This window comes from Pipistrellus kuhlii, unplaced genomic scaffold (genome assembly GCF_014108245.1).
Source record: "Pipistrellus kuhlii isolate mPipKuh1 unplaced genomic scaffold, mPipKuh1.p scaffold_m20_p_14, whole genome shotgun sequence".
Classification (NCBI taxonomy): domain Eukaryota; kingdom Metazoa; phylum Chordata; class Mammalia; order Chiroptera; family Vespertilionidae; genus Pipistrellus; species Pipistrellus kuhlii.
In genome coordinates this window covers 756,972-877,866 of record NW_023425449.1, presented here as the reverse complement: position 1 = coordinate 877,866, position 120,895 = coordinate 756,972, and the positions used below count along the sequence as shown (strand labels likewise).

The window sequence follows — 120,895 nt, the reverse complement described above, 5'->3', positions numbered from 1 at the left end:
CCGGACGGCGCGCTGGGCCGCGGAGCTGCCGGTGCCGGACCCCAGATCTCCGCCTGGCTTTTCTTTCTTTTCTTTTTTAAGTTACTAACGGAATCGGAATGTCGGGGCGCTGGCTTCCGACCAGAGTGCGAACTTGACCGCGGCCGGCCCTCGCGCGGCCACAGCGCCACGGCTGCCAGGGCTCCTCAGCCACGTTCCCCGCCTGCCTCCCCCCCACACCTCCCCTTTTCCCTTCATTTCCTCTGACCATCCTACCCAGGGTGTGTTTTCCACTGGTTTTTGGAGGGCGAAAGAGAGGTGCAGAGACAGAGACAGAGAGAAGCGTTGATGTGACAGACACGGGGATTGGTTGCCTCCCACACGCGGGATCAAGCCTGCAACCAGGTACCTGCCCTTGACAGGAATCGAACCCGGGCCCCACCAACGTGGCTCAGGGGTTGAACATCAGCCTGTGAACCAGGAGGTCACGGTTTGATTCCCGGTTGGGGCACAGGCCCGGGTTGAGGGCCCCCCAGTGGGGGGCATGCAGGAGGCAGCTGGTCAATGATTCTCTCTCATCATTGATGTTCCTCTCTCTCCCTCTTCCTTCCTCCCTGAAAGCAATAAAAAATATATATATATATATTTTTAAAGGCTCCAAACCCAGGCTCAGGGCTGCGTAATTGACAGTAAAAAGTAAAGACAAGGTAGTCAGAGCAATGGGTGGGCTCTGGGCGGGGAAGGGTGGGGGTGGGGGGGTGTCTCTCTCCCCGGGCTGCACGTGTCTCAGGCTGCATCAGTTTGGGGTACTTGCTGTGCCTTCGCTGTATTTCACAACGAGACGTTTTCATGTGCTGTTCTGTCCGCGAACCTCCAGGCCAGAGAGCTCCAGCCACGGCGGCTGCGAGAACTGTTCAGCTCTCACCCCGCCTGCTCCGGGCACTGACCCCTTTCCCTTAGGTCGTCAGATAAAAAACCACAACAGCCGACAGAGCAGAGGCCCTCCGTGCGAATGAATGAAAATGATACCTATCTTCTGTCAGATCGGCAAAAAAGAATGTTTTTGGTGTTAGCGTCAGGTTGAGTGTATGTGTGCCACGAGGTGAAGGTTGCTCCGGAAACCCCCCAGAGACCCAGAGGCCTGGCCTGCGGCTGCTCCTGTGACCTCTGGCCTCTGAACCCCACGGAGAGCCGGCCGTCTGTCTTGGGGAGCCCTGCTCTGAGCTCACACGTGGGGCGGCGTGGGCCCCGCGCCCCCTGGCGGAAGGTCAGGCTGCACAGTATCCCGGGCGCTCCTTTGTGTCGCTTCCCCGCCTAGAAGGACGCGCGCGACCCCTGCTGGTGGAGTGGCGCCATCGCAGCCCGGCCCGCCCGCCAGCGCCAGCGGGGCCCTCCCACCCGCTGCGGGGACTGTCCGCCAGCGCCCGCCCCTCCGGACCGCAGCCTCCAGGCCGGTGGGTGGACACGGCTCTTTCCTCAGCCCCCACTCCCCCCCACAGCTCCGGGGCCATAAAGTCAAACCCATTTCCTCCTCCCGACCTGCCCTCCTCCCCGTCCCTGCGTGGCCTCCCGCCGCAGCGGTCCCCTTAACCCACTTCCGGGGTCCGCACACCGGCCCTAACCTCTCCCCGCTCCGCCTGCCCCTCCACGTCCTCATCCAACGGGGATGCTATCCCACAGGACCGACGGGCGGGTCCTCTGGGGCCCAGGCTCGCTCCCTGGCTCATTCGTTCACTGCTCTGGATTTGGGGCCCCTCTGCTAAGATTGCAGGGTCCCCTGGCTAGTCAGCCCCAGGTTTGCACCTCCGGTGCTGCTGTCCAGTCCTTAACACGCTGGGGAGGTCAAGGGAAGGGTTGGGGCCCACAGCGCCCTCCTGTAGTCATAGTGCCCACAAAGCTAAACTCTGAAGTCTTTAGTTTCTTTTTCCTGGTAAACATGTATGGATTTTATATTGATTTTAGAGAGGAGGGGAGAAAGAAACATTGATGAAAGAGAAGCATCATCAACCAGCTGCGTTCAGCACGCCCCCCCAACTGGGATTGAGCCCGCAACCCCACGTGTCCTGTCTGGGAATTGAACCATGATCTCCCGGTTCATAGGTCAACACTCAACTGATATAGAATGTCCATTTAGAGCCACATGTGCCACCCAATACAAGAAGAAAGGCTTGGGGACATATAAACATATTAATTCATCTACACCACTGCCAATAAAATGTTTTTATTTTTTAAAATATATTTTATTAATTTTCTATAGAGAGGAAGGGGAGGGATAGAGAGCTAGAAATATCGATGAGAGAGAATCATCAATCAGCTGCCTCCTGCATACCCCTCACCAGGGATGTGCCCGCAACCAGGGTACATACCCTTGACCAGAATTGAACCTGGGACCCTTCAGTCCACAGGCTGACTCTCTATCCACTGAGCCAAACCGGTGAGGGCCAAACTTTTGATTGGAAGGTGACTTCATTTTATAACTCAAGTGCTAATATGCATTTCCAGGAATATTACAGAATCTACTGAGAATTAGATTCAGAATGAACGTTTAGAAGACAGCTCTAGAGGCAGTCCGGGTGAAGCTGATAGGGGCCAAGGTAACCAATGTGCGGATCAGTATGCTGGGAGAGCTAGGATGCAGGCAGTGCCGCTAACAGCACCGTGGGACACGCACCAGGACAGTCAGCACGAAGCCAGGGCAGGCGCGGCTTCCTTTGGTACATGAGGGCGACTGCTAGGACTCACGTGTGCTTTGGGCTTTAGAGATCAATTACATGAGAATCAAGTATAAAAACCAAGTAATTCCACTCATTTTGTTACACACCATGACTGGATTTCTTATGGATTTAAAGAAATCTTGTGGAATTTAAGCAAATGTTTAAAAACAGAAGAACGACTGCTCGGGAAGCTCACATCTCATGCCAGTTGCTGCTGCTAATCCTCACCTGAGGATGGATATCTTATTCCATTGATTTTTTAGGGAGAGTGGAAGGGGAAAGAGTTGGGGGCAGGGAGAGAACAGCCATGTGAGAAAGACAGGTTGATGGGTGCCGCCCCACATGCGCCCCGACAGGCTGGGGATCACACCTGCAACCTGGGTGCACGCCCTCGGCCAGCGCCCCGCAGTCACCCTTCAGTGTACGGCCGATGCCCACCCAGCAGCCGCCCACGGCCGCTGTGGCTGACGCTGAGTACTGGAGAAGATGAAGTGAGACAGGACTGACGGATGCCCATCCAGTGCGGAAGGACGAGGAAGCGGGAGCGGGTTTCAGCGCTGTGTCCTGAGGTGGTGGTGGGTCCAGAGCACTGCAGCTCGACTCCAGTCATCACTGACGCCAGTGTGAGCTCCTGGGAGAGGCCTCTCCCCCACCCGGGCCTCGCCAACCCGGAGCCCTGAGGTGAGGCTGTCACAGCGGGGAGGGAGAGGGCCCTGCTGCTAGCGAGTGGCGGCCGGGCAAGCTGCTCGGCTCCCCGCAGTCCACAGGGCCGCCCCCTGTGAGCCCTGGTCACGTCTGGGCAGTCACCTCGGACCCGCTGTCTTAGCCCCCGTGGCTTCTGTGAGGAGGAAACGGACTCGGAGACAGAGGAACACCAGAGAGGAGAGCTTGGAGGACGCAGTCTAACTGGTCCAGATGGGTCCAGCGTCACAGAAGCTGCAGGAACAGGTGTGCACACAGGAACACCGTGCCCACCGGGTGTGTCCTCCAGGCCCCCCACCTGGGCACCCTGGTTCCGGCCTGACCCTCCAATCCCGCCCTAGATGCCCCGCCCACGGCCAGGGCAGGTCTGGGAGACACACTGACCACCCCTCCCCGTGGCCTCAGGAAGAGGTGGCCCCGAGGCTGGAACACCAGGACACCAGCACCCCCCGGGCCGCCCTGGCTGCGGACGGGTGACTCAGACCGGCCGTCCCCCTGGCAGCAGCCTCCAGGGTCTGCAGGGGCGGAGAGAAGGACGGGGACCTCCCCTGACAAGTCCCGGGACTGTTCGTGTCTGAAGGAAAAGAAAGGCCACGCACACAGCCTTTGCGGTAACACCTGTTTAATAGGTCAGTCACTGTACAGGTCATGTTCTTCCTGAGAATAACTTACATCCCCCGGCACACTGCAGGGAGGGCAGTCCTCCGAGGCCACCGCCCCGGCCTGCTGCCCCGGGAAGACACACGAGGAAGGTTAGTACTCGGCGGCGGCGGGCAGTCAGCATGGCTTTCCTCTTTCGGTATAAATTATAGAAAAGGCGCGGGCGGCGCTGGCACAGCGTTTCTGCCGAGAACATCCCTACAAACGGGCGCGCCGTTCCGGGGTCCGTGCTCCACAGCTGTCCCCGGGCCCAGCCCGCGAGCGCGAGGCCGCAGGCGCCAGGGCGGTGGCGCTTTCCTCGGACACGCCTTCCGGACACGCACTCAGCCGCCCTCATGACGCGGTGTGGCAGCATGTGCGGCCGGAGGGCGTCTGCCCACAGCGGGCCAGTCCGCACACTGCTCCGCCCCTCCGCCTCTCGCTTCCAGCAAGTCCGGCCATTTCCTGCCACAGTCTCTGCACGGCCTAACGCTTCTCCCGGACAGTTCCATTCTTAGAAAAACGCCACATTTTGGATCCGGACTTTTCTGAACACCATGATTCAAGAAACAACAAAAAATGACCCCAAACCAAAATGTGGTTAAACGATGAGCTCATCCACCAGCCGTCAGTCATCAGAAGCGCCGGGCGCCGGGCTGTGGTGCACAGGAGTCGGGAGCGGGCTGCGCTCAGTGCGGCCTCGCCTGCCCCAGCATCTTCAGCCTGGCCTGGTCAATGACGTCCAGCAGGTTCTTGGCGTCCACGGCCAGGGCGTGCGCGGCCGTCAGCATCTGCTTCTTGTACTCCTGCTGCAGGCTGGTGAGCACGTGCTGCTGCGCCAGCCGCATCTTGCTGATGAGCTCGCCCAGGTCCGAGTTGAGCAGCTTCTGGGCCATCTCAACCTGGAGGCAGGGGAGGGAGCCCAGGGCTGTCAGGGGCCCACCTCTGCGGCCTCCCGGAGCAAGGACAGAGCTGGGAGGGTCACCACACAGCCCGGAAGCCGGCCGGTTTAAAGGGCAGCAGCAGGGCTGGCCCCTTCCCGCCCACGAGCCCCAGAGCGGGTGCCGGGCCTACCTCGCGGTGCGTGCTGGCCGGCAGGCCGGGGATGGTCTCGTCCACAGAGGCCAACAGCGTCCGCAGGGCCAGGCCGACTTCCTAAGGGACAGGACACACAGTCAGGCCACACAGGCATCAACCAGCACCAAGCTGCCCTTCCAGTTACGACATTTCTGTTTCTTTTCTTTTTAAAAAAAATATATTTTATTGATTTTTCAGAGAGGAAAGGAGGGGGTAGAGAGTTAGAAACATCGATGAGAGAGAAACATTGATCAGTTGCCTCCTGCACAACCCCCCACTGGGGATGCGCCCGCAACCAAGGTACATGCCCTTGACTGGAATCGAACCTGAGACACTTCAGTCCGTAGGCCAATGCTCTATCCACGGAGCCAAACCGGTTTCGGCACATTTCTGTGTTCTTTCCCTCGCTCCCTGAGCCCCACCTTTTAAGTTCCCCCAAAGGTTCTGATCTGATCCAGGGCTCGACTGCCCTGGGGCACGGGGTGCGGAGACGCTCGTGTGAGGAAGGTGCGGGGAGAGGAAGGCTGGAGCCCGTTTTCCTTGTCACCTGACACTCCCACCCACACTACGCCGCCAACTGCCTGCCCTCCTAGGTCAGACGTGCCCCCTGCCAGTGAGGGTGGGCGACACACTCCGCAGAGTGCTCCCTGAATCCCTTCTCCCCGGGTGCTTTCTAGGCCCAGGAGGCTGGCAAAGAGGTGCCACGGCTGTCACAGGCCTCGCTGGCCAGCCTCAGGTCCGCCAGCAACTGTGGAGCACCGGCCGCACCAGGACATCCCACCCAGGTGCTGGGACAGGAGCAGCCGGCCGAGGCCAGGACACGCCTCCCCGGGGCGGGACACGCGGTGGCTCACCTTCACCATGGGGACGTACTCCTCGGGCGGGGCGGGCTGGATCTTGCTGGACATCTCGATGACCGCCTTCACCAGGCCCGTCACGTGCTCGTAGACCCGGTCGCTGGAGCGGTCCAGGTTGGCCGTGGGCGGGGGGCTGATCTCCTGGGGCTGGAGCTGCCGGCACAGAAGCAGTTACGCTCTGCGTCCCGGGCGGCGTGCCCCGGGCTGGTTAGGGAGCGTCTTTAAAAGAGGTCAAAGCAGACTGAAGGCGGACTCTTGTTCTCTGGGGTCAAGTTCACTTGGAGGATGACAGTGACATGACCCCGAGTGACACACACACGAGACCCTCCTCTTTCTGACTTTGAGCTCAGTTAAAGGAGATGCGGTGGAATCACACAAGACACTAAAAGCCCGATTCTCTCCGACTAGCGATTCGATGCCCCGGAATCACTGCCCCAGAGAAGCGTGTGCACGTGCCGCGGCTCAGAGGGCTGAGGGCCAAGCGCTCTGCATGGGACCGTCAGAGCCCACGGGCCGAGTCCTGCAGCAGGGACTCCACGGCGCCCCAGGCCGCCTAGTGGGGAGCTTTCCTGGCAGGTGACAGAGCGGACACCATGTGTGCAGACGCAGCTCCGGAGAGGCCGTGCTGGTGCCTGAGCCAGCGCAGCGCTTTGGGGAGCGGCGGCTCAGCCCGCATAGGCAGGGCCCGTAAGGGGGCCGCCCCGCTGGGCACCGAGCTGCACAGGCCTCTGGGGATCTCCCAAGCACAGCACTGGTCTCTCCAGAGACTCAGTCAGCACGGTCTGGCCGAGTCGCGGCTGCCCAGGAGTCCGGACTCAGGGGCCCCATCTGGACTGGAGACTAAAGACAGTAGTCCCCCCTGCAGAGGTGCTCCTGTCTCTCGCTCTGGGAGCCACCAATGCTGCTGCTGTGAACCAAGCACAGGAGCCCCAGACCCCGATTTCTGGTCCAGTCACATGCAGAGCGCTGGGTGTGATACAGAGCTGGACAGACACACAGACAAGATGTGCTTACCCTCCACGGCTATTGTTGAACGGAAGGTGAGGAAAGGTTAAAGGGTTATCAGAGAGGGAAAAAAGAAAAACAGTATTAATACAGGCAGCAGACAAACCCGTCCACACGAGCGGGCGAGCAGGAGCCCGTCTGCCTGCTCTCAGCCGCGCGTCCGGGCAGAGCCGCACACCGCCCAGGCCCCGCAGCCCGTGGGCTGCCACGCACACGCCTGTTTCCACAAAATAATGGCGGAAACAACATGCAAAGCCCGAGAAGGACAATCTGCCAGCTGTTCAAGAATCAGAAGAACCAGGGCCTTCAAAAAGGAGGGAGGATGCTTGTGACCACTGAGCCACCTGGGCCTCCAAGTGACTCAGAGGAACCGCACCCCTACCCTGAGCCACAGCCCCCGGAAGTGGCCGCAGCACAGTACACTACTGCACCGGGCTGGGCTTAAAGACCCAGGAGCCCATTTTAAAACAAAAGCAGAAACCCTTCTTTTGAACCAAAAGACCAGCAGTGCCCACGGGCCCGAGTCCTGCAGCAGGACTGCTCCCGGAAGCGCTGCGCTGGCCCCGGCACTCAAACTCGCAAGTGTGACTTAATGCTTTTCCCTGCAGCCGGAAGCAGGGGCCCTGGGAAAGCTGACTGGGGGAGCGCCCCGTCCTCTCCTTACATCTCTCTCAAGCAGGAGCTGGGGCTTCAGGATTCTGCGCGTCTCGGCCCACTGTCTGCCCTGTGCTGGGGGGCCCGAGGGGGTCCCTCGGGGCTGCGCGCCCTGCAGGGCCCTGGGAGGGCAGGACCTGTGCTGCCGGGACGGGACGAGGTGAAGGGCTCCCTGAGGAGCCTCCGGCAGAGCCCGCAGCAGCACCAGCTCGCAGCCGGCAGGGCGGCGCCTCCCCTGCGCTGCCTTTGCCACTCCCGTCACGGCAGTCCGGTGCCGGAGGGACGCTCGCGCGAGAGCTCGGACGTCCGTCACTGGTCTCAAAGCTGTCCGGACGGGTCACACTCCACCCAGCTCAAGTCGAGTGTTTCCGTGACCACAGTCGTGCTCTCAGCTGATGTGAGGGCCTGCACCGAACCGCTGGCAGCCGGCAGGACGCGTGCTCCCCCCTCACTGCTCCCGCACACCCACATTCACAGGAAGGACGCACGCTACCCCGGCAGACTTGGGCTTCTTCATGCCACCCCTGCTACACGCCACTCCCACCGTGAGAGCTGCACCTCATCTGCTCACGCTGCCCCCTCAGCCATTGGGGAAGCTCGCTCTCCAGGCTTAAGAAAACGAGCGATGCTCACTCACCCACTCCCCCCTCTCACGGGTCAAGGACCCATGCTAAGAAGGGCTGTGGCTGTGTCCTCCTGTCTCTGCCCCCAAGGACACCTGGTGTGGTACCAGCAGGGCTGCCGAGCACCAGGCCCAGCCCAGGGACCGCCCTTACATGGCACCACAGGAGAGCCCCTCCCAGGGTCCCGGGAGCCGAGCACACCAGGGCCCTGCTCCGGCCCCGGGCAGGTGGCGGGAGGGAAGGTTTGGAGCCTCAGGTCCCTCGTCCGGGCGGCTGTACGCAGTGCAAGCTGCTTCCAAAGCCGTTCTGCTGGGGAAACAGCGGCCCTTCCCACTCGGCCATGTGATGGGCTTGGAGACGGGCCTCAGGTCACCCCGAGTCCTGATTTAATCCGTTTTTAAAACCATAAGCCACCCCCACTTCCTTCCAAAGCCACACTCTGCCTGGCCAGAGAAGACGCTGGGACAGCCAGGAGCTGAGCGAGGCCTGGGTCTGTCCGAGAGAAAGGGGAGGATCCCGGTAAAGGCGTTTCTGACTCTGCGGGGTTGGGAACCACCCCGAGCTGCAGCCCCCGGCCCACCCGCAGTGCAGGCTCCTCCACCAGACCCGGAGCAGAGTCCCTCCTTGCCCACCTTGACGCCCTCGTTGTAGCTGTCCCCGGGGCTGCTGAGGCTGGCAAGGCTGCCCAGGTGGCCGGGGGCTCCGGGGCGTGGCGGCTTCTTTGGTGGAGCTGCAGGATCTGGAGAAGGGAACGCGTCTCAGTAAGGAACACGCACACGCGTGGCCCTCCGGTGCCGGGCACCAGGTCCCTCTGCAGCCTTCTCGGTGTGGGCTGCCTTTGGGGACCGTCAGTCGCTGTGGCTTGCAGAGGGGACCGTGACAAAAAGCTCAGAAACGTGTACATGAAAACCCGCTCCCTCCACGTCACACAATCAGCTTGATAGGATTTCTTCTCCACTTACCTGGCTTCCCCACCGGCTGGTAAATGTGCTGGTTTCCAGTCTGTAGGGACAGAAAGGTGGGTCAGCGCGACAGCGTCACAGCCACTGGCCCTCACCAGCCACCCCCCTGGAACCAGGTGCCGAATGCTGGCTCCAGACACCACCAAGACGAGGGCAGCTGCTTTAGGCCTCAGCTGGGGTCGGGCAGGCACACAAGCCAGTCATGTTAACGGGGACAGAGGACTGCGACAGCCAATTTGCAATCCTCCTAGGAGCCCCGCCAGGGAGCCAGATGCTGTGCAGTCAGCTTCCCTGCAGGCTCTGACTGCCATCTGACAACCATGGACATGATGCCAGAGCAGGGGAGTCTACGCCCCCGGGGGCCATGTCCTGGTCCCCCGAAGGCCTGTGTGTGCCGGGACCGGCTGGCCCTTGAGAACGTGAGCCCGCGCAGACGGGGGTGGGCAGCAGAGGTGTGGAAGGCCCGGTGGCCAGAGCAGCTGCGGAGGAGTGAGCGGCCCAGCCTTTGGAAACAGACATGGCTGTGCTGGCCCGGCAGTAACACGCACACGTTTGAAGCAGGAAGAGTGTGCTGGTGGATTCCTAGGTAGCAGGAAAGTTCAACCAACGAGAATGTTCTGTTCTCAGGACTTCCTTGATGCACTCGGCAGTGCAGGTATCAGGCCCTGTGCGAGGCAGACACGCAGCTTTGCCTGGGAGGGCAGGCCTGCGGGAGCACCGCCTTCGGGCGTGCTCTGGTGGGACGTGTCTCCAGCTGGGGCCCTGAGGACTCACTCAGCTGTGGTGGCTTCCGTGTCCCATTAGTGACTAAGGCGAACACTCACACACCGGGGCCCAGTCGGGAATGCAGATTGCTGTCCTCACACAGCTGAGGGGGCGCCTGTTCTCAGGGCTCACTAGGTCAGGCCGGTGGATCACCACTGCCCTCCGGCCAAAGGGCCGCCCGGCACCCTCAGCAGTCACAGCCTGAAGGCGGAGAGCGGCAGCCGCCGGCAGATCAGGGGGCCACCTGTAGCTGAGGACACGGTCCCGTGTGCCTCAGCCCCAGGAAGGAAGCAGCCACAGCCTAAACCGCGGCAGCGGGCGGCTTTGGGTGCATTTCCCACAAGCCTCGGTCCGCCCACCTGTGGGTGTGGGTGTGGGGTGGGTGTGGGCAGGGCCTGCCTTCACGGGGTGCTGAGGACGCAGTGTGGGGCACACAGCGCAGCACCTGCAGGACTAAGCGCCTTCCCCACCAGGACGACCCCCTTCCTGTCACCCAGGCCTGGTGCAGCCAGTGCTATGAGGTCACGGTGGCCCCTTCTTGTGCCACGTCCCACGGAGTGTTTCTGCCTCGCCCTCAGCTGGCCCACCTCAGCAGTTACTCGTTCCTTCCACACCTGCCTGTGTGCTGTGTCACACACGGATGCCAGCCCGCTTTCCTCACCAAGCCCTCCTGTCACGCTCACAGCAGGTCCCGGGGCAAGGGCTATATCCTGCCGAGCCCCTCTCTCTCTGTATTCAGGACAGAGTGCTCCCCGCACAGGAGGAAGGGGGACTGTCAGGTGGTGGGCGGATCACCTGACTCATGAACTAAGGATGCGTCTCTGCCAGCAGGGCCCGCCGCACCAGCCTTCCTGGGCTGACACTGAGCACGCCATGCCCCCAGGCCACCGCAGGGCACTGGCGTCCCAGTGCAGATGCGACAGCTCCTGGCCTGTGTGCCGATATGAGCCAATAGCTCTGCCTAACGGAGCCGCCGGTGACACTGGCTGCACATGTCTGCCACCTAGCGGGCACAGGCCCCTGCTCCTGGGCGCTCCTTTACGTGCTTCTTGTAAGCACACACCTGCCGATGGAGTCCTATCAAAACATTTCCCTCCTCCCAAGGACCAGGGAGAGTTCTAGCAGGTTCTAAGTAACTGGGTGAATCCTAAGCTGGCTCCTCACGGGAGCTGGGAGGCTTTCCCCCGACACACCCAGGAAAGGCCTGACCGGCAGCAAGTGTCCTGTGACTGAAAGGGCTGTGAGCGTGCAGGGGGAGCTGGGAACTCAGCGTGCGCCTGTCAACATCAGCGCGAGGCCCTGCTGCTCCAGGGCGCAGAGCCCAGCTCCCACGGAAGAGACGGCACTGGTGGCGGGGTGGGGACCGCCGCGTCTGAGCAGGGACACAGGGTGCGGGACCACAGAGTAGGTGGCTGGGTTCGGAGGTGCCACGACAAGGACACACCAGCCCACGCCCTGCTCACCGGGCCCTGGAGACTGCCGTCCTCCCTGTCCACGCTGCCGCGGGAGAGCCGCACATCCGGTTTCTGGAGTGAAAACAGAACCACAGCTTCAGTCTGGGTTAGGTTCCTTCCTTCTTCAGCGCACTGTCCTCACTAAGGGAGCAGACTGGGCCCCAGTTTTGGAAAAATTCTCAAAAGCCAGAGATGACAATCCCACGTGCTCACAAATAGGGCTGGGCCTGCCCCCGAACCGGTCCCCCTTCCCCAGCCCACCCGGCCCCTCCTCCAGCAGAGCAGAGCCTTCCCCGCACCCAGAACCCCCAGAAGAAAAGGAGCAGCGTACTTCCTGCGCCCACGGGGCGAGCTGCGTGGCCCTGGCCCTGCCCAGCAGCGGTCCGATGGCAAGTTCCCCTCAAGCACCCACAGTACAGAACCAAACAGACGTGGTTAACGGAAATGAGCACAGAAACGGCACGAACACTAGGATAAAGGCTCGGTCCACACCACCGGGCAGCAGCCTCCAGCCACCAGCGCGCTGCCACCACACGGCCCCCCCGGGCCCATGCTCCCAGGGGCCTGTGACCGGGTCATGATGGCTCCCCCCGGAGGCAGCTGGCGAACCCGGCTGCGCAGTGCTGCACCGGGCAGGCCGGGGTCCAGGACACGCCACAGGCACGGCCGGTAATGAAGAAAGGGCTCCGTCTCACCCTTCTTTTAAAGGCACATGTGCACAAAGGGCAACAAAGCCACAGAATTCCCACCCTTACTGGATTAACACTGGCACATTACTAAGTTATTGCCGCATCAGGCGTCCAATAAACCTACACCTCCTGTTAGTGGAACATCTGGGCCATTTCAAGTTCAATGTGGTAGGAGGCTGTGTACAAACCGAGCAGAATCCCGATTACTTCCCTGGGACAAGGCAGGAATGGAATTACTGAGTCAGAGGTTTCAGCGTTTGGAAAGCTCTGGGTGTAGCTGCCAGGCTGCTCCCGGCAGGTGAGTTTGCCTGCTGGGTGCGAGTCTCTCCCACCATGGACGCAGCCAAGTCCACCAACAAAACGCTACGCTGGGGGTGCCCCCTTTCTGGCAGAGAACACCTGCTTCTTCTCACGAGGCGCTCGGCCCATGAGGTCAGAGGCCCTGGCACGGCTCCCCACTGGGACTTGGGAGGACACATGGGGAAGAGCCACCTGCATGACGCCCCTAACCCACTCTCACCGGTGAGACGGAGCCCATGGGTGCCTGGCACAGCAATGCGCACCTGCCAGTGCTCAGCACACGCTCCAGGAGCCGCTGACGCCCCCGGGCAGGCAGGCCTGCAGGGAGGCAGCTGCGCGGAAAGGCAGGGTGTGGCAGCTCAGTCAGTACACAGGAGCCGGGAGCACCTTCGACCTGCGGAGGAGTTTCATTTGCTTTTCCACTGCAATGAGAGCCACGTAAGCCCATTGTCTGCTGTCGGAATAAGGAGCTGCATTTCACGTACTTACAAGAACTACCTATTTTCTGTCCATGGGAAGAAGATGAAGTGACATGCTTTCATTTCTTTATACTCAACAGTTCCCTAAGGTATACTTCCCCGAGGGGGGATTTCAGTGGGAAGGGACAGGTCTTCACCATGCGTCCACGGGTGAGTGGCCATGACCGAGCTCCCCGCAGGCCGACAGTGCCTGACCGGAGCCCAGCCGCCTCGAGCAGCGGCCGCAGAGGGAAGAGATGGCTCTTCCCTGCTCCCGGGAGAGGTGAGTCTCCTGTTCCCACCCAGGACCCTCCGGACCGGAGGACAGGAGCGGCTCCGATAAGGAGGCGGCTCCAGCTGACCTCTCACACTAACAGGTGCCACATAACGGTGGGGGCTCTCTGTTACTGTCCCCACTGTGCAGCATCTATTGTGTTTTATTTCGGTACAACATTTATGACCATGTGTACACATGGTCAGTGTAAAGCTCCACGCGTTTTCATGTGTGTGTGTGTGTGTCCCTGCCTAACACACCACCCAGATCAGGATGACCCAGCAGGCTCCTGCCCAGTGGACACCTGCCTCCGCCCGGCCACAGGGGCGAGTGGCTGAGCTTCACGTGTGGACTCAATGTGCGCCTGTGCGTCTGCACCTGGTGGAGCCCATCCTCACGGCGGTGGCACAGCACCTGCTGTGTGAATCTTGCCTATTTCGTGGTCAAGGGGCAGGTGGGTTACCTCCAGTTCCTGGCACCACACAGGCACGCACACTCCCTCTGCTCAGCAGCAGTGAGAGCCAAGGCACTTGAGGTCCTAGGGACACGGCCTCCCTCAGGTCCATCTCGGTCTTGACTCCCCATCACTATCCTTCCAAACACTTCATATTCAGACTTTCACTCCCAAGTCCCGCCACCTTGAACTACTCTGCTTCACTTTCAAACCTGGCACCTGACGTCAGGAAGAAGCACAGGGGATGTGGCCTGGCCCAGAGCCAGAGCCAGAACGAGCAGCAGAGTGGTCTGCAGACAGGCTGTCCCGGGGCAGCTCTGAGAGGAAAAACAGCTCAAATATGTACTTCCTGTCTGCGGACACAAAGCAGGCTTTATGGAGGCAGGCGTTCTCACTTAAAATTAGACTTCTGTCTTGAGCCCAGTATCCCATCAGAAAGCTCCTGTGCGCGCAGCGACAGAAATAAGGAACAAAGGTACTCTGTGTGTAAGTCACGCCCAACCGGGAAGAGTGCTGGGAACAGCCTGGGACTGTGCTCTCTCCCAGCTCTGCATTCTGCTGGCTCGGAAGGACACAGCTGAGCAGGGATGAGAAGGGAGTGGACACGCCACCATACACAAGTGCCGTGGGTCCTGGCTGAGTGACTTTGGGCAAGAGGCTGCCGCTGCAGGAGTGTGTGCTAATGGACACACACATCTGGGGGGTCCTGGCACACACCAGTCTTCAAGAAAAGGCAGGAGCTATTCACAACTAGTGGCCCGGTGCACAGATTCGTGCACACTGAAAGGAAATTAATTAGGGGGAAATTTTTAATATCACTAGTCACCCTTTCTCTATGATAGAAGTGTCACCAAATGATTGACAATGACAGATGGAAATGCACATGTGCGATGGGTGCCAGCGAGAGCTTTCTATGTATTGTGCGTGCATGAGTCACGGAAGACACTCAACTTCTAGAGCAGTCTGAAATAGTTGGGACCGTTAAAGTTCATAATGAAAAGCCTGGCTTGTGTGTGGTGTATCTTTTTGAAAATGTCCCCTTTCCAGTAACTGGGTTTATTTTACTGAGCCAGGGCAGCAGGCGCACAACAGCTCTGACGACACCGGAGGCTGGCCCGCGCTGACAGAGGACAGGCCTGCCTTGGAAAGCCCGCGGCCCTAGAGGCAGCGTTTACGACTGGCAGGGTCTGCGTCCTCAGGACACAGGGCACGCACACTCCATGGCCGTTAGCTACCCGCTAACGACAGAGAGTGAAGGTTCCCCAGGACAGCCGAGAAATCCAATCAAAGGCTCTGCAGCTCCCGAGCAGCGATCCCCTCGGGCTCCTCGGCAGAAACCTCTCACTCCATGTCTTCCTCAGCCTGGGGTCAGGAGCGGAGGCGGCATTCTGGGACTGTCTGTAGGAACGCTGTGTCACAGGAGGACCTTTGGGACACATGACCTAGGAGTCTAGCTTCTCATCGATGCAACTCATGGCAGCGATGGAGCTCAAATCGAGGAAGAGCGAAAAAAGCCCTTTGAAAATTAATGGGGTGCTCTCCCTCCACTGCCTCATGTCATCCTCTCCCCACTATGAGGAAAGCATCACCCGCACATGTGGCGGGAGTGAAGTACTTCACAGGCTAAGAAATTAAAGCATGAAGACAGAAAACAATGCAGGGTCCCAGTAACAAGGGTTTTTAACTCTCCAAAGACTAAGTTCTTCTCGTAATGCCGGCTGGAAGGAGTCAGGATGGGAAGGACCTCAGAGTGCCAAACTGCTCCGTTTTCCCACCACAGCCAGGCCCTGCCCCCGGCCCGCTCCCCGCTCCCCGCCTGCATGGCCCGAGGCCCTGTGTGGTCTGTCCCCTTCATTCCTGCGCTCTGGCCTCTGGGCTGTCTTTCCCCCCCTCAGCCGTACTTGGCTCCTTCCCAGCTCGCCTTGGGTCCTGGTGCTTGGCATGCCCTCTCCCTGGAATGTTCCTCCCAGATCTTCTGGGGCTGTCGCTCTTGCCATTTTAGCGGCTCAGCCTCCCCAATGACCTGGGGCTGCCCTCCCCTCGGTGCTCAGTGCTCTGTCACAATCGGGCTGACCCAGGAGGACGGGAAGAAAGGAGGGGCAGGAGGAGGCTTTCCTGGGGAAGCTCCCGCAGACTTGACACCAGAGACTCATGGTCAGACTTGCATTTTAGGAACATCACCGAGGCAGTGGGGGGACCATGCTGCAGAGACCCCATTAAAATGCCCGGCGGAAGGAAGGCTTCCTGGTCTCATCTCCTCGCTCTCTGTCCTGTCACTGCAGGCGGCCCCGTCTTCACGGCCTGCTACTCTCAGCCCCACCACCCGCCACACGGCCCTAGCGAAGACCAATCCGGAGTGTGGCAATCACAGTGTACCTGAGGAACCAGCACTGTGCTGGTCCTGAAGCCAAGAAGCCGTGACAAGAAACAAATGCTTCTCCAATGAGCATCCATTCTAACTCCCAATGGAACACCGCACACAGAATAAGCCGGCCTGGAAAGAGGGCTCACCTATGCCTGAAGAGGGCGCTCTCTCTGGGAGGCAGGACCAGCAGAAACCCAAGCAAAACGCTCCAGATAACTCAGGTTAAACCTTTTAAAGTTTTCTTTCCTTTTTCTTTTTAAAAAAAATACATATTTTTGTTTATTTCAGAGAGGAAGAGCCAGAACCATCAATGATGAGAGGGAATCGTTGATTGGCTGCCTCCTGCACACCCCTACTGGAGATGGAGCCTGCAACCCGGGCAGGTGCCCTTGACTGGAATAGAACCTGGGATCCTTCAGTCCGCAGGCCAACGCTCTAACCACTGAGCAAAACCAGCCAGGGCCAAAGTTTTATTAAAAACACCACCGCCGCTTCAATATATTTAAAATGTCCGGCACAAATACACCAAGTTATTCTTAACGGAGAAAACCATTAGAGGCACTACCTTTAAAACAAAAGCAGGCGGCCAGCAAGGAGCTACTTCACACTGACGTTAGCCAGGAGAGAAGGGCACGTGTCTGAGAAACACCGAGTGAGGCGGGGAGCAACAGCTGTGCATTCGGAAAATCCAAGGGAACCGGCCACTGACATGTCATGTGACATTTACCGGAACACCCAAGACAATTCCTAACCACCAACTGCATGTGCACACACAGAAACACACAACAACACGTTCGATCAGAACGAGACACCCGTCTCAGCGACAGGCAGCTGTCAGTGACGGCTGTCTGTGCGCAGGCTGACACCTCGGAGCTGTGTCTGTCAGTCCGGTAGTAACACAGAGGCCACAGAAACACTCCCACCTCTGAGCCTACAGGCCACTGCGACCCTCAGACACCGACACTGAGACAGGGACTCCAGGAAAGCCAACCCCACACGGCCGTTTCAGGAAGCGGGAGGGCGGCCAGCTCTCCTGCTCTGGGAAAGAGGAACCTCTACCCCAGGCCCCAGCAGGTCTACGGGCGGAGGGACATCTCCGAAACGCATTACCAGGAACCTCTCCTCTTTCTCCAGCCAGCGCTGGTCTTCCTCCATCTCCTGCTGCTGCCGGATCAGCCGCTCCTCCATCAGCTGTGTGGGCAGCACCTGTCCGATCCCGCGCAGGTCCAGCGCCGCAGGGTCCTGAGGGCAGAAGGCACGGCGGCTCTCAGGTCTACCGGGGATTTCTTACGTCTTCCCTGTCTTCCCAGGAGGAAGCAAGGTGGTGGGACAGGTGGCGTACACGGTTGTGGGAGTGACTTTCCTAGGGCTGCAGGCTGATGCATGCCAAGCGTCTTTAGAAAGTCTACAACCTCTAGCTCAGCGCCACCAGAGGGAGACTCTTTTCGGAGGAAGTGAGCCTCCGTGAACAGATGCGCCAGTCCTAGCGGGCAGTGGATGATCTGGGGGTGATCAGGACTCCACGACAGAGGTAACAGCACTGGCAGCTCGTCTGCCTGCTCCTTCCTCAGCTCCAAGCCAATTCCATTCAATCTGGGGTCTGCCTTCCAGACGAAGGGGCTAATGCCGGTGGCGTCCCTCCTCTAATAAGGAAGATTCCCGGCCCCAGAAAGCACTGAGTAAAGGAGCCTCCTGAGCTGAGAAGTAGGTCACCAAATCAAGCCACCCCAGGATTGAGGAGGAAAGGCCCCTGGGCAAAGCTTGGTCAGTAACGAACGGAAGCTTACCTCCACGCTGGGCTGCCACATGGACATCTCCTGGGGTCTGTGATTCCACGCATCTGTTTGGTCCAAAAGGGCTGCCTGCCCCGGGTACATGCTGCCTGCCATGGCTGGGATTCCGTGTGAGCCAGGGTAGGCAGAGACCTGCGGGCGGGTGAGTGGTGGGTCAGGTCCGGACACACGAGTTCTGCAGTCTGTGCCCCGAGAGGAGGTAGCTTAGGCAGAGAATGCTGGGGGGCCCAGTGACGGCCGCAGCCGCTCATGTCCAGTTCACGGTCACCTTACGGGCAAAGGCACTTTGCAGATGGATGTAAATGAGGAACTGGAGACCGAGGTGAACCTGACGTGACCTCAAGGTCCCTTAGAGAATGCAAGAAGGAAGTGCGGGGCAGGGGAGGGAGACTGACTGGTAAAGATCAGGAGATCCTCACTGACTGCTGGCTCTCAAGGTGGAGGAAGGTCACCGGCTGAGGAATGCAGTGGCCCCGGGGAGTCTGTACTGAGGCCCAGCAGACAGCTCCGCGCACACGCCTGCAGTCAGACCTTACACTTACTGCACTGGGAGCAGCCGTCCACAGGCTGCACCACGCACTGCCAAGGAGCCCCTTCCTGCCCAACCCAACAGACTAAGCCCCCAAAGGCTGTGCCCTGGTGAACAGGGCTGGCAGTGGGGGCCAATCTTCAATTCTAACAAAGGAGACAGCCAGCTAGCCTGGAGACAGCGTGCGCAGGGGGAAATGAGGCCTTCTTCCTCCGCGCCCTCCCTCCGTCCAGAGAAGACAGAAGGACCTGCCCTGTTCCCACAGCTCAGGATGGCCGGTTCTCTGTCAAGTTTTTAATGAGATAAACAACAGCCAAATGACAACAGAGGTTTGCATATCTGTTAGGCCTCCAGGCAATGACACACCAACCTCCCTCCCGACAATATGGAATTCAACTGTCAAATGAGACAGAGATAGTGCTCTCAGGTTACTAAAGCCAACACTTAACAGTAAAACTTCTGCTGAACATAAATGCTGGCTACCCTTACCATGTTTGGTTGGAAGGACATATTGCTGCCAAGGAACAGTTAGGAATTTTCACAATAAAGAGATTTCGAATGACCCCAGGCAGTTCTCTCCATACCGCACATGGCAGGACCAGACAGCATGTTAGGCTCAAGAGGAGCCCAAAACACCGCCAGGCAAGTCCCGCCGCTGCGCTCACCTCAAGAGCAGGAGGGTCCTCCCCCTCTCCGCCAGGATAACACACACGCCGTCCTTTACGCACTGACTGTTGTGCGCGCCACTGCAGGCACTGAAAGTCCAGGTGAGCCCCTGCCCTCGGGGACCCCACTACTAACAGACACGCACCAGAGCCCAGTCTGCAAGCGCCATGGCCGGCGCGCCCGTCACAGGGCAAGGACCCAGCTCCCGGGACCCGAGCGCTCCCTCTCTGTGCTGCCATCTTCTCTTGAAACAATGCTGGGTCTGACCCCTGCTCAGTGCCCCCTGTGGCCCGACTTCCTGCTCTTAGGAAAAGCTGACACCTGCCCTCAGAAATCCAAACCAACAATGGCTGGCTTTGCTCTGGCCCCTCCTCTCAAGCATTCACTCCTCTGTGCAGGGAACTCGTCTGCAAGCCCACCCGCCTTCCACACTTGCCCACCTGGCAACGCATCTGGACTTCTTGTTTGTTGTTAGTCCTCACCCAAGGATATTTTTCCCACTCATTTTGAGAGAGAGGGAGAGGATAAGGGAGGAGGAGAGAGTAACATAGACGTGAGAGAGACACATCAATTGTTTGTCTCCCACCACTCCCTGACTGAGGCCAATTATGTGCCCTTGACCGGGAATTGAACCTACGACCCTTCGGTGCATGGGCCAATGCTCTAACCACTCAGCACACCAGCCGGGGCTCATCTGGCCTTTACGGTACTTTTGAGTCTCACTCGTGGCTCCCAGGAGAAGCGCCCCGCGGAGTGGTGCCTGCTGGACACGGCGTACCTGGTAGTGGTTGGTCTGCACCATGTGCTGTGGGCTGGGATAGAATCCTTCGCTGGACCGCGGGCTCGGATAGCCCGGCCTGCTGGGCTGCGAACAGACCACAGAGCATCACATGAACAGGCGCTTTGATTACTTCGGTAAATCACAAACTCTGGTTCTACTGAGAATAACAGAAGGTATTTCTCTAACAGAGTTTTCTTGGAAAGAATGATAAAAGGGACCAAGACATCTCAGTGGGGTTAGAAACAGTCTTTTCAATAAATGATGCTGGCCGAAACCAGTTTGGCTCAGTGGTAGAGCCTCGGTCTGCGGACTGAAAGGTCCCAGGTTCGATTCTGGTCAGGGGCATGTACAGTGGTTGCGGGCACATCCCTGGTGGGGGGTGTGCAAGAGGCAGCTGGTCGATGTTTCTCTCTCATTGACGTTTCTAGCTCTCTATGTCTCTCCCTTCCTCTCTGTAAAAAATCAATAAAATATATTTTTAAAAAAATAAAAAATAAATAAATAAATGATGCTGGAGCAACAGGTGTCCACATGCGAGCAAATGACGCTGGGCCTTCCTCACAATATCCACAAAATCAACTCAAAAGGGGTTGTGACTTAAATGGAAGAGCTAGCGCTATAAAACTCCCAGGAGAAAACACAGGACAAATCTGTGGGTTAGGCAATAGTTTTTTGGCTATGACACCAAAAGCTCAAGCAACAAAACAAAAATAAATGCGTTTCATCAAAATTAAAAGCTTTTGTGTTGCAAATGGCAGCATTGGAAAGCATGAGAAAAGTGAAAAGACTACCCACAGAATGGAAGGAAATATCTAGAAGTCGTCTATTTGGGAAGAGTCATACCTAATTATAAAATGACAAGTGTCCCACTTAGCAGTGGGCAGAGGACTTGTGTGGATCCGGGAAGCCGTGCGATGGCCAGTGAGCGCAGACTGAGAAGGTGCTCACGCCATCGGCCTTGAGGGAAAGTGATGCTGCTTTCTGGCTCTCGGCGGCTGGCTGGGGTGTTGTTGAGGAGCAGCATCCTTGGGCCTCGCCTGCCTACTCAAATACAGCCATGGCGGGGGTGGGGAGACACCCCCCCAAGCACCAAAGGCTGTGCTGGGGGTGTCTGCCCAGCTGTCCTCTGCAGCCGAGAGCCAGAAAGCAGCTCCAACCCAACCCGACCTGAAGGGAGCAGGCGGGCGGGAAGGACTCCCCTGAAACAGAGCAAAGCGGACAGCACGGGGCCTAGGCTCAGTCCCTCTCCTGCCTCCACCGTGACTGGATGTGAGCGAGCGATGTCCCTGAGGCCAACAGAAAAAAGCCTCCCCATGAGGAGCTCAGTCCGTGCCTGGGGGGCGTGGGGGGGGGGGGGCGGGAAACCAGAAAGAGCATTTTAAAATCACAGCAAGTGAATCCAATCCGAGCGCACCGAGCGCACCAGTAGGAGCAGACAGGAGACCAGCGCTGGAGTGAGGGTCACTCTTAGGACCTCCCGCAGGTATGGCTTCCCCTCCAGGCAGCTGCCCACCCCGGAGGCACAGAGTCAGGGGAGGAATGCGAGTTGGGTGGGGGCCGCTGCTACCTTGGGCGGAGCTTCGTCGGACCCTCCGGAGTCCCAGGACACTGTGACCTGTCGCCTGGACTCCATCCTCACGCGCTCCTCGTGCTGAGCCTTCTCCTCCTCCAGGATTGTGCTGCAGAGACAACACAGGGGTTAAGGGGCCGCAGGCAGCCAGCACACACCAGCCCCACCCCACTGCCTGGAAGCACAGGGCTAACCGAAGGCAATCAAGAGTGGGAAAGAGGATCAGGTTTCTGACTCTTCACAAAACGACTCAAAAATAGCTGAGTCCAAACTGCAAGCCCAGCTGCAGCCCAGCTACAGGTCAGAGGACAGCTGGGCAGACATAAGAAGTGGGGGAGATCCAAGACGCGCCCAGGCGGGTGATGTGTGTGCCTACATGTGTTTGGAGCAGAGCAGACTTGCCTCGAGCGCTCCGGCACCTCACCCACAGACACGCCCAGGACAGACTCCTCGTGGGAACCTGGGCCCCAGGAGCCGGCATGTTATGGGGCAGCTCAGCAATGGCCATGACTTCCATACACCGCCGTTTCCTTCTCGCGTTTAGCTACCAAGTGCTTCACCCTCAGGAAAACACGGAACCAGTGACAGCAGGGCAGTGCGTCTGGAAACACCAGCTGCTTTAAGCTGCCAGGTGTGGGTAGGAGTGCTGTAGGCGGTTAGACGGACATGAGCAGAGCAAGGAGTACAGGTCACCAGGATGGGACCCCCAGGTGCCTAGCAACGGACAGTTAGTCAATGGCTGGGGGAGACCTCAGCCCCAGGATGACCTTCCTCCCCTACCAAATCGCTGGTCATGAGGTTTGGACCCCTGACCTTTCCCCTTGAGGTCACACCTACATGTGTTGGGAGCAGTTGTGTCTCAGCTCCCGGCCCAGACCAGCAGCAAACCCATCCGGGCTGACATCAGGACCAGTTGCCCTGGATCGTGACCCTGCCTGGTGCCGCCATGCCGTCAGCGGAGCGCAGCCCTGAGAGGACTCGCTGGAAGCCGCCGCCTCTCTGCTGGGACCTTCCCCGGGGCTGCCCCACCTCCGCCCGAAGTCCAGAGGAGGAGGCCAGTGCTCTCCTCCCGGGAGCACAACCTGCTGCCCTCCCCCAGGCAGTTACCTGAGGGCCTCGCTCCCAGCTCCCAGGCCCTCCCTCTCCTCCAGAACATGTCTGCGGAGCCAGTTCTCCTGGGAGTGACTTCTACCCGAGAGTCACCCAGCAAATGCTCTCTGTGCTCTGGGTCTAGCTGAGTTCTGTCCCAGCCGGAACCCAAGGCCCGAGGTTGCCGAACCCGCAGGTTAGACGCCTGGAGCCGTGCCCCCGCCTACAACAGCAGCACCTACTTACCACAGCTCGCCTACTCAGGGCCTCACTGCCTCCCACACGCCTCTGTGCCGGCCGTGCGGCGGCCTGGTCCTGCTCTCTGCCATCCGGAAGCTACCCAGAAGGCCGCCACGCCGGCCCCTGCCCCCTGCCCATTGCACTCGGGCCCCGGGTTCAGCGGGCGGCAGTCTGACTCTTTCGTCCGTACGACAGTAACCGGCTCTCCGACAAGCCTGCACGGCTGAGCTCTAGGAATGCAGCCGCCTGGTGGATGCAGAGTCCGCGCCCAGAATTACTCATGGAGTGAGGTCACTGCAGCGCTCCCTCCGATCTACTGTGGGAATGTGCTCGCTGCCTCAGACAGACATTCCTGCCTGACAAGCAGCAGGCTGCTCACCCGCCAGCTCCCAGCGCGGCCAGGCAGGAAGTGACAGTCAACAGTGCCCGCGCAGCGGACTGTCACCGCAGGGAGGGTTCTAAGGAAAGGGACTGCTTCCTGTTTCCGTGGAAGATCCCACCTCCTCAAACAGGGTTCTGGCTTCTTGCTCCAGCTCGGTCATCATGACCGAAGAGATACACAGCGTCACCCCAAGGCGGGAGGCGCCCGCCGCCAGGCGGCTGGGCCCGGGGACATCACTCCTGGTCAGATGCGCTGAGACGGGATGGCCTGTTGGCTTTCGCTCCCACTAGGCCGATCCCGCCCTCACAGGCCGGACCCACAGGTCCCACACCAGCTCCCTGAGCATTTGGTGGCCAGAGGGTCACGGAGCAGGGGTCCAACCTGAGACACTGGCCCCAAAGGAGCCACCCTCTCTCAATCACCTGACTCAAAATAAATAACTGACCGTGGGAATCAGAATTTCCAAAACCTACAGTTTAAGACAACTGAAAAACCTATAAAAATCAAGAAAAAAAGGTCAAGTTAAAAGTCCTTTTTTCAAGTAAGAAAAACCCAAGCAAACTATGGTAAGACCACGTGGGACATGCTCTTTAGGGAAGGGGCCCCACTGGGAAAACTTCTGGTGTGTCGGTCGTTTGGTGAAATGGAGCCACTGTGCCCACAATACCACATAGCTAACGAGCGGTCCCAGCCACAGACCTGCTCCAGCTCCGTCCACCGGAGTCTCCACCACCTCGCTTCCCCTGCTCTCCGCTCCCGACATGCTGTCCGAACCCTCTGCTCGGCGTGGGGTATAGTGGTGGGCTCCCCGCAGCCGTCACTCCCATCAGCTGTGTGGCAGCTGCAGGACAGTCACTTCGCTGTCCCTCCACTGAACAGGCCAGCCTCGGCCCCACGAACGCAGACAACCAGGGAGCAGTCCCCTCAACCTCAGCACGCCATTCTCACACCGCAACACGAGACGCTCCTGAGAAACCACACCTTGCTCTCAGAGTGGTCAGGAACATAAAAAATCCACAAAGCACCTGTTTTCACAGTGGAAGACGATTCCACTGGTGGACTCGGGGCACGCGAGACATTTCTGAACTCTGAGCAGCTGCTGCCGAAGAACCAGAGCAAGAGCTAGAATGTGCAAGTCAGGAGGTCGGATTTAAACATATTTTCCCAAACGCCAGTATTTTTAGTCGCCAGACGTTCTGCTGGGAGCTCGGGGCTGCCTCCTGGGAACTGGCACGGAGCCCTCGCTCCTTTCCGGGGACATGGCTCAGCCTCAAACTTGCAAGCAGATGGACAATAAAAGCCAAGACTCACTGCACCACAGACACCGGGCTGGGTCAGCTTAGCCACAGGCCCCACTGGGAAGCGGCGAGAGGAGGGGAGCACTCCTCCCCCAGCTGTGACAGAAGTCACCGAAGACCTGAGGCAGGGACAGGGCCCCCTGGGCTCTGGGGAGCTCTGGGCAGGGTCCGCCACAGCACGCCCTCCCTGTGAGGCCTGCTCCCGGGGCCTCGGCGAGCTGGCACGGGGAGGGCTTATTAAATTTCCGCTCTGGAGCACCAAAACATGACTTCACTCTGAAGGCATTTTCACGGAGAGCGAGAGTGGGCTAATCGGCTCCTCGCTTCCAGGACTGACACAGACACAGTCCCCTCTGCGGGCTCACAGCGGCAGCAGCTGGCAGGCCGGCCAGGACACAGACCGAGCGTGAGGCGCTGCACCTTGCGGGGCTGTGAGCACACCCAGCCCGGCGCCGCAGCCTGTCTCCTCGTTCACAGAGGCGGCCGCGGGTGCCTCTCCATCGCTCGGAGCTCGACGGAGATGGGCATGGGAGGAAGAGCCCTGCTAAGTGAGCGGGATCCTTCTGTTCTCCCCCTGGCCTGCCTACAGCCTCCTTGGGGCTCCGTGCCTTCATCTGCTTCACTCTCCGTACTTTCCCCCAGAACACTCCTCTTCTTTGAAACTAAACCCTGCAGCAGTTCTCCTTTTAGATATAATTTGCTTGAATGAGTTTTTTTGTAGAAGACTGGACTTTGGTCACCTCAACATCTTTTATGGTGACACCACACCATGTGTCGTGGACACAGGGATCAGGCTGGACCCACAGCTCCTCGGGCTAATCTGAAAACTGTCCAGGGAAAAGCCAGAGGGAAACTGCTTATTCTGAAACATGATCTCGTCTAATGACCAGCTCTGCCTCTGCACAGAGGATGGAGCTGACCTCCCAACACAGCCGCAGCCGGGGTCCATGCAGAGTGCAAGGCTGGAGCCAGCGTGAGCGGGGGTCTGTGATGGGCTGGCCTGGGGTGAGCGCCCTGACCAGGGTGGCAGCCTCAGCCTCTGCGCCTCTTCCCTCACAGACAGGCCGGGCAGACTGGCGTCTCGTTTCACGGACACGCTCACTAAAACCACTCTCTTTGATTATTAGGTACCTAAAACTGTCGGAAATAATGTGCTTTTGTTTAATTGTGTTACCCATCTCAAAATTATTAATAGAGTGATTTCTACTGAAATCTCCCTTTAAGATGGTGACCTCTTTGTATCTGCCACATTCGAGCACTCCGAAGAGAGGTGACCACCCTCTTGCAGGCAGGGGCTGTGGACATAAGTGGCTGGGGGAGCAGGAGAGCCCCCCGGACGGCTAGTCTGGGAAGCTGACAGAGGCAGGCACCGGCACAGGGCAGGCCCACATTTCAGAGGCCGCAGCCAGAAGCAGGCCCAAGCCTGCTGGTGTGAAGAACCCGAGTGTGAGTCACCACAGGAGAGGGGAGGTGAGGGGGAATCCCAGTAAGAAGAGAGCCAGGCCTTAAATTCTGAGTATCGGTTCTGCCCCAATCTCTAGCGAACCTGAGTCATCCACATACAAGGCAGGTTCCGAGAAGCCCAGCTACGGCTAAGAGGACGGAATTACAATGTGGTGCTGCCCACACCGTGGAGAGAGAGTCTGCCATCTGAGACCAGCTGAGTTAACTACTTGCTAAAACAAACCAACCAACCAACAAACCAGCCAACTAACCAACGTCTTCCGGAAAGAGTGCAGAGCACTGTATGGACTTAAACATAAAGTATTTTTTCCTTAAAAAGACTGTTTTACACGTTAAGTGTCAGCCTGTTTAGTCTTCCGGCGGAAAGTAGTGTTAGTGACTGGGCTGGTCATGTGTTAGACACAAAACATCTAACCTTACGTTGTGAGGTTACAAACACACATGAATACAGTACACAAGCCCTCCAGCGCAGACAGGCTGAGGCGGGCAGGCTGTCCATGGTGGTTGACGATGGCGAGCTCTCAGTAGACGGAGAGAGTGACACATGGCTAGGTCAGCCCGGGTCACCATAACAAGACAAGCAGACGCGGGTGGGAGAAAGGTGAGGAGATCAGCTGCTGTTTCACTCCTCTCAGCCCAGAACGAGGGCCTGAGCCCAGGACTCCTCTCCTCCCCGCAGGCTGCAGGCGCATGTGGTTTGTAAGTGACGCGGAGCCTGTGCTTCTCCTGCCACCCTTCCCCGCCCGCACCTCCCCCTGCACACCTCCCTGGCAGCACTGGTCTCGTTCTGGATGCTGGTTACAGGAGTGTGCCTGGTTGTGAAAATGTAATGAGCCGTTTACTTCTTGGCATGTTTATATGTTCACATCTTTGTATGTCAATAGAAAGTTAAATATAAAAACATGGAATAAAGCTGTAAGCGGTAATTCTATTTGTGTGCTGCCCTTGTCTGTCTAGAACGGGTTGAACCAAGTGCAGCAGCTTAGAGCGTTTCCCTCAGGGTGCGACGCGGCCGCGCGGTGCCGGCAGGAACGGCGGGGCAGGCGGAGCTCTGTGGGGCGGGCTTGGAACACACGCTCCACAGAGCAAATATGAAAGCCGTTACTGTCCTTGGCACAGTAGCTATTAAAAAATTAACTGAACTTACCAGCGGTTAAACAACATTTCATTAGAAAACACTGCATGTATGAGCTGTCAGTCACACAGCACAGAAACACCAGAGACACGTGGAGAGAGTTCACGGAGGGCCGGCCCGCGCTCCGTGGAGGGAGTCCGTCAAGTCCACCTTATTCGCACCTCGGTGCATTCACACCGTAAGACACAGGATGGAAGGACAGACGCTGAGTGACAGAGGCCCGCCCGTGACAGGGTGGCCGAGCCCTTCAGTCTACCGGACAAGGCTCAGGCGAGGAAGGGCACCCAGATGACCACGGCGGGCGGTGAGCAGCGGGCACCCTGCTGAGCCTCTCTGCAGCCCTCTCTTTAAGGCAGATGAGGAAGATGGGGTTTGGGAAACATTACTAACTGCCCTGAGATAAGGACTTTTCAAATTTATTGCTTTGAAGCATCCTGAATATAATAAAGCTTTTTAAAGCTCAGTAAAGCCTATTAATGACTGTGATACACTGTTACGTGTGAGTGATCAAGCAAGCTAGCAGATTATAAATTTCACTGGCCTTTTTGGTAGCCTTATTATACATTTTTAATTACAAAGTTAAATTTAATTTCTGACCAATACAGGACAATACAGGATAAATTAATTCTCAATGACCTGTGCTAATTGTGCATAGGAAGACATCCATAAATTATAGTCCAGGTATCTTATATTTATTTGTGTGTGTATGAAAACAGTTATATTTATTCTAAAAAGCCACCCTGAACAGTTTTCGGGCTGGTTTATCGGAAGGAACAGTCCTAAATGAATGTCAGTGTGAGCTCGCATGCACTCAGCAACGAGCTCAGGGCTGTGAGACCCCTTCCTGCCTAGGCTCCTGCCTGGAGGTGCGGGCAACCCCAAGGTGAGTATGACGATCCCTGTCCTCAAGGAGCTTCAGTCTAGTAGGGGATGAGACATACTAGACTGTGAGCTCCTCGAGGGCAGGAAAAGTGCTCTATCATCTTGCCCCAGTGACCAGCACCAGGCTCAGCACGAGGTGCTCAGTGTCTGTGTGGCAACATGGGGGGGGCGGGACAAAAACGGTGCTCAGAAGACTCCGAGGGCCACGGTGAATTAGCTGGGAAGTCACAGAAGAGCCAGCACAGAAGCCCAGAGGGACAGGCAGAGTCACCAGGGGAAGGAGGTGGTCCAGGCCAGAAGGCAGGGTTAGCTTGGCTACAGAGTGAGAAAAGGAAGGAGAGAACTGGCAGGTCAAGGCCATACAATTTGAGTCAGGGTCATGTCCCACAGCGATGCTGCAGGATGGACTAACGAGCTCTCGTGGGCAGATGGGAGGACAGTGGAGAAGGAGTGGGCAGGAGGGTGGGGCTGGAGGCACCACAGGAAGGCCTCGGCTGTTAGCTAGTGGGCGGGCGAGGAATTACCCATGACCCCAAGGTGGACTTGAATACAAAGGCCCCGCTATCCCACCAGAAGGCAAGGGGCCGAGGGGAGAAGGCCACAGCATTGCTCTGGACAAACGTGATGGCCAGCGATGACTTCAAATGCAGGTGGTGGGGCTGTGAGAAAAGGCAGCACAGCCCGGAAGCAGACGCGGGCGGAGGGAGGAGGAAAGCCCAGTGTTGCCAAGAACCCGGAGGACAGAGCGGAAGAGCCAGTAGAAACCTATCTCTGCTCAGAGCTAAGGGGCAGGGATGCAGGTCAAGAGGCAAGAAGTCAGGGAGGCAGGCAGGTGGAACTGGGACCAGAGGGCAGAGACTGCAAGGGCAGAAGCTGTGAGCTGTGGGGAAAGACCCAGGAGGAACAAGCAAGCCTAGGAGCAAAACAGGAAGCACGCTCAAATCCCCAGCGGTGAGAGAATGTGCACCTAAGTCATGGGAAAACGAAGAAGCTTGACTTTGGTCCGGAGCAGGCCGTCTGGAGTGCTAAGACCACGAGTGTGTGAAATGCAGCGTGAGCGGCTGTGCACGCCACAGGCCCGGCTCAGAGAGGCAGGCGCTCCGCAGTCAGCTGCTGCTGGACGGCCCTCCCTTCTCCCCAGGGGCCTGATTCTCCTCCCAGGAAACTTGTCCAGCGGTGAGTGCATGGGAGGAGGGGAGGCTAGAGATGGCTAGGGAGGCGAGCACTGGGGAAGGTTGGCTGGATGAGCTCAGGGCCTTCCGGATCTGATACTGACTACTATTTATGAAAAAAAGACTAAATGGCAGCAGATTAAAAAGTCTCACATAGCCTCAAGGAAGCACCCCAAATATGAAACAGGTGACACAGCTCACAGTACACCACGGCACTGGTTAGTTATAAAATTGAACTCCCCATGCATATGTATAATACTAAAGTATCTTACTTATTAAAGAATTAAGTCTTAATCTAGACTTAATTCTACTCAATGAGGCAACTGTTTACTGAGCACGTAATGGGCGCCTGGCCCGAAGCTCCGGGCACAGAGACGAGTAAGAGCCGTGGGACCCATCCAGAGCCTGAGTCTGGCCGGAGACAAAAACTAGCAAACGAGAAGCCGCCAGGCTGTGCAGATGGCCAGCGCTCAGCACACAGACAAGACCCTGAACGGGCCTCACGGGGACTGGGAGCCACTGAAGGTTCAGTCTGGCAGTGCCTGGCACGAAGCCGGAGCCTCTAACTGGCAGGGAATGGCAATGTGGACTGCTTCACGCGATGACAGGAGTTCTGGAAAGGCAAAGGAGTGGCTGTCTCTTGGGGGCAGGGTGGAAGGGGGAAGCTTCCTCAGGGAGGTGACATCTGGCTGGATTCTAAAGACAGAACAGGTTCGTGGGCGAAGGCAGGGAGCAGAGCTGGCGGACGCAGGCAGGGCAGGGCTGGGGCTGACATGTGACAGGAGACGGCCAGGCCAGTGAGGGCTATGTTCCCGAGGAGCTCGCATGCCATGCGCAGTCAGTGAGAAGTTAGGGGAGAGAGATTTCAACGTAATTTGAAGTTTATGAAGATTTGAAGATGTAATCTACTTAAGACTCTTGCAAGGTATAAACAAACACAAAATAAGTTTCCAAATTATGTTTGCCCACGAAACAGGGTCAGCCTTTGACGCACTGATAAAGCGACCGTGACTGCTATCGCTCAGGAGCAGCGGAGCCTGCCCAGCCCGGCCCTCTCTCCCCCCACTCCTACCTGAGCTGAGCCTTGAGCTCAGTGAACCGGGGCCGCCTGCTGGGGTCATAGGCCCAGCATTTCGTCATAAGGCTGTAGAGGGTGGGAGGGCAATTTGGAGGCATTGGCAATCTCTCCCCATTCTCAATGCGCCCGATCACATCATTGTTCTTCACTCCTTGAAAAGGCTTCACGCCATGCATCAGAATCTCCCACATACACACACCTGTGGAATGGGGTGAGAACAGAACAGGGGACTTAGCAGGGTCGCTTCAGAGTCAGCACGAGCCACAGCTGTGTGATGTGCACCAGCTCAGTGAAGCACATTGGACGAGCTCTTGTAAGAACAGCAACGCTACTTTAATACAGTGTGAATAACGCAACATTAGGTTACCAAGGAAACACCGGAACTTTCCCATGAGGCTTCTTATCTAGAACTCCTATTGGAAAAGGGCCTGGCAGCACAGGGCACTTCCTGGCGTGGTGGACAGCTCAAAAGCAAGCTCAAAGGCAGCGGAACGGGTTTCAGCCTCTCGCTCGCCAGTGCAACCTGCTCATGAGCACAGTGGCTGGCCCGCGGCCTAGCAGCGGAAGCCCTGCGCTGACACTGCAGTCCCTGGACGCGGTGCACAGGCACTGTCTCCTGGCTCACCCACAGGTCATCACTGCCCCTGTCCAAAACTCCACCATCAACCTCAGAAAGTCTCCTCTCAACCTGCCCTTGAGAACCTCTTGCTTTCTCAGGACCGTCTGAACAACTGGCATTCACCTTTCAGTTAAACAAATGAGCCAAACCTGAAACTGACAATGAGGACCAGCCCGGAATGACCGGGGAACGGAGCCCGGCGAGGAGGAGGGCGGCTTTCTCCTGATGGCTCCGGTCAGCACCCGGCACTTCGCCCCTGGAGATCGTGCCACCTGAACGTGCCACAAACGTGTCTTTGCTGGTGTGGGGTTCCCCGGCTTCCTGGCCCTTTACTTCCCTTTTCACAGCTCTCCTCGAGGCACCTCTTTGAGCTCTCCTACAAAGCTCCTCCCGGTCCCCAACACTTCCTCGCTACGCCCAGAGTACACGCCGTGCAGTGGGGGAGGGGGGGGTGCGCTGGCGGCTGGGCTTTCCTCCTGCGTCTCCAGTTCCTAAAGGGTCTGTCCCTCAGAGGAGGCCCGTATCTTCTCAGAGCGCGTTACTTAGACCCTGGAGCTGGCCAAAGGCTGAGCACAGAGTGGTAAGACAGAGCGCCCCTCTGCTCGCTCATCAGTACCAGGACAGCACCATCGGAAACAATGGCACTGTTTTCTGAGAACATGACACACCGCTGACACCTTCCTCAAATGCACACGTCACCCTCAATCCTCACACCTTCCCCCTCTGTGAACACAGCGTTTCCTCATGTTGGAGACGCCGCGGGCTGCAGGGCGCGCAGTTACTGTATGACTAAGAAAGGGGGATGCTGCCAGCTGCATGGTGACACAGCCTTTGTCATCTCAGCATGGTTTCCGTCTCCCCAGCAAGCTCTTCCAACTCATCCAGACATGAAAGGGAACATGCACAGAGCGGACCAGGTCCCCACGAGTGCAGGCAAAGCAGCCCCAGGAAAACAGGCCCCGCAACCCCGTGCACAACCCCACGCCCTGGTGTGCACACAGCCCAGTTCCAGGGACGGTAACGTGTGACAGAAACAGGCCTTTCGAATCTCTGAAGGATGGACTTTCCTTCCGAATATAAATAACCTGCTCCCTAGCTGCACAGCTAACGAGCACGGTCTTGGGATCGAGCCTTTTTCTTTTCCTTCCCCTCCCTTTCCCCTTTCCTTTCCTTTTTCTTAAATATTTTCTTCCCTTTATTTCAGAGGGGAAGGGACAGGGAGAGATGGAAATATCAATGATGAGAGAGTCATTGATTGGATGCCTCCTGCACACCCTCTATTGGGGATGGAGCCCACAACCAGCCATGTGCCCTGAAAGGAAATTGAACCATGACCTCCTGGTTCATAGGTCAACACTCAACCACTGAGCCACACTGGCCGAGCCCCAGAGCCTTTCTTGACCCTGTCGGACTACTTCCTATTTGGATGAAGAGGCCCTCCCTGAACCTGGTGTCAGTGAGAGCACTCGGTGGTTACTAAGTCAACAGCAAGTAAAGAGAAGAAAATAAGGACACACACTTAATATAGATGAAGTTGTTTTTATTTATAGGAAAAGGTACATGAACACACCGGCAGAGAAAAGACACGTTAGACTGTGCGCAAGCTCCACATGAGAGTTAGGACAGGGAAGAGCAGAAGATGCAGAGACAGGGGGTCCTTGTGTCTGGACGCTACCCCTGCCACATGAAGCTTCACGGAAGAGGGACATTTCAGCTGACCTGCAGGTTACACAGAACTTGCTCTGGGGGAGAGAGTACAGGATAAGGTGCTCCAGATGGGAGGAGTCACAGGGGTGCGCAGAGTGGCCTCGGAGAGCCCCTTACACTAGCTGGGAGGTGCTCAAGGACCCACAGCAGGAGGAGGACCAGGCAGGAAGGGACAGAGCAGACATGGGAGGGGCAGGACCACAGAGACGAGGGTCAAACCTCAAGCCCTGAGACAAGTTAGGAAGGAGGAGAGTCCAGCGGAGAGGAGGAAGCGCGGTCTCAGGTCCCCAGGTGTGAGGGACAGTCACAGAGCCAGAGGGACAGTTAACTCAAGCCTCCCAGAGAGGCATGAGCGAGATGCAGAGAGGGGGAGAGAGGAAGCGGAGGTGACCGCCCTGTGGGCAGAAGCACGCCAAGGGAAGGAAGAGTGACGGAAGGGACCGGCAGCGGTCGTCGCAGAAGCCACCCTGGAAGCTAGCATGTGCAACTCCACGACCCTCTGCCCAATGCGTCCAGAGGCCGCCATCCACATGCTCGGAGCCCAGGCGCAGCGCGGTTAGGAGAGCGGGGGACAATCAGAAAACACAGAGCCCGTCACAATACTCACCAAACATCCACACGTCACTGGCTGAGGTAAAGCGTCGAAAATTGATGGACTCTGGGGCCATCCATTTAATAGGCAATTTTCCTTTGGAAGCTAGAAGATGAATTTCAGAAAGTGAATTTTCTGTAGCTGCTGAGGAAGCTAACAGTTACAGCTTGCTGAGATGTTTAGTATCACGATAAAAAGCGTTGGACATCTGACCCTGAACCGCGCTTCCCGGAGTTTCTTTCCCTTCCCCTGACGTCCTGAGGTCCCTGGCGCGGTGGCAGGTCCACGGGCAGGGGCGTGGGAGCAGGAAGGGCGAGGGAGCCGTGAAGAAGGCATTCTCGTGAGCTCAGTGAGCAGCTTACAACTCCCCAGCAGGTCCTCATCCACAGGACGGAGCCTTGTGGTGGGAGCTGCCTGCCAAGGACAGCAGCCCTTCCCATCCTGAAGCACCTCGCACTGGGAAGCCGGTGCCCAGGGAAATATCACATATGCATGCGCATCTCCGTCAGCTGAACCCTTCGGTCCTAACCCGTCCCGGGAGGCTCTCTGCTGAGAACACGAGGTTCGGGCGCCTTGGTGATGAGCCCGAGCCTGGCTGCCTTCTGCGGCGGAGGGAGCACGCCTCTGGTGACTTGCCATCAGGAGACAACCAGATGCATTACATTTATAACTTCCCGCCTAACTTCCAGAACCTTCCTGACAACTGAACTCAAATCCTGTTTGCTTCCTTCCAGACAAACTGCCCTCCCACTGTGCACTGACCCGAAGGGCCCCAACCTTCAGGGCGGTTTTCCTAAGTCTAGTGGACTCTGCACAGACCTAGCTGAGGCGCCATGTGCTGAAGCTGCCCGTCGCCATTCAGTGTCACATGACAGCAGGCTCCGCACCCTCCTGTGTGGAGTTAGCTTCACTGGATCCTAGGGCTGGGACTGGTTAGGATTTGAGCTGGACATGGACTATATTTTAAAACACTGGGAAGCTGACGTGGTTGTTTTACAGTTATCTGACCAAATAACCAAAATGAATATACAACCAAAGACTTCCCTTTTCGCACACCAAAGGGTCACTGCTTAAGGTTCAGGCTGCAGTATGCAGAAAGCAGATGGAAAAGAGAACAGCCAGGAGCTCTAGAAAAGTCAACCAACTGATTAACTGGCCTTTGTGAACAGTAGTAATAATTAAAATACACACTAATAGCATAACATGAATTTATAATGCAAACCTTAGCTGAAACACTAGAAGGTAAACATTTATTAATAAAAACACTTGGTCAATAATAATTTGAAGAACCAAGGTCCATCTGTCCAAGGTTGGCAAGTTCAAGGAAAACCACCCGAGCTGGGTTTCAGTTCACACGCATGGGCCAAAGTCCTGGGGTGTGAGTCAGACACCTCCTGCTGAGCCCTGGGACCCCCATGCTGCCGTGTCTGACTGCGTCCACCAGAGCAAGGACACCTGGCTCACTCCAATTCTTGGCCACAGGAAGTAAGCTGCAATAGCCCTTAAATGCAGGCTTGGACTGAACGTAAGCTTTCATTTCTCCTGGAGAAATGCTCAGGATTGTCATTGCGGGTCACATGGTAGCTGCATGCTTAGGTTCCAAAGGATCTGCAAACTCTGCCCTCACTGGTATGGCTCAGGTGGTTGGACAGTCAGCCCCTACAATGGAAGGCTGTGGGTTCAATTCCAGTCAGAGCACCTGCAGGAGGCAACGGATCAATGTTTCTCTCTGCACACCCCTCTGACCCTCGGCCTCAAATCAATAAAAATACATATCCTTGGGTGAAGATTTAAAAACAAAAACACAAAAAATAGCTGAGTCAGTGTTGCTCAGTGGTTGAGCGTCAATACATGAACCAGGAGATCACAGTTTAATTCCTGGTTAGGGCCATGCTCAATCCCCAGTGAGAGGCGTGCGGGAGGCAGCCGATTGATGATTCTCATTACTGATGTTTCTGTCTCTCTCCCTCTCTCTGAAATGAATGATAATATAAATAAATAATTTTTAAAAAGACTCTGCAAACTCTTTTCCAGAGTGGTGGCACTGTTTACTTTCTCGCAGTGATTTCAAGAATTTGGTTTCCATGTTTCTGCCAGCACTGATGGTATCGCCATGTTCACGTTAGCTGTTCTGATAGGTGTGCAATGGATCTCACTGTGGTCTCCATCAGCATGGCCCTCTTCTATAACGTGCTCATCTGCTAGCTGCCCATCCTCCGCAGTAAAATCTTTCTTATCTTCTGCCCATTTCCTCTTCCTTTCTTCCTTTCTTTCTTTCTTTCTTTCTTTCTTTCTTTCTTTCAGTTTTGAGAGTTTGTCCATACTCTAGGTATCAGTTCTTTGTTGGATAGTATGTGGCTGGCAAATATTTCCTCCCACTCTGTGCCTGTCTTTTCACAGTCTTTTGCAGAACAAAGATGTTTAACTTTGATGAGGTCCAGTCTATCCATTTTTCCTTCTATGGATGTTCTGGAATTGAGTCCAAGGACTCCTTGCCTAGCCCTGCGTACCACACATGTACTCCCATGTTTTCCCTAGAAGCTGTACATTCTGTACTTGTCTGTGACCCGCTGTGACATGGAGGCAGTAAGGCTGAGGCCCATGCGTGCCCGTGGACGCCAGTGCTCCAGCACTGCACCTGTCAGAAGGCTGTCCTTTCCGTGAACTCACTCACACCTGTCAACAATCAGCTCACCTATTTCTTACAAACATGCCTTTTAAAGGAATAACACCCATGAAAGGTCCTGAACCTATTGCTCATTTATTGCTCCCATCTTACCTTTGTAGTAAGTACTGTCTTCCATGTATCTCGATAATCCAAAGTCTCCTAATTTCACGCAATCATTTGAGGACACCAGAACATTCCGAGCAGCAATGTCCCTGAGAAGGAAGAATTTGGGCCAACAAATGTTAACACAAGGAAGATGAACCACAAAGTCATCTACATTATATAGACACACAGGTACTGGGAAAGACAGCTTATATACAATGCAAACAAGAGAGGGACCACACCCTGAGAAGAGGGACCCTGCACCATTTAAGTGTGTTTCTGCTGGAGGACATTCACTCGTTAATGCGGTGACCAGTATGTGAATGATGATGGCAAAGCTCATCCTCACACAATGAGCCACCTATCACTTTGCCAACAATCGGTTTTTGCAGCGGCATGACTGACAGTGACCCACAGCCACGGTCGGCACCCGGCTGGCCTCAGGGGCAGGAAGGAAGTTGGCACATCGTTGTGATGTGCTCGCCTTAAAGCCAGGTGACAAAACACACACAACACCAAGCCCTCCCTCACCTCACACCGGGCCCGTTATACTCAGAAACCCAGAGGACACAGGGATGCCCATGACTCTCGGTGTCCTGGGAGGTCCCGACCATGTGTCAGGACAGAGTGCCCGCTGCCCGGTGCCGCGGCCAGGCTCTCCACAGAGCCTGTGGAAGGGAAAGTGAACTGATCTAAACTGACCCCTCACTCGGCCAGGGCAGACACAGCACCCGCACACCGGGCCAAGCAGCACAGTCACCCCTCCCCCGACCTTACCTGTGCACAAACCTCTTGCTCTCCAGATAAGCTAGAGCTGTGCTAAGCTGGTAGGCGTACAGGATCAAGGATGCCAGATCCAAGCTGAACTTCCGGATTTGCAGAAACGACCTCAGCTTTGGGATAGTGAGCAAGACAAAATGGAAGGATTAGTGGAGAAGAGAAATCCACAGCCAAAGAGCTACTCCAACCCAATGCTGCCCATCTCTACATGCACTTAGTGAGAATGGCTTCAGTTCTCCCCTCAGAGCAAAGCATGACAAACCAAACATACTGGCTCAGAAATTATGGTTAATCATTCTTTATTTTAAATCCTCTTGTCAAGTTGGAATCTTCATGATTACAGACAAACTTTTGAAAAAAATATGAAAGATGTTTCCAGGGAATGAATAAAAGCACAAAATACCTATATATATAAAAAGCTAAACAACCATCCAACCATCCAACTGGTAGCTATGATGTGCAATGACCACTAGGGGGCAGACACTCAACAAAGGAACTGCCAAGCTATGGTGACTTGGCAGCAGCGGTTCTCGGGTGACACACCTGGAACCAGAGGAGGGAGTCCGGTTCCGGGGTGCGTCGCCCGAGAACCGCCCTCTCACAATCCGGGGCCCTCGGGATGTCAGAGCGCTGGTTCCGGCCCAATCTCCACAGGCCAGGCCGAGGGACTCCACCTGCCAGAGGGACCCCGCTCACTCAAGAGCTGCACTGCCACTGGCCGGGAGGGACTGCAGGGGGCTGGCTCCAGATTGTGTCTGGCCCATCTCACCCAGTCCTGCCCCTCCGGCCACCTTCTAACTAATTTCCTTTCAATGTGCACAAACCCATGCACTGGGGCACTAGTTACTAAATAATATTATTTAGAAAACAAAAGTATCTAGTCACCTCTCAAAAAAGTCTACTACACAAGCATGGTCAGCTCACTCCACCACATCCAGGGCAGATCTGCAGACTGAGGAGGAGAGGGGGGAGGAGGAGTGCCCCCCCACACACACTACTCCCAAGGAGCTTTGGGTGCAGAAAGGTCAACTGGTCGTGTTTAGGATATCTACCCAATGGGCTTCCCAGTGACGCCTACCACCGTCATCGTTCATTCAGCTAAATGCTAACATAGCCAAGAAAGGCAGACGAGCTGAATACTCTAATTCCACAAAATCAACATATAAAAGAGAGACATTTTTTAATCCCAAAGAATTAGCAAATTCTTCAAAAGCAAAGCAGAAAAATACTGTACAAAAATATGGAAACAGCCCTAGACAGTTTGGCTCAGTAGATAGAGTACCAGCCTGAGGACTGAAAGGTCCTGGGTTTGATTCTGGTCAAGGGCACATGCCCAGGTTGTGGGCTCAATCCCCAGTAGGGGACATACAGGAGGCAGCCAATCAATGATTTCTCTCATCATTGATCTTTCTATCTCTTTCCTCTCTCCCTCCCTCTCTGAAATCAATAAAAATATATTTAAAAACAAAAAACACAAAAATACGGAAAGGCAGAGCAGAGGAGGGGAGACATAGAGACCTTAAAGTGCTCCAGCCAGCAAACCGTTAGCCTAAGTGGGGAGAAGATCGTAGGAGCTCTGGCAGGGCCCTCTCAAAGGCGGGCGTGGGGTAATGCTGTAGCAAAGCGGAGGAAGGACCAAACTACACTCCGGTTCTTGGGAGCTGGTAACCCCAATATTCATCACAAGCAAAACTGTATTTGGGAGCCTTTAAAAAACAAGGAATGTGTGTAATGTTTTTCGAAGGCTGCATTAACCTTTTTCAGAAAACTGTGTCTGAAAAATCAACCTGTTGATACCCAACCAGGCCCGGCTACGGAAGCGGCATGCAGATGACAGCAGGACTCTGGGCCCTCGCTGCTGTGCCCCCCAGCCCCCGCACAACAGCCAGCAGGCCTGGGATGGGCACAAGCATTTGCATTTGGAACAAGGTCCCAGGCAATGGTGTGCAGAGAGTAGTTCCATGTTCTGGAGAAAGTTAAGTAAGGAGAGCTGCCCACACTATTACTCATCTTTAAAACTGTGACTAATGTCAGTGGTCCAATGTGAATTCTGAAAAGCTTAAGGAACTCTTCAGATTTACCAAAATCCAGCACTACTTCGCCACTGCTTCCCTCACCCTCCCAGCACTGGAGAGGAAAAGATCCACTTGTGTCAGGACTGTTGCTTCCGGTCCTAACAAAACTTTGCCTGGGCCTGAGTTAGGGGACGACTGGGGAATGTAAAGAGACACTGTACTATATATCTCTGACAAAACCACACCGCATATACCTCCCTTTCTTAACAAAGGACATCGCAGCCAGTGCGGACTGCACGAGTACTGAGCCCAGCTGACCTGCACCAGCGGCCCGCCCACAGGCCGGGTCCGGCACAGGGCAGCCCGCCCACAGGCCAGGTCTGGCACATGGTACCTCTCCGAGAGTGCACAGCTCCATGATGATCCAGACGGGGTTCTCCGTGATGACGCCAATCAGCTTCACGATGTGAGGGTGGTCAAACTGGCGCATGGTTACTGGGGAGAACAGTGTCCACAGTTACCTTCCTGCCAGGCTGTTAGGTGGCAATGGCTCGCTCCGTGTTTGCTTGGCCTACACTCCAGTAACAGACTAGCTGAGGCAGCAGTCCCTCCCAGGCTCCAGTCTACCGAGTCAGAGACCCAGCAGGGCTAAGGCTATGCTTAAACAGCCAATGAAGTCACGAAGGGGCCCAGATTTATTCATTTACTGACTGTCACGTGGTAAACAGTCACAGAGAGGGAGAGTGGAAAGCAGCAGTTGGTCAGGGCTCATGGAATGAAGACACTGATTCATTTATACAACCAGGTATATATGAGGTTTTATATATACACCAAGTGCCTTCTGTGAGCAAAACAGACACAGTCCCATCCCCCAGGGAGCTCAGAGCCTAGAGGCGGGAGCGACAATACTTGCAAGCAAGGCCACTGAGCGATGCGTGCGTGGGAAGGAGAGACCATGCCTGCGGCTGGATGAGAGGGGACGTGTGAGGAGAAAGGGCTCTGAGCTCAAGGGCAGGAGGGCGGGAGCCTGACGGGCTCCGCTTGTGCGCATCCAGGCAGCGTGGTCAGAGGAGCGTACCCCAGAGCAGCGGGGCCAGGGACTGCCCGTCCTGCTCCCTCCGAATCCAGGCCTGGCAGCACGTGGGCTGGGACCACTCTCTATCTGCCCAACTCCGGGGCGAAGATTTCAATGGTGCAAGGTACCAAAGGGCGAAGGGACGGTAAATCATCTGTGTTCATACCCCAATCATCATGGCCTACCCAGGGAAAGCTGCAGATACGGCCTCTACAAATACAGATACTAGTTTGCAAGGCAAGGTTAATAAAAGGAGTTGCCTCATAGAAGTCAAAACATTATTTTTCTTCTTCAGTATGGACTTCACAGATAAAGTCAAATGGAGTTCCAAAGAAATTTCTAGAAACTTACAGGCTTCTTGCAGGAACTTCTCCCTCACGCTGTCGGAAGTACAGTTTTTACATGTTTTAATTGCAACCGCCAGAGCTGGATTCTCCTGTTGGGAAACACAGCGTCACACCATGCCAGTGAGGGCCTCCGCCTGCAGCCGGCAGGCTCCGGTGGCTGCTGTTCTGCAGCCAGGGGACCCGAGACTTGAACTCAGGAAAACGGAACTGTGCACAGAAATGGTACATGGACGTCCACAGCAGAATTACTGTGACAGCCCAACTGGTGATGACCCAAACACCCACCAACAGATGAGAGGGTACACAAAAAGTAGTGTGTCCACACAACAGCGTGTTATTTGCTGATAAAAGGAGTGAAGTTCTACATGACATGACACGGGCAAACCCTGACACCATCGTGCTGAGGAAGCAGCCACAAAGCACACATGTGTGGTTCCCCTGGTATAAAATGTCCAGAACAGGTCACTTTAAAGAAGGGAAGGAGATGTGTGGCTGCCAAGTGCTGGGAGAGCGGCAAAAATAACTGCTAACATGCCAGGACCAGTTTGGCTCAATGGATAGAGCGTCGGCTTGGGGACTGAAAGGTCCCGGGTTCGATTCCGGTCAAGGGCATGTACCTTGGTTGCGGGCATATCCCCAGTAGGGGGTGTGCAAGAGGCAGCTGATCGATGACTCTCTATCATCGATGTTTCTAGCTCTCTATCTCTCTCCCTTCCTCTCTGTACAAAATAAATAAAATATATTAAAAAAAAAAAATAACTGCTAACAGGGTCTCTTTGTGGATAAAACAATGTTCTAAAATGTCCTGTGGTGAGCAGGGAGGGATATGCTTAGCCCTACAGGAACGTTGCTGTTTCTACACCAACAAGTCTGGAATCGTCCGAGACAAAATCAAGAAACTACAGGAAGACCTGATAAAGCGGCGGAAAGAACTGTTCGAGAACCCTCTCTGGAGCGGACTAAATGGACTTCTCCCCTACCTTCTCCCCATCCTGGGCCCCCTCATAGGTTTCTTATTAGCCCTATCCTTTGGCCCCTGGGCTTTTCGGAGGTTAACAGATTTTGTAAAACAACATATTGACAGCTTCTTGGCCAAACCCATCCAGGTACATTACCACCTGAAAGGGCAGGGCAGGGCGAGGATGAGCTCCCAACTCTGCCCCACAGGGCGGAGTTATCCCTAGCCCTCACCCAACCAATCAGGGTTAGCCGAGGCAGTGACATCACCACAGACCGAGTAAAACCCCTGGACTGGGAGGTCACTCTCTTCCGCCATGCTGCCGGCGTGAGTGGGGGAGCCTATGCTAGCATGGTGAAGGCTCTTTTGCTTATTGCATCGGACTCGGCTCCCTGGTGGTCCTTGGGGATCACCAAGTCTGGGCATAACAGTGGGTACCAGGACAGATGCCTCAAATTCCTTCTTTATCATGTTAATTGTTCCTACACTCACCTAAGTAGCTTCAATCATTTTACTTTTTATGCTAGGGGTTTCCCAACACTTTACTTTCTTCCACAGACTATTTGAACTGCAAAAGTAATTGCTCTTCAGTTTACAAACTTGTTTGCGACTTTGCCAGTTCAGTCCGAGGCTTAACCCTATAACCGTTCCCTACGAGAATTCCCCCCACCTAACCCCACCGCCACCCCTAGGTTGAGATCCAGGCTTGGTCCACTGAGCTCCCTGGTGGTGGAACTTGCTAGACACCCACCCTGTGGGCTGGAAAACCACCTGCAAGGATGCTGGAAGAGGTTCTTCATAGAAAGAGGCATCTCACTGGAGGCACTCTGCTACGAAAGCACACAGGGGGTAGTACTGGCGATGGGGGGAGAGGGTTTGGGCTGCTGGCTGCTAGGTGCTGCTGGTCCCCCAGTCAGCAGGAGCCTGGAGCTGGAGAAGCCACCCTCAAGCTGGGCCTGGGGCAGCCACACACGCTTAGGGGAGCACACTGAGACTGCAGGTGGGGTGCTTCTCCCGCACAGAAAGGGAGAAGGATGGGTTCCTGAGTGGAGGAGCTGGGGATTAAGAAATAAAAGAAAGAAAGAGACAAGAGGCAGAAGTAGATTCATCAAGCTGGGTTCCGGGTGGAGGCTGTCACTCTGATGGAGGGACAGTTCAACACCCACCAGAGACAACACAGCACATTTATTATTGATTTCCAGGGGGGCGGTTTAAGGACAAAGAAGTTTTGGGTGTGCCCAGGTCTTATTCATTCCCTCATTCCTCGGATTTAGCATATCAAGTCCTGGGTAAGTCAAGGTCCTATTCGTTCCTCATTCAAAGCACACGGATAAAGATAAGAAATCTGTATTCATAACATTTTGGGAGGCTGTTTCCTGGACGGCCATGCCAGTCTCCTCGGACTTAGCTGTCATTAATTTAAAGGTTATCCATGTGCATTCCCAAGGGGCCCTCTACAGAGACCAGGAAGGAAAACCTTTCCCCTCCCAGCATCTCTACAAAAACTTGACTGAGGAAGCTCAACATCCTGCCAGCGGGCAAAGGAAAAACATGTAATGGTCCAGATGCATTTTCACAGAGTAGGCAAAAAGGATGAATTGGAGCTGAGAGACAATAACCAGTACACTATCACAAAAAGGTTTCATGTGTTAAGATTATAGTTTTCTAAATCCAGTGGTTCCCCAAGCCAAAAGGAGGAGGGTTGGGGGACTAAAAGTAGGCCTAGAAATTCAGAGGCAATGTAACCAGGCTGAGGCCTAGAAATCTGAGGGCTAGGGATAACTCCGCCCTGTGGGGCAGAGTCGGGAGCTCATCCTCGCCCTGCCCTGCCCTTTCACACCATTTAGCTAACCACGAGCAAGATTATGAACTTTGCCATCGCTCCCTTCCTGCGGGGACAGCATGATGACCAGAGGAATGCTTACCTACTCCTCACTGGGAGAAAGGTATGGGTACCGATATGGGTGCAGAGCAAAGCATTGCAAGGGAAGGTCCAAAAAATTTTCCGACCCCCTCTTCCCAAGGGAAGGTCACGGGAAAATTTCGACCCCCTCTGGATTTCCCTGCGAGCATACCTGGTTTGCATAGAGGTTGGTATCAATACAAATCCAATCGGCTCTGCCTCTCCTCCCCAAAAAGATACCAAGAGCCGCTAATACTGGTGGGCCTGGGAAGCCCACGGGAGGAACCAGGTCACTACTCCCCCAATTGGTTAAGGCCCACCCTCAATTAAGACAAAGGGAGGAGATGTTGGGAGCCAGCAGAGTTGAGGCAAGCAACTCAGTCTTAAGGAAATAGAATTAAGTTCCTTCTAGCAGAAGTTATGCGGTGCCCTGAGGGCTTGGCCAGAAGATAAATTAACCTGCCGCTTAGCATCTTCCTGCCGCTTCCCCTTCCTGATCTTCCCCCCTAGATAGCCCAGCCTTGGAATGTTGTACCTTGGAATGCTATGCAAAGACCCCTCTGCATAAGCAGCCCTGCCCCCCTTTGTTTCTGCTGTATAAATACAGCCATTTCAGAGAATAAAATTGAGGCTTGATCAGAAAAAAAAAAAAAATGTTCTGTGGTGATGGCTGCACGACTCTGTGAACACGCTAAAAACATGGAATGACACATGTGAAAGTAAATGTGACAGTTTGTGAACTATGTCTCAACAAAGCTATTATTAAGTAACTAATTTTTAAAATTGACAGCTCAGTGGAGGACAACATGGAACAAATTAACCGTCTTTTCTTGAATGTGCAGTAGGGTGGGCATACTGGCTGGCTGCTGTTCACTTTGGTCAGCTGTGTGTTAACCCCAGCCCATGGAGCCATCTTCCATGGCATCTAGAACTGATGGAGAGGCTGGAAGAGTAACGGATGACAGACAGACCCAGCACTCCAGGAGCTCTTTTGCCATTTTGTCATTTTTGAATATATTAAGGAAGTTGACCTACATGATGAGCTTTAAAAAGCCAACTGCAAATACCTTGAAGAACTCAGAGCTTATGAAGACAAACAAAGGCCATTTCAGCTTAATCAGTCAGAGCAGCCAGACTCCGGGACTTACGGGGCTCATGTAAATGCCTTGGTGCACATCTCCGAACTGGCCTTCTCCAATACACCGTCCCAGCTCTATTCTTTCTCTTTGAATCTCATAATCTCTGGCTGCAAGACAGGATCCACACGTCAAACACACGAGCACAGCCACACCAAACGTGGAAATGACACTACACAGTCATTTCATGAACACTCCTGAGTAACAACGTCAACAGTGGCACATCTTCCTAGGAACGCTTTCAACCCCGTGGAATTCTCTTAAACGGCATCTTTACAGGAACACGTGTCTGCAGACACGGATTAAACTACCAAACACCGAGTTCTATTGCAAGCAGACTTGTTTTCACATTTTTAACGTGTGATTTAGTTTATATCTATTTGATATTTTAAATAATTTCTCTAAATATTAACATATGCTTATTAATAAGTGCTATTAGTTCAGGTATTAATATAAGAAGGCTAAAAAGTTATTTAAAGCAATGATCTTACAAATAACTTAAATTTGTAAGTTACGGAAGCAACAAAAAAGTTGTCGTAATTGTATGTTCTAAAAGTTTAAGAGTGTTCCACTTTATTATAACCCTATCTCAATATTATTCATGGAGATAAAAGAGTTTAAAGAGGTAGCTTCTAAAAATTAATTTCAAAATTAGATGACTTGGAATCAGGTTGAGCACATCACATAAATTATGAGTATTTTATATTTTTGAGAGCATATGCCTCAAATTAATGTATAAGATTGTTGATTTACACAAAATCAATGATTTGGAGGTACATGGAAAAGAATATCCACTAGGAACCTAGGAGATCGGTTCTAATCAATTCACTACTTCGTATGCATTTTGATTTCTCCCAGTCAGGGAAGCCCTCCGCGAAGCCCTTACTGCACATATCCCATTGGTGTGATCACCGATGGAAGAAGACAACTTTCCTCTGGGTTGTCAAGTTATAAATCATGCAGAAATTCAACCCAAAATTTAGATGATTTTCCTCTTTAAAATCCTTTAGCTAGTAGTACCATTCAATTAACAGCATGGGTAAATCAATGAAAAATAGCTTAAAAATAAAAGAAACATCCCGTATCATTCCATAGGTTGCAATTGCAAGCAAATGCAGTTATTTTAAAGGATCCTGTTACCTTCATCTATTCCATAGCTTTCTGTATTGCAATTAAGAGAGAGAAAAATTGAAGACCTTGCTTAGAAATAGCTAATAGCAATTAAGTTAACAACAATAAACATGGAGAGTACATGTCAATAATATTCACTTTATTAAATACTTTACCCATGAATACGAGTAAAAAAACAAAAACAAACAAACAAACAAAAAACCCAGGACCAGACACGAGGAAAAACTAACCCCCTCCAGTTAATTCTGTGTGATAAAAACAACACTCCCAAGTTCTATTTCATGAACTCATTTTTGTGGGGTCTGGGTGAAAGTAGCCATTTGGGCATTTACTAGTCAACTCTGAATAATATATAAATAAAAAATTGGATTCTCTGCAGGAATGTGCAAATAACAAATGCTAAACAAAAATTAACGTTTTCCCGAATTGCTGCTGTAAGTCAAAACAGAAGTTCACAGAAGTGTGGCTTCCGCCCACCTGTTCCACATCTCTCTCCAGTAACACAGGGCTGAGAGGGCCCAGGGCCACCCGGGACTGCGCATGCCTCAGCAGGCCGGCGGTTTCCTCTGTATTTTGTTAACAGCTCTTCAATGTATATAGTAAATCTTTTAAAATATTTACACAACAGGGTAAAGCACCCAAACATGCTACAAATATGCACAGCTCTACTGAAATCAGGATGTCAACTCAAGTTATGTAGCCATAACGGGGCCTCAGTAAGAGGGAGAGTCCAGTTTTAAAATGGGATTGCTTCTCCAAGGGCATCTCCAATTCTAGCTCTGGGACTACAGACTCCAAGCAGACCCGGGCTTCCAGATCCTCCTCAGGCAGCAGATAGCTCAGCAGAGAGCGGGATGCTGCTGAGCCCAGGCTGCGGGGCTCAGCTTCCCGCACCTCCCACCGGCTGCATCGCTGAATCAGAGCAGCTCTTTGTAGCTGGCTGGTCAAGGGTAGTAAAGAACAACATTTTGCCATAGCTGATGTGGCTCAGTGGATAGAGCACTGGCCTGTGGACTGCAGGGTCCTGGGTTCAATTCCAGTCAAGGGCACATGCCTGGGTTGTGGGCGAGATTCCCAGTAGGGGATGTGCAGGAGGCGGCTGATCAATGATTCTCTCTCATCACTGATATTTCTCTTTCTCCCTTCCTCTCTAAAATCAATAAAAATTTATTTAAAAAAAGAAAAAGAAAAACTAATTCCAAGAGGAAATGCAAGTCGCTGTACAGACATACTTAAAAATTAAATACAGATATTTTAAATTTTAAATAATACTCTAGAAAGGAAATACTCTTATCAATAAAATCACATTATCACAGAGCCCGAAAGCAAGATGACAAAAAGCCTGTAACTAAACGAACTTGCATTTGAGTTTCAGGCACATCAAGTGTGGAATTCTGGGGGCTGGGAGTGTTGTGTCACAGGGAGGCACTGAGCTCGGCGGAGGACAGTGAGTGTCTGAGCGCTGGGTGAGCCTGTGGCATGAGCGCCGAGCAGGCGGGCCGCTTACTTGAGGGCATGGTGTAGGTGTCCTCTTCATCGATGATCTCGGCATAGTCGTCCGTTTCTGCAGGGAGGGAGACAGGTCAGCGGAGGTTACACACCCGGCCTCCGGGCCTGTGGGACCGGATGAGGAGGCAATGGCCTGCCTGGACCCCTCTGTGCTGTCGTGTTCTTAACACAGTCCCTCAGCTGCTGCCCCTGAGTCATTTTGGAGGTGACAACGACATCATGCCCCGTTATGTCAGAAGGCAGACTGTTTCTCAGCAAACAGCAGAGCTGGCACAGAGCGCCCTTGGGAAACAGAAAGACATGAGACAACCACGCAGAGCTTCCGCAGCCCGGCAACACTGGAAAACCGCGCCCTGGCCTCCGTCTCCACGCGGACGGCGCTCACACACATCCTGATGCATTTGGCTCTGTTGGCTAATGAGTTTGTCGACCACAGATTTAGGCCAACAGCTTTACTTCCTTTGTGTGAGATAGCTTAACAAAAGATACTCTGGAATGCAGTGTGGGGCCAGAAGGGAGCCAGCGGGCACCTGTGAGAAACAGGAGCTAACCATTCTGAAATAAACAACTTTTTAAAATGGGGACTTGTAAAACTTCAGGCATTGTGATTGGAAAGGCTTGGTATCACAGTATGTGAGAAAATAACGGTGATACAAAGACACGTAGAAGGAAGAGAGCAGCAGCTCAGACACTGAGAGGAGTGCCAGGTTCTCGTCTGAAGCGGGAGACATGGGAGCCCCTCCTGACGCTACGGACATGCAGCGGAAGAGCCCGACGCCCCGGCCTCCGGGAGGGTGGCAGTGGCGCTAAGCCCCTCACAGTTGGGGGGGGGGGGGGGGTTTGCACAGGCTCCCGACTTCTCCAGCGCCCACAGGCTGCAGACAAGGTGGGCCTGTCACCAGCCCCTCTGCTCGCCGGCAGGACACGGTGGCCCTCTCCCCTCATGGTGGCTTGAACACCTGCCATTCTCACAGCCTGGTCCTCGGCCCGCAGGGAGTGATGAGCCATCCGTCCCACAGGGGACATCTGCCCAGTGACTAGGTTCCCAGCTACTCAGGGGGGCTGACCCACTTCACAGCTTCCACCCACCTGCTCTTCCCTGCCCACCAGCCAGTGACCCAGCCAGGGTCGGCACTTCCTCTAAGAGGCCACATGCTGTTCACACCGCCTCTGCTGGTCACGCTCACCCAGGTGGCTCACACCCATGGGTAAGAGCACAGCTACTATGTGGCTGAGCCACGTGACTGTTCCAATAAAACCGGCTTATGGACACTGGCGTCTGAAGTTCATATGGTTTCCATGCGACAAATAGTGTTCTACTTCTGTCTCTTCCCCCGTTAGAACACGCAGGGACACTCTGAGCTCCGGGGCAATGTGAGAACAGCAGGCGGCCGGGTGTGGCCCGTGGACCTGGGTTTGTGGACCCCTGGCTAGACTACGTGGCAGAAGGCATAGGTCAGTCTGTCTGTAACTGGGGAGAACAGCACTGGCCCTGCCTACCTCACAGCATCAGAATCCAGATGCGGGAGCACCCGTGAGGATGCTTTCACGACCAACTTGTGCTTCCGTAGCAACTGCACAGCCGAGGGGAGACGGGGAGACCAAGCAGAGGCGAGACCCAGGAGAGGAGCTGAGGACAGCCCGGGCAGAGGGGGCACAGCGGCTGCAGCCTGGGACCCGGCACTCCTCTCCTGGTGGCCTCGGTCATCAGTGGCCACACTTGCACGACAGAATCGCCCGCACAGGAACTGTCCTGAGTGGAAGCGGGCCCCCAGCCTCCCCGCAGCGCTCCGGCTGCAGGGCCAGGATGCACTGCTCCAGCCCCGCTGACGTGAGAGCTTCCCCCAAGCGCCCCGTCCCCAAAGGGGATGAAGATGAGAGTGGCCGGGACAGCAGCCACTCACCGCCCCTGAGGAAAAGTGCCCTCGCTCAGTGTCCTGGCGCACTCTGCCTCCTCCGCCCGGCGGGCACGGGTGTGCAAAGGAGACCCTGCCGGGCAGGAGACTTCCAGGTGCCTGGCGCTCTCCTCAGCGGCTTGGGAAACAGCAGTCACACAGCCAACACCTCCCTAAGGGTTCAGTGTGTGTGACTGACTAGTCCTTCCTCCTTCCTCTCTGCCCCCTCCCACACGGAGCACGGCTCAGATCCTGCACTTGGGGGCAGTGTGCTCTCGAGGGGGACGAGTCTTGCCGAACGATACATATGGACCACTTTTCTACAACTTGGGTTTGAATAACAAACGCTGAAAAATACACCATGAATATGCACTACAAGTCAATGTACTGGGAGACGTGGTGAAGAAATGGAGTTCTTTCCACATCGATACTCTAAGCAACTCCCATGAGATGTGAGCTCACACCAGCATCCGCACACATGCTGTCACACAACCACCTTCTGCCTTCCCCTCAGTCCTGAGCTACATGACATCAGCAAACAGCCATCTCACATTAGTAACATGAATGTAAAAAACATTACCGTCCCCACTAACTTCATCTGCAGATCCAGGTGGCATGCAAAGAAAGGGGGAGTGGGAGGAGGGAGGAGAGGAAGGAGAGAGAGGGAAAACACTATTAAAATGACAAGTAAATCAAAGTGTAAGGAAAACAAAAAAATCACCACCCCCCCAGGTCTACTTCAGAAGACACAGGAAAGACGTGGCCGTGTGTCTGCTTGACGTAAGGCACGGCTGTCAGCACGTTACACAGTTGCACTGCGGTGCGGTAGGGTTCAAGTCGGTCTCTACCTCACCGGACAAAGTTAATCGGCTTGCCTCTCACAATTAAGTGTTAAAATGGCTCCAGTCCCCGAAGGGAAGGGGGACCCTCTGGTTCGGATGAAAGCGAGTGTCACTGGTGTGTGTGCTCAGGGGAAGCAGGGCGGCCCGGCGGCTCTTCGGCGGGCTCGGGCCAGCGTCCACTGGATCCGCCAGTGCTGGGAGAAGCTCCTGCTCCCTCGCTAGATCTGCCTCCTGGACACTCTCCACGGGGCCTGGCAGCCTCTGCTGCCCGGCATCCCTCCACAGCGGCCCAAAGCCCGGAAGCATCTCGCCGCATGGCCACGCCCTGCATCCAGCCACATGCTCCGTCAGGAAACCCCGGTGCAAACACAGCAGCTTCAGTCCTGCGCTCCCACCCCCACCCCCACCCCCACCGGGAACCGGAAGCTCCTTCTCGCCCTGCCATGCATGCACACATCAGCAAACAGGCAAACAGAGTCTGCTGTCGACAGAGCAGCCCGGAGACCTTTACACAAACACTCGCCCATGTGGCGCTGGCAGGGCGGCACACAGGCAGGCACCCTGTGAGGATGCGCTCTGCCGAGCCCATCTACACGATCCGGCAGATGCCGCCTGCGGGCTGCGGGCTGCGGCTGGGAAGGGCCTGTGCAAACAGGGGTGCAGTACCCGTGGGAGGTTCGTGGGAACAGAAGAGCAAGGGGAGAAAGCGCCTAGGTTTCTTAGCCTTATGCTGGCAGGGACTCACTCCTTTATAAAGAGGCGGGAGAAAGAGAAAAACAGAAACATTATTTCAATACAAAAGAAACATTTTTAAGACATAGCTATAAAATAAACACAAAATTGCAAAACTTTGACTACTGACACATAATTTCTTACTATGATTAACTTGGGCTTGGAAAAAAATTAATATTTTAACATGCAATTTCCTCTTTTGGCAAAGATTAGCACTAGGTACAGAAACTTCCAGCAAGACACAGGAGAATCTCAGGAACCTGCAGTCAGCCAAGTGAAGGCACAGACACCTTTACAAACAACAAAAACAAAACAAAACAGGATGAACAGTGAAGACCAACACGTGATTCCAGATTCTCACGAACACCTACCATTCAACCACAAAGAAAACGGTGCAGGAACTGGCCCATCAGATCCTGGTCTGTGAAAGAGCTTTGTTGGCAATGCCCCCTAAATCACCAGAAAGACAGACTCACAGACCGCTTGTGTACACTGGCGATGAGGATGTTTGAATACACAGGTTGCCAAGCTCTCTACCCACCAGCATCATTTACGCACTCATTCCCCTATTCACACATTCACAGCTCATCTGAAAGTCAGCTATCTCTCGAGGCACCTGCTGGATCAACAAGACACATCCCAGCCTCCAGGAGCTCACAGCACAGTGAGAAACAGAGAAGCATTTGCAGTAGAGCAGGCAATAGCAGGCATGTCACAGGGAATACCAACAAGGGACACACAGCACAGCCTTTTCAGATGGAGCAGTGACATGTGACAGAAGAGGCAAGAAAACGTAACCGCAAACACACAGGTACCCATCAAGAAAGACGAGGGGCAGTGGGGACAGCCTGCGGTGGAGGGCAGGGGTGTGCTGGAGTGGGTCAATGGGGGAGGAGGTGAGAAGGGGAATATATGTAATAATGTTTTCAACAATAAAGAATTATTTTAAAAAAGAAAAAGAAAAGATGAGGACGTGAGGTGTGGTTCCAGGAAGAGCCCATGTCAGGGTCCAGATGGCAACAAGCCTTGGCCATCAGCAAGCCGGGAGGCCTGGGAGGTGGAGCATACTGTTCGCAGCAGCGGGGGATGCCGAGGCCAGTCCACGCGGTGAGTGTGTCCTCTGACCTTCAGTCACGTAAGTGACCAGGTCTCTCAGTCCCACTCCTTTCCTGACAGGATGGTTCAGTGCTAACCACGTTAATTTGATCTCAGCCCTGAGCTCTGAAAAAAAAGTCCTTCTGGCAAATCCTCCAGCCTGGGTGGTCACGGTCCTGCCTTCAGCATGTTAAAACCCATCAACTCCGCAGGAGGCTCAGGAAGAGGAGCCCCTGAACAACCTCATCTGGGAAGGGAGGCAACTTCTTTTAGAACCTGGTGGGTGGAGGGAAAGAACCATCCCTCAGTGTGACGGAGCAGCTGAGGAGGGAAAGATGTCCTCAGACATAGCCAGCTACACAACCAACCCTCATGGAATACAGGCGTGGATGGCGGTCAGCAGCTGCTAAAGCCATCAGGACATGCTCACAGGAGCTTTAGAACAGATGCAGCGTACACACAACTCCATCAATTGCTCTGGATGTCGCAGAAAGACAGCCAGGGGGCATGTGCATCACCCAGGATGTAGTTTTGTAAAAAAAGCCAAACCACTAACCCCAACTCTGATCACACTTTTCTGGATCCTAACGGCCAGCTCAGAGGAAAGGCAGGAATGCAGGGGCCAGCATGACAGCAGAGATGGAGCAGCCAGACCATGCCCTCAGCAAGCAACCTGCTATCAGAGAAGGAAAGGTCAGACCTGACGGCCAGCCTGGCGGGCAGAGGCAGCAGTGCGAGCAGCGCTTGCTCTGACCCCCGCAGCAGTCTGCGCGTGACCGGCAGAGGTCAGGGCAGAGGGGGCTGCGCACCCACGGGAGAGGTGGCGCTAAGGAATTGCTGTGCGTTTTCTTGCAGCAGATATTTTTTAAAGGAGTCCTTAAGTTTTAGAAACATTTGTAGATGAAATTCACCTTGGTGCTTTAAGCCAGCTGCAGGCGTACTTGTGGGGAAGCTGGAAGAGCATGATCAGCGGCTGCAGGGTGTGAGTGCGGAGGAGCGGACCAGTGCCACCCTCTCTGAGGATAAAATTCCCCAGGAAAAGTTTTAAAAATGACACTCAAAAGCATGACAATACCCACACATTCGGGTGGTTTCTTGCCTGTAAAGTATCAAATATATTTTTGTCTTGACACATGCGGGCTGATTTGAATAAATTCCACAATCATAGGCAGCCACAGCATGCTACACACCAGGGGGAGAGGGGAGAAACCTTGAGTTCAAATTCTAAAATTTGCATTTAAACATTTCCAGACTTACTTTCAAGTTTTTCTCTTCCAAGAAAATAAATAATGGGGCCTTTTGATATTAGCAATACGTTTTGCAAGATAACACTTGGGCTTCTCATATTTTATTAACGCATTTTTAAAAGGTTATTAAAGTTTATTGAAGCCCTGTCCTAATCCACACCCCACCCCCAACCCCACCCCCGCTGTGACCACATTTACAGGCCTCTGGGTCCTAAGTTCTACCTGCGCTCTATCATATGCACCAGTCTCATGAAAAAACAAAAACCACCACCCACTTGGTAATTAGGCTGAAAACCTACTCTAGGCCCGGAATAATGTGCCCAAAGAAGCACACTGGTCTATTAGACTTTCTGTAGTCTCACTCTTATAGAAAAACCTGGTGTTATGTCAAAGGCCAACTCTCCACACACTGAGCACCAACTGCAGCTGTTGCTCAGGCCTAGTAACTGTCTTCCAGTGGTAATGGAGGGAGTGAGGGCCTGCCAGCGTCTCTGAATGTCGGAGATGGCTCTATTTCCCAACCAGATGGCTCTGTTTCCTCCAAGGCCCTTGCCTCAAACCTCCTAGAAAGCGGCCAGAACCAATCACAGGGAGCGGCTCCCAGGGATCATCGGGAGCCAGGGACGCTCACGTGGCTCCGACTGTCCCTGCCTTTCTCCTTTCCTGCTGTCTGCACGCATTCCTCCAAGTGCCAGCACAGAGACTCATCTAACAACATCTGTCACTTGCTGGCCACCTGCAGCCGGCAGGCCTGGACACCGCCCACAGCACAGCTCGCTCGGGCACAGCACCCTCCGCTGCACCCTGCGGGAAGTGCTCAGTGCCTTCTGAGGGGGTGCTCGACACACATGGTCACACTCAACGTACCGCTAGGGTGTCTGTGCTCAGCGTGTCCATACCGCACATACTCCTGAGAGGGGTCTAGGGGTGTGTGTGCACAGTAAGAGAGAGCCATGATATGTGCATGCTGGGAAACAGAAAGAAGCCAGTCATCAACCAGGCAGAAGCACAAAACTGAACTTCAGGAAGGATGGACTCAGGACAAATTACACTAACAGGCGGTAGGTTTCTCCTAAGTCAGACTGTCAGATACCAGAGCTGCTAGGAAGCTGTTGCATATGTTAGAAATGTGACATATACCTAAGAACAGATCACGTGTGTGCAGATACATGTGTAGACCTGTGTGTGTACATATATAATGTGTATTGTAAGGGAGCAAACTTGGGTCCATCCAAGATGCTGTTTCTCCTCTCCCACCCCCACCCCCACCCCCACCCCCACTTCCCATTTTCACATTTTCAATGGGGAAAAGGACACATGCATTTTGAAAACACACCAAGGCAAGTACACCACACTCACCACGCCAACAAATAGTTAAGATAGTGCTTAGCCATTATCTTAACTATGGTTCTAAAAGCAATATTCAAACACCATTTTACGTTAATTGTGAAAGACAAAAACCATCTAAAAATGTTTCACATATTCTGAACTTTCAGAAACAATGATATACAAAGCATGTTCTGTTGAAGTCTGCTGAACTGCAAAAATAAATTATAATAGCAATTCAAAAAGTAAAAATGTTCACAGTAGGTATGACTAACATGACAGTAAAACTGAAGAATAACGTGGAATTCTATATAATCGTGAGTAATCTGGAATTAAACATGTACATCTATAAAACAACTACGAGCCATGCTCACACCTGTTTGCCGAAGGTGAAGGGATGGTGCGGATGGCAGAATGTCTTACTCACGGCTGCTCCGAAGGAGCGGCCATAATAGAAGGAGCGAACCTGCCACCCTCCTACCGCATTGCAGAGCGGAGCCTGCGCAGCTGGCCGCAGGCTTCCGGGCCGAGCCCCTTACCTGACACGGAGACTGCATGTGTCCGCACACCCTGCTTCTCACTGTTGGCCAGCCTGCAACAGAGAGGGGACGCCGTGAGTGCGTGCTTGGACCAGCGGCGTCACGCTTTCAAACCACACTGGGCAGCGGGGGACCAGGCCGGTTCCCGAGGAGACTCACGTTTCAGAGGACGGACTTTGGACAAAACTGGATTCTACTACCTAAACCCTAACTCACCGAGCTGCCCTAACCTCTCAGAGGCCAGAAATGACGGTGGCACTGCAGGCTCTCTGAGCTGGAGCTGGGTGTGCTCTCTAACAGTCTGAAACCCCGCTCAGGATGGCCCCCACGCCCAGAGCACAGGCACCCACAGGCTGGAAAAGGTGAGCTCACGTATCTGGCTACTGGTGGCAGGAGATGGCGCCACGTTAGTGGTTTATATATCTATCCACATAAAACAAAATGCTGGCCGAAGGTCTTAGTGACATTTACAAAAATGAAAGTAGAGCTCAGTTAAAAGTGTTTGAAAAACACAGAATAAAGAAACCCTATATCTTTAGAAGTCAAAGTCACTTTGATCTTTTTACAAAGGAAGCTTTTCCCCGACATGCAGGCTTTGGCTATGGAAGTCCTGAGTACAACTCTGCCCGGTATACGGAACAGCAACTAGGAAAAGCTGACACTTAACCAGCACATCGGTTCTGAGACCCAGAAACAGTCCCTATGAAACTGTGAACCTGGGTGAGGAATGCTTTCAGCACAAAGCCATAGAGTTGAGCTCCATTTATGAAATTCTCTACCTTCTCCCGTTCCCTGCTGCTCAGACCCAGAACCCCTTCCCCAGGGTCTGCTGTCTGTTGTTGAAAGTCACCTTCTTACACTTCCTGTTCGATGCCAACAACAGGGACTGCTGCTCTAAGACTTCAGCTTTGCTTTATTTATTCAGGTTCTCTAGTATCTGACCGTTTCTAACCTGGCACCTTCTCCACTCACATTTACGTCTACACTTATGCTTTCTGTGTGCTAATCCTCAGTCATCCTTAAAGACTGTCCACAACTGAAGATACTCGGAGCATTAGTTCCTGGCCTGATATGGGACATTAATACTTATTAAACATCATTGAGTTTATGAAGCACCCTGTCTAAAAGCTAAGAGAAAGCCCCGCCCCCATCCCTCCATTCACCCACACCCTTACTGTGCCCACTGAGTGCCAGACACCACCCAGGGCTAGGACACAACACGACCCTGGCCTTCACCCAAGTCAGGGGGTGTGGACGAACAAAGCGGTGGTGTGCCAAGTGTAAGGGCTACGTGAAGTCGGGTATGTTATGGGAAAGCACACAGGCTGCTTCCGGACAGGGCTCCTGGGAGGTTCCCAGAGGCAGGGAGGCGGGCGAGACCTGAGAGGTGACAGGTCTGGCTGCACAAGGAAATGGAGGAAGCGCATCCGCAAAGGTTCCTAAAGGAGCAGCGGTGACTGACCTTTTACCCGGCCCCAGGCTCGCCACTCTGCCTGTCCCTGAGCTCCCTACTGATCGGACTGCAGCTTCTCGTCACATCCTCACACATCACTGACCACAACGGCCTCCATTTCCACCTACAAACGCTTGCAGGCCCGTAAGGGAGCAGTGGTTTCTAGCCTCTAGCCAGGGGGTCACACGTGCACACAGCAGCACTTACTTTGGTATCGATGGCAAAGCCCGTTCACCTTCTGGGGAGAAAAGGAAAGACAATGGTGAGGTTCCTTCTATTCCTTTCGGAAGAGCATGCGTGGAAATCGGGCTGTATCTCAGCAACAGCCCTTTAAAGGAAGTTCAAGTGTGACAGTGACCAAACGATGCAAGGTGTCTTCCCAGGAGGCTCTCCAAGACCAGGTGCCTTATGGTCCCAGGGAGCACTCATAACAAAGGCCTGGACTTCCCACAGTTTTACTTTTTGATAAATGAGCTTATTAGCAGCAACAAAGGTTCCAAATGATTCCTGTGCTACACACGCGTGCACACACACTGCTCCTCTCACTCCTGGTCCAAGGCTCTCTGTTCTCCTCATGGTTTTCATGTTTTAACATATTTTTATTGATTTCAGAGAACAAGGGAGAGGGAAAGAGAGATAGAAGCATCAATGAGAATCACTGATTGGCTGCCTCTTGCAACCCCTACTGGGAATCAAGCCCACAACCTGGGCATGTGCCTTTGACCAGAATTGAACCCGGGACCCTTCAGTCTGCAGGCCAACACTCTATCCACTGAACCAAATCGGCTAGGGCAGTGGTTGGCAAACTGCAGCTCAAGAGCCACATGCGGCTCTTTGGCCCCTTCAGTGTGGCTCTTCCACAAAATACCTCAGCCTGGGCGAGTCTATTTTGAAGAAGTGGTGTTAGAAGAAGTTTAAGTTTAAAAATTTGGCTCTCCAAAGAAATTTCAATCGTTGTGCTGTTGATATTTGGCTCTGTGGACTGATGAGTTTGCTGACGACTGGGCTAGGGCTCCTCACACTTTTCTAGACTCTCCACGATAAACCCAGCCTACTCACGTGGGCACACCCACCCAGCCCTTGCAGACTCTCCTCTGGAGCCACCCTGCCACCTGGTGCGTGCGGGGGATCCTGTGTCCCCTGCCACACAGCTGGCTGCCCTGCGGGGACGAACTGTGGAGCCACCTACCAGGCTCTAAAGCCGGCGCTACGTGTCTCTCCCAGATGAGCCATCTCAAAGTCAGGGTTCCCAGAGGGCGTCCCGATCACATGGAGCCATGGCAGCCAGGGGACACAAGAACTGACACGGCACACGTGTGCACAGGCGCAGTCCCAGGCCTACACCATATGGGAGCGCTGACCCTCCCAAGCCCACAGAAGACGGGCCACACTGGGGCTCAGAGGAGGTGCCCAGAGGAGGCACCACAGAGGGCAGCAGAGGCTCAGACTGGAGCCACAGGCGACCCACTTCCAAAGCCCCGTTTCCCGCTGCTCTCCCCACGCGACGGTCCTGCTGGGAAAGCTTTCTTTGACGTTCAGAGGCCCAAGCCTCTGACACATCCCTTCCTACTGCTTTGCACAACCCACACTCCATCTCTGAAGCAATACAACCCCCTGCCAGGGTCATCATCCGTCCTAATCGCTGCTTTTACCTCAGGATTTATTTACATGAGTTAGAAGATAAATTAAAAACAAAAAAACCCCAGAACATTATCCCAAAAGCTTATTTAAAACACTAAGGTCACCGAGAGAACACAACCCACCAGCTTCCTTTAAGCTATCACACCCAGGCGAGGGCGGAGCTGGGCCGCTTCCCTAGGAAACCACAATGCAGGCTGAGGCTGAGTCACTCGTCTGCGTCCACGTTCAGTCATCGAAAAGGGCTCCAGGCTGCGGTGTAGCTCGTCTCACAACTCGGCAGGAACGCGCAAACGGACACAGACACTCACCTCTCTGGGGTCGGATGATGAAGGACTGGGCGGCTCCATTCACCAGCCGGCAGTACCCATCGATCAGGTCGGCCATGTTCTCGGCAATGGTCAGGGACGGCGCTGTCACTGTCAGAGGCTAAGGGGAACAGACCGAGAGAGAGCTGCTATTGTTCTCCCCGCGACCAGAGAGACAGCTGCGAGTGACATCAGACCTCTAGATGCCGTGAAGGCAGGAGAGTGGGAGTGAGACAGGCTTGCCATCAGGTTTGAGGGAAAAAGGAAATGTGATATTTAAGACGCTATTCCTAGACTGTGACAGAAGGCAGACCCAGACGAAAACGGAAGCATCACTCACACGGAGACTCGCCTTCTAGAATACAAGGAGGTGAAAGTATTTCCCCTCGGGAGGGAGCATGCAGATGACCAGGAAGCTGAGGTGGAGCTTACTGTAGAAACTACACCAACGTGGAGTACATTTTTGTCAACCATCCTTCCTAGCTTTTCCAAATGAAAGGAAATGAGTAAAATATCATTATCCTTAAGCAGGTACAGCCGTGTTTTGCCTAAAAGCGTAGACATCCCTCTTTCCAACAGAAAATATGCATTGATAACATTCCTAATAACCTGCCACTGAGTGCCATCCAGGCGACAATCAAAGCTTTACTTGACTTTCAAAAACAGGCTTGTGCTCCTTCACATAGTATTGGCAATCCCCTTGTAGAGAACAACTTGCCTGCTTGCATCACCCCTAGTTACTAGGGGGAAAGCAAAGAGAAATTTGCAGGAAGTTTCCATCTGCGACAAGGTTCCACTGTTATCGTTTGGCTGCACGCTAAGAATCAATGCGTTTCCAGAGCCTCAAATGCCCACAGGCGGAGGCTGAGGACAGGTGGGAGGCACTGCAGGGGAGCACGCCCAGGAGGCTGCCCGGGGCCTGGCGTGCGCCGTGCACCATGCACCGCAGGGGAGTGGGGAGCGCCTAACATGCTTCCACACACAGTGTGTGCCCGTGCTGGCCAGACTCAGCACGTGGGTGCTCCCGGCCACCTTCAGAAAGGCTCCCTTCGGCAGCACTGGCCAGGGCTCACTCCCGCTGATGGAGATCCCAGGCTCTGGGGCCAGACACCGGGGTCTGAGAAACAACAGTTTACAGAATACGTGTGTTTTATACGATTTTAAAAAGTTGATTGCCTTGGTAATTCGCATTAATCTTCAATCATCCTCACAATGATGCTCTCAATTGATTTTTAAATCTGTGTCCTGTTCTACTCTTGGGACATTTAATCACGATTACTTGTAATGTAGCACTGCTGAGGACCGATAGACACCACACCCTAAAAACACCATGGGAAAGACCCCCCTGCATAGGCAACCCTGCCCCCCTTTGTTTAGTCAATCCTGTGTTGCCATACCAAAGACCCCCCTGCATAGGCAACCTTGCCCCCCTTTGTCTCTGCTGTATAAATACAGCCATTTCAGAGAATAAAACTGAGGCTTGATCAGAAAAAAAAAAAAAAAAAAAAAAAAACACCATGGCTTCTAAAATGCCCCCCCTCCGCCCCACCCCCGCTTCCATCTCCCCGAGACACAGCCAGCCTCTGTACCTCGGGTGCGCCTGCGATCTTGAGCTGGAGCATCCCTTTCCTGTCCTTGTCTTCGCTGTTGGAATACTGAATGGTCTGCACTTGAGTGAAGTCGGCCAGATGTGTGGGCTTTGGGAAGAAAAGGCACACACTGTGGACCGACCACAGATCCAAGACGACTCTGCACCCCAGGAGGCTCTCAGTCCCACCGTCCCGCTCTCCTGAGGACGCCCTCCCCTGACTCTGGGTGTCTGGGGGAAGGGACGGGCCCAGCAGCACCAGGGGCTCCTCTTTCTGAGCGGTGGTGGAGCCGCGGAACCGTCTGCTCACTGCAGGGCCTGGGAAGTGCCTGCTCTCTGTGCTCCTGATGGCCAAGGAGGGGCAGTGCCCCGGATGCTGGCCACGAGCCACGCAGGTACCAGGCAAGGAGACAAAGAGGCGAAGGAAGCAGAAGGGAGTCCTTGACTTGGCTCCTCGCACCCAGGGAGTGAGGGGGAGATGGAGGCATGAGAAATGCCTGGTTGGAGCGGATGTTCTGCTCCCCTTCCCACCCACTCCCAGCACATCTGGAGCCTGCACGAGTCGCCAAGACCTCCAGTTCCAGGGCGGAGCCCAGGGACCTGCCGTGCAGACAGGCCCAGGGCCTGCGCTCAGTTTCCCAGCGGAATTAGCTTCTTCGGAGGTTAAGGATGCTCTCGGGTGGCCCTCAGTGTTTCACCAGAGGGACTCCTCTGCGTGCGTCAATCCCTACACCGCTATCCAAAGCCACCAGCCTGGCTGAGGCCTCTGGCTCTTAAGCACATCACAAGCTTCTCCTGCCAAGTGCGCCCCAAAGCGTGGGTTACACCCCTGGGTGGAGCTGGAATTCTGTATCACTAAGGACTCAGTCTCAGCTTCCCCCCCAGCAAAGCGTCTTTACAGCTTTGCTTTCAGGCACAGGAGACTTCAGAGATGCCCCTGGGTGTCCTCCACACCCCCTAGCCTGGCATCTGGGCAGCACAGCCCCCAGGCACCCCTCCTCTGGGCCCAGGGGACGGGCACCCGTGAGGTTCCTGTCACGGCCCCGGCGCTTTCACAGCTCCTTCGCTGGCTTCTCCCTCCCTCAGCCCACAAGTGTTCAAGTGCCACAGACCCAGCGAACCCCACTCCTTAGCTCAGCCCTCAGCCTGCAGCCAGCCACTCCCCACGTCACACGTGTCTTTCGGGCAGGAACCCCCGTGAGGGGCGTGTGCAGCAGTGGCCGGGACGCCCCGGAGCAGACTTACATTGCAGCCCTTGTCTGTGAGGTAGCTGATGCCTTCCTCGGGGCCGATGGCCAGCTCCACCGAAATAATCCAGCTTGACTTTTGAAGGTGAGACAGGTGAAGGCAGAGGTACCGGAAGGAAAAGAACTATTTTAGATCCAGAGCCCGGGGCACGATGAAGGGCCAATGGGAGGCTGGCTGAGTTAGCTAGCCACCATCTGTCTAACCCAATAACATGAAGTATTTATAACCTCATCGATCCAGGAAGGAACAGTCAGCGGCAGCACTTACCCCGAGCGCGCACTTGAAGCACTCCTTGTCGAATCTGTACACGGGCGAGAGGATCTCGAAGAATTTCAGGATACTCTCCTCGCGGTTGAGGTTGGCAAACTGTCTGAATGTCTGCTGGATCAGCTTCCGTAGTGTTTTGGCCTGCACGACACAATCACAAAACTCCTCAGAGTCCAGAGTGAGTCAAGAGCCCGCAACACCAGCTGACTTCGAGGAAGCGGTCTTCCGTGCCACTCAATGCCCCTATGTCACAGCTTTGCAATGTCATACTCGCTGGAGCTGTTTCTTTTTAAATAGCTATAATAAAATACAAACACAGAAACACCATCTTCACCACTTCCCAGTGTACAGTTCGGTGGCCCCGAGCTACATCTTAGACAGAAATGTGTAAGGTAATGTTGGTTCATTAGAACATGTAAAGAGCGAGCATTAAAAACCGCCCCTGCCCGTGACGGACCTGGCACAGGTGAGGAGCAGCAGTGCTCACATGCCCATTGCTGGGGGCAGTCAGGGCAGCCTTTCTGAAGGACTTGGCATCTCCCATCAGAACCTTAGAAATGCCCACTCCTGACCCAGCCTGGGAAATCAGGGCATGCCTGCTGAGGACGGTCACAGCACAGCAGGCGTCTGTAGGAACGCAGGCTGCTGGGTCTGCCTCCCCAGCACTCTCCCCGGCCTAGGAACGGCTGTGTGATGGTGACAGACGTTAAATCCCACCATGCATTCCATGGATAAATCACAGGTGCTCTGCACACACAGAAACTGGAGAGCAATTCCTCAAACCAGCAGACACCAGAGCCCCCGGCCTTCCTCAGCCCAGCTGAGTGGACACCTTCCGTGGCCCTGGTCCGGCCCTGGGCACTGCACTACCCTGTGCCCACGTGTCACTGTCTGTTCACCGGGGACACTGTGCACTCCTCCCTTTGACCGTCAGGTGCTCACTTACTGAGTCTCCTGTCCCCTCAGCTGTGACAGCTTCTGACGCTCTTGAAGAGTAAGGATCAGAAAGCTGTACCTACATCACAACTCACACTGAGGGAGGAAACCGAGTACCACAGGGGGTGTGAGTAAGTGGCCGTCTGACTGTGGTTCAGAACTCTAATTACCTTGACAGAATCCAGTAAACTCCGGGGGAAAAACCGCTTCAAACCAACATCTTTCCTGAAATAGAAAAAGATTCGTAACAGTCAACACCAAGTCAACCAACAGAGTGACATACTGCTAGAGCCCAGGAACGTGACCTATTTTTCTCTGCACATGCGATCCAGCAAGGAAGGACAACATTCCAGCTCACCGGCAAGGCCCCAATGGGGCAGGAATCATCTAGAAAAGCAACTGCCAACCGAGGTCCGAATGGTTGGCGACCGCTGATCTACACGGACGTACAAGACATCAATGCAATGTGGTTTAAGTATAAAGCCTTCTGTTCTTTTAACACTTACTGGAAACCCATTTTAAATATTGCCTCTTTGAATGGCAATGCACAGATAAATTGCTCTTCTTCCAATATCCATGCTGTATTTGCAGATGAGCCTGGTTAGGTTAAAAAAAGGGAACATACTATGGGAGTTTTAAAAATTAAACTGTGAGTTAATTCTAAAGGCGGGTTCTTTTTTAAACTAAACTTTTTTTTTAATTTTAATATATTTTTATTGATTTTTCTTACAGAGAGGAAGGGAGAGAGATAGAGAGCTAGAAACGTCGATGAGAGAGAACCATCGACCAGCTGCCTCTTGCACATCCCCTACCGGGGTTGTGCCCGCAACCAAAGTACATGCCCTTGACCGGAATCGAAACTGGGACCTTTCAGTCCGCAGACCAACGCTCTACCACTGAGCCAAACCGGTTTCGGCTAAACTGAACTTTTTGACTAAGGGACACCGTGGCTCAGTCAAGGTTCACCACTTCAGGCTGACCCAGGAAACAAGAGACTGAGGGGTTTGCCTGAGGCCAAAGCTGAGAGTGTGACAAGCTGGAACCGCTAGCTTTCTTTAGGTCAGCTACAAATCAATCACCGTGCCAAGGGCCTCCAGCACTCTAGCCAAGAAAGTGGATGGGCAAGGGACTTTCTTTTTTCCTCTGAGGACCAAGTGCCCAGGGCTTTTGGCCACTAGGTGGCAGTCATGTGCTGGGAAGATGAGCTAAAGCCTGGCCGCGGCAAGGAATGGCAGATGGGGGAATGTGCAAAAGGATCAGTGAGAAAAGTGAAATACAGGTCTCTGTTCAGGATCACATAAGCAAACAAATAAACTGGACATAAGATATTTTAAAAACACATGGAAGTCAGCAGCATCATAGAGAAATCAGGCCAGGGCATGTGGCTGATCCTACACCCAAAGCCTACCCCTCGCCTCTACAACCTGACCACTCTTTACTGGGATTCACTCCACCTTGCTTGGCTCTATAACATACTTTCCCAGGTTTCATCTATCTGTTCATTCATGAAGCCCCTGGTTTCCGTTTACTTCTCTAAGTTCTCATCTTTCCAAATCTGCAGCACCGATGTGACTCCAGGCTGAAAATTTAATTTCTAGATAGTGCTTTTCCCATTCTCTAAAGTTGGATCTGGTGATTTTTAGAATAAAAATATTACGAGTGCTGAAACCAGTATGGCTCAGTGGATAGAGCGTCGGCCTGAGGACTGAAGGGTCCCAGGTTCGATTCTGGTCAAGGGCATGTACCTTGGTTTCGGGCACATCCCCAGTGGGCAGTGTGCAGGAGGCAGCTGATCGGTGTTTCTCTCTCATCGATGTTTCTGGCTTTCTATCCCTCTCTCTTCCTATCTGTAAAAACTCAATAAAATATATTTAAAAATATATATATATTAAGAGTAACCCAACTGTCTCCTCAGAGCAAGGTGTTCTATCCGAAACAAAGTGACGGTTTCTGAGCCTTCACAAAAGCTGGTCTCCCCTCCTGGATTAGCCTGCTACCCGATCAGTAGCCCCTCAACTGCACACACTCCTTCTCCAAAACTTGGGGTGGACAACCATCTCAGATATCAAATCCTGCCCTCCAGCCCGACACCCTCTAGAAACTTCTATATTAATTCCTAGTATTTTTAAAATAATATTTACTTTCAAGTAAAGATAAACTAATAAAAACTACAATTTGAAGAATGAGCTAGTTCTGAATATTTGCTTCTAGAAGGCTCATTTCCAACGTGTGATACTTACTCTAATACTTCATAGTTAGACTTCTTCTCTAGTGCATTGCCCCGCATCTCCCAGTACGATCGCCTAAAATCAGAAAGACATGAAGTTTTATACACGTATGTTGTCCAATGATAAAAAACTGTAGGTAGCAGGGACTTAACTACCTGTGGCTCAGCCACAAACATTCTGATAAACTCGAATACAAAACGAATCTGATTTGCAGCATGTCCCCACATCCCAATGAAGCACAATGGAGTAACCCAGACCTACTGCTTTTTTTTTTTTTAATTTTTACTATTTTTTAAAAATGTTTTTATTAATTTTTTAGAGAGAAAAAGGGAGAGGAAGAGCATAAGCACAAGAGAGAAACATTGACTGGTTTCCTCCCACACACACGCATCCTGACTGGAGGCTGAACTCGCAATCTGGGTATGTGCCCTGACTGGGAACCGAACCAGCGACCTTTCAGTGCACAGGACAACACTCAACAACTGAGCCACCCGGCTAGGGCAACCCAGACTATTTCCCCTTTAAGGGGAAGCAGGTCTGACTCTCTGGAAAAAAGGCGCAGATTCCAGCTGTAAGGGACCAGCCACATCCCCTACTTCTGAACGTCACCTTCCCTCAAGGGCCCACACACACTCAGAGCCACACCCGCTCTGGTGGGGCCCACACCACAGGGCAACCGCATCAGACATGCAAGTTGTCGCTACATTTTATTCGATATTTTATTGATAATCTTTATGAGAAAAAAAAATCTGAGTAATTTTCCAAAATAACAAAAACCACTGATGAATGAAAACATCAATGTACAGTGAGCCTTACCGTATTTCTAGACAACCCAACTTCAAAGCGATGTCCTGGTCTACTTGGTCAGCAATCTCTAACATGTAATCACTCTTCACCTGCAGGTGAAAGGAATGGGAAACAATGCTGCCTTAAAAAAATACATTTTAGACTTATTCACTCAATAGATGTTTACCTTTACGTGCTGTCCACATACTGTGTCAATAATGATGCTCGATGCTGAATATGAAGATGAATAATATAAAAAATAGGAAAAATATAACCGGAGTCTCTCCTCCTAGGAAGAGCCGATGTAACCTATGAGCGCACACACAGGACTGTAGTAAGAACCAACAAGCTTCGTCAGAACCACAGTAACCCAGAGCCGCTGTCAGCAGGGAGAGCCGGACGGGAGACCTCCATTCCCACAAATTCGCGGTGGACCTATTTCCTAACTCAAACTTCAGCATTTTTGGGCCTTCGTGCAAGACCAGGAACATCTACATATTTCAAAACCCAGTGAACTCTGTAACTGACGAGCTTCCACCTACCCACCACCTGTGATCCATCTGCAAAATAATAAAACATGCTCACCATCTCACGTGAAGAGAAGAAGCTAACAGAATGTCACAAATGCCTTCCCACAACGAGTACACGCGACTGGCAGAGCACTTCTCAGCAGGAGGACGTGCCAGGTGAAGCAGGCAATACGCCTCCTTACAGCGGCCATGACGGGCTCAGCAACTGCATGGATGCTGATGCTGGAAGCACCGTGGCAACCTCAGTGAAGGGAAATGCTCTCCCCTCCAAACTGAGCTCCTCTCTCCCCAGGAGCACACCCTCCGCCCCACAGCACAGTATCAGTTCCCGTCAAGGAAAACCCATCACCACAGACTGTCTTCAAGAATGATCCCATGATTTTTAAACACTATTTCCAGGTGGGAAAATGTAATCATTTGCTTTATTTCATTCATCAAAACCAAATTCATGTGTTATATTTGAGTTTTTCATCTGACTGTGCAATAGAATGCAGCAAAGGGTGCAATATAAAACCCACTCACATCTCTAACAGGACGTTTCTGGTTTTGTTAATCCTCACCTGAGGGTATTTCCCCATTGATTTTTTAGAGACTAGGAGAGAGGAAAAGACTGGAAACATCGATGTGAGACAAACACATCAACTGGTTGGCCCCTGCACCACCCCAACCAGGGCCTGGCCAGGGAAGAGCCTGCAACCAAGGAACATGCCCGTGACCAGTATTAAACCTGGGGCCCTTTAGTCCACAGGCCAACACTTTATCCACTGAGCCACACTAGCTAGGGTTCTAACAGAAAGTATTACCCCTAAATTACTCCATACTTTATTCCATATGTCAGCTCAATGCTTCGGCCCCATGGGAGAGTTTGCGTTTCACTTTGCTCTCTTCTGAACTCTGTCAGCTGGCAAATTCCTCACAGCCCCAGAAGCCAGAAGTAAGACTGGACAACAGAACAGAGTGCCCGCACCAGGCACGCCCCCCCAGCAAGGTCAGCTTCTACACCCAGTTAAGTCATGGTGTTCCATTCAATGTTGTGAGCCATGGGACAGACATACTCATTTAAATCTTAAAATATCTGTAGACAAAACAATGACAGCTTCATGTCAGACCAGGCATCCTACGAGCTAACCATTTCAGACGTGTGTGTGTGTGTGTATGTATATATGAGTATTTTTATTGATTTCAGAGAGGAAGGGAGAGGGAGAGAGAAACAGAAACCTCAATGCTGATCAGCTGCCTCCTGCTCGCCCCACGCTGGGGATGGAGCCTGCAACCTGGGCGTGTGCCTGACTAGGAATGGAACCATGACCTCCTGGTTCATAGGTTGATACTCAACCACTGAGACATGCCAGCCGGGCAATACGAATACTTCTTGACTAAACAGTGCCGTAGCCCTTCAACCAATGGCCACCACTACTTGCAAAAGGTTACCAACCAAATATTCACACTTTTAACAAGCACAAGTTCAGAGAGATAAAGAGGAATAAAATACTATATGGCAAAGGGAAAACTATTTCAGGGTAATAATAGTTTTCTGGTTTTATAATGAACCATTAGCTTTAGTGTCAAAACTTATTTTATAGACTCCTGCTCTACAGTGAGTAAGTTATAACAAGGTTCTAGTTATTTTTACAGTGTGCTGATTAATCTCTCTCAGAAATCCTAAAATGGGTCAAAAACACCGAGTGACTCATTCACCCTGTCTCACACAGGGTCCCATTTGGGACATCTTTAAGTGAAACTGCGCCCACAGAATGATGCCCAGTAAGTCAGCCACCCACACCCACCACTCCACCCACAGGTTTCCTCACGACACCACCCCGAGCGAGGGGCACAGGGACAGTGGAGCACAGATGAGCTCTCTCTCCGCTTCTCTGGAAATGGTGGTAGAGAGAATCTAAACCTAGTTCCTTCCTATCTAACCTGATAAAAGAATGAACAAGAGTTAACCTTCAGAGATGTTCACCATTCCCCCTATAGACCCTCAAGATTCCCAGATGTGAAGTTCAACAAAACAACAGCACAACAAACACAAGGAAACGCACCACTGCCCCAGAGTCCATGCACACCCCCTCACGCAGATGCCCACGGGATCCGGATGCTGTCATTTTGAGACACAGCCTCTCAATAAAATGTTGAAGAAATAAAAAGTGCACTTAGTGGCAAAACTGTAGTTCAAATGTCTCTGATATTCATTAGACATTTTGAGGGGCACAGCTCACTAATACCAACAAGTAACATTTATTCGGTCATAAAATTGTGTTGGCTCATTTATGCCACATGTATTTACTGCCTAACTCATACCGTGAGGTGTAAAGAGCAAGCTTCTCTTGGTATAAAAAAGTCAATCCTGGCTGTAGTATAGAAATGGCTATTGAGGTTGTACAGGCACAGTTATCTCTGACAACAAATTCAGATGCATGCTGAGTGTGCTGATATCTTTTAGAGTTGTCCAAGCATACAAAAATGCACCAAGTGTCCAAAGTTCCTAAGTTCTTACTAGCTAAGAGTGACAAATTTATATTCTCCCAAATATTAGATTTCATCTAATTCTTAAAATAAAGCTAGGTAATAAATAAAATTCAGAGAAATAGAGAAAAAAAATATATTAAATCACCTGTTGATAGAAGAAGTTCAAAGTTGGCTTGTCTTCAGTAAACTGGTTTAGAAATCCTTTTGGCAAATAACGAATTCTCAATTCATATCTAAAAAATAATTCACAAAATGGAACAATTAGAAATCAATAATTTCCTCAATTCATCGCTACAGTTTCATTATGATGGTGTGTATGGCATTGCCAATTACGGCATCTGAAATATTTAAAATATAAGATATAATCGATTAATCTATAAATGTTTTATTTTCGGCACAGAAGTGTGCGCATGTCTTCAGCTCCACGAGTCTGCAGAGCGGGCCTCTCCAGCCCTTAGCCACCGTCCACCACGGCCGGGGCCGGGGCCGCGCCCGAGCACACCCCACATGGCTGACTTCACCCCATGGGCTCATAGAACAGCCTTTGTGCCTGGCTTCCTTCACTCACCACCATGTTTGTGAGATTTGCCCACATGTAGCACCTGAAGTTTGCTCAAAGCTAAAAAGTGTGACACACACAACTATTCAGCCCATAACTGCTGATGGCCACTTGAGCTGGTTCCAGTTTTTGACTATTCGGAATAACGCCAAATGCTCATTTTTTTCTTCTCTGAGCATAAAAAAGGTAATCTGTTTGCTCAGGAAGCCAAGCTTCAAGAATGGTTGAAACAAATGGTTTTCACCAGAATTCTCTCTCATTCTCATTCTCTCTTGTTCTCTCTCCACCCCCCACCCCCGGCCCCCGTGTGTGTGTGTGTGTCTCCCAAAATGAAGGCTCCTGCACCAATTCTGGGGAGCACTTGTACACATTTCTGCTGCGTGGCCACCGGAGCTGCACTCCTGGGTGATAATACACACTGTAGCTTTATCTGCCATCACCACACGGTGAATAGGCAGAGGTAAAAGCTGACACTCCGACCAGCAGCACGGGGTGTCCTGGCTCCACACTCTCCTCTCTCCCTGGCATCTCTAACCTGTTCATTCTGGTCACACGGATGTTTGTTTACTGTAATAGGACACAGTGACTCTAGCTGGCACGTCCTTGATGAATGACGAAACTGGGTTGGTAAGCGTGGCTGGTAAAGACCAGCTGTCCAGCACAGACTAGAAACGCATGGTCCTTGTCTGTCAGTGTCTGGTGAGGAGCACCAGTGACGTTTAATGAATCAGCAGATTCAGAAGTCCATCCTAGTTTTTAAAGGTGTCACTTCCAAATGTACCAGCGGCTCCTGCGTACTGCCTTATTACTGTCAATCTTTTAAGATCTCTTGTTGAACTCAGTATTACAACAGAATTTAAGACTTTTACGTTTAAGTCTGTTTGACAGAAACCTCTCAAAACTGCATAACACCTTTTGCTGCACTCTAAACTCAGTGTGGCATCGCAGTTTACACGTTTGTGGATGACTCAGGTGCTACCAGTACCACCTACTGAACTGGCACCTCCCAGGAACCCCATGACGGAAGGAAGTTCAGGCCTAGTTCCTTCGGGGTCTCACGGGGTCAGGGAAGGCTGCGCCCCCTGCCCTCTGCCCCTTCAGCTAAATGTCCACGTTGCCTTCCCCAGCGGGTATTTCACAACGGCAGTTTTAGGTTTATTTTGCTTTTAACTTTATAATAGCATGTCATGTCATGACATCTTCTGGAACTTACTTTTTTAAAAAATGAAGGTAAAAATCACACAAAAATAAGTGGATGCAGCAGTGTGTTGTCCTGATACTTACGTCTGTCACACAGTGGTGTCTGGCTAAGATCCATCCACACAGTTGCATGTCCCTGCAGCTCATTCTGACTTGTTTGGTTTTTTAATTTTGTTGTTGTTGTTAATCCTCATCTGAGGATATTTCTTTCCATTTATGTTTTTAGAGAGTGGAAAGGAGGGAGGGAGGGATACAGAGAAACATCGATGTAAACAAATACATCGATTGGTTGCCTCCCACATGTCAGGGCCAGTGATAAGAGCCTGCAACCCAGGTGCATGCCCTTGACTGGGAATTGGACCCAAGACCCTTCGGTGCATGGCCAATGCCCTAACCACTAAGCAATACAGGGGAAGATAGTCTTAAGTTTTGAAACACTCATTTGGTTAACAGACTAAACAGTTGGAAGTCAAACCTCCACTAGCCATTGATGTAAACCAACCAAACTATGTCATCACATAATGTTTTGTTCGCTCAGTTCCTGCTGCTTGACAAATCTGAAAATTCAAGTCATTTTTTTTTTTAATAAACTCTAACTGGCACAAGACTTAATTCAACCAGAGGTTTATGAATCTAAACGTGTTTTTCTCTGAAAATGTAGAACTGATGCGATGTTCATATGGAGCTTGCTGCCACATGACCGTCTGCTTCCATCACAATCTCCTCTATTCCTGCATGGCAACGAACAGGTTCCTGTCTTCACAAGCCACACTCTCTCCAGTGTGATGTGAGACGTACGACCTCCTACTGCCATCGCCCGGAGAGCCAGGGAAAGCACGCCGCGGGGACTCCTCCAGGCCTCCTGCACGGCCAGTGTCTTCAGCGCGAGGCACTAGGCGGGCCCTCCTGCTGTAATGCCCTGTGAACGTCCATTCCCCAGCCCGGCCACAGAGCCAGCGATGCAGCCCAGTGACGAGGTCGCTGGGGTGGCCTCCCGGGCGCAACCAGTACTTCGCACTAGCGGTGCCGCAGACAGGAGCAGACAGGCCGCGGGGGCCGGGCCGGAGCTGTCAGAGGAATCCAAACGAGCGGCACAGACAAGGGAAGCGGGAGCAGCAACAGACCACCATGGCGGAAGAAGTCAGCGGTGCCCACGGCAGACTGAACGGAAGTTGGGGCAGGTCACTGGTTAACAGTTACCAGCCAACTTCGCTCAGGAGTCGCAAGCACCACCAGTGTGAACAGAAAGCTAACACGTTCCCCCTCGTGTGCGTGACTGAACACAGAAACAGGCCAGCAAGAGTGACACGAAGCAGGTGTGGTCTTACTTCCACTCCTCCGGCGGGTGTGCGAGCTCATACTTCTCCCTCACGCTGGAGACGCCCATGTCCAAGTGCAGCCAGTGCACCTCCTCTGACCGGAGGTGGCTGAGCCGAAATCCGTAGCAGGCCACGTGCTTCACTTTGTGGCTGTCCACTATCTTCTGAATGATGCCCTGAAAACACCCCCACAAAAACAGCCGTTACACACACAGCTATATGCTAAACGCGAATGCAATGGTCACTTCTCTTCATTTCTTATCAGGAGTCTTTGGTAAAGGCGTTTCAAGGCAAGTCAGTCACTGAATTTCACCTGGGACTCTTTCCCCCCAAATAGTGTTTGTTTTGTTTTGTTTGTTTGTTTGTTTTAATATATTTTTATTGATTTTTTTTATACAGAGAGGAAGGGAGAGAGATAGAGAGTTAGAAACATCGATGAGAGTCATCGATCAGCTGCCTCTTGCACACCCCCTACTGGAGATATGCCCGCAACCAAGGTACATGCCCTTGACCGGAATCAAACCCAGGTCCCTTCAGTCCCCAAGCCGACGCTTTATCTACTGAGCCAAACCGGTCTCGGCCCAAATAGCGTTTTTATGACCAGGGAGGAGTTAAAACAAAGAGGCTCTTCCCTTTCTCTGCTGGCTAACAGGAGTCTGCGGCCCTCGCACCGGCCGCCCTCCGCTCGTGCTGAGGAGCAGACCCCAGGGCGTTCCACTTTCTGAACAAGGACAGCATACTGCTGGAGACCACTGCAACTCAGATCCTTTTTTAAACACACACGACTGGAACATACAATTAAGATGGTATTCCTGATCACACTGACGTGTGGGAAGTTATTGGAAGGTGGGCCTAACCACTCTATTTGCACTCCACTGACTAATATGCAGCAAACTAAAGAGCCCCAACTCTGGTGCTTCTCACACCTGCAGCCCAGGATGGGAGAGAAGGTGAAGGTCTCTCGGAAAGCGGCCACGGGAAGTCCGAGGGGAAGGGCTGTGACAGGGAAGAGCAGGCCTGGCACACGTGTGGCAGTCACGGGCACACAGGGATACTTACCTGAGAATGACAAAACCCTCCACTGCCCTTGTGTGAGGGTGTGCTAGTCACAGTCCCTGAAACTTTCCCCATCTTTTAGGCCAGTGGTCGGCAAACTCATTAGCCAACAGAGCCAAATATCAACAGTACAACGATTGACATTTCTTTGGAGAGCCACATTTTTTAAACTTAAACTTCTTCTAACACCACTTCTTCAAAATAGACTGGCCCAGGCCGTGGTGTTTTGTGGAAGAGCCACACTCAAGGGGCCAAAGAGCCGCATGTGGCTTGTAAACCGCAGTTTGCCAACCATGGTTTTAGGTCATTAATAAATTTTTAAATGATGCTGCTATAACACAAATGTCTATTATAGAAAGTCACTGGGCCCTAGCCGGTTTGGCTAAGTGGACAGAGCGTTGGCCTATGGACTGAGGGGTCCCGGGTTCGATTCCGATCAAGCATACATGTCTGAGTTGTGGGCTCAATCCTCAGTATGAGGCATGCAGGAGGCGGCCAATCAATGAGTTTCTCACATCATTGATGTTTCTCTCTCTCTCTCTGAAATCAATAAAAATATATTTTAAAAAAAAGAAAGAAAATCACTGGTTTTTAAAAACTTACAATTGCCTGAAGCTATCAGATAACTTACCTAAGATGTAAGCCACATTTTAAAAGTCCCACACTATTCCATGAGACAGGAACGTCACACACAAGCACAGGCGAGGACCCCGAGTGCCCACACTGAGGCAGGCCGTGTGCTGCGCTCCTGGTGCCCGCGTGTGGCCAACCTCCCAGTCAGACTGCTCGGTCCCGGACAAGCTCTGTGTCCAGCACAGGAGAGTGTGAGGGAGGGGTGGAGGGAGGGAGAGGTGGAGGGACGGGAGGTTGCGGGGCGGGGGAGACAGAAGGAGGGAACAAAGGACCAGGCTGGAGGAGTCAAAGACAGCTTTCTAAAGAATTCTCACAGGACAGGAAGGGTGGTGGAACCAAGCTAGGCATAAAATGCCCTATCTGGCTTTGGATTCAAGGCCAGGAATTGGTGACAGGGCTGCCAGGAAGGCCGGTGCAGGCTGTGTCCCACCAGAGGGTGCCCAGCCATGGGGCCCAGGCTCCGGGGTGGGGGTCTGCCTAGAGGAAGGGACATCTTTTCTAGTAATTCTCTCACAGACGACTTCTACAGCTTCTCCTTGCCAACACACAGCTCCCTGAGCTACACGGACGGGCTGGCGCCTCTTTCAAATTCCCACAAAGGCGCCTTTGTCTGTGCCCTCAGCTCTGCCAGTTCACAACCAAGTGCACAGTGACACCCGCCACCCTGAGCAGCACAGCTCCTCCGCCACAGCAGCTCAGTGTGCAGCCATCCCTCCTCCTGCTGGGACTGCAGCTCCTGTCTGTCTGTCTAGTCATCTACGTTCATGTCTGTCTTCCATGCCCAGACACCGTGCAAGTGCAGGGCACACACCATTCCTGACACCTGTGGTGGCCATCAGCACCACAGGAGAAACGCAGTGTCTCTGGGGGCCCTTCCTCAGGACCCTGGCCAGGCTCTCCATGTCCTCAGGACTCAGGGGCACCCACAGGAGCCCCAGCGAGCAGCAGCAGTGACCAAACAGGCTCACCCACTCTCACCCACCGTCCACAGGACACCTGCCCAGGCTGGCGCACACCCAGGGGTCCCCCTTGAGCTTCCTCGTCTCTGGGAACGCCTGGAGGGGCACCTGCTGCGCTGCATCTCCCCACAGACTGCGGGCTATACGAGCAGGGACTCTTCCATCTCCAGAGCCTGGCCCGTGTCTGGTATGTAGACAGTCAACAGCTTTTTATATATATATAATTGATTTTTTACAGAGAGGAAGGAAGAGGGATAGAGTTAGAAACATCGATGAGAGAGAAACATCCATCAGCTGCCTCCTGCACACCTCCCCCTGGGGATGTGCCCACAACCAAGGTACATGCCCTTGACCAGAATCAAACCTGGGACCTTTCAATCCGCAGGCCGACACTCTATCCACTGAGCCAAGCCAGTCAGGGCCCAGTCAACAGCTTTTAAGAAACTATCCTCTTTGGAATCACACAAATACCTCCAAAATAACTTCTTATTTCCTAAGTATCAGAAGCTGTTTTATTTATTTTTATTTTTTTTAATATATTTTATTGATTTTACACAGAGAGGAATTGAGAGGGACAGAGAGTTAGAAACGTCGATGAGAGAGAAACATCGACCAGCTGCCTCTTGCACACCCCCTACTGGGGATGTGCCCGCAACCAAGGTACATGCCCTTGACCGGAATCGAACCCAGGACCTTTCAGTCCGCAGACCAACGCTCTATCCACTGAGCCAAACCGGTCCCGGCCAGAGGCTGTTTTAACTGCTTTGTGTTTTTTGTGTCCTTTAAAGAATTAAAAAAAAAACCAGGGGAGAAAAACAAGTCGATGGCATCCTATAAATAATATCTAATTCGGTTGTTATTTTCCTAAGAAATCTTACAACAACCTAAATTCTGGTCAGGCACACGTTGGAGAAAGAGGAGCGTCTCTGTATGTGGGTAGGAAGCGCTGTTCTGTGTGTGTGTGAGTGCTGTAACACCCACCTGGGCCTGGAAATGCGCTTACCCTGACATCAGTCGCGTCTCCGTGCCGGATAATACTGGCCCACGTGGTCGGCTCACTGTTGCTTTCAAAATAATGAAAGACTTTCAGCACTCGCTCCATGGCTCCCGGGGACCGCTCCGAACCTGCACCCAGGTGCGTCTTGGCACTGGAATTCATTGTGTGATTCAAGTTTGGGTCCAGGTAAGCAGCTGCCATTGTTTTGCTAGATGCTAGGTACCTGTCATATTCTGTAAGAGAGAAAAAAGATGTTCACCATGTATATTGGAAGTCTACTGATGGAAATGAACCGCTAATGATTACATTAACAAGTTTTATAGCCTTTCCCCGCGGGCGCCTAGGCCGGCAAGATAGACACTGTCTCCCCCCCCACCCCCCCCAAAGCAGGACCTGATTCACAGTAGCATAATGTTTATTATACAAACTCTTAAAAGGCCAGGAGTCCTATTTCAACTCTATCAACAATCCACTGTTATCTATAAACAATGTAAATTACCCCCTTTTAATCACCGGGTATGTTAATTTTGCTGCCTACTTTTGAAAACTTTTACCTGAGATACAGGTTCCCTGTTCACAAAATAACAATTCAGTGAGTAGTCACTACACATTACTAGGCTTTAGCGAAAAACAAAGCCCTCCTGCTTAGTCAGTCACCTTGCACAACAGAAAACCAAACCAAACCTAAAAGCAGAAACCACCGGCTTTTTAAAAGTAGGATAGAGCTTGCATGTGAGGGTGAAGGAAAAGCTTGGTCAAGACTGAAAGGCGTGCTGGGAAAACCCAGCAAAGCTGGCTCACACCACCCGAAGGAGCCTCAGACCCCGGAGGCCACCTGAGCGCAGGTGGCAGACGCTGCCTGCTCGCTAAGGGTGTCTGCCAGTTCCGTGTCTCCAAGGGCCGCCCTGGCTGAGATGAGGAGCACAGAGGGAGACACTGTCTGGGGAGGGGAGGGGAGGGGACGGGAGGAGGGGCGGGCAGGAAGTAAGAGATTAATCCAGTGTGAGGAACATCACAGGCCTAAGTGCCTGAACTCTCACCAGAATGAAGGAGGCACTTCATGCCTGGAATGAAAGGGGCGGGCGGCGGGGAGCCGCTTCGGGAAGCTGATGTGGAAAGAGAAGTAAACCTCAGGCCACCCCCATCTGCTTTCTGGCTGGGGGATGAGGGTGGGGGACACATGAGTGACATTTTGATTCTGGCTCTTTGAAACCTTTGAAGGAAAACTACAACCCCATAGAGAAACTGAGTCTTTGCAGTCCTAAGGAGAAGTCTATTTACCTTTGAGACAAAGATTGGGGGGCAGGTGTTGCGCTCTCTCTCAGGGCACTTTGCAAAATCCAAACAGCCTAGGGCAAGCACCTTCCTGGAATGCAGACACTGGCTCCACTGAGCGCAGCGCCACCCACCCGCGGGCTATTTCCCTGACCTGTGCAGCATTCCCAGGCCATTCCTACTTAGAGATGAAGTCACCTCACCCTCAGAATAACTTCACATCCCGCTTCCAGGGTGGGAACAGAGCAGCGACTTGTCAGAGGCCACGTGATGGTGCAGGGTACTGTTTTCCATCTTGCTTTGAAAACTTGTCACCGGCTGAGTGACAGCACTCTCCTAGCATCAGAGGCGTCACTGGCTCTGCTGTCCTAGGCCAAGAGCCAGCTGCAGTTGATTAGCGCTCCACCCACCTTCTCACTCATTCACTCGTTCCTGCCTCTGTAGGCAAATGATGCACCTCCCTCCCTCCCATTCCCGAACGAACCCTACCCTCATTTACAGAGTCCGCTTCTAGCTAGGCCTGGGACCAATGTGTGGAGTGGATGGTAAATTTTATACACACACACATATCTGTATGCATAAACTCCTACCTTCAGAGCTTTCGGTCCACTCAGGATACACACGCACGTGACTTAATTACAGCGGTGGCCCGAGCTGCACTGCGTGTTGTAAGAGCTGAGGGCAGGCAGCCTGAGGCAGCCTCGGGGGCTTCGAACTCGGGAACCTTCAATCCAGAAACCCTCCTCCTTTGGCCCCTGCGTCATTTCCTTGATGCCTTCCTCCCTCTTCTTTCTGGGCTCTATTTATTTGGATGTTGGACCTTCTGCATTTGCCATGCCAATTTCTCTTTTCCTCCACTCATCTTTCCATGCCAGGCTGTGAGGCATCTCCACACCACCTCCCCATTCTTCCCAAACTGAGCTGGTTTCTGCTCTGCCATTTCCCACGGCCTTGGTCTCATGTACTTTAAAGAATCCTGTTGGTCTTTGCTCTTCTCCTGGCTTCTGGAGATCGTGCACTGAGATGTGACTGTCTCCTGCTCTTAGTTTCCTGCTGCCTGCTGTGTTAGCTTGGCTGTCTCATGCTTTTTTTTGGTCTCATGCTTTGAAGGCAGAGGCTGTCTTTAAACTCAGGAACCCTGAACCTGAGGGAGGCTTGATGACCTAGAGACAGAGCCATCAGCTAGAGCCCCAAGTGTGAGAACTGCCTGTGCTCTTGGCCAGGCTCCTCAGATAATGATGTTTCTAGCTCCCGCCATGGTTGGGCACAAGCCTCCTTACAGGATTCCAGAAGCCAAGAAGAGAGAGGGTGCCTCATTTCACTCAGTCCCCAGTGATGAGGACCAGAATGCATTATCCACTGATCACAGGGCTTTCTGCATTCAGTCCTGGCTCAACCTGTGCACATGACCTTTTCCTCAGCCCTCCGAACTACAACTCTGTAAGACCAGGCCACTGCGATGCGGTGAACTCGTTATAACAAGTCCTTTCAAACATGGTAAAATCTGATCTTCCCAGGGCAGGGCCCACAAGGGCTCCCTCCCACCACACTCAGTACAGCCAACTGTATGACCGAGGGGACCCGGAGGGTTCCGAGGATGCCTTCGGGTTCAGTTCCGAGCACACAATATAGGTCTGTCCCACTATTTTTAGCCTGTTCTAGTAAGTATTTTACCGGTCCTCCTAAATTGGGACGCTGCTGTTTTTTGAGGTTAATGTGACTGATAAAATCAAAGTGAGGTTTGGATGTCTAACTGCAAACAGATCTGTATCTTCTTTAAATTTGAGCTTTTTCATTCTGTATTTACCTAAAGCAGAAGCTTCTATACTTGACACCATCAAGGCAGCCAGGCCCTAAGCCCCACCCCCTTTGCCTTCATCACACAACTGAGCAGCAGGAAGCCAGCTCCAGGAGCTCCCTGCCTTCCTGTCCTGGGGCAGAAGGCGCACAGCTCCCTGGGGCAGGAGCACCGCACAGCTCCCAGCAGGGGCAGGAACAGCGTCTTCTTCCTGAATGACCCAAAAGCAGGACCATTCCTCCCAAACAGCCTGTTCCAGCCCCACAGAGACTGACTCTGACCGAAGCTGTCCCTATTCCCGTCCTCCACACACGTTGAGCGCCATCTCTTGCCCATCCCAACCTCTTATTAAATTGTATTTCAATCAAAAATGCCTCTATTCATTTGCTCTGTCAGCAAAAATATTTTTTAAAAAATAGATTGCTTCAATTCAACTGCTTTAGGATGAACTGCAATCTCTCTTCAAAGTTCCTATTTCTAAAGTCACTTTGAATTTGTAAAAACCTAGTAGCGTCTTATTTCCTACCCCATTGCTGCTGGATCCGTGGGTCTGAGGTCCAGCCCGGACTCGGTGAGTGCGGGGCCAGCCTTCCTCTGAAGGCCAGTACCAACAGGTGCTCGCACCCAATGGGGGGGTGTGGGGGGCCTCCAGGCAAACGCGCCCCAGCAGGTCTAGGAAAAGACCAAGCGCTCCACAGGCACAGAGCTCTGCTCTGCACACTCACTACTGGCCACACTCAATAATGCCAGGCAGCCCTGGTTCCCAAGCCCAAAGCCCTTTAACATTCAAGAGCTTGAATTAATTCGGCAAAACCTTTCTCTGGATACCTAACTATTAACAAGGTGACAGGTGCTTTGCTCAGAGAGCACCATACTATGACCGTTCCAATGTCATATGTGTTAGCGGCCTGGGAGCCTAGAGAAGAACTCCCAGACGTTAACGGGCCTCGGAAAGGAAAGCCGTTTACCAGGCTGCTGTGGCTGGGTGCTGAGCCACCTTCGGTGGCCTCTCTGATACCACGCTCTTCCCCGCACAGGAGCCGCCTTACCAACATTCCCATAGAATTCTCTCACTAACTTATCCCTGAGGCCTGCTCTCCGGGCTGAATATTCACTCCTACCTTAAGCAAAGCAGCTAAAGGTTTTGGCCTTATTTCTGCATGAATCTTGTGGCATTTTTAACTTCTAAGCATGCCCCCCAAATATTGCCTCAAATATTATAATAAAAATGCTACATTTTCTATTTACATTTTTATGTAAATAAAGGCCCTAAGAACTGTGGAATGGAAAGCTGTCTATTCAGAGTATTGCTGACCCTTAATGATCAGCCCACCTTACAGTACCATGGAGTGTTGTTAAATAAATATACCATCTTTACAGGGAGTGAAGGTAACCAACTTTTAAAACAAGAAAATCCATGCTACTCTCCTTTTTTTACTGACTTATTTAAGTTAAAATTAGTCTCATTATTCTTTTAACATTTCCACATCATAGAACAGATATGGATGTCTTGATTAAAATACAAAATAAAACATACAACTTCAAGAGACACAGGACAGAACATATAAAAAAAAGACACACTTAAAATGCATTTCCACAGAAGTCCTTTTCCTATTTGAAAAGCTATCTAATTGGTTCCCTGCAGTAGCTACAAACCCATGCTACATCAACGTCCATTTTCCCATCAATTTAACTGTAAATCTATTTGAAATAAATTCCACAAAACTTTATCTACCGTTTTAGTGCAAAGTGAGAATGTAAATAAATGTAAACCGAACCGATTTTTAGGTTATTTGTACCTTTAGCCCAACACACTGGGAACGGGCTACAGCCGCTCTTCTCCATACAGCCGGCCCCGCTGGTTTCAGGGCCTGTCGGCCCGCCAGTTCCAGCAACATCAACTCAGAGCTACAAAGACCAAGCCCGGAGTCCGCACACAAAGTCCCGGGTCATGGCTCCCACAGCGTGTGCTTCCATCCGCAGGAGACCAGCTTCCCTGGGCTCCTTCTCTCAGAGCTGGAGGCACTCTGGGGAGGCGCTGCTTCTGCGCAGCCCGCAGCCGCTGAAGAATGCCTGTTACAGCCTCCTCCTGCTTCCGCAATCTGAAACAGACCATCCTGGCCAGATTAGGCCACGGAACAGAAAGAAACCAGCCAGTAACCAGTAACGTGACCCCACGGGTCTGTGTTCCTAGATTCATTCAGGGCAGGAGGAGGGGAGGAGGGGAAGGGGAGGGGTGAAGGAGGGAGGAGGGAAGAGGGAGGAGGCGGGCCAGCAGCCAGCCCCTTATTAATATGCTAATCTCAGCCTTGGTCAGCTCGTCCAGCAGCCTGTGGACACAACAAGCCAGAGCCCAGCACTGAGTGAGCTGCGGGTCAAACCCCTCAGAGCGCATGTCCGCACAGGCCACCTCAGACCACTGCTGTCGTCCAAGTCATGCCTTGGACATTTTCCAGCCTAATTCTGACCTTATAGTTAAAATAATTAACTTGATAAAATAAAAACCATTTTGAAAACAAAATCTTTATTGTCATTTAAAAAACAGGCTGTAAAATAAATATTTGTTCTCAGGAACCCAAATATTTTTTAGGTAAAATGTTTCCAAATTGATACTTTCACAGTAAGTTTATAAATGTATAAAGCCCTGACCAGTTCAGCTCAGTGGATAGGGTGTCGGCCTGCGGACTCAAGGGTCCCAGGTTCGATTCCGGTCAAGGGCATGTACCTTGGCTGCAGGCACATACATCTCCAGTAGGGGGTATGCAGGAGGCAGCTGATCTATGTTTCTCTTTCATCGATGTTTCTAATTCTCTATTCCTCTTCCTTCCCCTCCATAAAAAATCAATAAAATATATTTTTTTAAACTATCTAGAAAACATACACAGAAACAGAAATTTGAGGGTGCCAACTTGTTTTAGAATTAGCTTTGAGGAATCTCTGATCGCTTTTCTTAGCTTCAAAATGTAAGAATCCCACACAGGAGAAGCAGCCCGGAAAACAAGCCACTAGCAACATCTTTAAAATGAAACACTGCTTTCTCATGCGTTCAAGCTGAGGGATAGCCCAGGTCATCTCAGAATGCAGCGATCGGACACCCCACGCAGCCAAGGGTCACGGTGGCCAGGCTCCCGGAGCCCTTGCCAGCTGAGCATAGGTTTCCAAATATACAGGTCATTTTGTTAGTAGCCAATCCCACGAACTAACAAAAAAATCCAGCGCTTTACTTAACTGTGAACGTGACTGAGGCTTTATGCGTTCACAAACTTCTGAAAATGAGCTGAGCAAAGGCTGAGAACAAGAGGCACATCTGTGTCCAGTGATGCCCGGGCAGTCTGTCTCATTTCTAAGACGCTGCTCTTGATGATGGCTCTGTCTCCAGGCTTCACAGTCAGGCTCCTAATAGCAGCGAGGCTCAGTGACCTTGTATGTGCCCCAGTGAAAACACATCAGTCACCAGGCTGAACTCTGACCCCAGGCAACACTGGGAAGAAAGGGGCTCCAGAAAAACACAGGCAAGCAGGCTAGAAAAAGAACAGAAGAGACAGCAGACAGATCAATGCGGATACATGGAACCACGCCAGCTCCCACCACTTCCGAGGAGAGCAGGACAGAAAGGCCTGCTGCCGCCCTGGGAGCAGCACGTCTGATGTCTGATCAGACCAGAGAGCACGGGGCTGCCTCTGAACCACGAAGTGAGAGACTGCACAAACAGCCCTCACCAACCGAAGTCTCTCTCAGAGCTAGGACTCTCCAAAGACAAAACCTGAAGCTCTTCTACTAGCCCCCTGGACGCTGTTCGATCTCATTTTCACATCTTCTCAGCACATCTGTGAAGGCAGGGTCCCACAACCAGGAAGAGGTCACCGAGCCCACTCGTAACCCAGGAAGCCAGGGGTCTCACACCCCCCTCAGGAGGGACATGAGCTAGCACCACCTGGGGCGGGGGGGGGGGGGGGGGGCGGGGCGGGCGCAAGCGAGCGAGCGGTGACGGAGGGAGGCTGGTGGAGGCTGGGTGGAGGCAGATGGGCAGACATGGAGCTTTACAGGATGCAGGAAGTGCGTGTGGAGAGTAAGGAAGAGACAAAGCCAGGTCCCTGACGTCGAAGTAACCAGTGAATGGCAGCTTTCTCCCCCCCCCCCCCCCAGCTTTGGTGACGTCCAGACATCACCTCCAAACTATAAGGCCTAGTGCCTAGAAAGACCTCAGATAAGGAAACACAAATCCCTCCAGGCCAGGAAGCAGACCCAGGGAAGCAGCAGCTATGGAAACATTAAGAACCAATCAAGTCACTAAGGAAAAAGAGCAGATCAGATGGTGAGTGAGTGAGTGAGTGAGAGAGAGAGAGAGAGGTGGGGGGATGGGGGAGGGAACAGAAAACAGGTGCCACCACCACAGTACAAAGCGGCTCACCTGTGCCAGTGCTTTTATAATATATATAAGACCACCCCCATCGCTGAGAAGAAGAAACTGAGGTTCAGAAAGGTCGAGCAACTTGCCCGCGGACAAAGGGCTGAACAATGCCGCAGGCACCAGGCAGCCTGGTGGTGTATCATCACTCGTATATTCTTCTTGCTAAATATTAAGAACTTATGTTTTTAAATTCCCCAGCCAGGGGCATCTTGAAAAAAACTGGAATAGCCTACAGATAATGCAACATAAACAAAAAAAGTAAGCAGTCCTTCATGCTTTCTGACTTATGAATTCTATATACTAATTTATAAAGGTCATAATTCATTAAAAGTTCTATAATTTTTTTTAAAAAAATCCTCACTCAAGGGTATTTTTCCATTGATTTTTAGAGAGAATGGGAGGGAGAGAGACAGAGAGAAACATCGATATGAGAGAGACACATTGACAACATGTCCGGACTGGGAAGAAGCCTGCAACCAAGGTAAGTGCCCTGGACTGGAATCGAACCCAGGACCCTTCAGCCACAGGTTGAAGCTCTATCCACTAGCCTAACCAGCTACGGCAAAATTCTATAGTTTTAAAAACAAATTCTTTATAGTATCAGTATATTTAAAAGCAACTCTGCTAAGTCCTACTTAACAGGTTTTAATTGAAAGACTTTTCTTTACAAGAAAGATACTCAGACATCCTGACGTCTCTGTCTCCTGACGCAAAGCAGAACCTTGAACAGCACGCGGTTAGGGATACCAACCCTGCAGAATCAAAAATCCATCCAGAGCCCTGGCCAGTCTTCCCAATGGTTAGAGCATCAGCCTGTGCACCAAAGGGTCATGGGTTTGATTCCTGGTCAAGGGCACATACCTGAGTTGCAGATTCGATCCCCAGCCTTAGTCACGGTGTATGCAAGAGGCAATCAGTTGATGTCTATCTCACAAAGGTGTTTCTCTCTCACACACACACACACAAAAATGTTTCTCTAACTCCCTCCCTCCCTCCCTTCCACTTTCTCTAAAAATAATAATAATAATAATCCAAAGCCCTAACCAGTTTGGCTCAGTGGATAGAGCATCAGCCTGAGGACTGAAAGGTCCCAGGTTTGATTCCGGTCAAGGGCATGTGCCTTGGTTGCAGGCAACATCGCCAGCGGGAGGTGTGCAGGAGGCAGCTGATTGATGTTTCTCTCTCCTTGATGTTTCTGACTATCTCTCTCTCTTCCTCTCTATAAAATTTCAATAAAATATATATTTTTAAAAAGAAAATCCACATATAACTTTGACTCCTCCAAAACTTAAGTGCAGTCCTCCTTCAGTATCCACAGGAATTATTAGTTCCAGAACCCTGACAGCACGGCCCCCAAGATCCAGCGGGAGAAATACTGAGTGAATATTTACTATCCCGACCCTCAGTTTGTCCATGCTTACAACGAGGATGATGACACAGCTATCACTTACTGAACAGCAACTACGTGTCACAAAGTAGTAAAATAGCCACCCCAAGAGCAATGCCGATACATGACAGGGACAAGATGACGACCCCAGCTCATGTTCACTACATGCCAAGCCCTGTTCTAAGTATTTTCAAAATACTGACTCATTCAGTTATTCACAGCCAATCCCACAAGGTAGATTCTATTACCACGATTCGAAGATGAAGAGCTGAAGCACAGAGAGCTAAGCAACTTCTTCAAGGTCACAGAGCTTCTAAGGAGCAAAGCTGGGAAGCCTCTAACTCGAGCAGCCAGCTCCACTTTCTCAATTGGCACTCCCAGCAGCCGAGGTCCATGATGCTGTGACCCACGTGGCAGGCAAAGGGAAGGAGGAGCAGAGTAACGAAGTGCATACCCACCACGACAGCTAACTGATCAGTGGCAGAGCTAGGACAGGCTCCAGCACTCGGACCCCAGCCAGACCAGACCACACACTTATCCCACCACCGACATGTCGCCTACCTCGCGTGCTGCCAGGTCTGCAGAGTGAGTCAGGAAGAAGGCCCTGTTCGGCCTATGGAGAGTGACGGAGCCAGGGGGGACCACAGGGCAAAGAAAGGAAGGAGACACGCCACAGGAAGAGCATGCTCTCAGGGGGCCTACGCAACACCCACATCACCAAACCCTGCCTCACGGTTCAGTTCCCTGGTGACAGCAATCCCGCCCCAGCACAAACAAAGACAAAGCATCGCAGTACCTGCTGGACTCGGAGCTGGTGGCAGAGAAGTGCATCGAAACGCACAGGAAACAGGCACGGCACGGCAGGAAGCCGCACTGAGGTATGGACACCCAAAAGGCAGGGAATTCTGAACGTGTTCTCCCGCTAAACAATCCCGAACCAGAGCAGAGGCTTTCCCCGGGCGGGCGCTGCGAGAAGGTTTTAATCGTGTAGGACCTGACTGTTTGGTCAGGGGCACGGACCTCTTTCCCCGTGGATTGTCAAATTAAAAAGTGACAGCAGTCAAAATAATAGCTGTCCGGGTGAATGAATCAAAATTATACTTTGTTTTTGTCTGGTCGGCAAAAAATGTGATACATGTTTTGGTGTGTTCCAGAATGTCAGTAATTAGTGTATGTGTGCCATGAGATGAAAAAGGTTGAAAATCACTGGGCCACTTTCACAGACACTAATTAGTGGCTATCTCTAATTGTTTCGCCATACAGGAGATCAAAGTAAATTCCAGGCTTAGAAACTTGTCAGCAATTTTAAGAGGAAAAAACAACAGCCCCTGAAAGCTGTCAGATGCCCCGCTAGTTTTTCAAATGTACTGGGAGGGACATGATGACACTGCGTGCCAAGAAACGCTGCAAACATTTCAACCTAACGATATATGTCACAAAATAGAGGGGCTTTGTTTTTGATCAAAATAACACAAACATCAGAGAGAGCCAAGTAGTTATTGACTTTAATGTTGACACTGCTCAAATAATACTTTATTGTATTGAACATGCATGTACACACCTAACTTGAGCATTTCATCCGTTTTCTTTTTTACCATATAAATCCAATGTGTCCTTGGTGTGATTGCTCACCTTAGTCATCAATAGCGCGGCATCAGAGGACTGCACCCCTGTATTGGATGCCCGGAAGCAGGGGACCTCTGGGCGGCCTGGAGAAATGGCTGTGAGGCCGGCTATCCCAGCGCTGGCAGGAATGTGCTGGTGTCAGGAGGGCCCCTGGTGGTGAGTGGGAGTCCCTTCTACCACCTACATTTCTCAGCCACGAAGAGGGGAAAATCACACTACATTTAACCATTCCTTTGGTGGCTTAGAAGAGCAAACTGTATCTACAATCTGCGCCGTACTGTTTTCCAGAAACAGCAGCAGCATCTAGTGTGGATCCATCCCTGCTCGGGTGATAGGCAGAGACATAAATAACTTCTCTTCCGAACACAGCTCCACAGTAGCCAGTCTTCTTTGTCAGCTGCCCTCCCCCACACTTTGGTTTTGTCTTACTGGTTTGACAGATACTATTCCAACTTAGCAAGGAATGTGGGCAGTCACTTTTCTAATTCTACTCAAAATGTTTATGATGTTAAAACCAACCTCAGTTATTCAGATGATCACGATGTAAAAAACAAAACAGAAAATAACTAGTGTTGGCAAGGATGTGAAGAAATTGTTCGGCTCTATTAAGAAAAGAGAACTTATTTTGTGGTAACCATTAAACAGTCCTTTGTTCAGCATTAAATGGAAACTAATTGTGGCTTAAGCAGAAAAGATGCGGAGATGAAATACAATCTTTGCCCTCAAAGACTCTCAGAAACAGACTTACCCAAATACACAAACACACCGCTGAACAGAGACACCTTCTATGAGCTAGGAGGGAGTTCCGCAGGGAAGCAAGTAGCTGGGCTGTGCCCTCCTCCCTGCACCACCGTCACACCTGGCCCAGCACACCGAGCGGCCCCTCTCGCAGCCAGGACCGAGCAGGGGACTGGAAGAACAGGAGCCATGCTTCCAGGCTCGCTAGGAAACTGGAACTGCGTGACATAATTTCCTGTCCCTCCTACTTAGTCTCTGGAGAAACAGAAGTAGGTGTGGGAGAGAAAGAACAGAGGAAAGTGAACTGACCCTAAAAAGGAAATGAAAGAAACAATCCAGGGCCCTGCCCCTCGGACATCTAAGACAAAGACACTGCCAAAGTCAAGTTCAACATAAATTATAAAGACTATGAATTCTGGGCCCATGAAGTCCAAGTTCATGAGGCTTTTACCATACCAATATATTGGTAAACACCCCCAGTGAGATTTACGAACCTTCTATCAACGATCGGTCCTCAGTTTGCCACTAACTCACGGGAAAGAGCAGTCTGGTTCAGACAAACTAGGACAGAATCTCAACTCTACACTTCCCACCTGTGAGCAAGGACAAGTCCAAATGACAAATACAAAACAGCCCATCTCTCTGGGCTGCTTTCCTCCAGGAGAATGGGAAGACTCCACGGAATCGCCGTTGCTACTGGGTGTGAGTGCTAAGCACACTGCACATGTCTCACCACGTCTTCCCCACCGGGCAGAGGGCCCAGAACTACACGCTGTCTGAGGAGAGAGCTGGGCTTGGGGGTCAGTGAAGAGTTCCTAAGCGAAGCCCACATCTGCATCCCAGGCCCACAGCATGGGGATTAGTAGCGAGCACACAGGCGGAAGCCACATGGAGTGTGCATTGAGCTTGGCGTTACTAACTTAGTAACCTTGAACCCTCTGTGTTTTTGTTACGCAAGTATGAAACGGGAAAAGGGACCCTACGGCAGGTTACTGTGAGGACGCAGTGAGCCGTGTGACTGAACGTATCTGCCATGCGCTGGCACTATTCTAAAGCGCGCTGCCACAGTGACTAGCAGCACTGTCCCCGTCATTGTAATGCTGCCTATCTCAGGAAACCCGTATGAAGTGTGTACACACAGAAGGCACCACACAGCTCACTGCGCACTTCCTCCCCACCTGTCCTGCAAAATCAGTGCCTTTGGTTGGTTTCTGCTGTGTGTCACCGTCACCCAGGGCAGGTGAAAGGAAAGTCAAATAAAACAAAAAACCAAGGCACAGCGTAGCAAGAGAACATACTCACGGTCAGAGGCCCCGCAGCTCTGTGGAGGAGTCAGTGGCAGTGCGGACACACCCTAGCGTCTCTCTCCTCTTTCCATAGCCGAGGGAACCTGCCAAGAGAGGCTGCATGTAAGAGACCACCTTCAGCCCGGGCTCTCAGAGGCTGCTGTGGTCCCCCCTCAGCCAGCTTCCCTGCACCTCCCTCTAGTCAGGGAGTGAGGGGTGAAAATCTGACGGCAAGTTCCTGTCTTCAAATCTACATCCTAGCTAAGAAAATACATGAAACATATCAATGATCACACTACTGAAACATATCAATGATCACAATTTAATATGGCAACAGAATATACACATCTATTCCACCCCCTCCCACTAAAATTATACTAAAGAGGTATTTTTTTTAATATATTTTATTGATTTTTCACCGAGAGAAAGAGAGAGGGATAGAGAGTTAGAAACATCGATGAGAGAGAAACATCGATCAGCTGCCTCTTGCACACCCCCTACTGGGGATGTGCCCACAACTCAGGTACATGCCCTTGACCAGAATCGAACCCGGGACCTTTCAGTCCGCAGGCTGACGCTCTATCCACTGAGCCAAACCAGTCCCGGCCTAAAGAGGTATTTTTAAAAATTATTTTAAAATGGCACAGGGAGAACTGAAAGGAAAAAAGGAACAAAAATTTTGGAAATTATAAGAAAAGCTTAATTCTAATTCTAACATGGAAGAGAGAGATCAAAACAAATAGAAAAAAAAAAAAGGAGCCGTAACCAGTTTGGCTCAGTGGCTGGAGTCCTGCTGACTAAAGGGTCCCAGGTTCGATTCCAGTCAAAGCCATGTACCTTGGTTTCGGGCACATGGGGGCGGGGGGAGAGGGGGATGTGCAGGAGACAGCTAATCAAAGTTTCTCTCTCATCGATGTTTCTAACTCTCTACCCCTCTCCCTTCCTCTCTGTAAAAAAATCAATAAAATATATATTTTTTAAAAGCAGGAGAAAAAACTTGGAGGAAACCAATTATACAAAGATTGGAAGCACGTAAATGACCCTACAGGCCAGGAAAGCAGGCCCCGCACCAGAATGGCACACGGAGAACGGCGGCAGGGTCCAGCGGCGCCCAGGGGGCTCCCGGGGCCGCGCCTGCGGACAGAGCTGGGGAAGAGGCTGAGCCTCAGCGAGGACTCACACCACGCCTCCCCGTTAGGCTCCTCACTGGACAGAGGCTGAGGGTCAGGCCCGGGAAAAGCAGCGTCTGGACTGAGGCACCCAGCCCCGCCATACACAGGAGGCGGAGCTCATCCCGGTAGCACAGTGAACTCTCCAGGTCCCCCACCCATGTCAGAGGGGAGCAGGAAGGAGACAGGAAAGAGGTGGGAGGGAGAGGAAGGAAGAAAGTGGCAAGAGAAACTACACAAACTATCAATCTCGGTTCAATCATTCATTTGTCTCTACCATTTTACCTCCAAGCGTCCCATCTCCAAAAGCCACTGGAGAAAGTCTCCACCAAAATGTGACGAGCAGAAACAAACAGGAGGAAGACACAGGGCAGAAAACAGGAGCTCCACGGGAGAGGCGCTAAGGACAGGGAATCCCCAGGGGGAGGGGGAGGGGGGAGGCTGTGAACGGCTCCAGGAGTGGGACTGAGGCCCGGCTGGGGCGGGCGGTCCAGAGCAGGGTGTGGGGCTGTCTGCACCTAGCCCAAGGCACGGCACCGCGGCTGGGTGATGATGCACTTACCAGTACTCAAACAAGAAGGCGGCCAAGAAATACAAGGATGAGATAACAAACACAAAGCCGGCTCTGGGGAAAGCCATGGAAGAACACAGGAATAGCCGGACAACGCAGTTAACGGCACAGGAGCATGCAGCTTGGCAAAAAGAGAGCCGAGACCTCTAGGAAAGGTCTCCCAGAAATACAATGTGAACAGAGGAGTCTGTGCGACCGACTTTATGGGGAACTGGCTAACAGGCGATCAGAAACTACGGGAAAATAAGCCATAGGTGCAAGTATAAAAGAACTAAGAAATGGGGAACTGAGCTATCCACCCCACTGCCCTGGGCCATCTCCATCCCCGGACTGGCTGCTCTCCCTCGCTGACCGAAGAGCAAGGAGAGGGCCATCTCAGCAGTCGCTACAAGACTCCACACAAAGCAGAGGCGTCCTGCTGCTTACTCCTGTGCCGGGCGCCCCGCCGCTCCTGCCCGTGCCACCTGAGGGCTCGCCGGGACAACACCGTTTAAGTCTTGTTCTACAGCTCACTGCTCACACACGTCTAACTCGAGAGAAGGAACTGCATTCATTTTTGTGTTAGCATATCCTACACTTGACATTGACACCTGTCCATCTCAGGCAGCCATGTGGCTATTATGAATGCCTAATAATATAAGCTTTAGCTTTGTCGAGTGTAAAATTGTGCTGAAAACACTTCATGCCAACTAGAGTCCCAGACACCTGGCCGGCCTCCATTTTCCAAAACGTGTCTTGTTTTGACTGGAGGTGAGGGAGGCCAGGGGAAACAGTTTAATTGCTGGTTGCGATGGTTCAATTTCCGAGGCAGCTGCATCTGTTTGAGTTTGACGTGGCAGTTTGGGGATCTCACATTTAAAGTGAGATTCCTGCAACCTGGATGGCTAGCCTTTGCACAGGCCCCATATTGCTGACAGGTGTCCACCATCTCACAAGGACTGGCTCCCCTGGGGGGTGGGCCCCTGCAATCATCTGATGGAAGCCCCTGAGTCTCTCCCCAGGGCAACAGCTCACATGCTCACACAATTCTCTTAAGATTTCTGGGGTTCATGGACATAGGAGTAAATGTTTCTCCTCAAAGCTTTTGTTTAATCACTAGCATTTGCATAAGAGCAAAAAAAGTTTTATGAATGTATCACCCAAGGGGCAATCTGGGAGCCATGCTGGACGTACCCTGGACTCCCTCTCGGCCCTGCTGCTGCACTTACCAGCTCAGAGCCTGGAGATGAACTCAGAGCAGGCCTCACATGCCTCTCTCCCATTATCAGCTGCACTCTTAATTAAGGCTTTCTTCATTTATTTGTACAAGCCATACATATAAAAGGCTAAGTGTCCATCTGTCCAACCAGTAACTATGATGCGCACTGACCACCAGGAAGCAGACAATGCAGGAGCTGCCATGAAACACACTGGCCATTACCACGGACCTGGTGCCCACAAAGCAACACTTGGCTTCTCCCAAGTGGGACACAGGCCCTGCCACCACCCCAGAGCGACACCCACCAAATCGCAGCCAACGCTGCCAAGACCCCGTGGCACAAAATGCAGCCCAAAGCCAAGCCAGCCCAGCCCAGCCCAGCCCAGCCCAGCCCAGCCTGGAAATGGTCACTGTGGGCACCAGGTAATGACATCATGTAGCAACGCCCGGCTTCCTCTCCCTAGCAACTAGCCTTCTAGGAGTTTCTTCAGCCCAGGAACACGACTTGCTTTATAGCAGGTGCAAACATTTTACACTTTAACCAAATATCTGTGAAGCTCCCATGCCTCATCTCATTTGATCCTCACAGAAGTCCTGGAGAAGGTAGATAGGAGATTCGGTAGAATCCTATTTTATTTTCATTAGCCAGAAAACAGAGATTTAGAAAGTTTAGAAACTTAACCTGACTGAAAAGAAGAAATGATGGACTTGAAAATGACTTCAGGTTTTCTCACTGCACACTGCTGCAGTTAAATATTTTACCCTTTGTTCTCCCTGCATGATCTACAATAATAATCTACTTCATGTTGATATTTACTGCTGTGTTGCTAATAATTACATGAAAGAGAAGTTGGGGTGCTTCACTGGACTGAAAAAAGTTTAGCTACTTCAGAAAGCAGGTCTAATTAAGCAAGTTTATTTTATATTAAAAGGCTAAGTTGGCCGAAACCGGTTTGGCTCAATGGATAGAGCGTCGGCTTAGGGACTGAAGGGACCCGGGTTCGATTCCGGTCAAGGGCATGTACCTTGGTTGCGGGCATATCCCCAGTGGGGGGTGTGCAAGAGGCAGCTGATCGATGACTCTCTCTCATTGATGTTTCTAGCTCTCTATCTCTCTCCCTTCCTCTCTGTACAAAAACAATAAAATATATTTAAAAAAAAAAAAAAGGCTAAGTTGACTAGCACATGTTCGATACATATAAAGCTCTCACTGGCATCAATCGCATGCATGTGTTTCAATCTGTCATTGCCGATCGTGAATTTGGTAGAGAAAGTGCGAATAGCGATATTAAAATATTTATTCCAATTAATTTCCTTTCAATGTGCACGAATTCGTGCACTGGGACACTACTAATTATATAATTATATTGCATCGCTTCTCAGCCTTTTGACTAAGATCAAGTGTATAATTAAATCGCACCCTCTGAACTTTGCTCGCCACTTTTCCAGTGAGGCAACATTGGGCAGCTGTTTCCTTAATGACTCCTAAAGTGTGTAGCTGCAATACCCCTTTGCTGAGCTTTGTAACTCCTGCCCCATAAACCTTCTCTGAATTAGAGCACAAACTATATTGATCTCGTCTGTAATATCAACTTCACCACCTCTGCACAACCCATCCTGTACTCTCACCTTGACAAAAACATTCAGTTCACTGAGCCCAGCCTCTCACACCTGCGCCTCGGCACAGATGTGTCCTGTCTGGAAGGCCCTTCCTGCTTCCCCTTGTCCACTGACCTTCTCCAGGTCCTTCCACTCAGCTAGGTCCTTCAGACGTGGCCACATCTGGTCCGCAGCCAGTTTTTGGTAAAGGTCCTGGATTAAGAATGATCTTTACCTTTTTAAAGGGCTAAAAAAAATATGACCCACAAAGTCTGAAGTGTTTACTGTCTGGCAACGCCTGAACTTGACCAGCACTGGGGTCGTGCCTTCTGAGTCCTCAGAGCACCTGCTACAACATGAGCACTGTGGGCATCACACTGCACTGGGCCAGGCTTGGTCCCCGCAGGTCTGTACCTGTTACAAGACAGGCATTCAATAGATGCTGAACAAATGAAGTAATTGAACAGAACAGCTCAAGGACAAGCAAGGGAAACACAATTAGCACAAAGGGTAGCCTCAGTAGCAAAACACTATACAAGTCTGTTAGCGATCCATTGCCAACACTGCACATCTGTACCCACTTAACACTGTAACTGTACACAGAGCCTCAAAGGCCGAGTTCTCCACAAGCACAGACGTGATCGGCAAGGACACTGGGATCACAGAAACTAGACAACTTGTCAGAAGGCCCATGACCAAAGGCACAGAGCCAACATGAGCACATAGGTGTTCTGTCTCCGAGCTGAGATGCTCTTCCTACGAAAAAGACCTGCCCAGCCGAAACCAGTTTGGCTCAGCGGTAGAGCCTCGGTCTGCGGACTGAAGGGTCCCAGGTTCGATTCCGGTCAAGGGCATGTACCTGGGTTGCGGGCACATCCCCAGTAGGGGGTGTGCAAGAGGCAGCTGGTCAATGTTTCTCTCTCATCGACGTTTCTAGCTCTCTATCTCTCTCCCTTCTCCCTTCCTCTCTGTAAAAAATCAATAAAATATATATTTTTTTTAAAAAAAGAAAAAGACCTGCCCCTCTGCACACACCAGGACACTAGACCCCTCCAATTACTAATTCCCGAGGCTGTGGGGAAGGGACAACATTTAATTTTTGGCTCATTATTTAACTGTTATAGTTTTTCACTTTCATATAACTTTATGTAAAAGTAAATAAAATAAAATTGAAAAGGACACTCAAAAGAAGGACTAGACTAAATGGCCTCAAAATAATCACGAACCAAAAATTTACTTTCTTTCCTTTTTTTAAAAAAATCAGTCCCTGAGAAAGTAAAATTAAACAGCTTAATTAACAAATTCAGTGAAAGGAAGGCAGCTGCAGGCCCAGCATGAGCCCCTGCCTGACAGCTGAGCTCAAACAGACTGGCAGGCGATGGTCTCTTTTCTGGTCACTTTTCCGAAAGCTTCAGTCTGGGGAGAACAGGGCCAAGAGCTGGCCGTGCACATTTTCACCTCGACCTGAGCCAGTAACCAGCAGGCTTCCAGAGGCAGAAATAAGCCATGAGAAACTCTATTAACTAAAAGCTTAGGCTAATCGATTACTCAAAGTCTATTTTTCATAACCAAGGTATAAACTACTTAAGTAGCTCAGAGCCCAGAAGTTTCTAAGTTAGACCAAGATCGTAGCCAAAGTGACCTATGATATGGGTTTAGTTAACATTTCAAAAAACTAGTTTCATACACAACAAATTTTGTGACTACAATCCAATTTTAGAAATAAGTCACAACCAGGCACATCAAAAAATGCACTCATTTGTAATTTAAACACTTTTCAGGAATCTGAATGGCAATTTAAAAGTATAGTATCTACATAATGAACTTCCTGAATAGAACAATAAATGCTTTATGAACTAAATAAAAATACTTCATATCAAAATTGAGCTCTCCAATAAAGATTCCTTAAATGAAACAAAAAAAAATGCTAATCAAAAAAAGAAAATATTGATCAAGAATTTTAATATTAAAAACTTTTGTTCAAAGACCCGTCACAAGGAAGACAACGGACCAAAGCTGGAGACAAAGGACTGCTGAGATCCACACCCAGAAAGAAGGCTGGAGCCAGGAAGCCAAACAGAGAGGAGATAAGCCAATGAGCTCACAAGTCCGTCCTAAAACAGAGAAGAGAGATGGCCAATAGATGAAAAGAAGCTCAACAACACTGGTCACGCGGGAAATTCAATTTAAAGCCGCAACAGATATTATTACACACTCAACAGAATGGCAGGACTAGAAAGCCAGACAAAACAAACCGCTGGCCAGGATGTGGGGCCAGGAGCCACTTTCTCACATTCATGGGGGAGCAAATTGGTACAAGCACTTTGAAAGCAATTTGGCAGCAACTAGTCACGCTGAATCCTGGCCAGCCCAGAGCCCAGCAATGATGCTCCTGGACGGATGGGCTGGACATCTGCACGCATGCGGGCAGAGGAAACATACAGCAGCGTTTGCAATAGCAAAAGGCTAGAGGCCAGCCAAGTGCCCACCAATTGCAGGCCAGATTACACAACAGCGAAAATGAGTGAACACTGACGTGTCCACCCCTCAGGTGAGTCTCAGGATCAGAGCTGAGTGCAAAAAGAAAGTTGTAAAAACACATACAGCGTGATTCCCTTAGTAACAAACCCTGGCTGGTGTGCTCAATGGCTGGAGCATTGCCCCAAGCACCAAAGGGTTGAGGGTTCAATTCCAAGTCAAGAATATGTACCTAGCCGAAACTGGTTTGGCTCAGTGGACAGACCGATGGTCTGTGGACTGAAAGGTCCCAGGTTCGATTCCAGTCAAGGGCATGTACCTTGGTTGCGGGCACATCCCCAGTAGGGGGTGTGCAAGAAGCAGCTATTCGATGTTTCTCTCTCATCTATGTTTCTAGCTCTCTATCCCTCTCTCTTCCTCTCTGTAAAAAAAATCAATAAAATATATATATATATATATTTTTTTTTTAAATATGTACCTAGGTTGCGTGTTTGCTCCTCACCTCAGGTCAGGGTGGATGCAGAAGGCAACCAATAAATGCGTCTTTCTCACACCTATGTTTCTCTCTCTCTTTTTCTCTCTCTCTCCACATCCTTCCTTCCCTCCCTTCCACTCTCTCTGAAAAAGCAATGGAAAAAGTACATTCAGGTGAGGATTCACAAAACAAAAAGTTCAAGATTGACAAAAAGGCTAGAATTGTGCCCAGTGAATGCCAGGGCCCATCCACAGCATGGAAAGCTGGCAGAGAGGGCTGCTTCCGCATGGCCCTGGTCCATGGCCCTGGTCCTACCTGCAAGCACTCTCAGACTGGAGCTCCGTGGCTGCAAACAGGTTCCCAGCCTCCCTAATCCTACTACCTTCTCTCCAATTAGTGGGATGCCTGCGGGTGGGTGGAGCACCGTTTCAGGTTTTCCACTCCTGGCATTTTCTTCTATCTGTGGTTTCTGCCCCGTTCTTTTTTTTTTTTTTTTTTAAGTATATTTTATTGATTTTTTACAGAGAGGAAGAGAGAGAGATAGAGAGTTAGAAACATCAATGAGAGAGAATCATTGATCAGCTGCCTGCCTCCTGCACACCCCCCACTGGGGATGTGCCCGCAGCCAAGGTACACGCCCTTGACCGGAATCGAACCTGGGACCTTTCAGTCTGCAAGCCGACGCTCTATCCACTGAGCCAAACCGGTTTCGGCTCTGCCCCGTTGATACAAGAGGCTCATTGGTGGTGCAGTAAACCATCTGCACGTTCCCACCACCATCTATCTTGGCCTGTGCTCTTCCTCTGCCTAGAACACTGTCCCCATCTTTCCTCTTCCCCCCAGGCTAGCTCCTACTGACCCTCCAGAGGGTGCAGTCCCCTGCAGCTTGGTAAAGCACTTGAACATGGCGTGGTAATTGCCTATTTACTAGACAGCACCCCCTCAGAGCAGGGATTCAAGTCCACACATCATTAGTATGTTCAGGAACTCTCAGTGACATTGGCAGCTGTTTGGAAGCTAACTCTCAGTACTCATGGTTTCTACTCAGTGCACCACCTGCCCAGTCTGAGAACCCCACGCACCTCACAGGGAGGCTTCACGGGGACACGCTTATAAAGGGGCTCAATCACCTGTGCTAGCCGCAGGCAGACTGCAGAAAAGTCAAACTTTACACAACAGACACCTGCACTCCTGGTTCTCAAGGCAGCCCAGTGCCCACGGCCAGTCCCGTGCCATTCTCACTGTAGCCAGTGTGTCCAATAGGATTCTGTGCAATGATGCAATGCTGTGTCTGCAGTGTCCCAGGGAGCAGCCACTAGCCACCTGTGGGGACAGAGCACTTGAAATGGGGCTAGTGTGACTGTGGCATAGAACTTTTAACATAATTCCACTTAATTTTAACAGCACATTTGGCTAGTTAAAATGGAGAGATGGCAGTGCCAAGTTTGATGGTAGACACTGGAGTAGAAATGAAAAGTTTCCTTGATTCCTAACAGCAGACTATATTATTTGAAAAAGACTATATTGTCTGAAAAAGGACTTAAAAAGATGGATGGAATATTTTAATCTTAAAAGCAATTAGAAACTAACGAGACAACAAGGAAATCCCGGGACAAAATTAAAGTGAAATCAGGAACCCAGATATAAACCAGCAGAGAAACCACCTTTGCCCTGAGTCGTTTGCCAGTTCTGAAATTTTCAACTTTCCTTTCCACAGTAGTGAGGGAAAGACAGACATCAAAGGCTGGGTCCCCGAGTGTCTGACCAGACCTCAATGAGCTGGGCCCTGGCTACCCGCTCAGGTGGGCGTGGCCAGCAGTCAGCCCCTCTAGTGGAATTACAGCTCTGGGCGGGCACAGACCCTCAAGCCTGGACCCTGGCTTCTGGTGATCGCAGACTGGGTGACGCAAAAGCAAACGCTCTCCGGAGGGCGCCACCTTCTACATTCTACGCCTTAAACAACGTGGGTCCACGTGCCACACCCCAAGTCAAGATGATCTCAAAATGAATCAGAGGCCTCCAGGTGAAAACTAAAGCTACAAATCTACGGGGGAAATGGGAGAAAATCTTTGTGACCAAAATTAGGCAAAGATTTCTTAAATATGACACCAAAAAAGCACAACCCATAAAACAAATTGATAAACAGGACATCATCAAAAAGTAACTTCTGCCCTTCAGGAAACTGTTAAGAGGGTGAAAAAATAAGCCACAGCCTAGGACAAAAGCACTGCTCATATCTGATAAAGGCCTTGAAACAGAATATATAAAGAATGCACAACTAAGGGGGGAAATTTTTAATGGGCAAAATATTTGAACACCAAAGATATTAGGGATGGCAAATAAGCATATGAAAAGATACTTACATAACATTATTAGGCATTTGGGGAATGTAAATTAAAACCACAATGAAATACCATTAGACATCTGTTACAATGGCTAAAATTTAAAAGACTAACCATACCGCACGTTAATGAAACTAATCCTTTTTCATACTATACACCAAAATCAACTCAAGAGAATTATACAGTTAAAGGAGAAAGGCAAAACCATGAAGCATTTAGAATATAACAGAGGAATTAATTCATGGCATTAGGGTGGGGAAAGACACGAAAAGCACCAACTATAAAGGAAAAGACTGATAAGACTTAAGAACTTTTATTCAAACACACACACACACACACACACACACACACACACAAAACAAGCCCTGCCTGGTCTGGCTCAGTGGATAGAGCATCAGGAAGGGGATTGAAGGGTCCAGTGGTTGATTCCTGTCAAGGGCACATACCTGGGTTGCAGGCTCAATCCCGGCCCTGGTCAGGGTGTGTGGGAGAGGCAATCAATTACTGTAATGTGCCTCTCTCACATCGATGTTTCTCTAGCCTCTTCTGTTCCACTTTCCCTAAAAATCATGCAAAACTCTCCTCAGGTGAGGATTAACAACAACAAAAACAAACAAACAGAAACACTGAGTCAGTAACACTGCATATGACAAAGTGGGAAGAGACAGTGGCAAAATATATAGCAAAAGACTTCTGAATTAAGAAGTCCATATCAATTTTTAAATAGAAAAATATGGGCACTTGGTGAAACAGTGAATAGCCAGCAAATGTACAAAAAGACATGCAACCTCATTCTAACCAGGAAAAGGCTATTAAAACCACGGAGTGGTGATAATACAGAAACCACTGGCCGGTGGGGAGGAAAGGCCCGGAGCCGGGAGGGCTGCGGAAGGAAGCAGCAGAGCAGCAGGTCAGCAGGTCAGCGGCGCCCTTCCCCACCTCCCACCCCAAGGAGAAGCATGGCTGGCCTTCTCTGGGCAGCTCCTCTGGGCCAGGCACCTGAAGCACATCTCATGGGGACACAGCTGTAACGGACCAAACTCTAACTTTAATTTCATTCGACCAATTTTAAGAAAGACACTGTTCCAGAAGGCTCCTTCTCTTTCCCCTTCACAGAGCTGTGCAGTTGACTGAAAGTTTGATGATGGGGTGTGTGGGCAGAAAGGGGGGATTTATGTGGAAACCCCTTCTCACTGGGGGTTCCAGTTAATTCCATCTGCCTAGCCCTAACTCTTCTTCTCTACCTTTGTAACAACTCTCACCTGGTAGAGACACGCCTTCCCACAAAGCCCACACCACATCATTTCCTGGAGGCTGGCTCCTCAGGGCCCAGCGGGAGACTCTTCAATCAGCCAGCGCCCTGACCACCACCTGTGCTAGGAGACCAGGAAGCGGTGGGCCCCACGATCTGGAAAGGATTACATAAGGTCCTTGTCCCTGAACTCACGCCTTCTATCTGCCAGTAGGTACACCTGATTCTGCATCTGGGACACGCACATCACCAATCCCAACTTGTACCGTGAAACTCTTATTTAGCCTTTTTCTTAGGAAAATAGGAAAGAACAAAAGGCTAAACAAAATGTATTAAAGATAGATATGAATTTAAGGCTAGGCAGAGAAGCAATTCACACCACACCTCCATTAGTCATAGCCTGCCTCTAGTAGAAGCTAGCCAATTTTCAGCTCCAAAACAAAACTACCAAGGGAACACGTGCCTTAGGCACTCACCCATACACTCTCCTGCCATTAACCAAAAGCCACAAATCCAGGAGTCACACAAACTATTGCCATGTAAAACCGTTCATTTAAAATTGTTCATTTTGGCCGGGACCGGTTTGGCTCAGTGGATAGAGCGTCAGCCTGCAGACTGAAAGGTCCCGGGTTTGATTCCGAGCAAGGGCATGTACCTTGGTTGCGGGCACATCCCCAGTGGAGGGTGTGCAAGAGGCAGCTGATCGATGATTCTCTCTCATTGATGTTTCTAACTCTCTATCCCTCTCTCTTCTTCTCTGTGAAAAATCAATAAAATATATTTTAAAAATAAATAAATAAAATTGTTCATTTTGAATGGGGGTTCAAAGTCCTTCCCTGGAATCCAGGCTGATGTGGTCTGTAAATGAGGGTCTTCACCAAGGCACACCAGGCAGCAGCCTGCTAGCGCAGCGCAGTTCTCCAACAGGCAGTGTTTGGTCAGACGCTGGACGTGCAATAGCATGTGAACCAAAGTGCCACCCTCATGGTGCTTAAACCCTGACGGGAAGATACACCATCCACTGAAAATATGTTCTGTAAATCGTGGAATCTCCAGTGCAGCAAAGACAAGGTCATGAGTAGACACAACATGCACCCAAAGTTCACAGCAGAATCCAAGCCACCAGGTGGCAGGACTCTTAGAACGTGAAGGCAGGAGGTGCTGGGCACAGACAGCCCGCAGGCACCACTTAGTAGGTTCTTCTAAGCCTTGGTTTTGGTCCATTGACGCCAAATAAAGGAGTAGAGAGTGTGTCAGCTGGTAAAAGCAGGATGGAAACTCTAAGCTGGTGAGAATGACGTTTTTAGAGCAGCAGTGTTACAGGTGAGACACACTAGTACTGCAGAGCTTATTTGTGAGACAGTGGCAGTTGCTTTTCCCTTCTGTTACTCCTTGCTTCCCACAAAACTGTATTATAAGCAACACTAACCCCAGAAGCCACCAATGACAGAACTCCATCAATCAGAAGTCACTAAGGCATGTCCACTGACAAATAAGCATCCCTCACTGCACAAGGGACTGCCCGTTTTTATTTAACAGATTCTCATTTTAAATAACTAGACCATTTGGTATTTCATTACAGTGTTTGCCAACACTATGTTAGCCATATCAGAACTCATGTTCTGAAAGTATCTGATTCGAACAGAAAACACAAGTTCCAACCTTCCCAGACAGTCATCATGCTGCACACTCCTCCGTCAGAGGCGGGGTTAAGTCTGCTTTTTCTCGTTAGGAGCGGGCTCTCGTCGGCCCCTCAGGCCTGGCCAAGGAGGACCCACCACTTTGGGGTAGAAAGACCGAGGGTGAGCTACTCTGGCTCCAAACTCAGTGTTTCACCTACAAAATGAGGATATGGACAGCCCGACAGCTCTAGTCCTTGGGAGGAGTAAAGGAGAGGAAGCATCAGAGCACCCGCTCAGGTCTGCCCTCGGCGCTTAACCATGTCCCTTCCTTACCCTGCGGAGCCTCTCCCAGATGGAGCACCTGTACCGAGGCAGTGGCACCTACCAACAGCCTGCCTCCCACTCAGTCATGTCGCATGCGTTCCCCTGGCATTGGATAACGTTCAAATGTATTAACTTGGGTCATTTTTCTGGTTCTGAAAAGGGTTTACAGTAAATGGCAATGTACATGAAGTTTAGGTAGAATTACGCTAATTAAATACAAGTCTGTGAGGAAACACCTTCATGTTTAAAGCCGGGTGAAGGCTGTGCTGGTGCTACCGGGATTCTCCCGAGGCTTCCAGCTGCTAAAGGGTGGAAATGGTGCCACGTGGGCAAGGCATCTATTTCCTCCTTCTGTCTACAAACCAGGTCAATAGTGTTGACAGAAATCAGACGATAATTAACAGCATGTGCTAAAATTTTTTTTAACTCAAAGTAGAACTATATATGATTATCTGGATTTATTTTCATCAGAGAGCCTAGTAAAAAAGCAATCCAATTATTACAGACAGGAAAAGAGGGGGCTTCTCTGCTGTTTTATAATCAGAAACATGAAATACCAGTAAAAAGTCTCAAAGACCTTCATAGCAATTTTTTGCTAATTATTTAGGGCTTTTGTAAGGGAAAACAGTAATGACAAAATGTTTTTAAACAAGCTTTTAAGATAAAGTACTACAGAAATAAGCTTTTATCATTTTTTAACAAAAAAATTCATTTCACAAATATAACAACTTTCAATGCTATTGAAATTTAAAACAAGATTTAGTATAGCTGAAAATGTCTTAACTGCAAATATTTAGTTTCAAAAGTTAGATTTACATAATATGTTAACACTTTAAATCTAATCTTTTATTGCTCTAATGACAATTTTTAATTATTTTGTCAAAATCAATAAATTTTAAAATATAGGGAAAAAGGTTTTCATAGTATTTTATAGAGTTTAATAGAGATAGAAACTAAGATCCTATTTCTCTTATCCAAATAACATCAAAGAAAGGATAATTTTCAGTTATTTTTACTATGTCACAGTGTATGTACATACATACATGCACACACACACACACACCACATACGTAAATTAGTATAATAATTTCTTCTGAGGAAGCTAATCATCTATTTTAAAGGAAGTAACTTTAACAATGCAATTTTGTTATTTAAACAATTTCTCCCACTTCCTAAAACGAAAATGACCTGACTAGTCTTGAGAACTGGGACACTGAATTCTGTAACTCCCAACACTGGGCCTGGAGTGCAGAAACAACGTTACAAACACCTTGATCCTCAGGCTGCTCGGAGCCCCCTCCCCACAGACCCTTCATCGCGCCTGCGTCCACGGAGCTCCACTCCTGATCGGACACTCACTCACCCTCCCTGGGTGCCAGTCTCAGAAGAGGCTCAAGTCACCCCTCCTCCCGGAACCCCGCTATCTGCCAAACCAGGGACGCTAATTTTGGGGTGCAGTGTCTTACGCTGCCTGTGCTCCTCACTCTGCCACCGGGAACGGGTCCGGGCGGCTCGGCAGGGAGCACGCTTTGTCCAGCCTCCCGGTGCTCACTCGGAGGCTGGTGGCTTGGCTCTGCCCAGAGATGCTCAGAGGAGGCTCTGAGACCCGACCGGCCGGTGTGCAGCACTGGGGACGAACAATGGGCTCGGCGGGTCCCCTCCAGGCGGAGCGCACACCTCCAACAGGAGCTCCCGGAGGCAGAGACGCCCGCTTCCTGGATGCGGGCCCGGGCGCGACCACGACGGCGCTCGGCATCGCACCCCACAGCCGCCGGCGCGGCCGAGGGCGCCCCTGCCCGAAAGCACCGGCGGCGGCGCGGCGGTCTCCCGGCCCCTCCCTCCCCGCACGCCCCTCGCACGAGGCGGGACGACCGACCGGAGGGCCCCGCCGGGTCGCTTCCGAAGGGAGAGAGAGAGGCTGGTCTCACTCCCATTTCCCACACGCGAAGGGTGAGGCTCTGCGGGCCGTTCCCGGGAGAGCGGCCTGTGTCCGGCCACGGACGGACTCACCTTGCGAGGAAACAGCGAGGACGGCGCCGCCCGCAGACGCCCCCGCCCCGGCCCGGCGCCCCCTCAGTGTCCCCGGCCTCCGCCCCCGCTGCCCAGGCCCCCCGACCGGGCCGCTGAAATGGCTCCGAAGGGAAAGGCACCGCGAGCGCGTTCGCTACAAAATCCCGCAAACCCCCCACACACACACCCGGCCGCCTCCGACAAAGCCGGGAGGCAGGGCCGGCGGCGGCTCGGTGCCCGGCCGGCGGGGCGGGCCGCGGGAGGAAGCCGGGGCCGCGGGGCGCGGGGCGCCGGCGGCGGGGATGGAGCCCGGCCCCGAGGTCACCCGCCCGCGGCCCCGCTCGGACGGACGGACACTCCCCCGCCCTCCGCGGGCGCCAGGCTCCGGAGAGGCCCCGGGCGAGTCTCCATCCCGGTCCCCGGCGGCCCCGCGGGGCTCCGCTTCCCCCTCCTTCCTCTCCCCTTTTGTGAGGCGCCCCCGGCCCCGGCCCCTCCGCCTCCCCGGAGCCCCCGCGTCCCCCCGCCCGGCCGCCCGGCCCCGTCCCCCCGCCGCCCGGCGTCCCCACCGCCCGGCCGGCCCGCGCCCCGTCTCCTCAGCCCGCGGCCCCCCCGGCCCCAGCCCCCGGAGCGGCGGCGGCGGCGGCGGCGGGCAGCGCGGGAGGAGCCGGCCTCCGCCGCATCCGCCTCCGGGACTGGTCGGTCCGGCCCCGCTCGGCCCTCCGCCCTCGGGCCGCGGCCCTGCCAACCACCCGCTCCGGGAGCGGCCCGCCCGCCCGCGCCCCGGCCCGGCCCGGCCCCGCACTCACTCACTCGGACCGCGCTCGGCGCGGGGAGGCGAAGACCGACGACAACGGGGCGGCGCCGCGGGCGCACTGGCCGCGCTTCCTCCCACGCCTCACGCCGCGGGCGCTCAGCGGTCCCGGCCCGGCGGCGGCGGCGGCGGCGGCGGCGGCGGCGGGCTCGCGCCCTCGGGGCCGTGCTGCGCGTGCGCGGCGCCGGCGGAGGCGCGCGCCCCGCTCCGCTACGCGTGTCGGCGCCCCGCGCTTCCGCCTCCTGCAGGACCGGGCCTGCGCGCCGCGGGAGGCGCATGCGCAGGGCGCCGCCGGGCTGCTCTCCGAGGTCGCGCGGGGGACGCCGGGCCGGGGCTGCCGGAGGGCCGGGGGCCGAGGGGGCGGGGCCGAGGGCGGGGCCGAGGGGCGGGGCTGCGGCCGGGGAAGCCTTGCGGGGGCGGGAGGGGGCGCCCGCCTTGCGGACGTGCGCGGGCCGCCGTGGGGGCCTCCGGGCCGGCGGGTGGGACACCTCGCTGTCCTCAAACCGCAAACGCGGCGGCTCTGGACGCCCTGGTCGACGACCCAACAGTCCCGCCCCAGAGTCGGAACCGCCCGGGCCGGGCGTGGCTGTGGGCCCGGTTCCGACCTCCCCAGGCTTCGCGCCCGCCCTGAGCAGTGAGGTGCCCTTCGCAGAGCGGAGCTGGGCTGGGCGCGTGTGTCCGCGGCCTCCGGGCTGGTGTGGGCCTTGCTGAGATTGCTCTTGGGACAGTCCTGAAGGGGCTTGTGAACCAGGTGGGCGGCCATGGCCCGGTCTGGGCCAGGTGCTCTGATCCAGGAACAGGGCATCACCGGGCAGAGGGCGGCGAGGGACAGCCAGTTTGGGGAGCTGATGGGTTAGGACCACGGGGTGTGGCCCGGTGGCCTGGGGTGCAAAATGCGCACGGCAGGGCCTTAGGTGCCTGGCCTTCATTCTTTTTTAAAAATAAATTTTATTGATTTTTTACAGAGAGAGGAAGGGAGAGAGAGAGTTAGAAACATCAATCAGCTGCCTCCTGCACACCTCCTACTGGGGATGTGCCCGCAACCAAGGTACATGCCCTTGACCGGAATTGAACCTGGGACCCTTGAGTCCACAGCCCGCCGCTCTATCCACTGAGCCAAACCGGTCAGGGCTGGCCTTCATTCTTGAGGCAGCGGGGACCTGGGGAAGGAAGGGCCCACACAGAAAGTGATAGTTGATTTGTGTTCTTTAAAAAAAAATCACTGGCAACTGCGGTGGGAAGTGAAAGAGCTTTCGTTTTGATGGTGTCGCTTTAACCCTCACCGCAGCCAGGAGGTGGGCGGCACGTCCTCCTTGAGAAAGGGGAGCTCCCGAAACTGTCAGAGCTAACGGGCCACGGGGCCACCCCGCTCTCAGCAGCTGTCACTTGGTTCTCATGATAACAGAACGGGTGGAAGAACGTGCTTCTGCTTAGCAAGACCTTTCCACAGTTCCCGTTTCTTTGTATATTGTTCCCCAGTAGAATGCATTGTGGCTGTTGGGTGGGTGGGTGTCTTTGGACTACGTTTAAACTGGTAAGGCGTTCTCTCTGCCGATGCCAGCCCCGGGACCCTTGCCCTTGCTGCTTGCTCTATCTGGCCCTCTCCCCCCTCTGCTTGGCCCTCCTCCTCCCCTCACTTCCTCCAAGCCCGTGGACGGCAGTATTGGACGGGACTGACCCCTGCGTCCGTGAAGAACCTTGCACTCCCGCCCGCCCACTCTGCGTTCTCCAGAGCACCCATTGTTCATAGCCTGGCAGTAGGTGCTTGTTTGTTTCTGGATGGTCTGCTCCCTCCCCAGGACCGTCAGATTCAGGAGAGCAGCAGCTTTGTTTTGCTTGCTGCTGGGTCCCTGGCACATAATAACATGTTTGTGGAGTGGTTGAATGAAGCTCTGGGTGATGCGAAGTGAGAAAGTATTGTTTCGTAAAAGGAGGGAGTGGGAGTGGGGCGGGGAGTGAGGGGACAGGGGGGATGTATAGTGAAGAATGTCTTTGGGGGGAGGGGCGGCTTCGTGTGTAGACTAAACACAGCCACCGAGTCTTTGGCATTGCTCCCTACGAGAGGTGGGATCCAGCTAGTCGCCCCTTGAACCTGGACTGATGTTGTAACTCGCTCTGACCCATAAAATGTGTCACCATAAAAATAAAAATAAAATTTTTTTTTTAAATGTGTTACTGTGATGTCCGACTTCTAAGCTGAGGCCTCCAGAAAAACCGGCCCCAGAGCCTAGGGAGGCCGGTGGAGGAGAACTGAGGTGCGCTCCCCGTCTCCCCTGCTCCTCACGTGTGTCCCCCAATCCCCCCGCAAGTGGCCCGCCTCCAGATGTGTGAGTGAGGCTGCCCTAGACCCAGCCTCAGTTTCACCAACCACAGAGCATCATGAGCACATGAAAGCTGGGGGCGGGGGGCGGGGGGTGATTTTTGTTTTATTTCTTGGTTGTAGAGCACATGTGTCAAACACAAGGCCCGCGGGCCAAATCCGTCCCGCCAGGCCTTGCAATGTGGCCCCCACTGCACTGTCATCACTGCACTCCGCTGCGTTTCCATCACAATGATAGTTTATGACTGTTCAGTAAACCATTCGGCCTGCGATTTAGGCTGGATTTTAGATTTTGGCCCCTTCTCTGATTGAGTTCGACACCCCTATTGTAGAGAGAGGAAGGGAAAAAGAGAGAAACATCAGCCTAGCGTCCCATTATTTATGCATTCAGTGGTTGTTCCTTGTATGTGCCCTGACGGGGGATCAAACCCACAACCTTGGTGCATTGGGACCACGCACTGACCAGCTGAGCTACCCGGCCAGGGAAAAACTTGTGGTCCTAAGCGTCTGTGTTTTGGGGTAGTTTGTTACGCAGCCATGGATAACTGATACATTCCGTTTCCTCCTCGGCCAGCCATGGCGCATCTGAAACTGATATTCTTGACAGGCAGCTTTGATGATTCTGCTTAAGAAGGAAATGGGGGAAGGCAGGAGGAAGAATGAATGCGAAGGAGGAGGGCAGGCAGAAAAGGGGACAGCCTGGGCAGCAGAGCGTGGCTGGCTGTCTCCCAGCCCTGCGTCCTGCGGGGCCCAGATGCTGAGGCTCAGCAGAGCAGTCGGGTGACGGACGGCACAGACTTGGGTCAGGTCCAGCCGTTCCCAGTTCATCGGCACCTGGACCTCATTCCTCGTCGGCAACTCGGGGCTCATAAAGGATCTGTGTGACATCGGGTGATTGTAGAACGGAATAAGCCGTGCCCTGAGACCCTCAGCGGTGTGCGTGGCATCATGCGTGTTATTGATTAGCTATAGATCATGGCTCCCCAGAGCTAGGTGCTAGCGAAGGCCTATGTGACGTGGGCTTTGGGTCAGTCCTGCAAACACTCCCTCTAAACCTCACAGCATGCCCGCAGCTTACATACCTGTCACCATCCCATTTCATTGATGTGAAAACTAGGGCTCGGTCCCCAGCGTGGAGTGTGCAGGAGGCAGCCGATCCATGGTTCTCTCTCATCATAGATGTTGCCATCTCCCTCCTCCCCCTTCCTCTCCGAAATCAGTAAAGATAGATTTAAAAAACAAACACACTGTGGCTCAGAGAAGAAAGAAGCGACGAGACGGATAGCAGGTGCCATCTGGGTATTCCGTAAGATGACCCGCCTTCTCAGCATGCTGGCTGACCGGGGAGAGGCCCCGTGTGTTAGGTCCAGGGCCATCACAGCTCATCGCACAATAGTTCATACCATCAATGCGACTGAAGACTGTTGCCATTGACTCTGGTCACCCGGCTGAGGTTGTGTTGGTCAGGGTTCTCCTCCAGGAAGTCGCTCGCCCACACTCCTTGCCAGACGGACTTATCTAGCCAACCTGGAGAGGCGAGGCTCAGCAGTTGAGCGTCGACCCTTGAACCAGGAGGTCACGGTTCAATTCCCGGTCAGGGCACAGGCCCGGGTTGTAGGATCGCTCCCCAGTGTGGGGTGTGCAGGAAGTAGCCAATGCATGATTCTCTCTCATTAAGGATGTTCCTATCTCTCTCGCCCTCAAAAACAAAACAAAACATTTCTTACAAACGATTTAAAAGTTATCTAGCCAAAGCACGGGGCAGTGTATGACCCCCCAGGTCAGTAGTGCATGTGGCGCCCACAGGCGTGGCGCAGAATTCTGCGGCGGAGGGGTGGGAAGGCATCCACGGAAAAGGCGCGTCCCACCCCCACGCGGGGGGCTCACGCTACAGGCAGCGTCCGTCCCTCGCACCTCGTCCCTCAATCGTGTTGGCCAGCAGCCACACACCCTGAGGGGAGACTGAGGCTCACCCAGGGCGTCAGCCAATCAGCACGAGCGGCATGGGGCAATGGGCGTTGTGGGCGCCACTCCACCACGTGTGGGGAGAACCTGTGCCGGAGCCGGTGTTTGCTGACGGACTGGTAGAAGTTCTCCCATGACAGCGTGACACCGGGCGCTCACCTAGCTGTGAACTCCTGAGGGCAAGGAGCAGGCGGCTGGCTCCCCGCTACCCCCGTTCAGACACAGCTGATCGCGGGCGCGCCAACGTCTGCTGGTTGGCGTTCACAGAAGCCCGTGGCTGTCATTCTCACTTTAAACGTGGCCGTAGTTTGTAATCCACCGGGAGCGCCCAGGACTCTGCATCCCCTATAGAGGGGCTCCGGGGATGCGTGTATGGAGAAGGACATGGTTCTTTTCTCTCTTTTTTAAAAAATATTTGTATTGATTTCAGAGAGGAAAGGAGAGGGAGAGAGAGAAACATCAATGCTGAGAGAGAATCATGGATCAGCTGCCTCCTGCACGCCCCACACTGCGGAGCCAGTCTGCAACCCGGGCGTGTGCCCTGACCAGGAATCAACCAACGTGACCTCCTGGCTCGTAGGTCGGTGCTCAACCACTGAGCCACACCGGCTGGGTGCAGAGGGCCGTGTTTCTCACTAGCAGCCCAGAACGGCCACAGGGATGGAGAGACGGCTCCCCTGCGTTGGCAATTAGCATCCCCACCTGGGAGAGTCCCGGTGACTCACGGGGGAAACGCCTCAGGAACAGGAAGAGGGCCGGGCGCTCAGCCAGCCCGCCCGCCCGGCCTGCGGCTCCCCGGCTCCCGGTGGAAGTCGGCGTGGCTGCCCCACGGAAGGGCACGGGGGACTGACAGCCGCCTCTCCGGCCTCGGCCACGGGCACCGCGCCCTCTGCAGCTGAGGACTTTAGTCTGAAACCCTGGGAGCCCACCACGGGGGCGGCTAGCCGGCCGCAGGCTGTTAGAGGTCCCCACTGGACACGTGCGGCTCAGACACCCGGGCACTGAGTGAGGGCAGGGGCGCAGCCCTGGGGAGCCAGTACCTTCGGAAGCCCCACCCCCACAGACTGCCAAGGCAGCGGGCGGACGGGAGAACAGACGGATGCTGGGCCCGCTAAGGTGTGAGCTGAGCCGGAGCCCACACCCGGCGGCAAGGCACCACAGGGAGGCACTCGGGGACGGGGCCTGGCGAACCGCATGTCCTTGCCCCCGAGCCCACCCTTCGCCGTGCGGGGCAGGCCTGCGTCTCCGTGGGCTTCTCAAGAGAACAGATTCGAGAGTGGAGGGATGTCACCCCACACTTCCTTTCCTGTTCCCGCCAGCCAAGTCAGGGGCTCCCATCCAGGCAAGCACTGCCGTTGGCTCTAGGGCAGCGGTCGGCAAACTCATTAGTCAACTCAGGGCAGCGAACTGCGGCTCACGAGTGCATGTGGCTCTCGAGCTGCAGTTTGCCGACCGCTGCTCTACAGGGTCTGGAAGGAGAAACTAGCTGGGGTGACCCCGTGCTCCACAGTGGATGCTGACTTCCACGCAGCCCTGGGGGAGGGGGAGGGGTGGCCTGGCACGGCGGGGGCATTCTGCGCCTGGCTGCCCCCTCCCGTCCATACGTCCAGCTGCAGGTAGGCGTCCTGGAGACCTGCTAGGTGTGGACTGCTACCAGGTGCTGCCAAGGCAACGACGCAGGAGCATTCAGGCTCCGGCTGCCTGTGGGTGTCACAGGGGCCCGCAGGGGGCTGGTGGGGCGCCAGCTGGGGGAGGAAGGGCGTTGGGGACAGTGGAGGGCATTCTAGAGGCGTGGTCCTAGGCCAGATCCTGTCCCCCCAGTCCCTGGTTCCTGATGTCGCTGGGCTGTCTCCCTCATTCTCCACCACGGTCACCCTGCACCGGGCCTGAGGGGCACAGACCCATTCTGAGCGTTTTAGCAGCCGTCCCTTACAGCGGCCCCCGCCAGCCTGAAGAGGTAGCGACTGCTGCTCCCCCACTTCGTAGACGAGGAGCCGAGAGGACCTGGCCCAGAGCCCGCTGCCCAGGAGCCGCAGGAGCAGGATCTGCCTCAGGGGCGGCGCCCAGGCCCCGCTCCTCCGCTGCTGTGGGCACAGCCCCCGCGGTCCCCGTAATTCACGTTCCCCCGGAGCCTGGCCTGTGAGCGATGGTAGCTCTCGGCTTCCTATTTTAAGAGCAAGCCGGGCTGCAGGAAACAGATAAGGAGTGTGCTTCCGGAGCCCAGGGCCGGCAGACCTCCCGTCCGTGGAGCAGGGAGCTGAGCCACCAACGGGAGAGGCCGGGAGAAGTCCCAGGGGCGCGGGGGTGGCTCCCTGCCGGCCCGGTGCCTCCGGCGGAAACACACAGGCAGCCGAGCAAACGCACAAGCGTGGAAACGTACAGAGAGGAGTGGGGCGTGGAGCTGCGAACCGAAGGCAGGGCTGAGCCAGGGCCTGGGATCCCTGCCCGAGGGAAGACCCCAATCCCGGGAGACAGAGCAGCCGTTCGGAGCGCCCCGCCTTCTCCTCAATAATGGATGCAAAAGCATGCACCGGGCCAGGGGCGACGGAGGAAGGAGGCAAGGAGGCGGAGCTGTGGCCTCCCAAATCCAGGGAGGCCCCCTCCCCACTCCCCACTCCCCTACTCACCGGCTTCGTTGCCTTAAACCTCCGAACCCCAGTTTCTCCATCAGATTGGCCATCGTGGGCTCAAGCTGATCCTTCAGGATTGGGGGGCGGGGGGGAGGGTGTGTGTGTGAAGGGGGGCAGGGAGACCGGGGCTGGGGAGAAATATGTCCACCAGGGCCTCGGACCCTGGTTGTCGGAGCCAGCCGGGTCCAGGAAAACGCTGGCCGCGCAGGAGGGGCTGAAGGAGCCCTCAGAGGCTGCTGCGAGCGCCCGGTGACCGGCCTGGGCCTGCCCGGTGCTCAGGGCCACGGCGCAGGAGGCAGGGCGCCCCGACGAGGGTGCAGCCGGGGGCCCCGTGGAGGGGACCGGACTTCCACTCGGGGCCCTGCCGTCCCCACGTCAAAATGCTGAACATTTTATTTTCGCATCTGCGTTTCATAAGCCACGGCCAGGTCACTGACGGACACTTGAAGCCTCGGCATGGGGTGCCCCGTCACCTCCAGGCCTCCCTGCCTCCTGATGCCCTGGGTCCCGCAGACCTCATCCTTCCTGCCCCCTCCCTGGGGCAGCGGCCGCCCTCTGCCCCCCGCAGGTGGGCATGGCAGAGGCTGTCCCCACCCTCGCTGGCAGTGCCCCGGCATCCCCCTCCGAGCCTGGCCATCCTTTGGGGCTGTCCCCCATGTGGCTGGGGAGGGGGGCGGGCTGAGAGGCAGGGATGGCTTCTGGCTCCCGGCTGGAGGCCCCTCTTTCGTTCTGCCTCGAGCCCTGCAGGTTCCACAGCTGGCTAACCCCGTGGCTGGGGCACCAGAGGAGCCAGGCCCTCACGCTGCCCGCGCTGCCCCCAGCACAGGGGACGGCTCTCAGGGCCCTCAGCCTCTCCCCGGGGTGACAGCTTGGCAGGGAGGCCACTGACTCATCCCACAAACGCTCCGCCTGTGCCTGGAGCCAGGGCAGGAGGGCCTTCCTGCAGGAGAGACAATGGCTTCACTTCCGCCCAGAGCCGCCTGGGCCGCTGGGAAGGGCGCCCTCCGCGGGTGGAACGGCATCTGCAAGGAGTCCTAAGCTCCGAAGCCTCTTGATGTAGGGGTGTGTGGGGGGAGACCTGGGAGTGTGATGGGGGCTTGAAGGCTGGGAGGAGCCGAGAGGGCTGGAGGGGGCGGGACAGGCTGAAGCACTGTGCATGCGCAAGAGCCGCCAGAATTCGGGTTTTATCTCCGGTTCGTTCCGGCCATTCCAGGTGCCAGCAGGAGAAGCTCCAGCGGGAGAGGCTCCAGCAGAAGCTTTATTGGAGCAGACTCGCCCTGACATCCCCCGGGAAAGGCTGCACCTGCCAGCAGGACAGGGCCAGCGGGTGCGTCTCAGGACTTGGGCGAAGTGACAGGGAGGGAACCCTGGGGTGGTGAGGGGGCAGGAGGCAGGAGGGCCGGGGCGGCGCAGGAGGTAAGTGAGGAGGAGGCCGAAGTGCTGAGGGGGGTCTCTTGGGGGGCACGGAGGAAGACCTGCTGCTCTGGGGGCACTGCTCTGGATGAGTCAGGGGTGCTCTCTGCACGGCCCTGGGCCTCCCCCTGCTCCCCGCCTCCACCACCCGGTGCAGGTGCAGACCACCCATCGCTCCCTCCCACCCTCCGGGCCTCCGTCCCCTCCCCCAGTCTCCCCACCCCCTCGCTCCCCGCAGCTCTCTCTGGAGACGCACCCTGCCCCCCGAGCACACACCAACGCCATGGCAACGGCAACCCGTGACAACAGCCAAGAAGCCAGATGCCAGTCGCCAACTCAGAGCCGGCCATCTGCAAGGCCAGCCCGCCACATGTGCCCGTGCTGAGCGCTCGGCAGCCCAGCCCCGCAGGCGGCCGAGGGACCTCCGGGCGGCGCAGGAACAGCGGCCGTGGCATCCCCGGATGGCGTTTCTGACCCACCGTGACCGTGACCCTGACCCTGACCCTGACCCTGACCGAGGAAGCGAGCAGCAGGGGCCGGGGTGCCGGGCGGGAGGGGCGGTCCTAGGGAACCTTAGGTCGCTGTGCGGGAAGGGGCTCTCCACTGACCACGTGGCCCGTGCTCTGAGGGGAGTCCTGTGCAAGCCCGTCCGTGGAGGCAGAGCCTGAGCATCTTTGCAGCGAAGGCCCGTGCTTGCCACCGGGGCTGGGCTCCCACAGGCTGGCGGCTGCTGTTTCCGAGGGAGCGAGTCCCATGTGCCAGGCCTTCAGCCCAGCGTCTCACTGGAGGCCCGGTGCACGAATCCATGCACGGCTGGGGTCCCCCGGCCTGGCACCATCCACTCCGTCTCCCACTCTGATCAGGGCTCGGGGCTGATGGGAGCTAGATAGCTGGGGGAGGGGGCGCGGGGAGGGAAGCTGGGTGGCTGCCTGTGGGAGTGCACTGACCACCAGGGGCAGCTCCTGCCTTGAGCGTCTGTCCCTGGAGGTCAGTGCAGGTCATCCTTCAGTCGCTGAGGCTTTTATATAGATGGATTCTTCTCCACAGCCAACGGGAGGAGGGGCCGTGATGGGCTTCTTTCTTTCTTTCTTTTGTTTTTTGTTAATCCTCACCTGAATGAGTGAGTGAGTATGTGTGTGTGTATTTAATATGTATTTTTTTTTATTTCAGAAAAGAAGAGAGGGAGAGAGAGAAATATCAGTGATGACAATCATTGATCGGCTGCCTCCTGCACATCCCACACTGAGGATCAAGCCTGCAACCAGGGCGTGTGCCCTGACCGGGAACTGAACCGTGACCTCCTGGTCCAGAGGTCAACACTCAACCACTGAGCCAAGCCAGCCAGGCACCTGAAGGTGTTTTTTCATTGATTTTTAGAGAGAGTGAAAGGGAAGGAAGGGGAGGGAGAGAGAGAGAGAAAAAAAGAGAGAGAGGCATTGATGTGAGAGACACACATCAATTGGTTGCTCCCCCATGCACCCAACCGGGACTGGGGATTGACCTGCAACCCAAGTACGTGCCCTTGACCAGGAAATGAACCCATGACCCCTTGGTGCTGAGGCTGATGCTGTAACCACTGAGCTACCGGCCAGAGCATCATCTTTCTAAAGATGAGGAAGTCTGCTAAGAGGTGTTACCTGTGCAGGGCCATCCAGGTGGAAGAAGGAGGAAGAAGGAAGGAAGGAAGCAGCTGTCCTGCTTTAGGGTATGAATTCTTTCTTTCTTTCTTTTTTTTTTTTAACATATTTTATTGACTTTTTACAGAGAGGAAGGGAGATAGAGAGCTAGAAACGTCGATGAGAGAAACATCGACCAGCTGCCTCTTGCACACCCCCTACCGGGGATGTGCCCGCAACCAAGGTACATGCCCTTGACCGGAATCGAACCTGGGACCCCTCAGTCTGCAGACCGACGCTCTATCCACTGAGCTACACCGGTTTCGGCTAGGGTGTGAATTCTTGACCTTCAATTCACTCAGGGGTCAAGGCAGCCTGAGGGAAGCCGGCGGAGGAAGAGGGGTTCTGAGGAGAGCCGCCTGGCGGGGGACTTGGTCATAAACTAACGAGGCCAGTCTCGGCGGCAGTCACGTCCAGGCCTGTAACTCCGGTAAAGGCCCGGGCTGTTGTCCTAGGCCCGTGGTCGGCAAACTCATCAGTCCACAGAGCCAAATATCAACAGTATGACGATTGGGATTTCTTTGGAGAGCCATTTTTTTAGACTTAAACTCCTTCTAACGCCACTTCTTCAACATAGACTCGCCCAGGCCGTGGTGTTTTGTGGAAGAGCCACACTCAAGGGGCCAGAGAGCCGCACGTGGCTCACGAGCCGCAGTTTGCCGACCGCAGTTCTAGTGCTTCTGAGGTCACTAGCCTTTGACATAAGAGGTAACTGCCCTCCAGGGAGCACCGACCTTTAGCCCCTGTGGCCCCGTTCTGCCTCCCCGTCCCCGCCTCCCTCCCGCCTTCATCCGGCCTCCTCCTCCTCCTCCTGGCTCCGGGAGACCCGGCCTGCTCCCAGACCTCACTCCGCTGTTGTCACGGTTGCTATGGGTTTAGGGACAGAGCCCCCTGCCATCCCCCTGCCATCCTCCACACCCCCACCCGCAGGGTTGGGCGCTGGGGTCATGGGTGCCTTTCCCACTTCCTCTCTGCTCTGACCGCCGACCGCAGATGGCACTTTCGCTGAGATCCTTCCCCCTGAGATTACAGGCCGAGGCGCCCAGAAGCCCTGGTCTGAGTTAGCGGCCGCCCGGCAGGGTGGACGGGGTCGGTGCGGCGCGGTGGCCCCTGGCTGGACGTGGAGCCCGGGAGACCAGTGTTTCTGCCCTGGCCGGTGTGGCTCAGGGTAGAGTGTCGGCCTGCAGACAGAAGGTTCCCAGGTTCGATTCCTGGTCAGGGCTCATGCCCAGGCTGTGGGCTGGATCCCCAGTGTGGGGCGTGCAGGAGGCAGCCGGTCAGCGATTCTCTCATCATCTGTGTTCCTCTCTCCCTCTCCCTCTCCCTCTCCCTTCCTCTATGACATCAATACAAATATATATATTTTAAAAGTTCCGGGTTTCTGTTCCTTGCTTGCAGGCTCCTGACTTGGGTGGGTCTCGGGGCCTGTTCAGCGGGGTATGTATCAGCTTCCCATGCAGCTGTCACAGCGGGTGGTTAATGCACAGAAACTCCGCCCACAGGTCCAGCAGGCTTCCAGGTCCCCTGTCATCGGGCCTTTCTCCTCCCTCCCAGCATCCAGGGCTCTGCCTCCCTGTCCGGTGGCCCCTCCTCTGTGGCCCCTCCTCCGAGGGCCTCTCCTCGGTCTAAGTCTCACCCTACATCCAGGAGGGTCTTTTCTCAAGATCCTTAACCTCCGTCCGCCAAGACTTTCCCCAAATAAGGTCACGCTCCCAGGCACTGGGGTCAGGCCTTGAACACCTTTTGGGGACACATTTCTGCATGTGGGGACAGGGATCTGGCCCAGCCCCATGGACGGGCCAGCAGGAGGAGGAGCGGGGCACAGGCAGAGTCCCAGGGTTGAGGGTCCGGGGGGCACAGCCCGCCCGGCGCAGGCCCCACCCCGACAGCGAAGCCCCAGGCCTCTCCTCAGCTCCTCTGTCCCAGCAGCAGGGCCACCTGCTCCTTGGAGGCGGGGCTGCGTCTTACACCCCGCCTCCCCCTCCCATTCCCCCCTCCCGTGTCACACTGCCCCACGGAGGTCCCAGCCTTCATGGCTCTCAGCTCCCTCCCTCCCTTCTCCCCGCCCCTGCTCCCTGGACTCTCCGGGCCTTTCCCTGCTCCAGGCAGAGGGTGCTAGCCATCACTGGGCACCTCTCAGGGGCCCCCCAGGAGTGCAGGGCAGAAAGGCACCCCCGCACCTGGTCCCTGCACCCAGTGAGCGTGGGCCTGCCTCCCCTCGGCCTGGCCCTCCCTCTGAGCACAGGGCCCCCTCCCTGGAGAAGCCCCCAGCGCGCCCGCCTGGCTCCTTCCTGGGAGGTCACCCCGAGCGCAGGGTGGGGGCTGAGGGAGCCCACCTGGTCCTGAGTCAGATTCTCCCGCCGCTTCCGTTCCCTCTCCCCCTTCCCCTTATCTCCTCAGGACTCAGTTTCCTAATGACTCAGGGCACCACGGGCACCCCACCCGCACTGGGGCTCCGGTGACTTGGGCATGTCTGTCTGTGTCTCCAGGGCGGCAGTGAGGCAGGGGCTGCGGGTGGCAGGTGAGCCCAGGTGGGCGTGACCCTGCTTTCTAGAGAAGGATGGGGGGGTGTCAGGGCTCCCCGAGACTGGGACGCTGCAGCGGTGACTTCCAGCCCCAAGAGGGGACTGGCAGCCAGGCTCCAGGGCCTGGAGGGGGCTGCCCACCGGATGGCCCTGGGTGCCCAGGGCCGGGGTAGTGGTGTCCTGGCTGCCCCTCCTCCGGCCGGGGCCTCCCCTGCCCCTCAGCCCGGGCGGAAGCCTCCCCCTCCTCTCCCCCCTCCAGGAAGTCCCTCTGGCCATTGTTCGGCATTTCCTCCCTGGCAGTGGCCACGGTTCCGGAGCTGGGCTCCTGGCCTCCCGGCTGCCCGGGGGCCGGGCCGGCTCTCCCAGAGGCCCCGGCCGTCCCTGCGGGCTCAGCCCGTCAGCCTAAGGCCCCAGCTCCTGCCCTGGAGATGAGGGAGCCAGGCCCTCAGGACCCCCTGACTCCTTCCAGCCCGGCCCCCCGGCTCAGCGTGGGACAGAGATGGAGATGGACATAGATAGTAAGACAGCCTCTGTCATTGCGGTAAAACACAAGGAACAAAACTTACACTGCAGCCGAAACTGGTTTGGCTCAATGGATAGAGCATCGGCTTGGGGACTGAAGGGTCCCGGGTTTGATTCCGGTCAAGGGCATGTACCTTGGTTGCCGGCATATCCCCAGTAGGGTGTGTGCAAGAGGCAGCTGATCGATGACTCTCTCTCATCGATGTTTCTGGCTCTCTATCTCTCTCCCTTCCTCTCTGTACAACATCAATAATATATTGTATATATATAAATAAACACAAAACTTACACTGCAGCCATCTCTTTAAAAAACAAGTACACAGAGCTGGAAGTGAGCTTCGAGGGGAACACAGACGGAGCATGGGGAGGCCCTGGGCTGGGACGGACGGAGGAGGAACAGGAGAGAAGGGGAGGCACCGAGTAGAAGGGGAACGTGTGCGGTGACGGTCCGAGGAGGGACGGAGAGGATGAAGCAGGTGTGGCACCTGGAGAAATCATGGCGACTGTTTCTAAAAGCCACCAAGGCGCAGACCCAGGGGCTCTCAGGACCCTGGGCGCCCCCCGCAGGCTGTGAGAGCCGAGGAGAAAGAGGAGGTGTGAAGCAGCCGGCAGGAAAGACACAGCTACGTACGTGGAGCGAGGAGCACGAGGCTTGGCCTTCGGAAGGGAACAGGAACTCAGACTTTGGGGTCAGGAAGGGCTGGCACTCCTCCCCGCTCCCCCCACGCACAGGAAACAGGGAGCGGGCCTCAGGCAGAGGGAGGAGGATCCCAGGTGAGGGGAGAAAGGAAGTCAGAACACAGGGGCCAAAGCAGAGGCTGATAAACTAGTCAACACTGACCGTCTTCAATAACATCTTGTGGGACTGACACACACAACAGACATAATTAACAAAACAAAAACGGTGTCACCGAGAACAGAAATCTGGGACCCAAAGACTTACAGAGCCAACAACATGCCCCGCCCACAATCCTGCGGTGCCCACTGCCACCTGGTGGCAGCACACGGTAACTGCAAGAAACCGTCGGAGAAGAGATTACGGGTGTACAGGCCCCAAAACCTAGTCACCAGGAAAAGGGGCCCCTGGCGCCAAGCTGTTCCGTCAGTATCTGCCGGGTGACTAGGTCATTGCTACGTCCTCTGCCTGTATTTCTTTTTAAGAAAAAAAATTAAAATATAAAGGAACATCTGTGCATTATAAAGAATTCAATAAAATGAGCTGAAACCCCAAAGATGGGGGGGGAAATATCCCCAACCCCAGCAGCCAGAAGAGCCAACACCACGGGCTGACCTTCATTTTGGACAACTCAGCGTGCACCACCACACAGAAGCCTGGGCGAGGCGCGGGTGGGCGGAGATGCTGTTACACAACCGTCCAATCACATTGCAGACGCAATTTTAAATTTAATCTCATGTGAACTTCACAAAAGGAAAAGAGAAGTTGGTGGAATTGCTGAATTCATAGAAATATTTCCTCTAGACCAGAGACACTTCCCCTAAAAGGTCCGTTCGAGATTAAAAAAAACAAAACTAAAAAACCCCACAACTGCCGAAACCGGTTTGACTCAGTGGTAGAGCGTTGGTCTGCGGACTGAAAGGTCCCAGGTTCGATTCCGGTCAGGGGCATATACCTTGGCTGCGGGCACATCCCCAGTAGAGGGTGTGCAGGAGGCAGCTGGTCGATGTTTCTCTCTAATCGACGTTTCTGGCTCTCTATCTCTCTCCCTTCCTCTCTGTAAAAAATCAATAAAATATATTAAAAAAAAAACACAACTGGGAGAACATCAAATGTTGAAATCATTATGATTTTCCCCAAGGACGTATTTTCATTTCTGGTCCTCCAGACCCGTGGTCGGCAAACTGCGGCTCGCGAGCCGCTGTTTGCCGCTCTGTTGACTGAGTTTGCCGACCACTGACCTAGACTCTCGATTCCAATAATTACAGGCTGCTGTTGTTCCTTGCGATTAAGCCCTAGACCGACTTCTTGCTGCGGAAGAGGAGTCGTTGGCCCTGCCACACGGACAGGAACGGGCGGCTCTGAAGGTACTGAAGCCCTTCGCCAGGACCGGGACCCAGAGCCGCAGGGAAGGGGACTCCTCCGGCCTGCGGGCGCCTTCACCAGGCACCGCTTGGCCCAAGCAGCTCAGCTTCTACTTTCACACCGTGGCCTCCGGGGGCGCTGTTTGCACAAGGTGTTCAGCGGGGACCCCCTGCTCCGAGCTCAGCCTCGGGCCCTGGGGGCGCGCAGGCTGGGATTCCGGAGGGCGGAGGGCGGAGGCCCTCCCCCAGCCCCGCAGCTCAGCTCCGGGGGGAGCCCAGGGCCGGAGCCCCGGGTCCTGACCCCGCATCCTAACGGGCAGCAGCCAGGCCTGCGGTGCGGGCGGCCTCCGAGCGGCTCCGAGCGGAGGGGCAGGTGCTGGAGCGGCGGCGGCGGGGGCGGCGGCGGGGGCGGCGGCGGGGGCGGGGCTCAGCACCCAGTCCGGCGGCAGGTGCCTCCCATCCTGAGCGGCGCCCCCTCTCCCCTCCCTCCCCCCTCCCTCCTTTCCCCCCCTCTCCCTCTCCCTCCCTCCCTCCCCCCTTTCCCTCCCTCCCCCTTCCCTCCCTCCGTCGCTCCCTCCCTCCCTCCCCCTCCCCCTCCCTCCTTCCCTCCCCCCGTCCCTCCCTCCCTCCCTCCCCTCCCCCTCCCTCCCCTCCCTCCCCCTCCCCCTCCCTCTCTCCCCTCCCTCCCCCCTCCCTCCTTTCCCCCCCTCTCCCTCTCCCTCCCTCCCTCCCCCCTTTCCCTCCCTCCTTCGCTCCCTCCCTCCCTCCCTCCCTCCCTCCCCTCCCTCCCTCTCTCCCTTTCTCTCCTCCCCCCTCCCCCTCCTCCCCCCCTCCCCTCCCCCTCCCCTCCCTCCCTCCCTCCCCTCCCTCCCTCTCTCCCTTTCTCCCTCCCCTCCCTCCCCCCTCCCTCCCTCCCCCCCCCCCTCCCGGGTTCGGAGCGCCTGTCTGTGCCCGGGGCTGGGCACAAGGCAGCGCTCGCCGCCCAGACCGCAGCCCGGGAGAGCATCGTCCAGAAAACGGCTGTGACCTGGGGTGCAGGGGGCGCCTGAGGGGCTGGGGAGGGTCCGGGACTCACACCAGCGGGCCTGGAGGCTGGGAGGCCCTGCGGGCGGAGGGAGCTGTAGTGGAAGGCGGGCGGCGGGAGGCCGATGGGCCCAGGACACCTGCTGGGTGAGGCCGCCGGACCCTCTGCCTCCGGACCCCCTGGCTCCGGCTGCCCCGGGAGGCGGCGGGCGGGCGGAGGCAGGGCCAGCTGTGTGTTTTGGGATGGCTTCTGCCCCTCCCGTCCTCCTCTGGCACCAGGGGGGGCGCCGGTGAGCTGGGCTGAGTGCAGGGGGCGGGGAGGCCCTCTGCTCCCTCTCTGAGCCTCAGTTTTGGCGTCTAGAAAATGGGCACCGCCACCCAGTGGGGCTCCTGCCACCCCAGGAGCTCCAGGCAGCGGAGGCCCGGGCTGGGGAGGCCGGCGGGGGCAGTGGGGGCCTGCACCACGGGCGGCTGGGGGCCCGCAAGGCCGGCGGCGGGGCGTCCCCCTGGCCTGCGCTGTCCCTGCCGGGGAGGGCGCAGGAGGCAGACACAGGGACGGAGCCCCCGGGAGCCCTGCAGGGCGAGGCCTGGGGTCCCCCTGCTGTCCCCGGAGCCCGTCAACGCCCCAAAAGGAGGGCCCGAGGGTGTGCCCCGGGGCCTCAGCCAACAGGAGCCCGCGCTGTGGCCGCCGTCAGGGCGTCCAGGGCCGTGTCCCCCAGGGGCCAGGGGAGGGGCTCCTGGTGCTCCTGGTCCCCGGCCGGGCCGCATCCTTCAGCCTCAGCCTCGTCCACACGTGACCCCACCCCTTGGCCAAGGGACCACTGCGCGGCCGCGTGGGCCCGCCCCTTCGGTTCGGGGTGCAGGTCTCTGTTTCGGGGTGCCAGCTCTCCCGCCGGCTGCACCCTCTGACAACGCCCCTGTAGCTAACCCGGTGCACCTGCCCGCTCTCCCGCGCGGCTGGCAGAGGAGGCGGAGGCCGCGGCCATCGGAGGGCAGGGCGGGGGGGCGGGGAGGCCGCTGCGCCCCTTGCAGGGGAGGCGCCGGCAGCACAGGGCGGGCAGGGGCTTCCTGGAGGGCACACAGCCCAGAGGCAGAGCCGCAGAGGGAACAGGGGCCGCCCCGCCTGCGTCTTCCTGACCTGTGACCTCTGGGTAAGACGTGGATTGGGGTCTGCAAACCGGCCAGCTGACCCCCTCCCGGGCCGCCTCCACATCCCTGATGCCACCCACCTCCGCGGCAGCACCTCTCACCCCGGGGCCCCGCGGCGCCCAGCACCCTCAGCCCCTGCAGCCCCGGGACCCGCCGAGCCCGGCCCCCCGGCCCCCCGGCCCAGTCCCCCAGGTCCGGCCTGCAGCCCGGGCCCTCACACCGCCTTGGGCAGGGGGGTGCGGACCCAGGGGGCATCCGCCTCGGCATGGCTCCGTCCAGCTCCTGGAGGTCCGGCCGCGCAGTGCGGCCGCCGGGGGGACAGCTGTGGCGCCCCTGCCCGCCGCCCTCCCCGCGGAAGGGGGTCCGGCTGTGGCTCCGCCTCGGCGGCGGCGACGCTGCGCCCTCTGCCGGCCGGCCCCGTTCCTGCAGGCGGTAGAGCCGTCCCTGCCCCAGCCCTGTAGATGCGCCCCAATTTGCCAAAGTTCTGCCTCGCCGAAACCGGTTTGGCTCAGTGGATAGAACGTCAGCCTCCAGGCTGAAAGGTTCCGGGTTCGGTTCCGGTCAAGGGCATGTGCCTTGGCTGCGGACACATCCCCAGTGGTGGTGGTGGGGGAGGGGGGTGCAGGAGGCAGCTGATCGATGTTTCTAACTCTCCCTCTGCCTTCCTCTCTGTAATAAAAAATCAATAAAAAAATATATATATATATAAACAGTTCTGCTTTGTATTACCCCTCGTCTCCCAAATTGCAATGAGATAAAACGGGCACTAGAGGCCCCTCTTCACTGAGGGCCTGGCAGAAAGCCGGTGGGAGAAAG

General features: G+C 53.7%; 1 protein-coding gene across 25 annotated transcripts; it reads right to left on the bottom strand.

Moving 5' to 3' along the window:
- Positions 1 to 4,005: 4,005 nt before the first annotated feature.
- PTK2 (protein tyrosine kinase 2) lies at positions 4,006 to 103,003 on the bottom strand. Of its 25 annotated transcripts, XM_036437496.2 has the most exons (38): positions 102,817 to 102,956; positions 86,983 to 87,070; positions 80,748 to 81,039; positions 79,318 to 79,620; positions 74,452 to 74,678; positions 70,810 to 70,976; positions 67,868 to 67,955; positions 64,751 to 64,830; positions 63,947 to 64,009; positions 61,877 to 61,931; positions 60,771 to 60,911; positions 60,501 to 60,578; positions 59,257 to 59,364; positions 57,671 to 57,788; positions 55,929 to 55,959; positions 54,269 to 54,321; positions 49,996 to 50,076; positions 49,068 to 49,085; positions 46,591 to 46,647; positions 45,093 to 45,113; positions 43,965 to 44,062; positions 39,960 to 40,044; positions 38,928 to 39,028; positions 36,516 to 36,631; positions 35,748 to 35,848; positions 32,984 to 33,073; positions 30,045 to 30,249; positions 21,308 to 21,419; positions 19,738 to 19,824; positions 17,759 to 17,896; positions 17,082 to 17,213; positions 11,441 to 11,503; positions 9,213 to 9,252; positions 8,883 to 8,989; positions 6,983 to 6,991; positions 5,966 to 6,121; positions 5,109 to 5,189; positions 4,006 to 4,936 (listed from the first exon to the last, which is right to left on the bottom strand). In XM_036437496.2, exons 4-38 carry the CDS (start codon positions 79,361 to 79,363, stop codon positions 4,724 to 4,726), a joined length of 3,366 nt encoding a protein of 1,121 aa, XP_036293389.1. In that variant the 5' UTR covers positions 79,364 to 79,620; positions 80,748 to 81,039; positions 86,983 to 87,070; positions 102,817 to 102,956; the 3' UTR covers positions 4,006 to 4,723. The 25 variants fall into 25 exon arrangements, with proteins under 25 accessions (XP_036293389.1, XP_036293390.1, XP_045437234.1 ...); XM_036437497.2 differs by lacking the exons at positions 79,318 to 79,620; positions 80,748 to 81,039; XM_045581278.1 differs by lacking the exons at positions 79,318 to 79,620; positions 80,748 to 81,039 and having other exon boundaries at positions 102,813 to 102,950.
- Positions 103,004 to 120,895: the final 17,892 nt, after the last annotated feature.

Bases quoted from the DNA above. Each gene is read 5' to 3' on its own strand.
- PTK2 (XM_036437496.2), bottom strand. From the start codon at position 79,363: ATGGAGAAGAGCGGCTGTAGCCCGTTCCCAGTGTGTTGGGCTAAAG. The intron at 64,831-67,867 runs GTGATTTAATAT...TTTCACCTGCAG, and splicing joins TGAACTTCTTCTATCAACAG to GTGAAGAGTGATTACATGTT. The intron at 59,365-60,500 runs GTAAGTCTGCTC...TTCTTCCCAAAG, and splicing joins TCACAGACAAGGGCTGCAAT to CCCACACATCTGGCCGACTT.